Source organism: Taudactylus pleione, unplaced genomic scaffold (genome assembly GCF_031769625.1).
Source record: "Taudactylus pleione unplaced genomic scaffold, aTauple2 ptg000016l, whole genome shotgun sequence".
NCBI classification, from domain to species: domain Eukaryota; kingdom Metazoa; phylum Chordata; class Amphibia; order Anura; family Myobatrachidae; genus Taudactylus; species Taudactylus pleione.
In genome coordinates, this window is record NW_028284418.1 from 14395042 (window position 1) to 14529422 (window position 134381).

The 134381-nt window shown below is 45.1% G+C and overlaps 4 protein-coding genes across 6 annotated transcripts; 2 read left to right on the plus strand and 2 right to left on the minus strand.

The window, feature by feature from the left end:
• Positions 1 to 10797: 10797 nt before the first annotated feature.
• CENPX (centromere protein X) lies at positions 10798 to 28295 on the minus strand. Of its 2 annotated transcripts, none has more exons than XM_088474828.1 (5): positions 28192 to 28295; positions 24303 to 24354; positions 15291 to 15344; positions 11523 to 11611; positions 10798 to 11444 (listed from the first exon to the last, which is right to left on the minus strand). In XM_088474828.1, the coding sequence occupies exons 1-5, from the start codon at positions 28234 to 28236 to the stop codon at positions 11430 to 11432; spliced, it is 255 nt and encodes an 84-aa protein (XP_088330954.1). In that variant the 5' UTR covers positions 28237 to 28295; the 3' UTR covers positions 10798 to 11429. The 2 variants fall into 2 exon arrangements, with proteins under 2 accessions (XP_088330954.1, XP_088330962.1); XM_088474836.1 differs by lacking the exon at positions 28192 to 28295 and adding an exon at positions 28092 to 28185.
• Positions 28296 to 28572: 277 nt separating this feature from the next.
• Positions 28573 to 80618, plus strand: LRRC45 (leucine rich repeat containing 45). Of its 2 annotated transcripts, none has more exons than XM_088473325.1 (18): positions 28573 to 28618; positions 30544 to 30856; positions 32192 to 32253; positions 32329 to 32399; positions 32650 to 32828; positions 33343 to 33471; positions 37185 to 37297; positions 37375 to 37433; positions 37545 to 37622; positions 61779 to 61914; positions 63778 to 63855; positions 64384 to 64495; positions 65035 to 65105; positions 65184 to 65276; positions 74260 to 74352; positions 76720 to 76893; positions 77966 to 78113; positions 80059 to 80618. In XM_088473325.1, exons 2-18 carry the CDS (start codon positions 30622 to 30624, stop codon positions 80250 to 80252), a joined length of 2025 nt encoding a protein of 674 aa, XP_088329451.1. In that variant the 5' UTR covers positions 28573 to 28618; positions 30544 to 30621; the 3' UTR covers positions 80253 to 80618. The 2 variants fall into 2 exon arrangements, with proteins under 2 accessions (XP_088329451.1, XP_088329452.1); XM_088473326.1 differs by lacking the exon at positions 28573 to 28618 and adding an exon at positions 28655 to 28742.
• Positions 80619 to 88889: 8271 nt separating this feature from the next.
• Positions 88890 to 106094, plus strand: RAC3 (Rac family small GTPase 3). The gene is made up of 6 exons (XM_088474909.1): positions 88890 to 89004; positions 91337 to 91408; positions 94160 to 94277; positions 97953 to 98015; positions 100747 to 100906; positions 103966 to 106094. The coding sequence occupies exons 1-6, from the start codon at positions 88970 to 88972 to the stop codon at positions 104094 to 104096; spliced, it is 579 nt and encodes a 192-aa protein (XP_088331035.1). The 5' UTR covers positions 88890 to 88969; the 3' UTR covers positions 104097 to 106094.
• Positions 106095 to 107774: 1680 nt separating this feature from the next.
• On the minus strand, positions 107775 to 117319 carry DCXR (dicarbonyl and L-xylulose reductase). The gene is made up of 8 exons (XM_088474897.1): positions 117064 to 117319; positions 116900 to 116997; positions 113148 to 113302; positions 112840 to 112882; positions 112667 to 112766; positions 111918 to 111982; positions 110178 to 110295; positions 107775 to 108652 (listed from the first exon to the last, which is right to left on the minus strand). Exons 1-8 carry the CDS (start codon positions 117113 to 117115, stop codon positions 108549 to 108551), a joined length of 735 nt encoding a protein of 244 aa, XP_088331023.1. The 5' UTR covers positions 117116 to 117319; the 3' UTR covers positions 107775 to 108548.
• Positions 117320 to 134381: the final 17062 nt, after the last annotated feature.

Here is a 134381-nt window from a genome sequence, read left to right on the forward strand (position 1 = left end):
ATTGTTTCTGTCATTTTAACCTAACCTATTTAACGTTCTGAACTGAAGGATAAAATTACTATGTCTAAGTTGTCTCCACATTAGCACCTCCGACCTTGTCATACACAATGCACCACCCATCAACATCTTATATGCTATATGGACAAAAGTATTTTGGCGCCTGACCATTACACCAATAGGCACTGTGATGACATTGTGTTCAAATACATATACTATGGAGTTGGTCCCCCTTTAACAGCTTCCCACTCTTCTTGGAAGACTTTCCACAAGATTTTGGAGTGTTTCTGTGGGAATTTATGCCCATTCATTCTGTAGAGCACTGATGTTGGACGAAAAGGCCTCTCCGTTCCAGTTCATCCTAAAGGTGCTCGATGGGGTTGAAGTCAGGGCTCTGTGTGGGCCAGTCAAGTTCTTCCGCACCATGTCTTTTATAGTCCTTGCTTTGTGCATTGGGGCACAGTCATGGTTGAATAGAAAAGGGCCTTCCCCAAACTGTTGCCACAAAGTTGGAAGCATAGCATTGTCCAAAATGTCTTGGTATACTGAACCATTAAGATTGCTCTTCACTGGAGATAAGGTGCCTAGCCCAAACAGCCCCATACCATTATCCCTTTTCCACCAAACTTCACAGTTGGCACAATGCAGTCAGGCAGGTAACGTTCTCCCGGCATCCGCTAAACCCAGACTCGCCCATCTGACTGCCAAACGAGGAAGCCTGGTTAGTCACTCCACAGAACACGTATCAACAGTCCAGTGTCTATGTGCTTTACATCATTCCATGCGACACTTGGCATTGGATTTGGTGATGTGAGGTTTGCATGCAGCTGCTCGGCCATGGAAACCATTCCATTAAGCTCCCGCCGCACAGTTTTTAAGAATACATTAATGCCAGTGGAAGTTTGGAACTCTGTAGCTATGGAATCGGCAAAGTGTTGGCGCTTTTTACACACCATGCACCTTAGCAGTCGTTGACCCCGCTGTGATTTTACGTGGTTTTCCGCATTGTGGATGAGTTGCTGTTGTTCCTAAACGCTTCCACTTTGTAATAATATCATTTACAGTTGACTGTGGAATATCCAGCAGGGATGAAATTTTACGAACCGTCTTATTGCAAAGGGATTTTGTATCACAAATATTTGCAAATGGAGACTATATGGCTGGTGCTTGATTTTATGCACCTTTGGCAACGGGTCTGATTGAAACACCTCAATTCAATAATTAGCAGGTCTGGCCAAATACTTTTGTCCATATAGTGTATGTTGAAAAAAGAATACAAAAATACATGCTAAGGACTTCTCTGTGGCTGCTGTTAATATACTATTTCTTTAAGTACAAGAGCATACATTTTTGCTTCTAATCTAACATTGTACAAAGGATTTTTTTTTTTTTTTTTACTTAATCTCAATATTGTCAAAATATAAGGAATATATTTTAATTGCCTCTTATCAGGAGGGAATTTGTCTTTTCATGATGTGATCAAGTTTTAAAGTTTGCTCATCTTACAGTTTTATAATGACAAGCTCTTAGGGGTTGATCAGGTTAGAGGTGATGTGCCGTACATCTCATTGCGGGACACCGACTTTGCAGATTTGGCCTCAAAGCCATAGAGGTGCAACTGCAGATTTGCAATGTAATGGGCAAATATGTGAGCAGCCATACAGCTTATCAATGTACACTGCCGCATCTCTCCTGATTCAGTTGACCCCTTCAACTTTATTCTACAATAGTGTATTTCTATTGTTTGTTTCAGGTCTTTTGGTAGTATAAGAACTGTTTTATGTTATGGGTCTTGTATGAATGATGATGTTCTACCCTCCAACATGACCTGTTCCATTAGGTACAAAACACTCTGCTCCTGGACTTCCCACCTAATGTATGATTGCAGCCACCTGTGTTATACTAGGTAATTGATGAGACAGGTGTTTCAGCACAGGTGGCTGCAATCATAAATTAAGAGGGAAGTCCAGGAGCAGAGTATTTTGTACCTAATGGAATGGGTCATGTTGGAGGGTCTGTGATGTTACTTTCATCCAAATAGTGCAACCTCAAATACTTACATTGTTAGTTTTATTATTTCCAGATGATAGATTAGGTTCAACATACCGGTTTACTTGGAAGATAGGAATGTAGATGAGGGATTGTTAGGGTGACTTTTACACATTCTTGCACTCTAAATGCATGATGCGATTTCCTTGTATTTAGGAGAGGGTAGGGATGGAAGGAGGTCCATTTCTGCACTAACATTATTAGACCTTCTTAACTTGCATACAATATGCTATTAGAACCAAGGTGTGATGTTTTATCCAATATTTATATTTGCAGGGTTTAGCAGATCTGGATCCCCCCTACACTGTCATAGGACCACCACAGAGGAAATCATTGATTGCTAGCCACCGCTAAATGCAGAAGTGCTTTGCAAATTTAGATTGTTTAGAAGGCACATATAAAATCTGCAGCACTATACAGTGGGGAAGTATTATATAGTACAAAGGTGTAAAGGGCCAAAGTACTGTACATTCAAAACATAAGCCATAATAGGCAAGGTATATATCAACTCTGCTGCAGATGGAATTAAACTCGTCGGTATCACCAACCGACCAATAATAAATAGTATATAACAGAATTAGAAAAAATTCCACCACTGCGCTGAGTACTAATAAAAATAGTAGATAGTGATGATAGAGTATAACAATTTAATCAGACAATGGATAGTAAAAACACATAAATACCATTAAGAAATATATAAAAGAAAAAGTAAAGTGCAAATGCAATTGCACATAAATAACAATAAGGTGCAAATATGACTGCATACAAATGGAACACCATCCAAAAATGAAATAAGGACTGTTCAATGAAATGCAGAAGAGAGCACACCGTCACGTACCCAGTGAATAAGCACTGGGACCCCTAGGTAACCGGTCCTGGGATCATCCGGAATCTCCTAAGGGGTCAGGCACAGGGTCCCAATGCTTTTCAAATGAAGATATTTCTTGCTGTGATTGCTGATATTTCTTTCTTTATGTGTTTTTACTATCCATTGTCTGATTAAATTGTTATACTCTATCATCACTATCTACTATTTTTTATTAGTACTCAGCGCAGTGGTGGAATTTTTTCTAATTCTGTTATATACTAAGTATGAAGAACATGCAGGGAGCAAATAAGAAAGGAGTGAGGACCGTGCTCGGGAGCTTACAATCTAGAGAAACGTGTCTGTTGGAGTGAAAACTACTGAACCGACTAATGGAAACTCCTAGAAATGACCTGAACTTTGTTTAATCTCGATCTGTGAAGTTAAAGCTGAGCAATAACAAAAACAAAATTTATTGACATAATAGATAGGTGTGGCAACATGCATGCAGCCGGTAAGGAGAGCGGTGCTTTGGGCACGCGTTCACTTGGATAGGCTACATAGCAGGCTGTGCCCAAGGCACACTGTGACATTGGTGTGAGTGGTGGGTGACAGTGCTGCTGGTCACGTGGGCCACTCCCGATACGGGGCCTCTATGCAAAGCAATACAACTGTAACACCTCAAATGTAAAAAAGTTGGCAGAAGCGATTTCATTGTGGGCAACAGTTACTATTTTATATATAAATATATCTTTCTTCAAATCTCCTGGGTGGCTCAGCGCTGAAGACATATGCTGGGTACACACTAGACTATATGTCGCCTGATCCGGTGGATCGGAGCGACATATTGGGCACATAATCTAGTGTGTACCCGCTATGTCGCTGACAATGCGCACTCCCTTGCGTTGCTAGCGACATCCTCTGTCGGGCCTGCATGCAGGTCCAACGGGGGATATAGTTAGTGAGAGCCATGCTGCCAAATACAGCATGGCCACCGCCGTCGCTCCCGGCATCAGCAAGTGTGTATGCACTTGCCGATGAAGGGTCACGTCACTGAAGATGTCGGGCACACTAGACACAGTCTAGTGTGTACTCGGCTATAGGCTCTATTCTGACATGTGCTGTTTGTGTGGAGCTGGCATGGTCTTCTTGTGCAAGTCTCCTCCCACATACTGGTATTTGACTTCTTGTGAAATTAACCACTGTATTTTTTTATACAATTTTTAGATTTAAGGTGCGTATCCACTACACGAGAGTGGAACAACTGTACGATTACAACATCATAATTGTGCAATCATTCATCATACTGTGCAGTGGATAATGTGCCCACACTGAACGATATGTCGTTCATTGCAGACACCCTCCCTCATCCCCGAAGATGCACAACCTGTCGATATCGGCAGCTTGGCCTGCATGTTCAGGAGATGACAAATGCCAACAACGATCAGCGGGAGCGCGCATCGCTGGTCATTGCCGGCATATTCACTGCACAATTAATGAACGATTACTTAATTGTAACTAGGCTAGATAGCTGGCTGGATGGTGCAGTTTTTCAAAGTGCAGTTTTTTCTTTAAGTGCAAAAACTGTAGCGTTAGACCTGCGTTAAACCGAGGACAAACAGAAGGAGGACCCTCTAAGTTCCATCAAACAACAAACCTCAACAGGCTAAAGATTCAGGACTGTTACAACTGGCTTCCCTGCACACTCATGGCAAGATCAACTAATAATGCTGTCCTTCTGATTCTGACAAACATCACAATGCTTATTGTACTGGAATCAGTATGATTGACAGCCCGACAGAGGTGGAAATCCCGATCGTCCATTAAGGTAGGTATGCTAACCTAATTCCCCCCCCCCCAACCCTCCCTTACGGCTAACTAACCCTAACCCCCCTTCTCCGCCGCCTAAACCCCAGGGGGGTGCCTAACCCTAACTAATTCCGTCCGTCGGCTTTCCGACTGCTTCCCAGTGTACTTGTCCCCATGTCAGTTTACCTCTTTCCACTTGGAAACACTGGGCCTGATTCAGACCCGGTCGCAAGCGCTGAGCGCTCGCAAACGGGTTGGTTTGCCCACTGGGCATGCGCACGACGGAGCCGGCTCCGTCGTGCGCATGTGTGAGACCCGGCTAGCGACGGGTGCTCTGTCGCTCCAGGTCTCGCACCAAAGGGGGCGAGCTGTCGATGGTAATTGACAGCTCGCCCCCTTTGGTAGGCGGGCAGGGGTGGTGGCTGGCCAAACGGAGGCGTTCCCGAAGGAACGCCTGCCATTTGGGAGCGGCCCCACTGACATCACCAGTGATGTCAGTGGGAGAGCTTCTGGCTCTATTAGAGCCAGAAGCTCTCTGGGGCTTGCGGCCACGAGACCCTACCACAAGGGTCTGGTCGCAAGCCCGATGGTCGCGATGGTCTTGACCATCAACCTGGCTGCTTGCAATAGGTGTGGGTGGTCACCCACAGCTATGCGAGCGGCCAGGAGGCCGAACAAAAAAAAACCGCCCTGATTCAGAGCGAGCGCTCGTTCAGAGTGTCCGTCTCTGAATCAGGCCCACTGTCCTTTATCTAGAGGATGTGAGGCTAGGTAAGAGAGCTATTTGCTTACAATCCACATTATTATTCAAATTCTGCACACAGTAGATCCCCAATTTTAATCCTCTCAAAAACAAACTTGATAATCTACATACAAATTTACAAACACTGTTCTTTCACTTGCATTTCTACAAATCTCTTGCATTCATATTTAATTTACATTTCCACTTTTAATTCCTCTTTGCTTATAAACACCATGACAAGGTTTTCTTCAACTCCCTCCTTCAATCAGTCTCTACCTAATTCTGTTATGCCCCCCACTTCCCCCTTGTCTCTTCCCCCTCCTGTCTGCCTACTCTTCCCTCCTCTCCCATCACTCCACTTTCTTCCTGTTCTACCCCCCCATTGTCCTACTACCCCACCGCTAAACCGGCCTCCTACACTTCTCTCCTTGTCACTTCATCCCACTGCCATCCACATCTCCCTCCCTGCCCACCTCCTACTGGTTTCCTTTCTAGCTCAGGTGCCCGCATCATCACTAAACTCTATTCATATCGGTCCCCCAAATTAATCTTACCTCCACGTTACACCAACCCGGATAATCTTGCTCACATCTCCCACACAAACACTATCTCTCTATCCTGTGCCCTCTGGAATGCCAGGTCAGTCTGTAATAAACCGGTCCCCACCCATGACCTCTTAATCTCCAACTCCCTGAATCTCCTGGCCATTACTGAAACCTGGATCTCACCCCCTGACACCACCTCTACTGCTGCTGTATCCTTTGGGCACCTCACCTTCTCTCACACCCCCCTGGCCTGGGTGTCGCCATGGTGGAGGTGTTTGGGTCCTTCTATCCACCAGTTATTCCTACCAGCTAATACCCTCTGAACCATCCCTTACATTCCCCACATTTGAGGTTCATGCTATACGCCTCTTCAGATGAGTAAACCTCAGAGTAGCTGTCATTTACCGTCCCCCTGGCTCTCCCTCCAAATTCCTTGACAACTTTGCTTCCTGGCTCCTCTCATTCTCTCCTCAGATCTTCCCTCCATTATCCTTGTTTATTTTAATATTCCTTTTGACATTCCCACAGAATCCTCTGCCGCTAAACTCCTCACCCTCACCTGTTCATTTGGTCTCTCCCAATGGACCTCATCACCCTCCCATGTGAGCGGGCACTCACTTGACCTGGTCTTTACTCACCATTGTGATATTTATGATTACTCCAATTCCCCCTCTCTGACCATCACCTTCTCTCCTTTAACCTATCCTTCACTTCTTCCCCCTCCTTTACCTCCTAAGGCTACCATTAGCGTAACATTGAGGCTATTGACTGTTGCTTTTTCCTCCCTGCTGAACTCTCTTCTATCCCCTATCCTTTCTCTCCCCTGTCCTGAACAAGCCAGTTCCCTGTACAATTCCTCCCTTATTTCTGCTCTTGATTCTGTTACTCCAGCAATAACTACTCACCCTCACAGATCCACACCACAACCCTGGCATTCCAAATGCACCAGTTACTTGCAAAAGTGTTCAGGTATTGCAGAGAGTCAGTGGAGAAAATCACACTCTAAGGCTGACTTCCTCCATTTCAAAAGTATTCTCTCATCCTATAGTGCTGCCCTGTCCCTCTCCAAACAAACATATTTCAAGAACCTCATCTCCTTCCAGTCCTCAAAACCCTGGCGTCTCTTTGCCACTTTCAAATCCCTCCTCTGCCCTTCCCCTCCTCCTCTCTCTCTGCCCTTGTCACCTACTTTACATCTAAAATTGACTCCTTACGTGAGGACATCATATCCCATCAGACCCTCAGCACTCCATCCCCTCCTTTCCCTGACCAACCCTCCCTCTCTGCCTCACCCTCTGACATCCTTCTCCCCTATTTCTGGAGAGGAAGTCATGGCCCTCATCCGGTCCTCCCCTCTTGACCCAATCCCTTCCCGTCTCCTCTGTTACCTATCTCCTAATGAGCTATTGTTCTGAATGAGATGATCTAAACTGCACTACCCAGGATCCTATGCTGTAAAGGATCACTGCTGACAAGCTCGAATGAACGAGAGTACAGACGTAAGATCACGTGACTTGTATCAGCTTGACTGTTTCTGTGACCATGCACGCGTCACTTTGCAACACTGACGCTAATAGTGATCACGGGACACTAATATAACGCAACATTAAAAATGTGGATAGCGGTCACGTGACCTAAACACGTAACCGTGTAAACCAATAATAAGGGAACTACACGTCTTTGGAACAACTTAGAAACTACAAATATGGAGTCTCCCGGGATCACGTGACCGGGACTAAGACTCAGAAAACAGGAAATAATGTAAAATCACTATTTAATGTACTGAGTATATTGATTATTAAAAGGTGATTATTTATATGTATTTGTATACTAAACCTGAATAGGTCTGCCTCCAATTCTCATTTTTAATGATATTTGCAATATATTTACTAATGAGCTGATCATTACGATCAGGTGTGAGTAAACGTGGACATTTGAAAGGGTATAAAAAAGCCCCACTGGTTGTGCAATCCATACCTTTGAAAAAGCTGTCACTCTGTACAGTGAAACGTGCCAGGACACCACCCCAACTTACCCGAGTGACTTCATTAACAGTGTCACCGCTGAATTGAATACTCTGGACCAGCTCACTGGATTTACCCCACTTGGGGCATTTTTGGAACTTATTTTGCCCATTTCATCTACTGGACCCTATTACAGTCCCACACCGTGAACTTTGGAGGACTCCAAGTGCAGCATATCAATTGTGTATGTCAATAGGACCATTCCCATCGGTGCAAGGAACAGTAAATATACCTTGAAAAGTCCATTATACCATTGATCCAAGTACAACCTGTTGTCAATTGATACTTTTACGGGACAGTTCCAGTGCATTTATACAAGTGTTACAATACATCCTTGAGATTGTTTCTTTATCCAGGAGCATTATAGGAACATATATTTATCTATGTGGACATAGAATAAGGGTGACAATTGTCCTATGATATATATTTTATTAATTTCTCTGATTGTATAGTGTAACTTTATTGCATTGCAATATATTGCTTTTTTTATAATTCTTTTTATTAAATGAGTTGTTTATTAAATAAGACGTTTATTAATATCATCAAAAGCGCTACTACACATTCTGCTTTATGTACCTGTTTCTTTCTGCCTGTTCCCATCTTGCTCACATCTTTATTCTTTTCCTATCATCTGGCACTGTCCCTTCTGCATTCAAACATGCCCTTGTCTCCCCATTCATAAAAAACCTACCCTTGATCCTAACGTACTCTCCAACTACCGACCCATCTCTCTACTGCCTTTTGCTTTCAAACTCCTTGAGCGTATTGTATACAACCACCTTACCACCTTTCTTTCCCCCCACTCCCTCCTTGACTCATTTCAATCTGGCTTCCGTTCTCTCCACTCCACTGAAACTGCCTTCACGAAACTCAGCAATGACCTCCATGCTGCCAAATCCAAGGGCCACTACTCTCTGCTCATTCTCCTTGACCTCTCTGCTGCATTTGACACTGTAGATCACCCTCTCCTGCTGCATATCCTTCACTCTCCTGGCTGTCCTACCTCTCTGATCGTTCCTTCTCTGTCTCCTCTCATGACTCCACTTCTCCCCCATGTCCACTAACAGTAGGAGTTCCCCAAGGTTCTATTCTTGGACCTCTCAGTTTCTCCCTATATACGTCCTCTTTAGGTGAGCTCAAATTCTTTTGACCTCCAATATCATCTTTATGCTGATGAAACTCAAATTTACCTTTCCACTCCTGAGCTCTACCCCTCGCTCCTCACCCATCTCTCTATGGATATCCCAGCGCTTTCTTAAACTTAACATGTCTAGGACTGAGCTGATCATCTTTCCACCCTCTTCCACTACATCACTTCCCACAATTTCATTATCTATTGATGGCACAACTATCTCCTCTAGCCCCAAAGTGCAGTCTTGGAGTTATCCTAGACTCCGCCCTCTCCTTTAAACCACACATTCAGCACCTCTCGCAGTCCTGCCGTTTACACCTAAAAAATATCTCCAGTATTAGACCCTTCCTCACCCAGGACGCCACTAAAACACTCATCCACTTGCTGGTCATCTCCAGATTGGACTACTGTAACCTTCTCCTAGCTGGCCTCCCAGTCTCTCACCTCTCTCCACTACAATCGGTTCTCAATGCTGCTGCTCGGCTCATCTTCCTCTCCAGACGTTCTACATCTGCTTCCCCTCCCTTCCCCTTCAGAGGCCAATTCAAGGTTCTTACACTCGCCTATAAAGCCCTCACCAAATCCTCTCCCACATACATTTCGGACCTTCTCTCCCTTCACACTCCCGCCTGCTCACTTCGCTCAACAAATGCATGCCGCCTCTCTTGCCAACTGATTACTTCCTACCGCATCCAAGATTTTGCCTGTGCTGCTCCCTACCTTTGGAATGCTCTCCCTCTCCGATTCTCCACAAATCTTCAAACAGGCTCTCAAGACCCTCTTCATGCGCTTTCCTCCCTATCTTCCCCTTCTGTGTCACACCTGTCTGTCTGCCCCTCCCCTTTAGAATGTAAGCTCTCACGAGCAGGGACCTTTTCCCTCGTGTGCTTCTCTTTACATATTCTTCTACACCTTACTCCCCATAAGGGCACCTACCATGTGACTGCCAACTCTCTGCTGCTTATTTTGAGCGCTTTAATCGCTATTGCAGCAATGTATATAAATCGTGTCCTGCACTGTAAGTTACTTGTTTCTTGTTAATTTACTTGTTTTATGTACTATGTAAGGTGCTGCAGAATACTTGTGACGCCATATAAAGGATAATAAATAATAGTTCATTTTTCTCGTGTAGTGGATATACGCCTTTAAAGCTCCACTGGGGCAAGAACTAATGTGAGTGATTAAACGCTCTCCATAAAAGTGCTGTATAAATAAATGAGAACAATCATATGTATATTGTATAGGTTGCAATCTCATGAATATTGGTCAAGCTAATAAAATGCTAACTTTTTTTTTTCTTTTTTTAAGGACAAAACAGAATCTGTGCATAGGTTTTATTTCCATTGTACTATATATGTTTAGTGATACATTCGTATATTACTTACACAACTATGTATTTTTTTTTTTTTTTTTTAGAAAGATGCGATTTAGAATAATCTGCTGAGGATAATGATATTTAGGCAGTACTTTATTGATTAATTACCAAGTGTGTGTGTGTGTGGGGGGCAAACATTATCATATTGTCCAAATGGTGCAGGAGGGCAAGTATATGATAATACTTTGTGAAATCCTTGGCGTGTTTAATGATCACAATATAGGTAACATATAGCTTAAGCTAATTGATTACTCTATTTATAAATAGTTTATTTTTACTCTTGCTTGAAAGTGTTCTATAAAATATATATTCAGAAATCTTTGTCTGTAAACAACCATTTATTAATGAGTGGAAGACACATCAGCACAATGAATACAAAGCTGCCACTGAATGATTGTTGCTTCTATTAGATACTGTCACATTCCTTCTCCCAGGACAATTAGGTACAGGTGTTTGGCAGGGTAAGAGTTACTGATTAGGAAACACTCCCTGGGCTTAGTGTCAATAAGGCAGTAAAATGGGTGACCTGCACTTCTCAGAGCTGTTGGTTTTGGTAGCAGTGGAGATGAGCAGATGGAAAAGGCACAGACATGGTAATGGTGTGTTTATTACTAGTTCTAGGGTGGTGTTGGGGAAGTGCTGGGAAAGCTTATGACTAGACATTCGCTCTTGGCTAACAGCTTCTCAAAATGAGTTTGTAAGTTTTGTGGCATCCAGCTTATTTTTACATCATTTATTAAAAGGTCCATCGTTGAAACCTTAATAAAATTAAAAAGCCTCAAAGAGGTCCATGCATGGACATTTGCTTAGCAAATATTCCCAAGTCTTAGGGCAATGTAGAGAAAGACAACTCCATCATCGTCCATACTTTATCTTGTATACAGAAGTGGCAATCGGTATAGCTGATCAATGCATTTGGACGAGAGGCAAAATATTCCTCCAGGTTTTCATCTAGAAGTCCAGCAGCTGGAATGAGAGGTGAATGAATGAGAAGTGTTTTGTACCTCTCCTAACACATATAGCCATGAGTCTGCAATGTCTTACCAGCTGAGGAAGTATCTTCTCCACATGTTCTATGTCAACCACAGGCACATCCTCAGACTGTGCCTGGCGTGCTGCTCGGGCTGCTGCCTCTGCACAGAAATAAACAAGCTACAGCTGTGTCCAATTATTCCTTCACTTAGGACATCTCTCCGATAGAGGGTGGTAACCATAAAACACAGAATACATTAAAGTACATGTGATACATTTATATGATATTGCACCAGATAAAAGGGCCTTGATACCTTACTATTACTTTCTATATAAATTAACTGTAGAAAGCATCCCTTTAAAATTATAATTTTTTATTTCTATCTACTAAAGTACTGTATTGGACTATGTCTATAAAGTTTCTATGCCAGATTCATCTTGTGGCCTACTGGCTGCCTGCACCATACAATAATATGACTCCGTTATCTTGTGTATGGTTTTTTAGCCCCTGGCACCTGCATGTACAGTGTTCTTTCGAAAAGAGAAAATAGCACTGATTCACAGTATAGTAATACAGAATAAATGCTGATACCATACAGCAAAGAGTATTCAACATGCAGCCCTCCAGCTGCTGCAGAACTACACATCCCAGCATGCCCTAATAGCAAGACTGTGCTAGGGCATGCTGGATTTGTAATTGTACAGGAGGTGGAGAGCTGCATGTTGAATACCCTGCCATACAGGATGCTAGAGAGGATGTTGACCTTGACCTGAAAAAAAATGGTTCAATGGTAGTTCCTTGTGGTTCTCTCCTTTTTATGAGGTAGTGCCCCCTTTCCATACCATGGACATAGTTGGTGTGCAGCCTCACAGTACAGTATTGTGGGACTTTGCTGCCCTCTTCTGGAAAATGTATATTATGCCTATTGAAATTACACAACAACTATGCAGTTAGCTCTAATATAATACACACTAATCTAAACAGCACTTTGTCTATTGATTAAATAAAAAAAGACTACTATGATATGAAAGTAAAACTGAACTTATATACACAAATACGTAACATTAAATGTCACTTAAAAAAAAAAATGCACAATATATGCATGATGGATCTGCAGATCTGTTGTATGACACTACAAACAATGTTCACATGCCAAGGACTTATGAGATATTGTCAAAGATTCTTAGAAGTATATTTACTAAAGGTCGATTTGAAATTGTTGTGATTCTAGGGCTAAATCACACATTTACTAAAACAAAAAAAATAAAATAAAAATTTGTCTTAGCAAATGTGTGATTTAGCCCCAGAAACACAACATTGATGTTGATCAATTTTAAATAGATTAAAAACAAACCTTTAGTCAATTTACCCCCCTAATCAAAGGAAAAGTAAAAAAAAAATAATTTCAACTACATCACAATCTGCAGTTAAGTCTCAAGACCCACTTATTAATCAAAGCCATCCAGCTCTCACCCTCACCCACTAGAATGTAAGCTCTCACGAGCAAGGCCCTCTTCCCTCATGTGCTTGTCCTTCTCTTACTTATACCATCATTCTACGCCATACTTCCTTTAATGGAGACTTCGTTTACAGACATATGGCATCGGCTGTGCAGCGCAGCTGGTGGCAGGTATAACTGCACGTCGTGCTGTGTATACGGGCGGTCAGACGACTGCCTGTTCACTTGCTGCATAGGCAGCCGGGGAGGGGAGTGCGGACCCCTCCGACCAGATGGCAGTGATGACTGTTCAGTGTGTATAAACAACCATCATTTGCAGATCAGTCGGTCTGCACATACAGCTTCATGTGTATACCCAGCTTTAGTCACTTTTTTCTTGTTTCGTTCATTATTTATGTGCTTTGTAAGGCGCTGCGGATCCCTTATGGCGCCATATAACAAGGATAAAAAAATATATTTTATAAGATGTAAACACATATTGGGACTGATGTGCTCCTAAATGTAGATCACTTTGATTTTAAAACTCACTGTTTCCCATAACTCTAAACTATAGCTACAATTGTTCGTGGTTGGACAAATAATTCCTCATATATTTACATGCAAATTATCTTTTTGTGGCATTCATAAAAAGATAGTAGGTGTAAACCAGAACAAGATCCAATATACCGTGTGTATGTATATTTAAAAATAATTTTTTCAATATATATTTCTTATATTCCTAACACCTAGAACAATATTGTCGGCCCTGGCACTGAAACCTGTCTAAGTCATAAAAGTCTAATAAATATGGATGAAGACCACAATATTTATCTAACCAATTGATAATGGTACATTTTATTATCCTTTATTTATATGGCACCACAAGGGGTCTGCAGCGACTTACAGAGTACGTACACAGAGATAGTATGGACAGAACAAGAAAAGTGACTTATACCCCTTTCAGACATAGAACCCGGGAATTTCTCCTGTGAAAAATTCCGGGTATTTGGTCTAGACAGTGACAGAGGGACAGGTGGGGAATGTGGCAGGGGGACAGGTGGGGAATGTGGCAGGGGGACAGGTGGGGAATGTGGCAGGGGGACAGGTGGGGAATGTGGCAGGGGGACAGGTGGGGAATGTGGCAGGGGGACAGGTGGGGAATGTGGCAGAGGGACAGGTGGGGAATGTGGCAGAGGGACAGGTGGGGAATGTGGCAGAGGGACACTGTACCTGTAGTTTCCCAGCGCAGCTCCATGCAGCAGTGAGAATACGGGGAGGCTGTAATCTCTCCCTCCACTTCTGCCTGGTGACAGCCGGAAAGTTCCCCCGCTGGGGCTGAGGACAGAGGAGCCGCTGATCTCAGTGCTACCGGCGCTGAGTATGGGAAGAGGGGGAGGTGTGGGCGCTGTTACCGGCGGCGCTGCTACCGGTGGTAATTATAGGGACAGGGGGGTGCTACTCTCAGTGCTGCCGGCGCTGAGTATGGGAAGGGGGGGTGGTGCGGGGGCACTGCTACCAGCGGCCCTATAACTACTGCCGGTAATTATAAGGACAGGGGGGGGCGCTGCTCTCAGTGCTGCCGGCGCTGAGTATGGGAAGGGGGGTGGTGCGGGGGCACTGTTACCAGCGGCCCTATAACTACTACCGGCAATTATAAGGACAGGGGGGGCGCTGCTCTCAGTGCTGCCGGCGTTGAGTATGGAAAGGGGGGGAGGTGCGGGCACTGTTACCAGCGGCGCTGCTACCGCTGGTAATTACATGGACAGAGGGGCGCTGCTCTCAGTGCTGCCGGCACTGAGTATGGGAAGGGCGGAGGTGCGGGCGCTGTTACAGGCGGCGCTGCTACCACCGGTAATTAAAGGGAGGCCACTGCTCTCATTACTGCCAGCGCTGAGTATGGGAAGGGGTGCGGGTGCTGTTACCGCCACTGGTGCCGCCTCCCCGGTGGCTCAGTCAGAGCCAGGGCCAATCAGAAACTGCCTGGTGCAGCCCGGGAGTAAAATCCCCAGGTTGCACCATTCACACTAGTCCCGGGAAATACCCTGGTCGATTGCAGGGGCGGCTACCCGGGAACGTGTTCCCAGGTAGGTACCTTTCACACAGACATGAGACCCGGGAATTTTGGCCGAGGCAAGCCAAAATCCCAGGAATCTCAGTATGTCTGAAAGGGGTATAACAGTACAAAACATTGCAGAACATGAACAAGGTATATAAACATTGCTGCAGCAGCAATCATAATATCCAAATAAGCAGCGGGGCGACCAAACTCAAATGATTGTTGCTGGCAGCGGGAAGGAGATGATGGTTTAAGTGAGAAAAAACACGAGGGACAAGGGCCCTACTCAAGAGAGCCTTTGAATTCCCACCTGCTCATTAAACAATGGCTTCTGTGCTTTCTTACCATGAACAAATACCTTTAACAGCTCTGCTAGAAGTAGTATAGCATCCGCATTGACTGAAAAAAAAAAAAAAAGCCTTGGATTAGTATACATCATACATTACACACAAAAATGTACTTAAGCATATTCTTATACATGTATGAAAATCATCCCAAAATAGATTTCATTTATATAAAAGAATTTGTCAAATTGACAAAGCAAGATAAACAGATCAGGGGTTGTAAACAAGCTGAAAAGTTTAGAAACCAGATCATACAGAATACTGTACAATAGCCCACATGAACTTTTGCGTGGGAAGGGAAAGGTACCTTTATCAATTAATGCAGCGCACACATTTTCCACAGCGCTTTGCAGAGAATATTTGGCCATTCACATCAGTCCCTGCCCCAGTGGCGCTTACAATCTATGTTCCCTATAAACCTGATCACAGTATATCCATGCTTTAGCAACAGAAATAAATGTAAACAATGTGTGCAGGCAATACAAATTTACTGAAACATAAGCTCCTAAGGCAAAACAGCCATCCTTTAAATGACAAAAAGGTAATTTTACCAGAATGTTCTCACTCTGATCATATGAGTGAGGCATGGAATATGCCCAGTTAAAAGATTTCAGCTGCCTAAAGGTGGGTACACACTATAGCGATATATCTGTAGATCGAGTGATCTGTAGATATATCTGCAGATGATGGTCGTTCATACACACTGAACAACCATCATCTGCATGCTGCAGCGGGTCAGGCCAGCCTGGGGGCGGGTAAAGGGCATGGCCTAATAGCGGACCTCGTGGCCACGCCCCATCCGGAAAAAGAGGGGAGAAAAAACACTTGCGGCGCTGGGGTGGGGGGCACTGTGTGCCCCTCAGCCTATGGGGGGCGCAATCACAATGGGGGGCGCAATCAGCGTGATCGCTCCACCCCCTTTGGCATAGGATACTCTCCGGCTGCTGCTTTAGCAGCCTCGGACAGTCTGCCAGTGCAGCCGAGCACACAGCAGCGTGTGCTGGGCTGCTGTGACCTAAGAGGGATGAGGAGGAGTGCCGGACCCGGGTAATTAGTACCCACTCACGGCTCCCCCCCTCTCGGCACCGCTGTGTACAGGTGAACGGCTGATCGCCGTACACACTTACCGATGGACAGATATGTCTGCAGACATATCTGTTCATTGGCTGTGCAGCACAGCCAGTGCGATATGTCTGAACGACGTTGTTCACAGACATATCGTCTGTACACACTGGCCGACGGGGGCACGTTATATTGGCCGATCAATTGATCGGCCAGTACTCAGCATAAGCGTTTAAGTTCCTTTTACCCTCTTCCCGCTACTGATTGCACTAAATGGGAAATTCCCCCAGCAGTGGATTCACACATGACAAGTCTGTTCAAAATGCTACCTTTCCTAGCCATACTGCAACCTCCTAGAAGGAAACTAGGGATAGAAGGATGGAAACTTGTCTAAAATCTATATACTCTCTTACGGGAGCTATTACTTGTCCTGCTAGGGCTACGACCTGGGTAGCTAAGGCCATTGAGATTTGGGCAGAGGCCCTAGAAGAGGAGATTTCCCTCTGATACTACAAGGGAACAGCTGTCCTACATATCTCACATTAGAGAAGCAGCCTCTTATTTGGGTGAAGCAACTATGGATACGGCTCTCCTAGCCTCTGTGGAATCTGCCACTTCTGTAGTAGCCTGCCATATTGTTGGGCTCCACTCATGGAAGGCAGAGGCGGACTCTAAAAAGCTTGGGAATCTTTGCTTTATTCAGGAGATATCCTGTTTGGCCCAGAATTGGTCAAAATTGTGACTACCTTGGCAGCTTCCAAGACGGCGTTCCTGCCCTCTGCATATATTGCGAAGCCTCGGACATCAGCCTTTCGGTCCTTTCATCCACAAGGAAAAGCTAAAAGTCAATCCTATTCAAGGCATCAACTAAGGCTTCCAAACCTAGGACCAAACAGACCTGGGCTACTAGACGTCCACCTACCAAATCTGAGGACAAGCCTTCAGCCTGATGGGGCGGGCCTCTCCCTGGTGGGCTAAAGGGTGGGAAGCCGACTTCTTCATTTCGCCCAGTTCTTGCATCAGACGCCTGGGTAACAGAATAAGTGGTCTCCCACAGACATGCCCTATCCTTGCTGAAGCGATTACAGTCAGACAACAACGCCACCGCAGTGGCCTACCTCAATCACCAAGGAGGCACTCGAAATCGGACAGCAATGGCAGAAGTTTCCCACATTCTCACATAGACCAAACGCCATCTCCAGTGTTCATCCCAGGAATTCTCAATTGGGAAAAGTATTTCCTCAGCAGTCACGACGTGCATGCAGGACTGGTCTCTACATCCAGAAGTCTTTCAGCTTCTGGTGGAAAAATGGTCTCTATCAGATTTGGATCTCATGGTCTCAAGACACAACCATAAACTTCCAGTGTATGGAGCCAGGACAAAGGACCCCAAAGCGGCCTTTGTGGACGCATTATCTGTGAGGTGGACCTTCCAGTTGGCGTACCTCTTCTCTCCAATATCCCTTCTTCCTCGAGTTCTTTCAAATTCAAACAGCAAGGGGGCACAGTTCTGTTGGTAGCTCCGGCTTTTCCCATTGGTACTCCAACCTTCAAAGTCTCTCCATAGACGTTCCTCTTCAACTTCGACCAGACCTGTTGTCTCAGGACCTGGCCCGCATATCTTTAACGGCTTGGCTCTTGAGACATCCCTCCTAAGGTCTAAGGGATTTTCTAGCTCGGTGGTCCAGACCATGATTAGAGCTCGTAAAACCAGCCTCTTCCAGGATTTATCACCAGGTATGGCATACATATTTCCAGTGGTCTGTCCCTAGAAACTATGACCCTCAAGTTTTTAAGGTTTCTAGAATACTTTTCTTTCTTCAGGCTGGATTGGATCTTGGACTCTGCCTAGTATCTCTAAAAGTGCACGTCTTCTCTGTCCATCTGGTTCCAGCGCAGAATTGCTCCTCTACCAGATGTTCAAATCTTCCTGCAGGGTGCCCTACATATACAACCTCCCTTTGTCCCTCCTGTGGCTCCATGGGATTTGTCAGTGGTTCTCCACGCACTTCAGGAACCTCCATTTGAACCCTTGGAATCAGTGGTTGTCAAGTGGCTGACTGTGAAGACTCTGGCTATAGCATCTGCCCGTAGGGTGTCGGATTTAGGGGCGCTTGCATGTCGCTCCCCCTTTTTAATCTTTAGTCAGGACAGGGCTGTTCTTAGAATGCGCCCGGGCTTGCTCCCAAATTGGTTTCTCGTTTCCACAGTAATGAGGAAATTGTGGTACCGGCCTTTCAATCACCAGACCTCTCGGCAGATGAGGTCTCTTTGGATGTGGTCCGTGTTCTACAAATCTACGTGGACCGCACTAGTTCCATCAGGAAATCAGACTCTCTCTTCATCTTATATGGATTCCATAAGAAGGGATGGCCAGCTAACAGACTCTGGCCAGATGGATTTGCATGACAATCGCACAGGCTTACATGCAGACTGGCCTTCCTGTGCCAGCTACAGTATCTGCTCATTCTACTCTCTCTGTGGGCCCCTCGTGGGCAGCCCAGCGTGGCGCCTCTGCTGAACAACTATGCAAGGTCTTCTGTCCACACCTCTCTTAGGTTCTATGCCTTTGATACATTTGCCTCTCAGGATGCTTCCTTCAGGCGTTGGGTTCTCCTCTCCGCTCAGGAGCGTCCCCGCCCTTGAAAAAATAATTTGGGACATCCCCATTGTCGCCCTGTGGACCCTGAAGAAGAAAAGGAGAGTTATGGTTAAAAAAAAAAAAATTACCCTTGTTAACGCTTTCTTCGAAGTCCATAGGGCACCCGCTCTGACGCACCTGGCTTCTATGGGTTTCTTCTCTTGGGCACTTGTTTCCTTCTCTGTGTGAGAATGTGATTCTTCAGTGTACTAGTCTTCCTTCTCTCCTATCCTGCCTTGGGCTTGTTAACAAAACTGAGTTGCCCTCAGGCTGTGGGTGGAGCCATAGGGCGAAGGACCAGAGCATCCTGGGATTGAAAAGCTTTGCTGTTGGTGTCTGGTCCTCCAAGTCTCACCTACACCCCATTGTCTCCCTGTGGACCCTATGAACTTCAAAAAAAGAGTTAACAAGGGAAAGTTTTACCATAACTCTCCTTTTCCTATCCTGCCACAATGTTATGGTTTCTATAAGAAGACCTAACTGAAACCTGAAAAATAAATCAACTTACAGTATAATTCGTTGCATAATTAAATAATGAGCTGCATTCATAATTCAGGAATATTTTATTACAGTTTATTTCGAGGTGGATATTTTTGGAGCTTCCTACTTCAAACATGGAATATATGCAGAGACTCGCTGGTGATTTTGAAAAATTATTTCAAGTTCTGCTCTAAAGCTTTGAACATAAAAATAAAGGATTTAATAGCCCCTGTAGGGCATAAGCAGCAAAGGGGCAGAGGAAAGGAGGCAGATAAATATCAGTGGGACGGGAGTGTCTGGAAGAGAAAATATTTAAACAGGGTTTGAGAATGGACTGTTGTATAAGCAATAAACAAAATAGAGCAAATACAAAAAAAAATAATTTCTATATTGGTATGTTAGGAAAGTTAATGTTATATAACAAGTGTATTTACTAATATAACAGTGTAGTTAGTCCTGTCAGTTTCACAGATGACTCGTGGATTTCAGCAGATCAGCAAGGGAAAAACACATTTGTCCTTTCCAAAATGGCCGGTGTGCAGAACACAGTGATGTCATCACCTTGCCTGCTTTTCATTGGCTTTTTATGTGCCGAGTTTTAGATTCTATAAGAGGATCAGGTGAACCTTGTATCTCCAGGGAGAGGAAAGGCTAAAACCCTGCTCTACTTAAGCAAGGTCTGACAGCTGTTTATTACATGTTTGTCTGTAGTTAGGGACATAAAGCGATTCAGTCATCCCTTGTTATTGGGGTATTTAGAGCTTAGGTTTTGGGCTTTCAAAAAAAGGAAATAGTCATCTTACTGGAACTTATCTATAATTCTAGGGAAAGTTCCATGTCATATAGCAGGGATGGGGAACCTCAGGCCTGGGGCCGTATAAGGCCCGCAGAATCGTTGGTCTGGTCCTCTGACGTTTTTCTGCTAGCCTCATCTGGCTAGCAGAGTGCCTAGAATAGCACCCTTCAGCCAGAATCTATGCATCAGACGCCTATCTTAGGACGCTTCAGACGGTCACACCGCTGCCCTTGCAGCTCCCCGGAGCATCCTCAGGATGCTCTGGGCATTGCTGTAATCACCGGCGATTGTGGTCCCGCCTCCATGTGATGTCACACAGAGGGGGCGGCCTGCACCAGGCCCACGAATAATGTTATGTATATCAAAATTGCCCTCGCAGAAAAAAAGGTTTTCCACCCCTGTCATATAGGATTGTCTTTAAAGTAGCTATTATGCACCTGCCTCTTCCGTTTTTCCAGGTAGCACTGAAAAGAGAATCAGTATCCATAAACAAAAGAATATTTTCTAGCAAGGTCACACAACTAGCTTGAAAGTTATTATACTTCAAGTGATTGAGAGCTCTTCATATTTGGATATACTGTTCACCAAATTGCATACCGTGACCGAGAATGTACACCTTCTATGCATCAATATTTTCTATAGTGTTACTCTTTAGCAAATGCTGCGATAGTACCAATGTGTACCAAGAGACTGACAGACATATTGCATAGAGCAGTGGTCAGGGAACAGGGGTAAAAATTACCCTACATGGGGTAAATATGAAATTCCTGGGGGTAATGGACGGACAGCCAGGCATGCATATGAATCATTCCATAATATAGAATGATTCATATGCATGCCCGGCTGTGCCGCAGGGAGGCTCTAAGCCGGACGCCCGCTGAGATGTTATTACCAGCAGGCGCCCAGCTCCTTCCCTGCAGCGACGTGTTAGCCGGAGGCTGGAGTTCTCTTCTGAACACCAACTTCCGGCTCTCTCCATGCGCACCATGACGTCTCTCCCATAGTTCCGAGGAGCAGCCGGGCGGACAGGACGGCGGCGGATGCAGGGGATTAAGGCAAGTGTTTTTTGTACAAGCGGCACTACAGGGGCATAACTACAGGGGCATTATATGGGGGCAATACTATACGATTTCCTTCCTTTCAAATCAAGGGGGTAATGTCGGCGTATCTAAATATATTTTGGAGTAAAAGGTAAAAAAGTTCCCTGACCCCTGGCATAGAGGAACATATGTATTATACAAGCCCATAAAGAGAAGGCATGAATGCCACATCAAAACCTGCTCTCCGAGAATTGGCGGAGGATGTGTATTACTGTTAATCACCCTTGTAGAGCTCAACTACATGTAGCCAGCAGTCACCTCTAGAAACATTACTTTATTCTTCCATCATTTGCAATTTCTTGCTAGTAAAGCTTCTTGACAAAGCTGCTTTGGATGCGGCGAAACATGTTGAAGGATACAGATTGATCCGCCACTGCACTTACTGAGACCCAGCACCCACTGTCTGCCCCGTATACCAGCTGTGGGGCACTGCTGTGACAAGCATTGGCACTTGGAGCCTCTGTTAAATTCCAGCTACTGCAGCTTACAAATGAAGATTCCTTTCAGCAAACTTCACTATTCTCCTGCTGCTGAAAGCCATTACTACAGCCTGCAAGTCTCCACGGCCGTGCCGGGCACCGGTAAATAATAAAAAAAGGGTGTGTGGCCACACCCCCTTAGGTAAAAAAAAAAAAAAAAGTTTTGCAGCGCTGCGTAGCGGGGCTGCACGCTGGCGAGGGGGGGGCGCAGTGAGCCCCCTCAGCCCGGCACATAACCAGTGGAGGGCGCGATCAGCTTGATCGCTCCCCCACAGGCATACTGTAGGAGAATGCTGTGGCTGCTTCTTAGCAGTCGCGAGCAGTCTCCACGGCAGCCCAGCACACAGCAGCGTGTGCTGGGCTGCTGTGTGATGTAAGAGGGGGAAGGGGGGGATGGGGGGGGGGGGGGGGGAGAGCGGTGCCAGACCTGGGCTCCCGCCGGGCCCCTCCAGCAAGCCCGGGCAGTTTGTATCCGCTCCCCCCACTCTCGGCGCCCCTGGCCGCTCTACTTATACGGCACTACTGGTCCCAGTGGGTCATTGAAACAGCAGCGTTACCAAGACACCACAGACATATACCATTCATATTGCGGCGAAACCATGCTCATATTCCTATTTCTTTGTTGAACACCACAGGCACTAGCAGATGATTTCTTTACTTGTGGATGCACTGATGTGGACACCGTATCATTGCTGGATTGCCTTTACTACCTGGCTGTGTAAAGACTGACAGCAATATCTGAGAGTTCTCACAGCCTCTAGCAGAATCAACAATCGCTTCTATGAAGGAACTCTGTAACAAGGTGACAGCTACTGCGACACTAACAGAATTGTGCATATCGGGACTTTGGCATCTTTATCAAGTTGAGAATTTATATGCTGGAATTTTATTCATTATAAAGTCGGGTTTTATGAATCACATTTTTTTAAGCGCATGTTGATTGCTGAATTTTTATACTCCACTCCCGGATGATTTATTACTTGTTTGAATGTAATAAATTTGCAATATTTTATTTTTAGAGTATTAATGTGTTATTTTGGAGTAATTAAGCGCCAACTGTGCTTCAATATTCATTTTTGTTATCTTTAGAGGATTGTAACTTTATAACTCTTTCAGGTTAGGCTGCTCCATTGCACTCAGCAGTATATTTACTAAAGTGCAGGTTTTTAGAAGTGGAGATGTTACCCATAGCAACCAATCAGATTCTAGCTATTATCTTCTAGAAGGTGTTAGATAAATGTTAATTAGAATCTGATTGGTTGCTGCGGGCAACATCTCCACTTCTAAAAACCTGCACTTTAGTAAATATACCCCTAAGGGCCATATTCAATTGCCGTCGAAAATCCGTTATCAGCGATTCTCATTTCGCCAATCTGAATTTATCCCCGTATTCAATTCTTCTGACTTTGCGCCGGTGCGGAAAGTCAGTGGTTCGAACCCAGCGATAAAGTATCACCAATAAATAGGTGTCGAATAAAAGTGCAAAATTGGGGTTTTGGGGTCCAAACTTCCAGAAACCACCCAGCACCCCATGGACTGTCCCCCAAAAGGTAAACTGTCAAAAAAAATGTTAAAAAGTTCCACAGAACACCCCAAAATAGTACTTTCATTTTGGGGGCAAAAAAAAACACCAAAGCTGGGGGACAAACTACTAGAGAAATAGACTCAGGGGGTTCCCAACTATGCGCCAGGTGTTTTATAGTTTGCAGGTGGTTTTTTAAAAGTTCACATTACCCACTTTCAAATATGCTTGCACCCATTTTCAAGTACCCCAAATTTGTTGGGAATACTTACTTTCCCCCCAAAAAACTTGATAAATGCTATTCTTCACCACTTATTCATATACAGTACACAAAAAAACAGCTATTGAGACAATTTAAACACCCCAAATACCTGCAGCAGGGCTATTCGGGGGTACCCATAGTGAACCCCCATGTCACAGCATCTTTTGGGGGGTGTCAGGATGATTTGCCCAAAAATGACAGCACTTTTCGCTCATTTTGTTTTCGACGGGTCCCGTTTTCAACTATTTGGAATTGAATACGGGGATACGGGGGAACGATCGCAATACTTTTCCGCTCTGAAAACCTGCGATGACGGCGAAAAGTCTGGCAACTGACTTTTCGCCGGCAATTGAATATGGCCCTTAGTGTCAAAGTATCTGGCACCAGGAATTTCTGTTGCATAGTAAAACTGATATGTTGTTTTGTGGTATGAAATGATGCACGGCCATTTTGGCTGAGAAATACTGAACAACTGCTCAGTCATAGGCTCACAATGTACCAGGCTTTCCTGAGATGTTACACCTGGAATAGGCAATTGTTAATCTATATAATTTGTTATATATCCATCACTATTCCCTTACTGTCCAAGAAGAACCACAACATAACCTGTGCTATATAGGTCAAATGTTTATACAGCCACTGGCCCTGTGTGGTTGTACCGAACCACTTACCTTTGGCTTTGTCTTCTCCCAGGTGCATATGCAGCAATTTAGAGATTAGTTCCTGTAATCAAAATAAAATATACCTTTATCAGCCTGTTTTAAATAAAAACAGCTTTGCAAAATATAGTAAAAAATCTTACAGGATAAAAGGACAAGTAGTTTGGAAAAATGTCATGTTGATTGCACAGCCTGAATAAAATCCTAATTGCAATGTAAATTTATTAACACACTACTATTATGAAGAATCTGCTATAAAATGGTGTATCCTGAAGCAGTAACCTCATGTGATCACTCAGAGCCAATGTGCTGTAGCCTGGCAGCTTGATGATGTCATATTGTATTTCTGAGAACATAGCGAGTACCTGGGCTGTTCACTCTCTCACTAATACTCAGATATTCATACCATCGTACAGGCAAAGGGAATTATAGTAGAGGCCATAACACAAAAAAAAAATAAAAAAAAATATCGGTTTACTGTGCAGTTGAGTGAAAGTGGCTTTAAATGGTTATTTACAGTTAATCCGGAAAGTATTCACAACGCTTCACTTTTTCCACATTTTGTTACGTTACAGCCTTATTCCAAAAAGGAATACATTCCATAGCCAGAGCTAGAGGGCACTTCCGTGTCCCCCGAAAACGGGGCGAGGGCATTGAAAAGGGGGCATGTCTATAAGATGCATCTTCTTTTCATCACTCTTGGGGGCATACCCGGCACTTACGGACATGCCGGACAGCCCCCAAGGTCTGCTGACAGGTAGAATAGATGCCGGACGCAAGCACCCAGCGTCTATTCACTGGCGGTGACCGGGTCACCGCACATTTCCCCACCCGCGGGACACTGCGACCCGCGGGTGAAGACAGCACCCACAGGCTGTCTTAGCGGGGCGCTGCGCGGTGAGGGCAGGGCTCTTTTTGCCCTCCGGAAGGAGGTCAGGGCGCAGCACCCCGCTAAAACAGCCTAGCGGGAATGATAATCATCAATTCCCCCTATTTAAGGAGGAACTGCCCAGCGATCTGTGCTTGATTATTATTGCAAGTCTATCATGTGTTCTGATCCAGAAGTTTCCTGCGTCCTGACCCAAGATCCTAGTTCCTGTTCTCCTTAGGATTACTCTTGCCTGTACTTCTGCCTGGATATACCTGACCACTGCACACCTCACAACTTAGAAGCTGTAGTAAAGACTATCTATGTGTGCACAAAAAAGGGCATAGGGGTGTGTCTACACCACACCGTTTTCTTGTCACTCTGGAAGCTTGCCTAGTCTAGAGAGAGAGACACCCCCCACGGGATACTACAGCCCTGCAGGTGGAACAGTGCCCAAGAAATGGGACTGTCCCTCCAAATCAGGACGGTTGATCTGCATGCCACTGTGTACTGACCTTGCCAGCTGAACATGTTTACCTCATTAACCCTTTCCTGTACTTCTGCCTGGATATATCAGATTCACCTGTGCTCACCTTGCCTGCTGACCACGGTTACCTCAGTAACCCTTGCCTGTACTGCTGTCTGGATATATCCAATCACTGTGTACCGACCCTGCCTGCTGACCACATTTACCTCAGTAACCCTTACCAGAACTCTGCTCTGACACTTCTGCTTTATTGTGTACCAACCTGTTTGGAACTGTTCTATCTGACCCTTCTTTAAGTTACTCTTTAGAACTCTGCACATTTACTGGCCTAAGGAATCCTACCACTAGCTTCAGGTATAAAAGCCCTGATCATGTTACAGTGTGTGAAAAATATTGCTGTTAAGCCCAACTAGAACCACTCAAGTCGGAGAATGCCAGTTACTGTGCTTTAAGCTGGGTGTTTAGCCATGGTAACCAGTATTCTCCAACTTAAGTGCCGGACACGATGCTGTCAGCGCCGCACTAAGCTGGAAACCAGCATCGCGGCTGGCACCTAAGTCAGATTTTTGCTTGCACCTCAGGAGAGTGTGAGCAGAAATCCTCTAATCTGACTTAACAGCGCCTTCAATTGAATAGCTCTAGGACCTCCTTCTTGGGGCTATTCAGCATCACGCTGAATTGAATCACCTCCATCGTTTTGTTTGGACAACCAAGAAGTGTAAACTTAAATAATAAAATTACAATATAGTTCAGTGCTTAATTTGTACTGTGTTGCTTTTTTAACAGTTATAAATATAAGGGAAAAGGGTTTGACGATAGGAAAAGATTTGATAGAACACAACGCTCAAGTAATTATTAACAACATCGATTTACACAGCGACAGCATACTTTGTTTCACAATTGGATTTCATGTTCCGATTTAGCAGGGAATACATCACTTCATACATTAGAATCACTTTGTATCTTTATACAAGTATAAAGTAATATTTTCTATACTGAACAACCATGGGTCTTTACAAGTCACAGAAACTAAGGTAACTTCCAATAACCTAATACCGGAGGGACTCAAAAAGGTTTTCTGTAATGGCAGAGTGGGACATCCAGGAGATAATTAGACATATAGGGAATGCAAGGTCCAGAAAACAAAATAAAATAAAATCTATCCCTTTAAAACAGTGCTTCTCAATCTCAACCTGAGCTCAAGTTTTCCTAACAGGTCATGTTTTGAGGATTCTGTCTATGGAAGCAGATGGTATAATTAATGACCCAGCTAAATAGTGGGTGACCAGGTGGAAAATCATTGAGAACCACTGTTGTATAGGATACACAACTGTGGGGCTTTTATGTCAAATGGCTCACAGGTAAAATGTGTTAAAAGTAAAAAAAAAAAAAAAAAACACAACCAGATTGTCATTTGTTTAGTAAGTGAAGGCAAAAACAAAAAAATACCTTACTGTGTGCTATAGGTTACACCTTCCAATGCAGAGAGCCAGGTAACAATATATTATGAGCAAGTCTGTTGGAGAACTGCGTACTTCATTACAGGAATGTAAGGAATATTAGGAACATGAGGTTAGTGGTGGTTGATGGATAGGGATTGAAATACCGGCGGCTATTCGGTCTCATAACTACATCCCGTGGTGGATGATTGGGTTACCCAATGCAGCAGGATTTTAAGGTGCATGTTTGCGGAGTCGCACTGAATTTCATTGCATTGTACATTTAAATGTCTGCAGGTATATTATTACACATTGATTATATGTATTATTTTAATGTATTAGTTAGAAGTATGATCTGTCCTTTTGAAGGTTAAGGTGCCCACCACACATACCGACTTTTCATCCAATTTGGCCGATTTCGACGAATCGTGACGCCAAATCGTGAGTTTCTACACTTTATCACGATGCCGATGCGCGTCCCCGCTCGTCGTACATCGCATCTTCAGATCTGCCGTGCTGTAGGGCAGATTAGCCAATCTGGGATACAATGCACTGGCTGCACGATAGATCTTAAATCAGATTGGACATTTTTAACTCCAAATCGTGACCATGACTGCCTGGGGAGAGTTCAGGGGAAATCGTGTACATCGGCTGATTGGGAGCAAGTCGGTATGTGTGTGGGCACCTTGAGAGTGCTGCATATGATATTATATGGCCCTTGAAGTGTATCAAGTTGCCAATCACTGAAATACAGGGACGTGGCGCCCCCTAGTGCAGAGTTGGAGAGCCACAAGTTACCTATCAGATGGAGGACTACAAGCACCACCACGCTCTGACCTAGCCTATGAGTCTACGAGAACGCACATTTCCCTCCATGATCTGGAACCGAGAGTTACAGCTTCCAGTTATAAGAAAGTAATTACAGTAAATGGAATATATAACAGTATTCACAAAAAGTACAGCAACCATATTACGCTCCCTTCAGGGAGGTGAAAGGATAAACCTACATGCATTAATCCCTATGCATCCTCCCACCACGGTATGAGTATAAGGTGTACTCCGTCCCGGGATCAAGGGAGGAAGTAACACAGTGACAGCACTACTCGCCTTGCGAAACCCCACAGACTCCTCTTCCCGCTCCATCACTACCATCTGCCGCCCAGCGCCGGTAGATGCGATCTCCGTCTAGTCCCACCTTCCGCCTGTAGATGGCGCTGTGCAGACAGCTGATTGGCGGATAGAACTGCCGGTCAAGTAATTCCATTGCAACAATCTTACTATCCAATGCCCGAGCACAAAATCCTTAATGCAAGAGTGAGAATATGTACGAATGTACGTCTCCAGCTCCTGTACTGTCAATCCTCCCACGGCAGCCATTTTTTCGAATGCACAGTATCAATGAATGTCATGTTACGACACCACAAAAATGGCGTACGTAATGAGACCCATAAAAGTAAGTTATGTGGCTGACAGGTTTCCCCCATGTCTCTTCCTGGTTACCAGCTGTGTATACATGGAAAGAGAGTCAGTAAAGGTGAGTGGACCTTTTAGACACTTTCCAGCTTCCCTTTATTATACTCTTCGCAGTAGACCCCAGCCCTACAGTGCTCTGTGTAGTATATGTCCCTATTATTATTCTATTTATGAGGCGCCACAAGGTATTCGCAGCGCCGCACAGTGATAATTCTGCCATAATAGATTCATATATGCAGTGTGTTCTGTGAATTATGCTTTGATTCCCTGTTCTAAGCTCTTTAGACCCGTGTCAGCGTATAGTAAATAGGGAATAGTAATAATTAGCTTTTTTAGCTATTTTATATGTGAAATATTTCATAGATGTAGCTTCTCCCCACTTTGTGCTATGGGGTGCCTGCTACATAACTGCCAGATTGTTGTTGTTATCCTATTCTCTTTCTTGTCCTGCTTTCTTAGTTTCTCTGATCTACACCTTTTGTTTGAGGCTAGATATGTGTAATATGATCCAGTGCATTCTCACCTTCTTGCTAGAAATACATATTGTATACCCAGAGATCCGGGGCCTGATTTAGAGATGGATGGTACTGCACAGCTGCAAGGAAGCGGCTGTACAATACTGTCCATGCAGCATGAAGTGTCTGTAGGAAATAGAAACCTCCTGCATTGCATTTCTGATCTGAGTTTTGTAGACGCTGCCTCGGATCCCTGGTCACAACGGTTGCTGCTGTGTCGGCCTGCCAGGTTGCAGGGTAAGCTGAGTTATTCAGCCTAGCCAACAGACATGGACAGCTGGGTCCAGGAAGTCTGTGTCCACCGACCCATTTTGAAGAACAGTTCTGGTCACCACCCCCAAATGCAATCGGTTAAGGGTGCACGTTCTGCATATGTGCAGAACATGTCCTCCGCAGACAAACAAACATCGGAGATGTACGCTAACTGTTGTGTTACCATGCATCTCTGAATCAGATGTAGCATATCTAGACAGTTGAGATTGGATTGCCACTCTTTTAAACATCAAGCAAGCAAAAGGCTTAATATCACAGAAGAGTAACCTGTGCATACTCCTCTATGATATTAAGCCATTTGCTTGCTTGATGTTTCAAAGGGTGCCAATCCAATAGAAGATCTCAACTGTCTAGAAATGCTATTTGCTGTGTGCATTATTATAGATAGCTTGAAATGTATGTTATCTGCTATTTTTATACAACCTGTTCAACACACACATCTGCTGGGAGTGGTATCAAATATTGACAACGTGAAGGTCGACATGTAAAAAACTTTGTAGGGTTTTAAAGGTCGACAGGTTCAAATGGTTGACACATTTGTTTTTTGTAATTTAATCTTAACCCTCCCCCTGGTGCCAAGCCATAACCCTCCCCCTTGTGCCTAAACCTAGCCTAATGCCGGGTACACACTGAGACGACCAGCAATCGGGACGATGTTCAGGGTGATTTGCCTTTATAGCATGATTGCCGGTACACGCTGCAGCGATTAAAGAACAATGGAATGGTCACTCATTCTGTCCTTCATTAATATGCATTGTGCCACATGCAATATTGTCATGTTTTATGTGCAGCATTCGACCGCTGTAGTGCGTATATCATGTATACACACTGCACCTTATGCACAATTTGTTGTTCCGATTTGGCCAAATCCGAACAACATCGCTCCAGTGTGTGCCCAGCTTATCCCTAACCCTCCCCTTAGTGCCTAACGGTCCTAACCCAATCCATCTCTTCTGGCAGCCTAACCCTAACTTTCCCCCAAGTGACTAATCCTCACTCTAACCTAAAAAAATTTGAAAAACCATTGAAAAAAATCATGGCGACCATTTGTGTCAGACGTTTTTGTGTCGACCTTTTAACCCAGTCAACCAGATCGGACTCTATACTTAAATGACTAGTTAGGTTAGTATTGCTGTGTTGGTTGTAAATATATGATCAAGCATTAACCATATTACCTGTCTGTATCTGTTTGTTCCAGACGCCATTTACCAGATGTCCATTTATATGTGAGTAATAGCATTAGAGTAGGAATACACAGAGGGACTTCAGTATACTCATGATGGATGAACTGAAACGGTTGTATATCAGGATGTGTCAGGAGAAAGGCTCAGACCCTCAAGAAGCAGTGTTGAAGGAACTGCAGGAGATGAGAGAAACATCTGTAAAAGGGAAACTGGATTTGTCCACTCAGAGTCTTTCCATGGAGTCTTGCCAGGTTTTGGGTCTCCTCCTTCAAAATGATGTAACCTTCTCACATGTCATCCTCAGTGATTGTATGCTCAGCGAGGAAGGTAAGTGCCCCTCTGTGTTAGTACTACAATTACAGCAACTGTATGGATACATTGAATAAAATGTGTCTGTAGGAGAGAAGTTGGAGTCTTGTGGTTTGCAGTAAAGCAGAACTGCACCTAAGCTCAAGTTTTAGATTCTAGAATAGATTAGTCAAATGAATGGGTGTAGTACAGGTAGTGTGAGCAAACTAAAAGTGTATTACTAAATGCAACTGAATGTTGTGCCAGAGAGGTTGGTAAAAGCAAGAAAAAGCTAAATAGGATTTCAATGGAATTGGCAGTTGTCTAAAGAAAACTGTGTTTAATAAATATACACAGAAGCAATAGAGAAGGTAATTATGGTATAGTTTGTCTAAATGGTACTAAGCACACATTAAAACATGCTAAAGTTCAAACAGAAGAACAAATTGCACTAAAAAAAAGATTACAAGCATCACTGCTGATTCCTAGGTAATATATATTATGCATTCAAAGTAGGATAATCTTACAGTACTTTGCTATAGTACCCTCCTTGAATCCAGAAATGGAAACCATATAACGTGACGTATAATAGGTCGCATAAGGCAGACTTCACAAGTTAAAACATCAGTAGGCCTTTATATGCCACCATGTTTCAGGCACATCCCATGTCTTCAGGGACAAGCGTATAAAAACAAATAAACCAATACAAACCTTTATACCCCACGAAAATGCAATTAATTACTGAGTGTACTCACCTGTCCAGCGCAGCCACAAGGAGTCCGACGCCACGTGCCAGGTTGTATAGTCGCGGTGTCCGGACAACCGTAGCTAGGTACGCCAGTATAATCTCTAAGCTTCATTCTCTATATATTGGTGTCCCTAGCAATGGTTTGTTGCACACTCCTTTTCTACCCAGCTGTCTGGCGTTGCCTGATGTCATTTTGTAATCATTTGCCAAAAATAGGGAAAGGGACAAAAGGGTGGAATCTTACATTTAATACATGACAGCAATGTCATTAACAACTCAGAGAGAAGCAGTGGGAAACACCATAGAATACCTGGCTGTATAGGAAGGCACAGTTGTATGAAGATAAATCATGTTGCCTCTTTATAGGTCACTGGCGCTGTCGGTATCCGGATGGAAGGTCGACAGTCAATAGGTCAACACAAGATGGGCATATGTCAACATTGTCAAATGGTTGATCCAAAAATGGTCAACACATGTTTATCATGTAGAGGTGTAGGTTATCTTATGCCGCCCCATTCTTTTCTATGTACCGTATGTTTAGCTGATTTCCTTCACGTATTTCTTCAACTGATAATTTGAAATTGGTAGACTGTATCAGTAATGTAAAATCATGTTCTGTTTTACAGGTCTCAAACATATTTTGCAAGGCCTCCACACTAACTCGGTGGTGAAGTATCTAGACTTGAAGGTGAGTGTGATCATAATGGAATCCTCTATGGGCTGTTTGTAAGCGCTATGTGTAAAACTGTCAGTATGCTTACAGGGTAATAATCTGCGGGGTGATGGTGCAGAGACTTTGGGGAAGCTCTTGAGACACAACTCCTCTCTTATCAGGTGTGTAATATATTGGTTCTATTTGTCCTAAAATGATATTGAGTTATAAAGCGTTGAAATAAATTGTATTTGTGTTCACACATCTTTGTGTGTGTTACTTTTAGCTGGTTATTATCACTGTCAAACTGATGTTGTTCTAATAGGTAGTTTTTGCTTTTGATAATTTTCATAGGTGTATTTTACTTTTTAGTGATGTATAGTGTATCCACCGGACACATAATTTATCTGTTTTGTGTTTGTCTCTTCTCAGCCTGACTCTAGAGTGGAACAACTTGGGGATGTGGGAAGATGGATTCTCTCTCTTCTGTGATGGACTTAGCTGCAACCAGACAATGCAGAAACTGGATCTACGCAATAACCAGATCAACCATAAAGGCGCAGAAGAACTGTCAATGGCCTTGAAAATAAACTACTCTCTGCAGGAATTAGGTACACAAAGAAGCCACACAGGCCTGGATGCCTTGTTATCTGAGCATAGACCTTATTTACGAAGATTAGCTACTAGATAGGACTGGTTCTAATAATTTAGCTAAGGAAAAAACAATTGTCTTAAAATAGGGAGGATGTGGGGGCGTTGTAAGCTGTCACATACAGGGATTGTTCAGGAAAATGCATGGTTGTAAAACAAATAAAATAAGTTTAGTCTGTGCCACGTTTTTCCATAAAAGTTATGGGGTATATTTACTAAAGTGCACGTCTATAGAAGTGGAAATGTTGCATATAGCAGCCAATCAGATTCTAGCTATTATCTTCTGAAAGGTACTAGATAAATGATAAGTAGAATCTGATTGGTTGCTGTGAGCAACATCTCCACTTATATATACCCGCACTTTAGTAAATCTACCCCTAGATGTTATGGAATGGCCCCATAGTGAAGTTGCAGATGTTAGTGGATCATTATTCATATACTAATATAAATGATATATTTATTGATTTGCTCCAGACTTGCGATGGAATAACATTGGTCTGCTGGGCGGCCGAGCCATTCTGGAATGTCTGCAGAACAATAAGGGCCTTCTGAAGATGGAGCTGTCAGGGAACAATATCCCCAGTGACATCTTAAAGGCTACTGGTAAGTGTGGTGTATGCAGTGATAGGTGTCTGCAAACGTGACAAGTTTCAAGGAAAATGTATTTACCATATTATATTCTAATAATGGATGGTGAGAATACTGAATAAAGTATGGAAGGTGGCAGCTTATTATCTCATGGCCTGGCGTAACAATGAGGTGAAACCAATATCCAATATTTAGTGCAAGGCCAGGTTCTTGTTGAGACACAGTGCAACTAAACAAAGTGATTCCAAATTAATAAAACAAAATTTGTTTTATGTAATTTTATATGTAGAGACTAATATATACTATAGTATTGGTGTTCCTGTTCTATATACTGGCCCTGATGCAGCATGAATAATATACCAGTTCATATTAATCTGGTGTAAAATCGCTCTGTGCATTTCCAGATTAGTGGGCGCATACTTAGGCACCGATTTTGGCGCATGCCACCCTGAGCCTAAATCAGTGGAATGGGCGAGGGAAGGGGCATTTAAAGATAGGTCTTGTAAAATAGGGTGCGGTCACACAAGTGAACAAATAGCCGATCAGGACATAAACACAGAAACGTTAGAGAGACCATATTGTTAGGGGGGTTAAAGGGCAGGTGTAAACAGTAGCCAATAACAGCCGCCAGTACCTGCAAGCTGCCTGTGATTGGCTGTTTGAGAATGCACTGCTGACACTGATTGGTCTTCATTGCTCAGGAATGTATTGTGCTGTGTGGTTTAAGTAAATGTTGTCTTTTTCTTTTATTTTTTTCTCTCACGAGATAGTGAGTTGTTTCTGATTTATTTGCTGTTCTATTGATGAGTGATCGCATACATGCATATTTTACAAACTGGCTGTAACCATGGGCGTGTGTGCAGCTGGCCTAAACTGGCTTTTATACAGTTCATATCATGCTGTCAGACTGGTATGTACTGTATCACATGCTCATGAGCATAATGCAAAGAAAATGAAAGTTTGTTGTGCTCTGATATCATATAAACAAATAAGTCTATTATTATTATTGCCTTTGTGCATATTGCCAGTGTGATGCTGATCACAGAAGTAACATATTGCTCTGCTGTAGGGGTTCTCAACCACTATCCTCAAGTAACACTAACAGGTCATTGCAGTGTTATAGCAATTGTATGTAACCACCATTGTGGGAGTGTCATGGGCTGTATTTAAAGCTCCATGCAATTCTTAGACGTGTGCAGGGAAGGGAACCCTGTTTCTGACTGATCCCTTACATCTAGCATGTGGCTGGTGCAAGTGCATATACTAATGACAGTTGTGGCAACTGGCATGAAATCAGTGGGCGGCACTGATATCCGCTTGCGCGCACACACACACTGCCCCCCCCTGTGCAACATGCTTTTGTTAAAGTGCAAAATTACACCTTCCAGCTGGAGTTGACCAGGAGTTGTCCTGTTAAAACCCTACTGGAATCCACCATTTCTTTATTGTTCTGTTCCTGCCTGCCACTACAGGCTGTCCGTGTTTTCACGTCATACAGCACCTATGGTTATTAATTTCAAAAAATGTCATGTGTGGTGAGGAACTTGTACCAGATATTTTCCTCTACTGGGCTTCAGTGTGCTTTGTTAGCATGTGGGTACTTTTCTAATGCAGGGTATACACTGGCAGTGTGTACAAGGGATATGTCTGTGAATGACGTCGGTCAGACATATCGCGTCGGCTGTGCTGCACGGGATGTAGTTATGAGACCGGCGGCTGCATGGCCGCCAGTCTCAATCCCGACAGTGTCATCCCGGCAAGGAATGTAACATAGGCGTCGAAATACCGACGCCTATGTTAATCCCGACGCCGGAACGCCGAACGACGCCAGATCGATCGTCCTCCTGCCGGGAAAGTATGCACTTAGCCTGGGGATGGGGGGGTCAGGTTGAGGGACCCCTGGCGGGGACTTGGGGTTAGGCACCCCCCCGGGGAAGGTTAGGCTAGGAAAGGGGGGGTTAGGGTTAGGCACTCCTGGGGGGAGGTTAGGGTTAAGCACTAGGGTGGGGATGTTAGGTTTAGTCACCCCTAAGGGAGGGTTAGGGTTAGAGGGGGGAGAGAGGAAGGTTAGTATACTCACGGGTGCCCGTTAGGATCTTCATCCGTCGGTCTCTCACTGTCGGGATTAGAACGGGCGGCTATTAAGTCGTCTGTATTTCAATCCCATTCCGTGCTGCACAGCCGCTGGTAGATAATATTTGACCCAGTGTTTTATGCCATTATTATTTATAGACGTATACCCAGCACTTTAAGAATTTCTTTACCAGTATCAAATCTAATAGAGCAATTCAATGCTCTGATATGCCGCCGCAATGGGCTCACATTGCCGCTTATTTTGGTAAGCAATCTTCACTCAGTTTCCCTCACATCACTATGGAGTGCGAAGAGAAAAGATGGAGGATGCATCTCCTTGGAATGCCTTCACACCCGGTCCAGAGGCCCATCGCGGAGTATTGAATTGCCCCTAATAATCCATATCCAGATCTATTTTGTTTATATTCTGTGAGAATTTGTGATTGGGATTACTGTTTCCATAAATTGCAGGAGATCTGAAAATCTTCTGTCATACCTTTTCATGCAATTCATATATCATCTGCCTATCATTTACACAATGTGATGTTATTTGAGTACAAATGATCACTCTAAATGAATTCCTTTCCCAGCTGCCACACAAATATATTGGCAAAACTGCAGAAAACTCAGCAACACAGGAGGGAAGTTGGACTATATAGACCTTAATAAAAATGTCTACTTATTCTGATGCATGTCTTATGAGAGAATCAATACCTGCAATAATAAGTCTCCCTGTGGATTTAATAAGCATTTTTTTTTTTTTATTAAAGAATATAGCAAATGCATGTGTAGTATCTGTGCTTAAAGTTTTATAGACTTTTGCATTGTTTAATTATCTATTAGTTTCCTTATAAACAAAAGGATGCAATGATATCTCTGGCATAATCACAAATCCACAACCTAAGCAAACCCTGAGATACAGAGACATTAACAAAGACCGAAATCTATAGTAACTCATACACTTCCATACTGTCTCTCTTTTACCATAATCATTCAATAACATATTCAAATTTCTAAAAATATTGTACTTACTTCTGCAATTTGGGCTGGTTCGACGTTTCAAAGAAGTCCACTTTGCTGACAGATCTTGCGATTTTTAGGCAGTACACACGAGTTAGACGGAAGCCAGCTGCATCTTCATTTGCATGGGTGTAACTGGGCAACAGCACTGGGCACATGGCATAACTGTTCCATAGGACTGTTGTGGGCGTGTAGACAGACAGATTTGCAAGACTTTTCAGAGGTGAGTGTACACAGAGATCTCTTACACCATGGATAGGGCTTGTGTAAATGTGCGCTGATAGAGATGTTGGCTGCTTACATACATAAGCAGATGTATAAGGGAGGTGCAGCTGTTTAGATGTGGCCAACTCTGAATGAATACACGCAGAGATGTACTTTTATTTCTGAACACTTAATGCGGCCCTTCATCTTCTCCTTTTGGTGGTCTTACACAAACCGTTATCAGAGTCAGGTGTAACACAGTCTAATATTGTCTATCGGCAATGCAGTGCACCTTAAGTGGCCACTTGCAAAGCCAGTTTCTCTTGCTCATCATGGATACGACTTGCTCTGGCCTTAAAGAAAATGAATGCTAGGATAATTATTTTTGTACTATATATGTGACCTAGTTTAATTACATGGCTGTGTCATAGAACTGGGTATTGATCATAACCTGGAGAGGCAGACGGTGAAGAAGGAGACTATCAGCCAAAGACACATCCTGACCAAGGAAGTCCACAACTTAAAGCAAGAGAAGAACAAGCAGGTGAGTGATGCCCCATTCTCCGGACTTTTTCCCTGTGCGTTTGACAATTTTTAAGCTCACTATGATTTGTACTACAGTTCTTGGACTTGATGGGAACCATCGACAAACAGAGTGAGGAAATGACCCGAAGCACAAGGTCCGTCTTATAGAAGGCGATTTATGTCTAGTAATAGCTGTCATTTCCTTTTCTTTGATTCTTATGTCTTGTTTTTTTCTTTTCCCCCACCATCCCTTCTTTTTGGACCAGAAAAACAGCCTTGCAAATTGGAAAACTTCAGGAAGCATTGGAGGACAGGAAATCTGTTGTAAATTCATTAACAGCCAAGTAAGGCCTTCAGTGAGTCATTTTTAGTCTGGGCAAATTGGCAGAGCAGTCTTATACTGTAGGACGTCTTCTGTTGAGTAGAGTTGGGAGTCTGCCTTTGGGGCGCTTATTTATATTTTATCACGGGTGTGGAGGCGGTAAGCCAAGCCTTGTACTCTGCTCTATTAGTAAAAGTGGAAGGTTTATCTTACCGACTCCACAGCCCTGATTTGTATAAGACAAATTCAGCCTTCAAATGAAGATGGTCACATGATGAGAGACCAGTAACCAAATCCTAGCAGAATATAAAACTTATCTTCCTCTTTTGGCCGATCTGGGGGACACTGCGACTGTGGGTTTAGAGAGGAGACTGAGGAGTAGACAGCTGATATATAGTATTAAATCATAATTCGGTAACCGTAATCTGTACATTGGCTAAAATGCACACAATCCTTGTACATGCTAATCACATGAATCCAGAGAAATCATCATTGGCTAAGAGAAATTACATAACTTCTCCCTCTCCTTGTTTGTATTTCTTTTCTTTATTTCCTTTTGGTTTTCTACCCTTCCCCTTATTCTTTTCTTCTGATTTTTTTCCTTTCTTCCCAATTCCCCTCCTTCAACCATCATATTAAGTAAAACTAACTACAAATAATACAAATATTAATGCCACAGCCAAAGAAACTCAACCTCCCAGGTAATCGTGTTGAATATCCACTAAGGAAATAAAAAGAGAAATCCACATGCAAGGTATTAATGGTTATGTTCCATTTAAGATCATGGCCTTTCAGTTGTCTCTAAGGGGCAGACTTAATTAGCTGCCAGTGCTATGCTGTGAAGTCCTTTATTCCATGCATATCTCCTGATATTTTCACAAAGTGCCCTCATAGTTCCCGCCCAATCCAATTAGAAACGGCAGTGCTCCTATGTCGCGGGATAACTCTGCAGTGTGTGAGCAATGTGAAGTGTATGGAAATCATTCTGAACGGCAAATTAGACTGCAGGACAGTGTAGAAATGTCTTGGTAGCCATAAGCAAAGTATTGGAGGAAGTAAAATTGTGTCATGGTTGATTTTTTACAACGATGGAACAATGAGAGCCAGCAAGTGTGTTACAGTAAATAAGTGTCTAGACTCTAGAGTATTTTGGGATACATTAAAATATCTCTATAGTGATTTGTAAGTGTGTGTGTATATAAAAGTTTGTAAAACAGTTGGACAAACACTTGTAACTAAAATCTGCATATTCAGAAACCCCTTTCCCTTCAGTCGGTTATGCTTTTAAGTGAAAATTACCTTAAAAATGACTTGTCTTTATTGGCCATATTTCTTCTTCCTCCATAGGGGACACATCCTTTAGGCTAGGTATAGGTTGGTGGGTTGGAGTCTGGGCACCACATAGTTAATACTTGTTCTCCACAGCCCAGGCTCCCTCCACCACCCTATACCTCGCCCCCAGCTACAGGCACTTTTTTGTTGGTGCCTTCAGTTGCAGCACCTAGTGAAGCTGTACAAACAGCTTCAATGATTACTTGTTATTTTAAATTTTATTTTTTTACTCTGTGGACACCCGCGCTGCCGCTCCACCACCCCAGCACTTGCGACTGGGTCAGCTTCTTTGGCCGGAGCTCCATGGAGGGAGCCATAGCGGCAGCTGGCACACCAGGGGACAGGTAAGGCGGCTCCCTGCTTGCAGGCAGCCACATTGTCGCAGCTTCTCACCGCCAGTCAGGGAGACAGTAGCGATACTGGCAGTGGGGACCTAGGTCCTCTCCGCATCCCCACTAGACCACCAGGGCAGCGGGGCACTGCGGTGTAGGCAGCCATTTGCCCTGGGGTCCATGCCAAAAGGGGGAGGTATGCTCTCTCCAATAGCTCCTCCCCCGCCCTTGGGCACTTTCCCTCAAAGAGGCATTCCGTTCCAGGGTTATTCTTCCTCCTCTCTCCCCTCCACAGACACTGGGCAGCCATTTTCATAGTGCCTGGTGGATCAGCTTGTCTCCGGAGAGAGTGCAAGCTCTTGGTCTCCCTGTGTTTTCCCCCTCAGCAGTCAGGTTATACATATAGCTCCTTCATCCCCTCTTGGGGTTGGTTTGTTGAGAGCTTATTGCCTTGTTTATTGCTGCATTGAATGTTTCTGTGTGTATGACTGTTTAATGTACTTTGCATAGTTTCAGTCTCTGCTTAGTCCCACTTATATTTCTATTTGTGGTACATTAACGTTCATTGCTCTACCCTTATTGGCACATCACCGTTCCGGGCTCTGGTGTGTGGGGACCTCCTTTTGGATTTCTGGAATATGTCTTCAAGGGGTAAAGCTCCCAGGGAGGTGGGGGCTTCTGTGCTTCATAATTGTAGGACTTGTGCTGCTGTTTTTTTTCACATGTTCTGGACCACGATGGTCTATGTGTTCGTTGTTTTACAACCCCACAACAGGAGGTTCCTTCAGCTTCACCTGCCAGTCAGGAACCTGCTTGGGTTTACTCGCTATCCCAAGTAATGTTGCAGGTTGTGGATAGGCTCTCATCCCCTGGGTCTGCTCCCCCTGCTAGTGTCCCTTCAGGTGCGGCCCAAGGCCCTCATTCAGAGCCACTCGCAAGCGGGCGCACGTACGTTAGGCGTACGTACAAAAATATTTAAATTCAATGGCTCGCTCGTATTTTCGTTCGCATCTAAAATTCCTCCCTAAACTCTGACGACCCCTCCTTCAACTAACGAGCGTACGAAATAGCGAGCGTACATCCCCGAAATGGCTTGAAAGGAACGTACGCACAAGTATAAACAGGAAGTGGCCTTGTCAGATGTCGATTACCTGCTCCTTTATTCTGCCTACCTCCATCAATCGTATCATGCCAATCAATGTATCAATTAGCTTAATTGTTTGTTTTTTTTCAACACAATGCAAGAAACTTTACTCTTGTCCGTGTTTGTGTTTACCCGCAGAATACGTACGGATGAAACATTCGCTTTTATTGTTCAAAAAACATGTGAACCACAATTAAACAATTGTTCTATTGCTGTGGATCCCCGCATATTTCCCTGGGTTCATTTCTTTATTTAAATTTGCTTACGCATGTCACTGCATCAAGCCTATCATAACTCTCCAGAGATTTCTGGCCCTGTCGAACACATGACTCATACACTAACCAATAAAATTGCTCCTGTTAATTTCCAAAATACATTAGCCAATCGGAAAATTTTTACACACTTTATCAAAAATGATTTTTAAGAAAAACACCATTGCCATCATGAGAGCCTCCGCATTCACCAGGCGCGAGCTGCTGGTGCTTACGGAGGTCATGGATCGCCGGATCACCAGCCAACCTCAACCCATCCCCAACCGGCAGAAGCGCTCCGCGTATGCGGAGGCACGGTCCCGCCTGCGGTCCTTCGGCTCACGCCGCAACATCGGGCAGCTGGAGCGCAGGTGGTCCGACCTGCAACGGCGAACGCCCCGCTTGCTGGCATGCTTTCGCATGCAGATACAGGAAAGTAAGTGTTATGTATTGTGGTTTTAATGTTTGTGTTTGTGGGGCAAACTGCGTGTGCATGTTTTCCTGTCTGTCCTATTTATTATTTGTACTCATATCTGCGTGGGCATGTTTTCCTGTCTGTCCTATTTATTATTTGTACTCATATCTGCGTGTGCATGTTTTCCTGTCTGTCCTATTTATTATTTGTACTCATATCTGCGTGGGCATGTTTTCCTGTCTGTCCTATTTATTATTTGTACTCATATCTGCGTGGGCATGTTTTCCTGTCTGTCCTATTTATTATTTGTACTCATATCTGCGTGGGCATGTTTTCCTGTCTGTCCTATTTATTATTTGTACTCATATCTGCGTGGGCATGTTTTCCTGTCTGTCCTATTTATTATTTGTACTCATATCTGCGTGGGCATGTTTTCCTGTCTGTCCTATTTATTATTTGTACTCATATCTGCGTGGGCATGTTTTCCTGTCTGTCCTATTTATTATTTGTACTCATATCTGCGTGGGCATGTTTTCCCTCTATTTCTGATTTATTCATTCTACTCCTATTTGGTTTATTTTTTGGGTTGTTTTTTTTTTTTAGTTTTGGTCCCCGGATTTGTCCATAAACTAACCGCAATTTCTTTGACATATTTTAGGGGGACAGCCAAGACTCCGCCGTCACCGTCCGTCCAGACGGCGTTCCCGGCCACTATCCCCAACCCCCAGCCAACACTCCACCCCAAATCTTTCCCCTATTCCCCACTCCGCCCCATCCTTCCCAGACCCTCTCCCGGAAATGTCGGGCCTCCTTCCCCTCCGTCCCACTTCCCCCTCTCCTCCACCCACCCCTCTTCCAATTACCCCCTCCCCGGAGTCCATCATAACTCCTCCCCATTCTTTGGGGAATGACGGATCCTCCGAGGAGGATCATGGAGGCATTTCCGGAGCTCCCGTTTTGGCTCCCGGTATGTTTTTATTTTGTTTTTTTTTAAAGCACAAACTGTTTGTATGTAATCATGTGTCGTGCCTTTCTTCGTGTTTTTGTGGCTTGACTTTTGGTGATTTTGCAGTTTGCCTTTACCTCTTCCTGGTGATTTCAACATACACATATCACACCTGTGGGAATTTGTACATAGGCCTTGTATTTTTGGCAGCACCCCCTTTTTTTTTTTTTTTTTAGGTTTAGGAGTGATTTCGTTGTGTTTTTGTTTTTTTAATGTGGATTCCCTATTGTTGTATTAACCCACACACTTTTCTCACCCACAGAGGAACAGAGGCGTCGGCAAGAGGTGGCGGATTGTGTTGGCCAGATGCGCCAACATGTAATTGGCATTCTTGTGGCCCTCGACCGGCTGTCTGGCCTCCTTCGCCAGTAGTTTTTTTATTTTTGTTCACTTTTCAAAATAAATTTATTCAGACAAATATACGTTCTGGCTCATTTTTTAAATCCAAAACCAAGATAGTTTAGCATGACATAAGTAGACTGTTCCTGCAAGGATTTCCCTTTTTTAAAAGTTAGATTGTGTTTTGTCTTTGTATGTCAAACAGACACAAGAAACACATAACAGTAACAATGTCATTTCCCTTTTTGGGTGTAGTGTCAATTACATATTTCTACATTTTACAGGTTCCTAGTTGGTGCGCAAGCTGCTTAGGCCAATCTTACAAATCCCAAGGTTGGGCCAGGCTTCCTTTTTGTGTGGGTTGGGAAGCTGAAAACATATTTCAGTTTAGCTCAATTGGCGTCAGTACTGGATTACCCCTTAGTCAAATGTAACTTGTGTTAACCTGGTTACACTTGCTGTTAACGTCCCAAAAAAGGAAGACCATTTCACTCTCCAAACATTTATTCACAACATAACAGAGAAAACAAAGTGGTCACTCCCAAAAAAAGAACACAGTGATAAATTCAAATACAACACATACCAAGAAATAATTAAATAAAAACAAAAAATCAAGAACTGGTTGACGAAGGACCATGCCAACATGATTCCACAAACATGGCGTTGCGAGATGGGTTCCAGAATATATGCCCAAAAGGACCAGATCCAGGTTTTGTAAGGGTAGCAGGAAGTAGTGAGCGTTGGAGTGCCAAAGATTATGTGAACAAACAGAAGATGGTGAGAAAAAAAACACAAAATTAGATGTTCGCAAACAAACACAAACACATTAGGTATAAACACTGTAGTTTTGTTACAACTTACCTAAAAAATCTGGCCACCACATCATCGCGTATGGCCCCCCCACATACTGACCTCCGACCAACCTCGGGGGGGCCATCCTCAGGTAAGGCATCCTCTGGCTGCATTGGGACACCACTCCTTATGGCAATGTTGTGAAATATCCCACACAGGACCACAATTTTAGACACCATATCCGGCACATACATGAGCTCGCCACCAGAGCGGTGGAGGCATCTGAATCGGCCTTTTAAAAGGCCGATACAGCGCTCCACCACTTGCCTGGTGGCTGTAAGTGCGGAATTATACGCACTTTGTGGCCCTGGTGTGGGAGCCAAATAAGGAGTGAGCAGCCAGGACATGCAAGGGTATCCACTGTCTCCTGTGAAAAAAAATAGACAACATCAGGAACACTGTGTATCAAGCTTAACATTGTTATGTACTAAAGGTCTCCACTTACCCAGAAGCCACGCATCACCAGCTTGTAGGTTGGTTAATTTCTGCCATATCCCTGATTGCCGGATGACGAAGGAGTCATGAGCACTTCCTGGTAATTTAGCATTCAGGGACAGGATCTGGAGGGAGGCATCACATACCACCATTACATTCAGGGAGTGATAGTGTTTACGGTTTCTAAATATTGCCTCCAGCCGTGCTGGAGGCTGAAGTGGTATGTGAGTACCATCCACAACCCCTATGATGTGTGGGAAGCCAGCTATTTGGTAAAAATTGGCCTTGGCCACACTAAGGGCACCCATATCCAAAGGCATTTTAATAAAATGATGGAGGTGCTTGAAAAGTGCCTCCATCACTGCCCTCAGGATCCGGGAAAAGGAGGATTGGGAGATGCCCGCCACTATTCCCACCGTTGTTTGAAACGATCCTGAGGCACAGAAATGTAACACCGCCATAAATTGCGTCAGTGGTGGTATTGCTGTTGGACTGTCAATTTGCCGCTCAAGATCACTTTCTATTAATGAGAGAGTGTCTATGATGATTTTGGGAGGTAGACGGTAGCGTCTTAAAACCTCATCATCGGGCATTCCAAAAAGGGTGACACGTGTTCGAAATATCTGGGGCCTTGCATGCCTACGATGCCTACGCCTGGGACGAGTTTGAGGTTGGTCGTCTTCCGGGAGCAAGGCCAGAACAATTCGCCCCAGATCTACCTGAAATTCAAAGTTTACAATGTAAGGCTTTTGAGCCACCCCAAAAGTAACATAAAACAACTTAGCTTTATGATACCATCCATAGCTGCTTACATGCCGGGGTATTGTCATGATACGTATAAACTGTAAAAAAGCCAAAAATGAGACATCAAAAATTTAGAGGGTGATTTTATGTTTGTCAAATTGGTGCAAGCCAACACATAAAATAGGTGAAACACACATTTGGCCATCGATGAAAACGACATTGCACACCGTACGTCAAATAGGGGTCAAATGGACCCCAAAAATGGAAAAGGGAAAAGCAAAACTGGTTTACATGATGAATAAGCCTCGAAAAATGCGTTAATTATTTCGCAAATGCAAGTCACTACACCAACAGTCAAAAATGCGTTAATTATTTCGCAAATGCAAGTCACTACACCAACAGTCAAAAATGCGTTAATTATTTTGCAAATGCAAGTCACTACACCAACAGTCAAAAAGGCGTTAATTAGTTCGCAAATGCAAGTCACTACACCAACAGTCAAAAATGCGTAAATTAGTTCGCAAATGCAAGTCACTACACCAACAGTCAAAAATGCGTTAATTATTTCGCAAATGCAAGTCACTACACCAACAGTCAAAAATGCGTAAATTAGTTCGCAAATGCAAGTCACTACACCAACAGTCAAAAATGCGTAAATTAGTTCGCAAATGCAAGTCACTACACCAACAGTCAAAAATGCGTTAATTAGTTCGCACATGCAAGTCACTACACCAACAGTCAAAAATGCGTTAATTAGTTCGCAAATGCCAGAAAAATAATGGACTTACCAAAATCGAATATATAAGATTTCCCTCAAAAAGGTCTTTGGGTCCGAAAGCCAAAACAAACTAAAATAGATGAAATTAGTGTTAAAAAAAAAAAAAAAAAACCAGAAGTAGACACCAATTGGCCACAAATTAGACTGCACAAAACTTACCAAATCAGGAAACGATGGCAAAAAATAAACCAAAAAAATGCGAACGGAAAACCAAAACAACTGTAGCAAACCAAAAAAAATACAAACACCGCCAAATCCTCCAACCGCAAACAACCAAATCCAACCAACTTAACCGCCAACAACGCAACCTCGACTCCACACACACCAAGCCATAAATAGTGTTTATTTTCCCGCACAAATTAAGGATGAATCATAGGGACGCACAATCAATGATGCGGCCGCAAACTAAGGACGCATGTATAAATACGTCACGAAATCACATTTAATTTCTGGTTGATTTCATTCTGGAAGCAGAGACATGGCTTCAGACCAGGGAAACAATGGCCAAAATTCCGGCGGTAAGGCCTTCATGCATTTTGTCTCAATGATTCTTTAAAAACATAATATTGTGCAAGTTGTGAAGTGGCTAAATCTGCATATTTACACAAATAGGTGAGGAGGATGACATGGAAGAGACTGCTGGCCCCAGTCAACCCGCCAAAGCTGCCAAAAAAAAAAGGCAGCCACATTTCACAAGCAAGGAGATGGAGGTTTTGATCCAGAAGTGCGTTGACATCCTGCCCCAGGCAGCCAGGAATATGAGCCAAAGCCAGAAGTGGAGAATGTGGGAGGAGGTCGCCGTTGCTGTCAATAGGGTGGGTGATTATGTCCGTCTAGCCCGGGATGTCAAACGGCGGTAAGTAAACACTTTCCCATCCTATAAACAAACCCCATTGCAAAAAAAAGGATAATGGTTCCAATTTCATTCCACAGATGGGCAGACTTCAAATATCGTCTCAAGCAAAAACTTGCCGACAGGGCTAGGCATGCAAGGGGGACAGGTGGGGGTCCCACACCTGTGTCATTGGAGTTGACAGACTTAGAAGAGCTGGCACAGGGGTGTGTGCAGGCTGTGGAGGTGTTTGGCGTGTCCAACATGGATACGGACATGCCAGACTTTGCGGCTCCTCATGTTGGCCAAGGTAAGTCTTGTGATGTCACCAACTCTGAAATGCTATTGTGCCAATATGTAGATTCTAATGTGAGTCTTTTCGCATTTTTCCTAACAGAGACAGAGGCGGATGAGTCTGCTCCAGAGGGGAGCCTTGGCCGCAGAATTTCTGCTGGCTCTGCAGGGGAGGAACCAGTACATCCGGCTGAGGACCCTGCAGAAGCCAGTCCAGGGCGTGCCCCCTTGCAGGCAGTGGGCCTCCTCACAGAACTCAATTTTAAATCGGATTTCCATACGGAGATTCTGCAGAGGATGGACGCCAGTCTGATACGGGTGGCTGAGGCCCTGGAGCAAAATGCTGCGGCCAACGTGACCATTGCTCAGGCCCTGGCGGAAAATACCAGGGCCAACATCCGCATCGCCGATGCCCTGGAGCAGCTCGTTCGCCAGCACATGGTGGAGCCGACCTCCCTTCCTGCCGGAACATCCGGATCCTCCACCTCTGGCACAACATCAGCCAATCCTCCAAATGTGCCTAGCCCTGTGCCTAGTCCAGAGGCCACAACATCTGCCTCTGGACAGGCCAGCCCGATGGCATCCCGGACCCGGTCTGGTGCCCACCCTCACCCAGCCAAACGGGCGAGAAAATGGTGACAGCAATGGTGACTTTTCCCACACTCCTTCTGTGCTTGGCTCATATTCCTTTCTGGTCAAAACTTCCCTCTCCTTTCTTGTGAAATGTTTTTAATTTTGGTATTTACGTTTATGTTACCAGTTATGGCTTTTTTTTTTTTTTAACAAATATCTTTGCCACAAAAAAAAGGCAACAAAATATTAGGCCAATTTGTTTGTGTTTAAACAATAAATTTAAAACAAAAAACTGACATTGTATTGTGACATTATTGTACAAATGGGTTACATTTAATCCTGGCCCTAAAGGCAAAAACTGACCCTCTTAAAAAAAAAAAAAAAAGGCCTCTTTAAGGAAAGTTTAAAAAATCACATAGCGATGCAAATTCCACACTAAACCAAAAAAAAGGGGAGCTAATTAAAACATGATGACATTATTGTTACAATAGGCCATAACCAACAAATTGTGGCCAAAATAAAACACCAAAAATGTACGCTAATTGATTGTGTAATCATGACATTAGCAGCTCTGATTTCCACCTGCGTACGCTTTTGTGCTATCCCAATAAACTGCTTTCCAAACACATACCAAGCCGGTTTTCAATCCAACACTAATTACTTTACTGACCAGCCGCGATTAATCGCAGCACCATCGTTGAGTCCCGGGACGGAGGAGAAGGCCATCGCCAATGTGGTCGAGTAATCCTGACCCTAAGCTGTGCGAGCATTTTGAAGGGAAAGCGGATGTTCCAGTGACGTATGAGACGGTCCGAACACATTTGACGTTCGCATCTGCTAATGTATGTACGCCCCAAAAACGCCTCGCCACGCCTGCGTTTTTTCATCTCCACCCCCGTCAACACCCAAAAACGCCCTGTTCTGTCAATCACATTTGACATGTCACTTCCTGTACGCTATTTTAGGAACGAGAGAAAAAAAGCTTGCAATCTGCCGTACGCACATGCGCAGTGTAACACCGACGCATGCGCGGTTAGTCAACATCGGAACGCAACGAGCGTACTGTTGTTAACGTGCGGCTCTGAATGAGGGCCCATATCTCCAATGTGATGCTGTCCCCTTTGCTGCCTTCTGCTATGGAGCCTCCTTGGATGCAGTCCTTTACGCAGTCTAGGGTTTAGCGCAGGTGTTAGAATCTTTCAAACAGATGCTGGACAGAGAGCACGCGTCTAAGCATAAGCCCTGTAGAAGGGACAGCTCTACACCCCTGTCTGATATAGATTCAGACTCGGGTTTTCCTCATGGTGTGAGGAAACTTCAGTCTGTAGCCTCTGATGTTGGGTCCTCCTCTATTCCGGTGGATTCCCTGCCTCAGGTCGACGTTGTTTCCTTGATCAAAGCAGTTAAGTCAGTACTGCTAATCAAGGATGTGGAACCGGCCCCTATGTCCAATGCTCCAGTGTTTAAACATCAAAAGAAGGCAGTTTCAGAGTTTTCTTCCTCTGTCAGTTGCCGTTCGGCATAAATGGGAGTCTCCTCTCCTGATAGATCTGCATGTTGCCTGTCTGGTCAAGAATACCACCCTTCCTCTTCGTAACACAGCAAAGGATCTGACTGGTAGGAAGTTGTAACTTTTCTTAAATCTATTTACTCTAATGCAGGGGCAGTAGCTTGTCTGGCCCCTGCATCAGCCTGGATTGCTAAGGCCATCTGTCGCTGGCTAGATGCCCTAGAGGATGGCCTCACTTCAGGTACCCACAGAAATTAGCTTTTTCTCTCGTAGCGTATATCCGTGAGGCGGCTTCTTATCTTGAGGAAGCTGGTATACTTCCAAGGTTTTGGCCTCTTCAGTGTCCGCTATAAGAGCTCTTTGGCTTCATCCCTGGCTTGCAGATGCTGACTCTAAGAAGGCCCTTGAACCTCTCCTCTTTTCAAAGGATATTCTCTTTGGTCTGGAGTTTCACAAAATAGTGGCTACACTGGCGGCATCTAAGACAGCCTTTTTCCCTTCTGGGGCAGCCCCTAGGTCACCCTTCTAATTTTTGCTCCTTTCGCCCACAGGGAAGAACGAAAGGCTTGTTGTTTTCTAGGTCCCAAGGATTCTCCGCTAAAAGTTCTAAGCCAGCATGTAAGCAACCCTGATCTACCAGACACCCGGCTGCTTAGCCAGCCAACAAGCCTGCTGCATGACCGGGCAGGCCTCCACCTGGGGAACACCAGCGTGGGAGGCCGGATTCTTTTATTCCAAAATTTGGAAGACAACCACGGAGGACGTCTGGGTAATAGGGGTAGTCTCCCAGGGATACGCGTTGATCTTTCAGGAGCATCCTCTGACCCAGTTTTTTTCTACAGGTCTTCTTATGGATCAGGAGAAAGCAGGAGCTTTGATGGTTCCATTTGTTCTCTAATGGACTCCTGGGTCATTGTTCCGGTTCCCTTCAGCAGGCAATGGGCTTCTATGCCAGTCTCCTACTGGTTCATGGCCTCCTTAGACATCCAGGATGCCTATTTGCATGTTCCCATACGTCTCAGTCACCAGTGACTCTTCAGGTTTGCGGTCCAGGAGGAACATTTCCAGTTTCGGGCTTTGCCATTTGGACTTTCCATGGCTCCTCGTGTCTTCACGAAAGTCATGGCGGCTCATCTTCAGAGAAGGGGAATCCGAATATTTCCCTATGTGGATGACTTGCTTTTCCTGGCCCAGTCTCTGGAGGTTCTCATGGCACACGTTCGGATCACATTGGACCTTCTCCAGGCTTACGGATGGGTCATCAATTGGAAGAATCATCTGTGTCTACGTCTTTGGAGATGGTTCATTTGGGAGCCTTATTGGACTCCAAGGTTCAGCGGGTGTTCTTCCCAGCGGACAAAGTTCGGGACTTACAGACCAAAATTTGTTTATTTCGACATCATCGCCGAGTGTCAATACACTCTTGCATGCAGATCCTGGGCTCTCTGGTCTCCACCTTCGACATGGTGGAGTATGCCCAGTTTCATTCCCATATGAGTTCTTGGTTTCCCAACAACTGATATCCTTGCGCTGGATTTACAGTATATCTCTTTTACTCCACCTGAATAGCTGCTAGTCCAACTTGCCAGTAACCAGCTGGCCCAATTAAACCACACACTCTAGAAATAAATCGTGATTAAGACTGCGCTGTCAGTGTGTCTATGAATTACAATAATAGTATTGCTTGACTGAAAATTATAAATATTGACCAAGACTTCTCCCAATAAATTTCTATTTATTATTTTTTAATAAACAACACATATTACACTACACCAGGGCTTGACAATTTTATCTAAAAGCTAGGAGCCAGGATGAAATAGTTGGAGCCAGACCACCGCCCCCCCAAAAAAAATTACAGGAGTGATTGAGGAGCACAGCTCTGTGTATTATGCAACCTTTATACACACTATGCTAGTCCACAAAATGGATACAGTCAAAATGGAGACCCCTCACTGCTCTGCACAGCTCCCATATCCACCCTCCGATAATAACGGACCACATTTCACATAAAACAATGGTACCAGAAAGTCCAACAAAACCCCTCGTGGTCACACCACTATCCCTCTGAAGCCGCTCCGCAATCCCTGGCCATACATAGACCCTATTACCGGAGAGCTCTATGCAGCCGGAGACAGTAGACAGCCGGGGATGTACAGGAGGATCAGTGTAGACTGGGACAGATAGCAGAGATCAGAGCAGGCCAGGATGGAGAGGAGGAGTCAGTGCAGGCCAGGACGGACACAGGCACAGCAGTAACCGCAGGTGACACTCAGCACATGCACTCCTGTGCATGATATGAACACCGCAATTCAATAGGCATGAATCTCCACCAGAGCTGATGAGGATCTGCTTCCTCCCTCACTGAAAAATGTGGTAGCCAGGCAGCAAACTCTGGTATCCATGGCAATCTGGCCCCTGGGATTTGTCGAGCCCTGCACTACACACACCATATATAAAACAATAAAATGCAAAATAGCAATTGTAGCTTGTATTTCTGCTGTTTGTAATCCTCAAATACTTGTATCCAAAGGAGCCTTTAAATAGTGGCGATAATAAGGCAACAATCTTGAAAGTTCAAGAGAAATAGTCTCTAATTCACTCACTAGCACAGTATATACTTTTTGTTTAAGTGCTCTTACACATCTCTATGATATATGTATCCAAAGGCATAGTCCTTTTTGTAATGGTTTAAATAGCCTGGTTTAGCCTGCGGTTTCCTCACCGCTCCAAGACCCGGATCTGCAGGTAATGTATTGCACTGCTGTAATATTGTGCTCCGGCACTCCTGGGGGACCTAGGCAGTCGCTGGCCAGATAGATCCGTTTGACTATTCGCCACGCTTATGCTGCGGCGGATCTTCCAGCCCCGTCCGTGGTGACGGGTCATTCTACCTGGTCGGTGAGAACTTCGTGGGCAGTGTGACATATTGCTTCTGCGGAGCAGCTATGTGGTCCTCTGCCAATACATTTCTGAAGTTCTATTCCTCTGACACCTTTGCCTCCCCTGATGCAGCTTTTGAGAGAGAAGAGTTCTCAGCACATCCCAGGTGCATCCCCTCCCTAAGGGGATTAGCTTTGGTATATCCCAGTGTAAAACCTGTGTCCCCTGTGGAGGATTAAGTAAAGGTGATTTATGTGCATACCTGGTAAATCCTTCTCTTCAATTCCATATGGGACACAGAGTGCCCACCCTGACTCACCTGGCTTTCGCAACTTTGCTCTGCTTCCAGTTCCACTTTTTCTCATCTGCTGTGTGTTTGGACCTGAGTGCGTGACGGTCTTTCTTCTCCTCCTTGCCTTAGGCTTGCTGACTTAACTGAAGTGCCTGTGGCTGGGAGCGGGGTATAGGGGGGAAGGGAGCCTGGGCTTGGGAAAACAAGTATTAACTATGTGGTGTTTAGACTCCAACCCACTAACCTATACTCAGCGTAAAGCCTGTGTCGCCTAAGGAATCGAGAAAAGGATTTAACAGGTAAGCACATAAATCTCCTTTTTGCCTTTTTCAAAAACCTCTGAATACATTATTATTCATTGCGAAAGAGGGGGAAGGTGTACCAGGGGTACAGCACTGTGTCCTGACATTTTTTACATTATTATAAGGATTTTTTTTCCATATGTTTCACCAAGTGTGGAGCTGCGAGCCAAAATCCACAAGAAACTCCGATTGAGGCATACGTCAAAATGTTATTCTAATAGAATAGCAAAAACTCGCAAACTCGTGCCCACGGGTCTTTATCAGCAATTTGCGGCTAATTAAATTCAGTTCTAAGAAATTGGCATACACATATTAAAGAGCTCAATTACCATCTAGTTTAATATCCATGTATAATTCAAGTCCACCCCTAGGATGAGTGCACATATGTGGTATCACAAAATAATAGGCTCAAAAGTTATTGTGTAAATGAGTCTTAAATACGCACTTTCTATCCACTACATAGAAATTGGTCAACCTTCCTACTCCATGTCAGACTGGGGCATGAAGGGCCTACCAGAGTAATGCAATGGCAGAGGCCCAGAGGGGTGTGACAAGCCATTGGGTAGCCATGGCCATCCCAAAAAGGACAAGTCATCATTTTATAGTAATAATCTGTTTAGTCTATTAATAATAGTAGTCCCTTTATTAGAATAGTAATCATCTCTGCCCCCTTTAGTAGAGTAGTAATCATCCGTGCCCCTTTAGTAGAGTAGTAATCATCCGTGCCCCCTTTAGTAGAGTAGTAATCATCTGTGCCCCCTTTAGTTATTAAATATAATCGCTACGATCACATGTTCTGCGCACCCTCTGCTGGGCATCTGTACGAATAGGCACCTGATGGAGATATTCAATTGCTTCCTGCCCATTAGTATGTAATGTAAAAACAAGCACCGGGTTTAGCCACGCAAACCGTTTAAACTCCTCTAAAAAAGTGGTTAGGACGCCCAAAGCACTGTTAGGACGTCTAAAACAACAGACTTTGCACATGTTTCTTCTCGCACCTCAGGAGGCTGTGAGAAGAAATGTATTTCCCCCCCCCCCCCACAGCTTTAGGTGTACGAACTGAGGAACAATTGAATTGCTCCGTAGGATGCCCAATCCCATAGCCCAGCGGGGCGTCCAAAACAATTGAATCACCCCCAATGTGCCTGATTCAGCTGCACACCAACTGCACACAATGATGATCATGTAGTTGCTACTGTGCATGTTCAAAATATTCCGAAATCCCCTATGGTGCATTCGTTACCCTTAGTGTATGCACAAATGCACTGTTGCACACAGTACCACTGGTATCAGAAATGACGAGGCAAAACCGTGGGTGTGACTGGGCAATGACTGGGACGTGGCCTGAAGTGAGCGCAATAAATATTAATCTCATGGGCATGTTATGTCGCAGTCATGTCAGTGAAAGCGGCTGCATTCTGAGATGCCTAGCCGCTTCCAGAGGCCATGTTCATACAGAGAAACTGCACCTGCCATAAAACTGTGCATGCCCCCCCAATACACCACTAAGCCACACTCACACATATTATCACCAGCAGCACACACTGAGCTGCAGAGAAAAATGTAATCCACACAGATACTGGGTACCAGATGGGCGGGTGCACGCTGAGCACATTAAGATGCCAACGTTCACCTGCCCAATGAGTGTGTGTATGTGACTGACATACCAACTGATCATACGCAACAAGTTTTATCACTTGTTGCGTATGATAAAACTCGTTGATAAATAGGCCCCTCACACAGCCCCGTGGAGGAGGTACTGAGACTGACAGAGACAAATTAGAGACGGAAGGGGAAGAAGATTGAGGAGCAGGCAGGACAGAGAGGGATATGAGAGTGACTGGGGAAGCCGCATGGCATAGAAGGGGAAGATACAGGGCCATCTCTTCCATTGGGCTAGTTGGGCAGTTGCCCAAGGGCCCAAAGCTTGTAGGGGCCCATCAACCCGCCCACCTGCAGCCGCGGCCAGTTGGTAAATTTGTGATATTTTTATAAGCTGGCCGCTGTTGAACTGTATACTGATCTAACCCCCCCATCCCACCCCCCCCCCTTCCCCCTCAATCCCAGTTTCACTTCATCAGCCGACTTCAGACAGAGGACCTCATTCAGAGCCGGACGCTCGTTCAGAAAAAGGGGCCGGATATTTAAATTGAGCGCTCGCTCTTTGCGGTCTGTGGACGCCTCTATGTCTGAGCGAGCGTCCAAAACATGCACTCGCTATTTTGTAAAGATGCCCCTTGGCTGTTTGCATCATACGTCATCTCCGCTATTTATTAGATTAATCGAGTACATCGAAAGGCGTCTGAACTGCTCGCAGTGCTTGTGGTAGGGTTTACGTCCCGCAATCACTGCGAGCAGTTCAGGCTAAAATACAACCAAGTGATGTGGTCGATGACGCTGCTTTGTTAATTATGCACACCCATTAAACGCCCGTTTTGACCGTTTGGCACGCCTGCGTTCGGATCTCCACTCCCCGTTTTCAAGCACCTTCACGTTACCACCCACAAACGCCTCATCCTGTCACTCACATTAGCAGGCACTCACTGTTTTACGAGCGCACGATTTCTGACCGCAATGACTGGTTGGCGCATGCGCATTATGACCCATACGCATGCGCAGATGTGTGAACATCGCTCGGAGCGAACGAGCGGCCGCTTACGAGCGGCTCTGAATCAGGCCCAGAGTCTCTCTGCATGTGTGAGAGGTCTGATGGGCATGCAGGAGGGCTTTATTTTACTGACCATGTACATTTTTTCCCGTGAATGGGTGGGTAGGGGCCCCAGTGCATTGCTTTGCCCAGGACCCACACTGCTGTTAAGACAACCCTGGGAAGATAACTAGAGAAAAAAAGGTCAGGCATGTCAGATAGAAGAGAAATACACAGAGGGGAAAGAGAGAGCTGAGTAAGAGGGGGGGAAAAACTCAGGCAAAGCCGCAGACAACTGCTAGTATTTAAAAAAAAAAATATATATATATATATATATATATATAATCCTATTCTGCACATATTTTTTGTAAAACATTCAATTCAAAATATGGCAATATATAAAACCGCCCTCATATATACACGTTGTGTTATATAGCTGCCTTAACCCCTCAATCTACACTTCAGAAGCACCAAAAAACATACAATGAGCCAATTGCATTAAACATGCCAGAGCTAAGTTAAACAATGGGACAAAACTTCAGTGAAATGTTACTAGTAAGGATACTGCCTTTGAACCTCTATATACCCCTGCCTATACCTTCTGATATCCTTCCTATAAACCTCTAAGGATGACGCTAATTTGCGTACACAGTCATACAGTAAATAAAGACTCCAGACCTAGAACCTGTGGTTCCAAAGCACAAAGTATTATTCAAGTAAAAGTACAGCAGTTACACGCTATGATCCTCATATAATCTTAGCGCAAAGAGATTATACAGACCCAAGTACAATTATACATATGCAGCGCTCCCTGGTCCAGATGTTAGGCATCAGCAAGAAACCCCTCATCAATCAGCATTCAGCACAAAGACTAGGAACCCAGGGTCAGAGCACATATATTTATACCCCCAGAAATAAACAACACAATAGAGAAGTTTGTTGCTAATACCATTGGTCCTAAAGGAGAGGGCATATGTTACAAGGCATTTAACAGGTTAATTCAAATAGACACAACCCAGCCGCTAACAACTGGGGGTCTCTGGTTTCCTGCCTCATGCAACATCCTAACAGTTGTTCATATAATGTACATTTTGTTGCTTGAAGTCTCTGCAGTCCATAAGTTGAGAATGCATGATGAGATCTCCACACCGATGGTACCGAAATACTGTTGAAAGAGTACGCATCAGTACAATACCAATCATGGCTTACTTATCATGTATAAAATCTTAGTTACCAAATAATCTTTATTTCACAGAATGAACAAACTTAAATCTTATACTTTAAAGCTTATTAAACCTTTTATGTGAATATGTAATGTGTAAGTATGCGAGGTGTGATGTAAAGACGCTAGTTAACTTGGGGCAGATGCGTGCGCATGAAGCTAATAAACAGCGTTTTCATACAGGATCTTATGCATTCGCTAATATGCGATTAGTTAACAGCGCAATTGTGCGTATTAATGTGTGTATGAGAAATGGTGCACTTAAATCTCACTTAAACTAAGTGAACACCTAGCAGTGTGGAATGCTGAGCCTTATAGTTCCATGACCTGCTCATGCCCCAGCAGCCACCACCCTTTTCAGGCTCCAAAATACTGGTCTTTGTTCTCCCAGGGCCTGTGTGGATGCAAATTAGCACAGCTACAAGACCCAAACCTCAGATAACACTCTTGGCTTTGAAGGTATTTTATTGTAGGAAGCCTACTAATGTAAGGTGCTACAAACGACCCTCTTGCTGTATTCGAGCAGGGCCACCTGGAGTGAGAGCAGACGTTATGTCCATGAAGCTTGTCTACACAGGCTAGTTGTCACGTGGCCATTTGCTCTGTTTAGCTAATGCAATCCAATTTTGACATACTGTACAGCCATTTCTGAAATATATCCTTTAGGGGAATTATAATAATACACACTTTATCCAGAGCACCCAAACTACGTAAAGTCATGAAATGGGCTTTTGATGAATCGCCGTGACTTATGGTGATGGTCACAGATGCAATCGCATGATGCTAATAGTAATATCGCCACATGTACTAAAGTGTGAGTTTATCTAAAATGGCGCTTAGGCGGACATTCGCAAAATGGCGTTTTGCGATCTCATTTCCAAGATGGCGTCTTGCGGCCAGTCGCTAGATGGTGTCGCTGCGATTCAATTCTAAACTGATCTTGTCTCAGCCAATAATCCAGCTTCGACACTGTGGTCAGAATCTATGCAGGATAATCACTGCGGAATATCCCCGTAACATGGCAGTTTTGTACATAACTTACAGTGAACTGAGGAGATATTGCAGTTGTTGCACCACAGAGCATCAGTCATATAAAAGCAGTAGAAGCACCTACTGCCCAATGTCAGCTCCACTTGTAGCCTACAGTAAGAGGGTACTCATGATGGGCATTCATTTGATGGATTAATTGCAAGGTACAATAGGATAATGAATATAAAAAAAATTAAAATATTTGAAATGAACCAATAAAAAAAATCAGTCACAAGTGATTATGACCATTCTCCTTGCATCCTGCAAGCCTATTGGACGCACTTGGGCATTATACAGTAGCACTATAACCCTTTTGACATGGACCGTACAGAGTTTGGTGTGTTAAAACAAACCAGCCATATATGGTTCACTGGGGATGGGTACGGAATACCGGTGCTCAGGATCCTGGCAGTCAGAATCCTAACGCCGGCATCCTGACAAGGTTAGGATACCAACACCTCTCGGTAGGTATGCTAACCCTTCCCCTCTCCCTACCATAACCCTCCCTTCCTGGTGCCTAAACCTATCCCTCCCCCCGCCTAGTGCCTAAACCAAACCCCCCCCCCCTAGTGCCTAACGGTAACCGTCCTCCTCTCCCTACTCCTAACCCTCCGTTCCTGGTGCCTAAACCTATACCTCCCCCCGCCTAGTGCCTAAACCTAACCCCCCCCCCCCCCCAGTGCCTAACGGTAACCCTCCCCCAAGCCCCGCTACTTAACTTCTTGATTCTGGCGATCAAGATGCTGGCGCTGGGATTCTGGCGGGTGTCGGGGTTCTGGCATCGGCATTCAGACCTCATCCCGGTTCACTGGCCCCCTGCAGTGCACCAGTAGCAGGCACTATTACAATATTTTATTATACATTGCCATCTTTATTAAAATAATAATCCCCAATATTTTGTAGTATAGTGATCCCAACCCCTTCCCCTCACCATCTTGAGCCCCTCCACTATTTAACCTTAGGTGACGGGTCTTCTCTTGCTCAGTTCCTTCTGCTCTCGGCTCGCCCCTTCCTGGCTTCTTCTCTGTTTCTCCCAGCAGGTGCTGCCCTGTAGTGTCTCTCCTGTCTCACTCAGAATCGTATGCTGACTAGTATGAGCCCACACTACGGTGTCCGCACATGATGTTAGGAGGGGATCTAGCCACTACCCTTTTGATACCAGTTTACAACATAGCATCTCAACATGATTATTGTAATATGTATAGCATACCTCCCAAAATTCTTGCTGTTGTTATCGGGACATAGGCGGAATTAGCAGATGTGGGAAAAACCGTACCCACAAGTCACACCCCCTGTTTTTATCATGCAGAAGGCATGGCGAGTGCACTGGAGCTACTAGCTAAGGCCCCAGTCCCTCTCGCCATTGTATAGACGTCACATGCATCTGAACGCCATCTATTCACTGCTTGCTCCGTGGGACGACGGGGTAGTGCCTGTAAAGCAGAACAGTTGGGAGGTATGTGATTAGGCTACAGCAGGGATGGGGAACCTCAGGCCCGGGGGCCGTGTAAGGCCCCCGGAATCATTGGTTAGGCCCTCAGAGCTTTATTCTCCTAGCCTCATCTACAATGGCACCCTGCAGCCAGAATCTATGCAGCAATCCCGCCTGGAGCATCCTTAGGTCACACCGCTGCCCTTGCAGCTGCTCCGGGCATTTCTGTAATCACCAGCGATTGTGGCCCCGCCCCCGTGTGACATCACAGCAGACGGCCCCGCGAATAATATTTTATAAATCAAAATGGCCCTCAGCTGAAAAAAGGTTCCCCACCCCTGGGCTACAGTAACAAGAGAGGGAGAGATAAAGGAGGGATAGATACAACAGGGGAGGAGATGGGGGTGGAGAGGTGATATAAAAGTGATCGCATTGTACAAGGGTTTGGGGTTAATAGTTATAATATTGTCTTTCACTCCCCATGGTTAGCCTGGGTTTACTTTTTTTTTTTTTTCAGATATAGCTCCACTGTGATATTTTCCTTCATATGCTGACACTGGGGACAGATTTCACCCCCCCCCCCCCCCCTCACTGTTTTTAGCAATATTTTCGACTAGCTGGGTTACCCTGCATTGCTCGGATTGAAGAATGGACCTTAAAGTACATCAGCAACATTCAATTTTTACATTGTCATTGCCTATAACCCCATTCCAATGATCATGAAAGGGACCCCACTGTTTGCTAACATGGTGTGGTGTACTAAAGGAGGAAAGCTTTGACAAGGAACACCAGAAGTCATTCAAATCTGGATAACAATGTAATTTAAGAGTAAATGACAGTGAAGGCAGGTGTATTCTCTGACTGTTTGGAATGGAGTATATCAGAAGCAGAGTGACACGATAGAAGTCAGTACAACTTCCCAAATCAGTGCGGTTACCGAGCAGAAATCTCTGCAGGCCAACATTGGAGACCATGGCATATGAAACTGTGCTTGGAGGAAATGAGTAACTGTCAGTGCAGGTGCAGTGTGACAGTTGATCCTCTGACTCGCTGCTCTTCTGCTGGAGCTCTGCCTGTCCCCCACTGGTACATATTAGTCTGGGCCTTCAGATCAGTGCAGTTTTAGGCACTGGAAGACATCCTGACCAAACTTGCTTAATCCAAAATTTCATATTGGTGACTCCACGGCCTACTTGCTGGGCACTATGTATACCTCCATGACCCTAACAAACTTCAAACATAGCCAGAAACCTAATCCTGGTCATACTACACCACCATGCCAAGTTTGGTGGAGCTAGGTCCAAAACTCTGGCTGTGCATAAAGGATATACAGACAAATAGACACACAGTTTCTCGCTTATTATATAGATTGTGTAACTTTTATAATTCCATTAAAATCTGCTGACTGTCCTGCTTCCATGCTAGAGGCGTATTATCTACCATCTACTGACTCTTGCTCTCACATGATGCCCCTCCCACAGAGACCCATAAACTTACTATGGAATGATACAGGTGAGTTTCTTGGGACTTACACTTGGAAACAGATAGGAACTAACCTGGTAACATCCGCATCTTCACATAATTACACAATGTCCCACAATGGCGCAAATAACAGTCCTCCTCGAGATAATTTTTTGACCACTTCTGTGTGCAGATTCACTTCTCAATTAGTCCCCTTTTGCTTTTTTCCTTGTTTTTCAGTGCAACTTTGGTATATCCTAGAGTTTTACTCTCCCAAGGTCTGCATATTTATCTCCAAAGATAAGTAGAGAAAGACAAGAAAATAGTGTAGCATTGCCGGGAACATATTGAAGATTTATTTATACATCACACTCGCATAAAACATTGATAAAAAGCATATCACCACTTTTGTGGTCATAGGGGTCCCTCCAAACTTAGACTCACATGGTCACCCTGGATACTCCTGGAAGTTGGTTTCACCATAACTCCAAGTCCACAAACAGGCAGGTTTGTAAGGAACAGTCCCCAAAACACAGAATGTAGCCACCAGATGCTTAACGCGTTTCAGATATAATCCTTCATCAGATGAAGGATTATATCTGAAATGCATTAAGCATCTCTGGTTTTGTAAACTTTATTGAATGTTCTGCTCTAACCCACAGTCGATTCACTGCTGTGCTTATGAATTGTTTACATTACTATTTTGCTTATTAGACATGTTGATCCCTCCCGTACCTCTCTACTACCCTTCTTACCTTCTATCTACAGACCCCAGCATGCCCGGTCTTGCTCAATTTTAAGGGCTGCCAAGGCATGCAGAAATTTGGAGAACTACAAGCGCTAGTATGCCCTGGCAGACAGTGCCGCTGGCACCTGTAGTTCGCCTGTAAAGGAAATCTACTATAATAACAAAAATAGACAGGATTCGCACACAGATTTAAACAGCAAAAACCCACCCAAACTCTTCATTTTCCCATTTATTTACTTAAAATTCTCAGGATTGGTCATCATCAGTCCATGTAGAAATCCTAGGGTACCCGGGGAAGAAAAAAAAAAAGCTGCAACATCTCCTACGGGAGTGCAGCGTGATTGAGAGGTCACACGCGGACATGCTCATAGGAATGAATGGGGATGCAGTGATTGGTAGAGCACAGCACCTCCTATGCTCTGACCAATCAGAGAGGCCGCCATTCTATCCTATGAGAGATTACTCTACTATAAAAGCATACTTTTATTCATTTTTCTGTGTAAAATTCTAACCTTATAAAAAAATTTTGATAACCTGACCTGGGTCTGTGATACCCGTAAGATGAAAAATCCGCCGTATCCAGAAAAATAACATTAATTGAACAATAGTGCAATACATGGCTACTATATTTTCTAAACAAAAAATTACAACTAAAAAAATACAATCAGAACAAATCATTGCCCGATGTTCCATGCAAATCGGCCTGTGACATTGGTATGATTTCTTTCATGCTTTTTTTCGATGGACACATTCCACATCTCCTGGGTTTTGGTAGACATATATTGGTATATACAACTGCTGGTGCATTTTTTTGCAGAATGTCCTTTGATAACATCTTATCCAAGCAAGGTAAAGTTTCCACTTGAATGTTCATTATTGGAAAATTAGAAATGGCCAGGTGCGTCAGACCCATGGTTAGCTTTCTAGGGTTAAGGGTGGTGTCACACTGGCAATCTAAGCAATAGAAACTGCAATCGCTCTCTGCCATCACATTTAAAGTGAAGCTGGAATGCTCATCTCCTTTCCTACTGCAGTGTTTTGTCTATGTAAGTATTCCCATGTGACAGGTGATTAGCTTTCCCTATTCAATCAAATGTGGGAACATGGAACAATTTCAGTGCTTTGAACTAGTGCTTACTTGCTGGATGTAGCGCACCACCAATAGTAGCACTACCTAAAGCAAGTCTGCCACCTGGAGGATATAATCAGTACTACACTTTATCTGCAAATGTCTGTGCAATAGATCTGTAATTGATCCCTGCAATTATTCATCTGTATGACTCTATGACCATCTTTATTATTTAACATCAGTTATCTCTCTGCAGATTACACATGACTGATGCCGCCTTCGCTTTATCACAACAAAAAGTGCAAGACCTGGGGGTGATCCTGACTCAAACAAAGCGGGATAGCTCCAGCATGAGGGAACTACATCTTAAAGAGCTGCGGAAGGAGAAAGAGGTAAGGACAGATGTGAGGCGAAGCTGTGTATTGAACAGGTAAATTAGTGTGTAATGGGAGTGGTGTATATTGAACAGGTAGAGGTGTATAGAAAAGATAGAGCTGTGTGTAAGGGGAGAGGTGTAGTGAACAGGTAGAGCAGTGTGTAAGAGGAAAGGTGTAGGGAAAAGGTAGAGGTGTATAGAAGAAATAGAGCTATGTGTAATGGAAGAGGTGTATAGAAGGGATAGATGTATGGTGAATAGGTAGAGCTGTGTAAGGAGAGAGATGTAGTGAATAGGTAGAGCTGTGTGTAAGGGGAGAGATATAGTGAATAGGTAGAGCAGTGTGTAAGAGGATAGGTGTAGAGAAAAGGTAGAGGTGTATAGAAGAAATAGAGCTATGTGTAAGGGGAGAGGTGTATAGAAAGGATAGATGTATGGTGAATAGGTAGAGCTATGTAAGGAGAGAGATATAGTGAATAGGTAGAGCAGTGTGTAAGAGGATAGGTGTAGGGAAAAGGTAGAGGTGTATAGAAGAAATAGAGCTGTGTGTAAGGAGAGAGGTGTATAGAGGTCTAGTGAACTAGAGCTGTGCGTAAGGGCAGAAGTGTAGTGAACAGGTAGAGCAGTGTGTAAGAGAATAGGTGGGAAAAGGTAGAGCAGTGTGTAAGATGATAGGTGTAGGGAAAAGGTAGAGGTGTATAGAAGAAATAGAGCTATGTGTAAGGGGAGAGATTTATAGAAGGGATAGATGTATGGTGAATAGGTAGAGCTGTGTAAGGAGAGAGATGTAATGAATAGGTAGAGCTGTGTGTAAGGGGAGAGATGTAGTGAATAGGTAGAGCTGTGTGTAAGGGGAGAGATGTAGTGAATAGGTAAAGCTGTGTGTAAGGGGAGAGGTGTAGTGAATAGTTAGAGCAGTGTGTAAGATGATAGGTGTAGGGAAAAGGTAGAGGTGTATAGAAGAAATAGAGCTATGAGTAAGGGGAGAGATTTATAGAAGGGATAGATGTATGGTGAATAGGTAGAGCTGTGTAAGGATAGAGATGTAATGAATAGGTAGAGCTGTGTGTAAGGGGAGAGATGTAGTGAATAGGTAGAGCTGTGTAAGGAGAGAGATGTATAGAAGAAATAGAGGTGTGTAAGGGGAGAGGTGTAGTGAATAGTAAGAGCAGTGTGTAAGAGGATATGTGTACTGAAGAAATAGAGCTGTGTGTAAGAGGAAAGGTGTATAGAAGGGATAGAGGGCCTGATTCAGAGCCGGACGCTCTGAACGAGCGCCCGCTCTGAATCAGGGCGTTTTTTTTCGGTGCGTCCTCCTGGACGCTGGCATAGCTGTGGGTTACCACCCACAGCTTATGCGAGCGTCCATGATGATGGTCGTGATGGTCAAGACCATCGCGACCATCGGGCTTGCGACGAGATCCTGCGGTAGGGTCTCGGTGACCGCAAGCCCTGATCACTCCCAATGACATCACTAGTGATGTCAGTGGGGCCGGACCCAGACGGTAGGCGTTCCCATGGGAACGCCTCAGTCTGGCAGCCACGCCCCCGGCACGCCCACCAAAGGGGGCGTGCTGTCACTCACCATCGACAGCACGCCCCCTTTGGTGCGAGACCCGGAGCGACAGCTTGGCTGTCGCTATGCGGGTCTCGCGCATGCGCACGACGGAGCTCCCTCCGTCATGCGCACTAGGGCACCATCAGGCCCAGAGGTGTAAGTGAACAGGTAGAGCTGTGTGTAAGAGACATGTAGTGAACAGGTAGAGCTATGTGTAAGTGGATATTTTAATGAATTTGGGTCAACAAGAAATATAGGTATCACTTGCAGATGTAACAGTCTATAATAATATGTAATATTTATATATTGTTGTGATTCTAGGAATCTGCAATTCGTGAGGCAAAACTTAGACAGGAATTGGCAGTTGCAAATGAGAAAACTCTCCTTAACCGCAGTAAGGTATTACTATGCCAGCACTTAAGTACAATACATAATATATATGAAGGCTAATTACAACAGACTTCTATGTATGTCATACATGAGTAGGGCATGTCCTTCTAATTTCCATTTGTTTATTGTACTGATCTTCAGATATATCCTCCTCACACTTCTCCACACTCTCCTCTGTGTCTTTCCTTCCTCTCTGCAATGTTATGTTACAGAATTTGATGCATAACCTGTTTATAGAGAAGAGGCCACATGTAAATGGTTGTTTCAATTGTGACAGCTGCAGGAATGTTTATGGAGGGGAGTGTAACAGAAATGAATGGGGTGGTAATAAAATGCAGCGACGCAGTATATCTGATGCAGAGAATAATGTCTGATATGTCACTGTTGTAATGAGCAGCTGTTTCCAATACCCATGCGATAAGATGCGTTAATAAAAAAGAAAAATCATGTCAAATAGTGTTGACTGAGATTATTTAATGTACAGCTGGGACTACTTGTTATTCTTTACCTATTCTAACCCTCTTTATTTCCCATTAGGTGGATGAGCTAGAGAGAAAGTGCAAGATGCAGCAGGATCAGCTGTTTGAGCTGAAGCAGGAACTGACCAACACAAGTGCAGAGCTCAAGCTGCGAGCAATGCAGGCAGAAGGTGAGCACTGGTTGTGCTGGTTGCTTGATGAGGCATCACTAGTTGAGATGTTGCTCACTTTGGGCCAATTCATAGTTGCACAGAAGTCTGTCATAATTACACTTTCATTGCGTGCACTGAATGAAGTGCGGATAGTTGTCCCTATGCCAAGTTGTACACATCTATGCAACTGGACTGCCGGTATCTATGTAGGCTTGATGTCATAGTCCTCATCATTCTCACTGCATACCTGCACTAGTCCTATCCACGGTGCGCTGGATGCAGCTGAAATTAGGTGAATATCTGTGTATGCACTACTCTGCATACCCCGCAATTTGGTCTACACATCCTTGAATGCCTTCGCTAAACAGCCTACATGCAAACTTCCCGTTGCCACCCAGCTAAGCTCCTTGAGCAGCAAGTGAAGATGCGTCTAAGTTGTGTATAACTGAATTGCTCATAGATGCATGAGCTCAGCTATGGAGCATGGGCAGTGCTAAAAATCACAAGATCTGTCTGCAAAATGGGCCATTTTTATCTTCATTGTATCTTCTATACAGAGCGCTTGGAAGCAGAGAAACGGAGATTCCGGCAGCTGCAGGATGATGCCAATGTGCTGCGCCAAAAGGAGGTAAGTAGCTAAACTGATTCCACCTCTGTATTGCTAGCACATGATCCCAAAGGCTGACCTCAACTTGTGTGATCACAGGTGGATCACATGACACGTCACATGGAAGACAATGAGAGGGTGGCACAGGAAAGAATGCAACGTCTTGAATCTACGAAGTTAGCGCTTGAGGAGGTGGGAATGAGGCCTTTGCCATGGTCTGGAATATTTATTCATTCAGCAGTTATCTAATCTGATTTGTGATTAAATGTGCATACATTGGGAATGGCCTTGGGATGGTCAAATTGTTCAGCAATATGGCAATTTTTCTGATCACTTATCACATACACGTGTTTGTATATAATATGATGGGGTTTTATTTTTTTATACTACAGCCATGGCCAAAAGTTTTGAGAATGACACAAGTATTGTTTTTTACAAAGTTTGCGACTTCAGTGTTTTTAGACCTTCGTCAGATGTTACTATGTTATACTGAAGTAAAATTACAAGCATTTCATAAGTGTCAAAGGCTTTTATTGACAATTACATTAAGTTTATGCAAAGAGTCAATATTTGCAGTGTTGACCCTTCTTTTTCAAGACCTCTGCAATTCGCCCTGGCATGCTGTCAATCAAATTCTGGGCCACATACTGACTGACTGGCCGCCCATTCTTGCCTAATCAATGCATAGAGTTTGTCAGAATTTGTGGGTTTTTGTTTGTCCATCTGCCTGTTGAGGATTGACCACAAGTTCTCAATGGGATTAAGTCCAAACAGATAAAGAAAGAGCTGTCTTTTTAGATGCACAGTTAATATTAAAATGTAACTTTTATTAGTATTTTAAAATATACATATTTTTACAGTCTGTGAAATATTAAAAGAAAAAAGAATGTGATCAAAGAATTAGAAATAGTGCATTAAAATAATTATTATGGCTAATACAAGTCTGTATATCTATTTTCCATGAAAAATTATATATATATATATATATATATATATATATATATATATATATATATATAATGGTTTATATTGTTATTTATATATGTATATGTCAATTATTAATTAAATCCACTTATTTCTTCCTATCAGAGTTGTTATTTATTCCACAGTCAGATTGTATCAGTGTGTAATCAAAATTACATAGACAGTTGGTAAACCTTGGATTTCTAGTTATACTGGATTTTACACACTGATACAATCTGACTGTGGAATAAATAACAACTCTGATAGGAAGAAATAACAAGAGATATGGTAAGAACTTACCTTTGTTATCTCTGTTTCTACGAAGTCCATAGGGTCCACAGGGTTGACCTTGGGGTTATAGCTGGAACAGGATCCATGGGCACCACACAGTTAAGCTTTTAGCTCCCAGGATGCACTTGGGTCCTCCTCTATACCCCGCCCCCGAGCCACAGGCACCCCAGTTGGTAAGCAGCCTAGGCCGGAGGAGAATATGGAACAGAGAGAAGGAAGACTGGAACACACAAGAAACCATACTCACAGCAATAGGAGACGGAAAACCGGTGACCAGCCACACAGCCCATTTGAAGCCAGGTGCGTCAGGGCGGGCGCCCTGTGGACCCTATGGACTTCGTAGAAACAGAGATAACAAAGGTAAGTTCTTACCATATCTCTTGTTTTCTACTTCAGGGTCCATAGGGGGTCCACAGGGTTGACCTTGGGGATGTCCCAAAGCAGTACAACTAAGGGCGGGGACGCTCCTGTGCTGAAAGGAGTACCCGGCGCCCAAAGGATGCATCCTGAGAGGCAAAGGTGTCAAACGCATAGAACCTCAAAAACGTTTGAATTGAAGACCAAGTGGCCGCCCTACACAGCTGAACAGCAGAAGCGCCACGTCTAGCAGCCCAAGAGGGACCCACAGAACGAGTGGAATGAGCCTTAACAGAGGCTGGCACAGGTAAGCCCTCCTGTGCATAAGCCTCACAAATAACGGAACGAAGCCAACGGGCTAACGTTTGTTTGTTGGCAGGCCAACCCCTCTTGTGAAAACCAAAGAGGATAAACAAGGAATCAGACTTCCTAACCGAAGCCGTCCGGTCTACATAAATTCTAAGCGCCCGGACCACATCTAAGGAAGTCTCACCAGCTGAAAGATCAGGGGACTGAAAAGCTGGCACAACAAGTTCCTGATTAATATGGAACTTCGAGACCACTTTGGGCAAAAACTCAGGACGAGTGCGGAGCACCGCTCTGTCCTGGTGAAAAATTAGGAAAGGAGGGCGACAGGAAAGCGCCCCCAATTCAGACACCCTCCTGGCCGAAGCAATTGCCAGGAGAAAAACCGTCTTAAATGTCAGCCACTTGAGCTCCACCGCCTCAAGAGGCTCAAACGGAGGACCCTGCAGGACCCGTAGCACCACCGCCAAGTCCCAAGGAGCCACCGGAGGCACAAAGGGAGGCTGGATCCTGATAACACCTTGGAAAAAGGTGTGAACGTCTGGTAGTATTGCAATCCGCCGTTGAAACCACACGGACAAGGCGGACACATGAACCTTCAGAGATGCAAGGCGTAAGCCGAGATCCAATCCTGACTGAAGAAATTCCAAGATCCTAGAAACTCGGAACACCTGAGGATCATAAAGTCTGGACTCACACCACTGAAAGTAAGTGTGCCACACTCTGTGATAAATCCGTGCTGAAGCAGGCTTGCGTGCCCTGAGCATCGTACCAATAACCGAACTGGAGAAGCCCCGAGACCTCAAGACGGCTGTCTCAAGAGCCACGCCGTCAAAGACAGCCGACCCAGATCCGGGTAAAGGCAGGGCCCCTGAGACAACAGGTCCCGACGTTGAGGAAGAAGGTACGGAACGTCGATGGAGAGGCTCCTCAGATCGGAGTACCAAGGACGTCTGGGCCAGGCCGGAGCTACCAGCACGAGCATGCCGCCGTCCTGCTTGAATTTCCGCAGAACCCGAGGAAGCAGGGATATCGGAGGAAACAGATACGCCAGGTGAAACGTCCATGTCAGCGACAGCGCGTCCACCAGACTTGCACCTGCGTCTCTTGTCCTTGACCCGTAAACGGGCAACTTGTGATTGTGACGGGAGGCCATCAAGTCCAGCTCCGGCAGTCCCCACCTGTCCACGAGTAGCTGAAACACCTCTGGGTGAAGCGACCATTCCCCGGGATGCACGTCGTGACGGCTGAGGAAGTCCGCCTCCCAATTGAGGACTCCGGGGATGAAGACCGCCGAGATCACTGGAATGTGACCCTCCGCCCAAGACAGGATACGAGACACCTCCGACATCGCTGCCTGACTGCGAGTTCCGCCTTGGTGATTGATATACGCCACCGTGGTGGCGTTGTCGGACTGCACCTGTACCGCCCTTCCGTGAAGAGCGGGGCCGGACGACTGCAGGGCCTTGTATACTGCCCGCAGTTCCAGGATGTTGATGGGGAGAAGTGCTTCTTCCGCTGACCAACGACCCTGAAGCGACAAAGAGCCGGTCACTGCCCCCCAACCCCGGAGACTGGCATCCGTCGTGAGCAGGACCCAGTCCGGGACCCAAAATGGGCGCCCCTCGACCAGATGAGCTGTCTGAAGCCACCAAGCCAAAGATAGCCGAACGTCCGGAGACAACACCAGCACCTGAGAGCGGATCCGGTGAGGTAACCCGTTCCATTCTGATAGAATCAGCCCCTGCAGGGGCCGGGAATGGAACTGGGCAAATTCCACCATGTCGAATGTCGACACCATGGACCCCAGAACTCTCATAGCCGAATGGACCGACAGGCGGCAACGGCTCAGGCAACTGCGTATCCGCAGCTGTAGTGAGGCGACCTTCTCCGGAGTCAGGAAGATCCTTTGCTGACGCGAATCCAGCAGGGCTCCCAAATGAACCATCCGCTGTGATGGAATCAGGGAGGACTTTTTCCAATTTATCAACCACCCGTGTGCTTGCAGGCAAGCGATCGTCAGGTGGAGATGTTGAAGCAGTACCTCCGGGGAGCTCGCCAGCAACAGGAGGTCGTCCAGGTACGGCAGCAGCCGTACATTCTGGTTCCGAAGATGTGCGGCCATGACCGCCATAATCTTCGTGAACACCCTCGGTGCCGTGGAGAGACCAAAGGGTAGCGCCCGGAACTGATAGTGGTGTTGAAGGATAGCGAACCTCAGATACCGCTGGTGTGAAGATGCTATCGGAACATGGAGGTAGGCGTCCTGGATGTCCAGGGACACCATGTAATCCCCCGGTTCCATCGCCAGAATGATGGAACGTAACGTTTCCATCCTGAACTTGGGAACTCTGAGGAATTTGTTCAGAGACTTCAAGTTGAGGATAGGGCGATGAGAACCACTGGGTTTCTGCACCAGAAACAGAGACGAATAATACCCCGTCCCTCGTTGTGATAGAGGAACGGGAACAATGACCCCTGCTTTCAGCAAGGACTCTATAGCCTCCTGAACCTGTAACGCCTTGGTCTTGTCCTGAGAAGGACTTGTGCAGAAAAACTGGTGGGGTGGTCTGTGCCGAAAAGACAGGGCGTACCCCTGGGAGACCACTTCTCGAACCCAGGCATCCGTGGTGGTATTGTGCCAGCACTGGGCAAATAGAAGAAGTCGGCCTCCCACTCTGAGGTCCCCCAGAGGGAGGCCCGTCCCATCAGGCCGCAGGTTTATCTTCCTGCTTGGAAGAAGGGCGCCGAGCACTCCAGGCTTGCTTCTTGGGTTTAGAGGCCGTCTTACTCGCAGACTGTCTCGGGAAGGACTGACCTTTCGCCTTACCCTGAACCCGAAAGGAACGAAAAGCCGAACTCCGAACCTTAGCAGGCAGTGCCGCCGAAGGGAGGAAGGCCGACTTGGATTTAGCCAGGGTGTCCACTATTTTGTCCAAGTCCGGACCAAATAGTAATTCCCCATTGAAAGGTAAGGCCTCCAGACCTTTCTTTGAATCAGAGTCCGCTCTCCAGGACCGCAACCATAAGGATCGGCGGGCAGACACCGCTGCAGCCGATACCCGCGAGGTCAGCAGACTAGCATCTAAAGAAGCTTCTCCAATGTAAGAAGCGGCGTCCCTCATTTGTCCCAACAACGCCCGCTGGACATCCGGAGCGTCGTCCGGGAAGGTATCTTCCAATGCATTGGCCCACCCCTCAATGGCCTTGGCCACCCAGGAAATGGCCATGGACGGTCGGGCCACCGCCCCGGAGAGGGAGTAAATAGACTTTAAGCAAGTCTCAACTTTCCTGTCCGTGGGATCCTTCAGCGAGGATATCGACGGTAATGGTAAGGTGGCGCCCCGAGTTAAACGGGTGACATGGGAATCCACCGCCGGTGGAGTTTCCCATTTTTTACAATGTGCCTCAGGGAAGGGGTAATTAGAAGCCAACCGCTTCTGAGGAAGGAATCTCTTACTGGGCGCCTGCCAAGCTACCGCCATATGATCCGTCAACTGATCAGACAGGGGAAACACCGCAGAAGCCACCTTAGTTTTTTTGAAACTAGGAAACTTCGACCTAGGAACCGGTGCCTCATCCTCTATAAGAAGAATAGCTCGCACCGCCCTAACTAGTGCTCGCACATTAATGGACGACTTGGTATCCATTTCCTGGACCGAGGCGTCCGAGTCAGTGTCATCAGGGACCTCCCCATCATCTGAGGAACCCTCTGAGTCCGATACCTGAGCAGCCCGTGCCATGAGTGGGCGTTTAGAAATCCTAGAAGGCATGTCAGTCTGCAACATTGACTGAAAAGCCGAGGAAGCGGCCGCCAAATTTTGCACGGAGTTGGAGAGCACATCCACCCATGGTGGAGGCGTCGCCATAGGGGCCTGAAAAGGTACCACAGGCTGCTGCGGCACAGGGGAAGCCTGTATATACATAGGCAACCCCCCAAAGGGACCAACTGATTGAGACCCAGGAGGACTCCGCAATAACTGCGGGACACCCGGGGAATGGGGGATGGTCGGCTGGGGCACCGCCCTAGTAGGGAGAGCAGTCGGGACCGACAGACGGTCCGCAATAGACACCAGCACTTGAGAAAACATCGCCCACGGTGGTTCCTGCGCCAGAGAAGGTCTGGATGGGCCAGGAGCCACCTGGCATCGACTACACAGGCCATCCTGTGACAAATCCTCCCTATCTACTCCTGCAGAACAGCGTCCGCAGGAGGCCAACACCGGAGCCACTGAGCGCTCAACCTCCTCGTCTGACATGACAGAATATATTATATATCTGGCACCAGGGTAGAAGTAAAACGCACTCACCGGTGTGCTGAACAACAGCCCACAATATGGCACTGAGTAGCACACAACTGTATGTGACGGACCTCACAAATACGTGATCTATATAAGTGAGGTCAGTAGAAACGCCCCTCCCCCACACACCTGCAGGGCTTGTAGGAGAAGTAAAGGGATAGGTATAAGCTGACAGTAAGCGGAAAATAAGCACAGACAGGCAGCACTAGCAAAAAGTCACATACCATGCAGGAAGATATACTCACTGCACCTTTACACTACAATCAACCTGCCCAGATTCAGTGTCTGGGAGGGCTATAGTGCTGTGTATGCTGTCCTTAATCAGGGGAGAGGTACACAGGGGGACCGGTCCGCGTGCTCCCTGAGATCTGCGCTGCCACTGGGAAAATGGCCGCTGGAGACCTCAGAGGAGGAGTGGCCGAGGAATCTGCAGCTCAGCGACGCCAGACTGCGTGCTGAAAGGCGCGCTGAGCTGAGGGGAGGAGCCGCTGACAGGGAAGGCTTCCTCCCCTGGCTGGCCATAACCCCAGGGATGCTGGCTTCCCGCTTGCCCCTTTATCCCTGGTGGTCTAGTGGTCCCACGGGTTATGGGGGGGGGCCCGCCGCCACTGCCAGCAGCCTCCGGTCTGTCCCCCGGACCGGAGGCTAAAGGACTGCATTTAAGGCATTCCGCGCGCCGCCGCTAGCCAGCGACGCGCGGCTTACCTGAATCCCCGGCGACTCCGGCAGCAGTCCTGGGAGGTAGACAGAGTCCGGCTAGTACGGACTCTGCCCTCCCGCCGCGATCCCCAGATCAGTACTGGCGTCGCGGCGCCAGTCGGGGATCAGAGCGGCAGCGTGGGCGTCTGTACAGACAGCCCTTCGCTGCCGTCTGTAGTAAAAATAGATTAAAAATAAATAAAATTTAACTTAAAATAAAAGCTTTTGGGGGCTGCTCCTGCAGCCCCCCTGCGCGGTGACCGACTCCGGCCGGGCACCAGCTTACACTGGGGTGCCTGTGGCTCGGGGGCGGGGTATAGAGGAGGACCCAAGTGCATCCTGGGAGCTAAAAGCTTAACTGTGTGGTGCCCATGGATCCTGTTCCAGCTATAACCCCAAGGTCAACCCTGTGGACCCCCTATGGACCCTGAAGTAGAAAAGTGGATTTAATTAATAATTGACATATACATATATAAATAACAATATAAACCACTATTGTCTATATATATATATATATATATATATATATATATATATATATATATATATATATATATATATATATAATTTTTCATGGAAAATAGATATACAGACTTGTATTAGCCATAATAATTATTTTAATGCACTATTTCTAATTCTTTGATCACATTCTTTTTTCTTTTTATATTTCACAGACTGTAAAAATATGTATATTTTAAAATACTAATAAAAGTTACATACTGTGCATCTAAAAAGACAACTCTTTCTTTATCTGTTTGGACTTTGCTATAACTGTTGTCAATGATAGCACCCCCTACTAAGAATAAATGAGAATAGTCTATATGTAACACTAGGGGTTCATAGGAATAATTTCTATCTACGATTGACCTGTGCGGAATATATTTCCTCTATCCTTCAATGGGATTAAGGTCTGGGGAATTTCCTGGCCATGGACCCAAAATTTAGATGTTTTGTTCCCTGAGCCACTTAGTTATCACTTTTGCCTTATGGCAAGGTGCTCCATCATGATGGAAAAGGCATTGTTCGTCACCAAACTGTTCTTGGATGGTTGGGAGAAGTTGCTCTTGGAGGATGTTTTGCTACCATTCTTTATTCATGACTGTGGGCCTGATTCAGACCCGGACGCTATTTGCGGACGGTTGTTCCAAAAAAGGGGCCGGCTATTTAAATTGAGCACTCGCTCTTTGCGGTTTGTTGATGCCTCGATGTCTGAGCGAGCGAATGAAAAATGCGCTCGCTATTTTGTAAAGACGCCCCTTTGCCGTTCGCATCACAAGTCATCTCCGGTATTTATTAGATTAATCGGGAACATCGAAAGGCATCTGAACTGCTCGCAGTGCTTGTGGTAGCTTTTTCTTACAGCTATCACTGCGAGCAGTTCAGGCTAAAAGACAACCAAGTGACGTGGTCGATGACGCTCCTTTACTAATTATGCACTCCCATTAAACGCCCTTTTGACCGTTTGGCACGCCTGCGTTCGGATCTCCACTCCCCCGTTTTCAAGCACCTTCCCCTGTTACCACCCACAAATGGTACATTCTGTCAATCAAATTAGCAGCCCCTCGCTGTTTTGCGAGTGCACGATTTCCGACCGCAATAACTATTTTGCGCATGCGCACTACGACCCATACGCATGCGCAGTTGTGCGAACATCGCTAAGAGCGAACGAGCGGCTCTGAATCAGGCCCTGTGTCCTTAGGCAAAATTGTGAGTGAGCCCACTCCCTTGGCTGAGAAGCAACCCCACACATGAATGGTCTCAGGATACTTTACTGTTGGCATGACACAGGTCTGATGGTAGCACTCACCTATCCTTCTCCAGACGAGCGTTTTTCCAGATGCCCCAAACAATCGGAAAGGGGATTCATCAGAGAAAATAACTTTACCCCAGTCCTCAGCAGTCCAATCCCTGATTTTTTTCCTGGAGAAGTGCCCTTCTTGACACCAGGCCATCCTCCAAAAGTCCCCCCCGCCCCCCCCCCCCCATCCCCTGTCCCTCCCCCTAGCAAGTTATGCCACTGCTCAGCGATCATATTTGGAAAATGTAGCATTGTGCCATGACTGACCCAGCAGTTTTGTCTATTTTAGGAGTATGGCAGATGTGAAAATTACATTTACATTTTTTATGCTTTTGTTGTTTTATGTGCTGTATTCTAACAGTAGGGCACTCTGAAATGTATAGCCGTTATGGGCCCTGTTTATTATAAAACCTACCTAGGTCAGTTGCTCCCCATTGACCGTATTGATCTGTCACTGCAGGAACTGAACAGGATGAAGTTAACAATAGCCAATGAGCGAGCTTTGGCAGAAGAACAGATACAGAAAGCACGTACTATGGCTCAGCAGGAAGAGGTGAGGTTATCTCTTACCTGACAGAAACTGTGCATTCAGCAGCTTAAATAATGGAATAAACAGCTTCAGTAAAAATCTGTTTGGAAAATATGAGATTAACTACTTTATTTTAGACATAACTGAAATGTTGTGCCAGTGCATCAGTGGGTGTGTACCCCTCTGTGAACAACGCCATTCAGACCTATCTGATTGGCCCTGCAGCACAACCGATGCCGCTATATCTATATAGCCGGCCGGCAGCCCAATAAGTCATTGACGTCACCAGTGGGTGGTCATATTAAATTAGCTCTGCTGGCAGATATATCACCTGAACGATTGGTAAGTGTATATGCACTTACCAATATTTAAATTTGGTGAGTCGGCCAAACTGCCGACTCGTTGACCAAGTGTGTACCCAGCATTAGTTCACTTATAGTGCACTAGGTTCTTAGGATTAGTGTTTAGGCTTGGCTAAGTCCCAAAGTTCGTGGCGCACTATATGGGACCTATATAAGGATATTTGTGTCAAGCACAGGTGTGAAATAAATTTCTTAAAAATAAAACGTAATTTCGGGTATAGGCAAAGTTGTACAAATTGCAAGATATCTGCATCTGTAGCATAGCTTTATGTCAGACACACCTTAGATTCACTTACACCCAATGCTCTGCCTCCGTAGTGAAATATGCTATCCTGTTAGAACAAAGTAATATATTATAAAACACCACTTGAATACAGCAGGTAGAATTCTCCTCAGGTACGAAATTAGTGAAGAAAGCAACTAATGCTGTGCACTTAGCAATGAGCCAATCCTCAGAATCTATTGCGGGTTAGTAACAGGGGTATATGCATCTCTATGTGGTTGTTGGTGAGCAGCAATGTATTTCTTTATCATGTGAGGATCCAGGAGGCATATTTTCAAGTGTTACCACTTATGGCAGAGGTTTGCAAGCTCCGCCATTGCAGTCCAGGTTCTAAGGATATCCATGCTTTAGTCCAGATGGTTAAATCGCATTGACTGAGGTACAAATTAAGTCACCTGTGCTCAAACATGGATCTCCTTAAAACATGACCTGTAATGATGGAGTTTGGGAACTTATGCCTTTATGGTCTAACCTGGGCAATTGCGCAAACTGTATCAACCCTACATCCTAACCCAGTGTTTCCCAAACCTGCTCTTCATGGCCCACAAGTGGGTAAATCAAACTGACTGAGGATATATTAAGACACCTGTGCTTATGCATAGATATCCTTAGTACCTGGACTGTGAGTGGGTGATGAAGAGCGATTTTGGGAAACGGGAAACAGTCGGGAACCCGGTGGACGCAATGCCGACCGCCGGCTTCCCAACTGCTAAATCCCGGCAAGGGTTAAATGACAGGTGTCGAAATCTCGACGCCTGTCACTTTACCTACGCCGGGAGTCCGACGCCCGGCATTCCGATCGAAGGGATGCCGGGCGCGGACAGCCGCGGTGGGGGGGTTAGGATTAGGGAGGTTAGGGTCAGGCTAGGTGAAGGGGGGGTTAGGGTTAGGCACCCCGGGGGGGGGGTTAGGGTTAGGCACCCACACCTGGGGGTTTCGGCGGCGGGAAAGGGGGGGTTAAGTTTTTAGGCACTTAGAGGGGGAATTAGGGTTAGGCACTTGGGGGGGGGGGGGAGGTTAGGTTAAGGCACCCCTAAGGACTAAGGAGGGTTAGGGGGTAGAATAGGTTAGCTTATACTTACCTTACGACGTTCGGGATTTCCACCTGTGTCGGGCTGCCGCTGCCGGGATTTGCGGCCGGCGGTAAATTATACGGAACCCTGGGAAACACTGTCCTTATCTGAAGCTGCAGATTCTCTCAAGTTTTAAGGGATGGATTTAATAGGGCAATAGACATACATGCAAAACAAACCTTATCTTGCATGTCTTACCATTGCCTTTTTAAATCCAGCCCTCCATAAATGCCAAGAATCTGCGGTTTTAAGTAAATACACCCCTTGGCCTCTTTCAGCTCCCACATGTCTTAGTGGGATGTAGTTGAGATCCTGGCGCTCAGCATCCCGACACCAGAATCCCGACAGGGGTGAGAATCCCGGCGCCTGCAATCCTGGCGGGTAAGTATGAGGGTAAGGGTAAGGTTTAGGGATAGGCACTAGAGGGAGGGTTAGGCTGCGAGGACGGAGGGTTAGGCTGCAGGGAGGGAGGGTTAGGGGTTAGTATAGGGGTACTTACCTTTTGGGCGTCGGGAGTCAGGCGGTCGGGATGCCACTGTTAGCATCCTGACCGCCGGGATTCCATACCCAACCCGTCTTGGCATTATAGGAGCCAGCAATGTGACGTCATGACCACTTCCCTTTGTGCAGATGAAATATAATTCTTGTTTTATTCTCTTTATTTTCTGAGCAGCAGCAGCATGCAACTGTCCTGCAGGACAAGATACGGACACTCACCCATTCCAGGGATCAGTCCCAGACTCAAGTCCTGCAGCAGAAACAACTGATGGGGGAACTGCAGGCGCAGAACAACCAACTCTCCCTTGAAATAGAGGGCCTGAAAAGACGCATTGATGGGTTTCAACAGGTACAGACATTCCAGAAACAGTCGCAATATCTTGTAGATTTGTTATAGAACCGACTTCATTTCTGCCAGAACACAGTGGAGTGGCATTCTTGCGCTTATTTCCTTCAGCAGGAGGTCACTAGCTGAATATTATTGCAGTCTACTATAGACAAAGAATGATAAATATGTATAGTTACTCTAAATCCAGCTAACAGTGATAACCTACAGTATATACGGTACTCCCTGCATTCTCTTACTGCTAGGAGTCAGTGCCTGTGTTGCGCAAGATCACAGACTCCATGGTTAGTCACTATAGAACTACAGGAGGTTTGAAACCTAAGAAATTGGGAAATGAATTGCGTGGTAGTGGAAAAGATCTACACAAGGTTAAGAGAGAATAGAAAAATTATTTACCAACGAGGGTGGAAAATCAATTATATGTTGGACAGAAGTAGATTATCTAGAGGATTGAATAGATTGGTTTTGTATCTTTGTCCTGACTGCAGGGACAGTTTGGAGGTATGTCTCTGTTGTGTTTCTCTCAATGCATTACAAAGGGAGAGTGGTGGTTTGGAGGCGGACTAGCAATTGTTAAGCGCTAGCCACACCCTCTATGAAATAACCATGCCCCCTCCATGGACTGGCCATGCTTCCTCTGGCAGTGCACACTATTTGCCCATGGAATATATAGGAGATCAATTTTTATATATAATATTTAAAACATTGAAACGCTAATTATAAGTATCATAGCTGTGTGCATATAATATGAGAAATCTGACCACACATCTTTGGAAAACTATGTCATTAGTAGGAAAGGCATTTTCCTATTTATTGTGACCCAAGAAATACATATCAGTGTTACCATTTGGTTCTATTGTAGGTTGTGGTTCCAGAGACACCCCAAAGCTCGCACCATCTTTACCAGGCATAGATAACCTGTAATTAAAGGTGTGATACGATTTCCCCATTTTTGCAGTTATTCCTGGGTTTCAGACTGGTGTTTGAAGCAGTTTCCTGAATTTCGGGACCTTCGTCCAAAACAAAAAAAAAATCACTTTGGCCTAATTTATGATCATATGGGTTGTGTCTGCAGGAGTCCTCAAAGAGAGAACAGGACAAAGTAGCTGAAATAACAAGGGTGCGAGTGGAGCTGCAGGAGCAGATTGGACACCTTGAAGCTGAGTTGGCAACGCAAGAGGGACTGAAAGAAAAGATCTCTGTGCTGGAGAGACAGCAAAAAGGTACTTTGCCTGGTAGAGGGAAATATAACTGTTAAGTGGGGCATACACAGTGCAATAGGCACCGTGCAACGTGACGGGAGATCTGATTTCCGACATATCGGGCGGTCCACACACACTGTGCGATCGGGTGGCCCAATATGCCGGCTCCCCCCTCCCCTGCCCGCATAGCACTGCATGGGATCGCACATCGCATGCCCTGATCGGACTGATCCTGTAGTATGATCTGGGCGTGCGATGTACGACCCCACAGGTACATGCTCGGTCCGACATCAAACCCATACACTGTGCGATATAGCAGCCAAATCGTACCAATCCATCGGATCAGCTGCTTTATCGCAACGTGTATGGCCCGCATTACACATTGGTTATAGAAATGCATGCAATAGTGAGTGAGGACATGGTCAAATATACAGTAAGGGGCTCATTCAAACTTGTACGTAAACATCATTGTACAAGTCCGATGGTGTGTGGTCTGCGCATGTGCCGGGGCCGCAGTGCTCAGGTACTGTGATGTCACTGTGATCCCGGTGGCAGTGCCTTTGACGCTGCAGCCTGATTGACAGGCTGCGGGCATTTGGATGGAGACTGGCATGTCTCCTACGTTTTGTGGAAGTGGCGAGGCCAGGGTCTGTGTCTTCCAACTCAGACTTCCCGGCCCCGGCTGAGCAGTTACGACAGTCATTCTCAGTAAGGCTTACTCAGATGGCCGATGGCTACGTCCATCGCAACCGATGGCCGTGATGGTATTCCGATCCTGTGTCTTCAGACACAGGCATTGGATTTGTGATGCTGGATGGAGGCATCTTTTATTTAATTCTTTTTCTCCTTCAGATGTCTCCTGCATCATTAGCATATATGCTCACAGCAGATGTACAACTCTGAATCGGGCCCTACATGCATTACAAGTTATTTTTTCATAATTATAATAATGGGGTGCATGAAACACCAGTATGTATAGGTGTTCATGCAAGGACTAATTATAGCAACTTGAGGACATCCATGCCCGCTTTACCACTGGTTACGCCAGCCTAACTTTTCTAACTCCACTCACATTAACTCCTCCCACACTGACAATAGCTTTAAGCTACTTGTTTTCAGCAATTAACCAGATGTGGTGTGGCCGAGGGGGGGACCACCATATACGAGGGTGGTTCAATAAATAAGGTAACAATAACGTAATAACGTTAATTTATTTAACTCGTACATAAGCGTATAATAAATAGTATGGCCTTGGTACAGATTATTTTTCTCCATACTTGTCTAAGCATTTGTTCCAATGGTACACCAAGGCATCTATCCAGGCATAGAAGCAATCAGTGTCAAGTGACTGAAGCCAGGACATGACGGTTTGCTGTACTTCAGCATTGGTTGTGAATCGCCTTCCACACAGGTGCTTCTTCAATGGTCCAAGAGATAGAAATCACTTGGTGCCAGGTCAGGGCTGTAGGGAGGATGGTCCAGTACCTCCCAAACGATTCAAGTGAGATGTTGGCAAACCACGACAATTTGGCGATGAATTTCAACAGACGCAGAAATCTGATCACACGATGCACCTCAATGTTTGACCATGTTTTTACCAGTCCCACCATCTTATAATTGATGTTGGACAGTATGACTGATATGAGGTTCAGTCTAATGGCTGTGAGGGAAAGCAGCGGTTCCTGGTGGGGAATTGGACAGGGGTGGTACACCTGTCAAACCGTAACGCGTGTCCTAAGGCGAGCTCAGGGAGGACAGAAACCTCCCGTGGAGCAGAAGGGCAGAAAATTAAAATGAAAAAGAGAAAATTACTCACATGAGAGGACATGTTACCTTACTTATTGATCCTCCCTTGTATAAGAACGCATTTAATATCATGTGGAATACATATATGTAAGAAAACTTTAATATAGGAACACTTTACCAAATGGTGTAAATTGAGACTGGTTTTGTCCTTTCTCTTCAGTGCAGGCCAGTACCCATCGTGACATGTTGTTAGATAAAGAAGGTGAGATCTCTTCCCTGCTGGAGAAGCTGAGGCTGAAGGATGTGGAGATTCTGAGGATGCGAGAGGAAGAAGCACAGAGAGCTAGCCTGCTGCAGAGCGCCATTCTGACCTATATCAGTACTCCACTTGGCTCCACTGGAGGAAGGAAATAAGCCAAATGATCAATCTTACTATGCATATCCAATGCCAGCCCATAGTGGAAGACTTACTAAGGCCAAACTCATTTAGTGCCTTCAATTATTAACAGCCAAGTCTGCTATGCATGATGTTTTATGAAGCAGTGTGGTGGGGGGAGGGCGTCTGAACTGCCGGGAACCTACACAAGTCTTTTATCAATAAGATGTGAAATATCACAGATTTTTTAGATGGTAATTTATTTTGTACTTAATATATTTTTATATGTTTTTGTAATGACTCCAATTTGAAGTATTTTTTCAATTATTTTATATTTTTACTGTATTATCATTTTAATATGTAAAAGATTGTTTTTCGCTTGATTTCACTAAGATTTGGTGCTCATTAAATGCAATAAAAAGGAAATCAGAGTTGTCCCTTCATGAAATCATTTTCTGTACTTTTTTATTCACACTACTTTTTTAATTATGATCTCAAACGACCAGAAGAAATAATATCAAAGGTATAGCTGAATCTTAAAGTAAGTTTCAAAATAGGACCGTCACAGTCCTATCGTTACCCAAGAAGTAATGTCACTGGCCTAAACCCCCAGCAATCTTTCTATTATTAAATAATATTAAGGTTGTCTGTGGAAGGGCATCGCATTTATAGCTCAGATGTTAAGATATTCCTCCCTTAGGTACCACATCGCTCTACACCAGTGTTTCCCAAACTCGTCCTCAATGCACCCTAACAGTCCAGATGTTAAGGATATCCATGCTTTAGCACAGATGGTTAAATCAAATTGACTGAGGTACTTATTGAATCACCTGTGCTCAAGCATGGATATCCTTAAAACCTGGACTGTAATGGCGGAGTTTGGGAACCCCTGTCGTATGCAAAGTTTTTCATTAAATGTAATTTATTTTTGTAATAGTCTTGGGCATTTTGAGTTAACAAAAAATTGCCTGCGCTCCGTGCTAATAAAGGCAGCTCAGGAACCAGTGTGATTTTCCTCATACACAAAGAAATCCATATAAACTAAACAATGTGGTTCAAGCGCTCTTTAAAGATACACCCTCCTATTTGATGAAGGCCAAAAATTATTGAAACGCAATGGTGTATTATCCTATGGTGCTGCCATCCTGAACCTGGTGGAGGAAGGTACTACTCAATAGGGGGAGCATTGTTACTCCTATATGTGAGATATTGTACCTTACAAAAAAGGTCTGTTATGGTACCTGGCCATTGTTTTTACCTGTGGTTTATTGAATACATGTTTATGGTTTTACACTATGTTTGTTTCCCCTACCTTGTTTTTTATATATTGATTCTGAGGTAATACTGACACTGAGGGGTAATAGTGTTGAAAACCTAGACGTTTGGAGGAACCAGGATATTGCTGTATATTACTGACTACAACCATCCAGAGGAACATACGGTCGTGAATTAGACCAATTACTGTAAGGATTCATTTTACAGAGAAGTGACTGTGTTATTTATATTGACTTTTGTGAAGAAATATTGACCATTTCTAAGCGTGTCCTATTTTAGCTATCCTTCCGGGACAAATAGGAGGGCATATTGGGCAATGAAACGTCTGCAGAATGGTAAATAGATGTGAATGTCCACATTACGGCTAAAAAACATGGGTTATAAATAACCTGGAGTGCTTTTTTCCTGCATTTAATTACCTCATTTAGCTAGAGCATCAAGTGGTTCAAAGTACATTTAAGTCTGCTATTAACAAGAAAGTCCACTTTTTCTTTAGTAGATTTCCATTATGTGTGAATCATGTCAGTTGTTCTTCAACACATGCAGGAGAACATAGTCAAAAAGGACTGACCTATATACATATTTTTTTTTTTTTTACATGTTCTGAGAAATACCATGAAAGGCGTGTTCTCATATACACAAACTGCTCATTGGGAAACAGAACATATACAGAACAAATTTGTTGGTACCCTTATAGATATTGAAACAATGCTTCATTCCTGCTGAAAACTGCTGAATTTGAAAGCTATTGTCTCCTGTACACCTGTGATAAGAGATAAATGATTGCTTATTCTCCAAAGATATTCTAAAATTGCCTGAACAGATTTGTTGGTATCCCTTAAAACATAATATATAATTGGATTATAGTGATATTTCCAACTAATTGCATTCTTGAATTAGCATCACACATGTCTTCAGTCTTGTAATCAGTAATTCAGCCTAGTCTCTCTGCTGTTTGGTATTATCGTGTGCACAACACTGAATGTGGGCCAGAGAAAGCAGCTTCATCTTCCTGTGACTACAATTGCAAATATTATTAAGAAATGTAAAGTCCATGGGACTGTAGCCAGGGCCGGTGCTAGGGTGTTCAGTCTTCCCATGCAAAGTATAAATATGCGCCCTTCCTCCCATTTTTATTTATAAAGGGACAGCGTGCACCGCATAAAAGGGGCGTGGTCTCACAAGAAAGGGAAGTAGCCACACAATAGTACCCCAATTAAAATTAAGCCGCACAGCGTAATCCAGAGGCGTCACTTAACTGGGTGACACCCGGTGTGGCTGAATTAAGCTCTTTTGTGTGCACACTCTAAAGGGATGTGTGGCTTCACTGGAAGGGGCGTGGTTGTGTCGCACGAAGTCACGCCCCCTTGTGTGCCGCTCTTGAGGGCGTTACCGCCCCCCGTTCTCGGCACAGTGGGCTTCCGCAGCGCTCCTGCAGCTGCTAGGGCAGCCCACCGTCACTCCCCTGCCTCTCTCCGTGTCCTGGCTTCATGATGACACCATCCGAGGGGGTGACACCAAAATAGAAGAGCAGCTCTGCTATTTTGGTGTCACCCCCTCGGATGGTGTCACCCAGTGTGGCCCGCACCCCCCTAGTGACGCCAGGGGCGCAATCTTATTCACAGTACACCGCACATAGGGCCTGATTCAGAGATGTACGTTCATCCGAGGATCATCTCAGATGTTATGGGGACTGCGTCTGCGCAGGACCCATTCTGCGCATGTGCAGAACGGGTCCTGAGATCTTGCCAGCCGCCTGTTGGTAACAAAATCTCACCGGGCGCACAGCAAAAGGAGACAGCAGGTGCGCAGGGCCAGCTGACCGAATGGTGCAGGCCCTGACTGTAGCCAACCTCCCTGGACGCAGCCATAAGATAATATATAATTGGATTATAGTGATATTTCCAACTAATTGCATTCTTGAATTAGCATCACACATGTCTTCAGTCTTGTAATCAGTTATTCAGCCTAGTCTCTCTGCTGTTTGGTATTATCGTGTGCACAACACTGAATGTGGACCAGAGAAAGCAGCTTCATCTTCCTGTGACTACAGTTGCAAATATTATTAGGAAGTTTAAAGTCCACAGAACTGTAGCCAGGACCGGTGCTAGGGTGTTCGGAGCCCTCATGCAAACTATGAATATGCACCCTCCCATTTTTAAAAAAGGGTAGTGGTCTCACAAGAAAGAGAAGCGGCCACACAATAGTACTCCCAATTCAAATGAAGCCGCACAGTAGCACAATAGTATTCACATTATACCGCACATAGGGCCTGATTCAGACCCACTCGCGAGCGGCTGTCCGCTCGCAAGTGGGTCGATGGTGTGCACTGCGCATGCGCACGACGGAGGGAGCTCCGTCGTGCGCATGCGCGAGACGCGACGAGCGAAGGACTTTCCTTCGCTCGTTGTGTCTGATCAAAGGGGGCGTGCTGTCGATGTTGATTGACAGCACGCCCCCTGTGGTGGGCGTGCCTGCGAGACGGAGGCGTTCCCAAGGGAACGCCTACCGTCTGAAGCCGGCCCCACTGACATCACTAGTGATGTCAGTGGGAGTGATTTTGGCTCTGATAGAGCCAAAATCACTCCTGGCCCTGCGGTTGAAAAACTCAACCGCAGGCTTCTGCTCGCAGTGGCGATGGTCGCGATGGTCAAGACCATCGCGACCATCATCCTGCACGCTCGTATATGCTGTGGGTGGTGACCCACAGCTATACGAGCGTCCAGGAGGACGCTCCATATTTATGGAGGTGGGCCCTGATTCAGAGCGAGCGCTCTGGTCAGAGCGTCCGGCTCTGAATCAGGCCCATAGTGTCCCTGATACACATTACACCACATAGTAGTGATCCCTGTTCACGTTATGACACAGTAGTGCCCCTTATACACAATGCCCACAGTAGTGCCCACTACATGCAATTTAGAAGTGTAGAAGTGCCTCTTATGCAATTCCCACAGTAGTAGTGCCTCTTATGCAATTCCCACAGTAGTAGTAGTGCCCCTTACACGCAATGCCCACAGTAGTAGTGCCCCTTACACGCAATGTCCACAGCAGTAGTAGTACCTCTTATGCAATTCCCACAGTAGTAGTACCCCTTACACGCAATGGCCCTTACATGCAATGCCCACAGTAGTAGTGCCCCTTACACGCAATGCCCACAGCAGTAGTAGTACCTCTTATACATAATGTCCACAGTAGTAGTGGCCCTTATACATAATGCCCACAGTAGTAGTTGCCCTTACACATAATGCCCACAGTAGTAGTGCCCCATATGCAATGCCCACAGTGGAAGGGCCCATTATGAAATGCCCACAGTGTAAGTGCCCCTTACACATAATGACACATCGACACACAATATTGTTCTTACCGTAAGCTTCACTCCTGCGCCCTCCACTGTACGACAGCTCCTCGTGCTCTGCACTATTGGAACAATATCATGATGTGTCTCTCTTTACACACTGCGAGAGCTGATAGGAGGAGCTCAGGAGTGTACTCTGGCTGCAGGGAAGTAACCGACAAGCGCCTGCTGGTAACAAAATCTCAGCAGGCGCCCAGCAAAAGGAGAAGGCGGTGTGGAGATGAGGTGGCAGGCACACATGGGGGAGGGGGCAGCACAGTGGTGAGGTGGCAAGCACACAGGGTGAGGGGGACAGATGCCCAGTCTGCACGCCAGCCCCGCCCACCTCCCAGGGCCTCTGGGGTCCAGACACCCTCCACACCCAACGATGCTGGCCCTGGCGGCTACTCCCCATGACTTCCCCAACCTAACCCTTTTGGCCCGGCAATGGCAACTACCACCCCATGAAATAGCGGGGTGGGCGGAGTTACCAGTCTCACATCCCTGCCCACCCCTGGATGGTTCAGAGCAGAGGTGGAGGCTGGGAGGGAGCACATTCATTCAATAAACACCTGCTGGGATGTCCAGCAGCAGACACTCCGCCGGGTACTCAGCCCTGCCCCACTCGCCCTGCCATAGATATGCCTCTGTGAATGTGCTATGAGAGTATCACAGGTACAGTATGTTGCTGAAGTGGTTGCATACACAAATGCTTAATCGCTCACATTGGAGGCCTCTCCAGCCCAGTGTCTCCCTGTACAGGGCCAGCTGACCATATCGCGCAGACCCCGATTGTAAAGTAAGGGAAAGCACAAGAGGGCCCTGCTCATTAGAGCTTACATTCTAAAGGGGAGGGGTAGACGGTATGCAGTCGGGAAGCCGGCGGACCTAATCCCGACAGCCGGCTTCCCGACTGTCATATCCCGGCAAGGGTCTAAAGACAGGCGTCAATATGCCGACGCCTGTCATTAGACATACGCCAGGAGACCGACGCCCTGCATCCCGATCGAAGGGACGCCGGGTGCGGATAGCCGCGCGGGGGGGGGTTAGGTTTAGGCCTCCCGGGGGGGGGGGGTCTTAGGGTATGGCGGTAAATCATACCGATTCCGGGTAGACAAACAGGCGTGACACAGATTGGGTAGACAGGGAGGAAGCTTTGATTAAGTAGTGGGTTTTGAGAGCCCGTTTGGAGGACTGTAGAGAGGTGGAGAGTCTGATGGGGAGAGGGAGTTCCAAAGGTGGGGAGCAGCACAGGCAAAATCTTGGAAGCGGGAGGAAGTAATCAGTTGGCATGAGAGGCGGCGTGCATTTGTTGAACGAAGTGGGCGGACAGGAGAGTGAAGGGAGATAAGGTCAGAGATGTAGATGGGAGAGGAATGGGTGACGGCTTTGTAAGCGAGCGTGAGAACCTTGAATTGGGTTCTAAAAGAGAAGGGAAGCCAGTGGAGGGCTTGTAGGAGAGGGGAGGCAGATGTAGAGCGTTTGGAGAGAAAGATGAGTCGAGCAGTAGCTTTGAGGACAGACTGGAGAGGAGAGAGATTGTTGGGGAGGCCAGATAGGAGGAGGTTACAGTAGTCCAATCTGGAGATTACCAGTGAGTGGTTCTGGATATGTGGTTTGAAGGAGAGGGAGGAGTCCAGGATAACTTCAAGACAGTGCACTTTGGGGCTAGGGGAGATAGTTGTGCCATCAACTGATAAAGAAATAGTGGGAAGTGAGATTATGTTAGAGGGTGGGAAAATGATCAGCTCAGTCTTAGACATATTAACTTTAAGAAATCGCTGGGGCATCCAGGAAGAGATAGCAGAGAGACAGTTAGAGATACGAGTGAGGGGAGAGGTCAGGGGAGGAAAGGTAGATCTGAGTATCATCAGCATAGAGATGATAATGGAGGTCAAAACAGCTGATGAGTTCACCTAGAGAGGACGTATAGAGGGAGAATAGTAGAGGTCCAAGAACAGAACCTTGGGGAACACCTACTGTAAGAGGCTGTGGCGGGGAAGAGGAGTCACGAGAGGAGACAGAGAAGGATCGGTCAGAGAGGTAGGAAGACTGCCAGGAGAGGGCAGTGTCACGTAGACCAAGGGAGTGAAGGATTTGCAACACGAGAGGGTGGTCCCCCATGTCGAAGGCAGCAGAGAGGTCAAGGAGAATGAGCAGAGAGTAGTGGCCGTTGGATTTGGAAAGGTCATTGCTGACTTTTGTGAGGGCAGTTTCTGTGGAGTGGAGCAAATGGAAGCCAGACTGAAAAAGGTCAAGGTGGGAGTGGGGGGAAAGAAAGGTGGCAAGGCAATTGTATACAACACGCTCAAGCAGCTTGGAGGCAAAAGGGAGGATAGAGATAGGACGGTAGTTGGAGAGAGTATTAGGATCAAGGGTAGTTTTTTTAAGAATGGGAGAGACAAGGGCATGTTTGAATGCAGAAGGGACAGTCCCAGATGAGAGGGAGAGATTGAGGAGGTGGGCAAGATGGGGACAGGCACAAGGAGAGAGGTAGCAGAGGAGACATGAAGGGACAGGGTCAAGGGGGGAGAGGATCGAATGAGGGCCATGACTTCCTCTCCAGATACAGGGGAGAAGGATGTCAGAGTCTGTAAAATGGATGGGGAAGGGTGATCCTGGAAAGGTGGAGGTGTAGAGCTGTGGGACTGGTGGGATATGATGTCTTGACGTATGGAATTCATTTTAGATGTAAAGTAGGTAGCAAAGTCAAGGGCAGAGAGTGAGGAGGGGAGGCAAGGACGGGGTGGACAGTTGAAGGTGGTGAAGAGACGCTGGGTATTTGAGGACTGGGAGGAGATGAGGTTCTTGAAATATGACTGCTTAGAGAGGGAAAGAGCAGCACTGTAGGATGAGAGCATAAGTTTGAGATGGAGAAAATCTGCCTTAGAGCGTGATCTCCACTGTCGCTCAGCAGCTTGTGAACACTTTTGCAGGTATCTGGTGCATTTGGAATGCCAGGGTTGAGGTGTGGATCTGCGAGGGTGAGTAGCAATCGCCGGAGCAACAGAGTCTAGAGCAGAAGTAAGGGAGGCATTGTACAGGGAAGCAGCTTGTTCAGGGCAGAAGAGAGAGAGGATAGGGGAGTCAAGCAGGGAGGAAAAGGAAACCGTGTCGATAGCCTCAATGTTACGTTTAGTGATGGTGGCTTTAGGAGGTAGAGGAAGGGAAGGAGAGAGGGATAGGTTAAAAGAGAGAAGGTGATGGTCAGAGAAGAGGAATGGGGAGTAAACTATTATAAATACAGATAGGCTAACTCTAGGGTGGAAGTGTGTGTGTGTTTGTAGTACATGTGGTAAGGAATATAGACATTCTTTCCGACTTTCTGGCAGCCACCTTCAGGAGGGGACAGCCAGCTTGGAGCAGCAAGGGGGCATGGGGGCGGCTTCAGTGGGCGGTGGGGGATGTGCAGGCATGATCGCGTCATCACAGCCCCTGACGATATTACGGGCCTTGAAAAGCAGGGGGCGAGGCTATAATGAATCACGCCCCCCCCTCCACACCGCCCGGTGGCGGCCAATCTGGGAAATGTCACCCAAATTTCAGGAGGCATCCAGCCGTCCCAAGAGAGTACGAAAGTATGGATTGTAATCTCCACAAGGGCAGGGACTGATGTGAATAGTCATATATTCACGGTAAGGCGCCACAGAATATTTCTGCACTATATAAATAACTGGTAATAAATAAATAAATAAATAAATAAATAGAAAAATATATATATTAGTAATTATGCAAAAATTAAGGGGAAAAAGCCCAGGACATCGACCGGACCATTAGGCTTTGGGAGGTATCTAAATAAATGTAAATAGTTATAAGAGTCTATCCTTACTTATCTCAATTTGACAACATCAAGTCAAAAATATTGGAAGATAAGCCGTTCTCACGCACAGTCGTCCCGGAAAAACAGGGACTTGGGGCGTCTAAGGCATGTTACGCTATTGTATTTCTCTGTTGATTCTCGGTCATTTCCGTCTCCGTTCGGATTCCTATGGCTCATACGTCGTATATTTCCGTCACCAATCGGCTATTTCCGTCTCCCTTCGGCTGTGTCAGCACCCGTCGCTTCAGATCTCCAAGGCTCCTTTGCTCCCGGTTATCTTCAGTCTCCAGCCGCCAGCTGCCTACCGGCCCGGTCTTACCTGTGAAATGCAGGCCATTAAATGCGTGGTAGTGGGAGATGGGTGAGTGCTTGTTATTGCACGGTGTGCTGTGACCCGTCGGGTGTATGTGATGATGCAGAGGCGGAGCCCGGGTCTCCTTATCCTGTATCATCCTCACTGCAACCTCTTATTGCATGAAATATATCCCATCACATTTTGTATGTGCACTGAACATGCTATTTTTCCTCATACATGTATTACACTCTATTCTCCTACCGCAGGTGTATCATTACATCATCTCTACATATTGCACATGTACATCACACTCTACAGACTCCCATTACATCAATACATGGATTCCAAATAAACCCATCAGCTTAGGTGTTTTCTACAAAGACGTTGCTATACATGCACATACTACATACACTTGTACTTAGAGCACAGTAGACATATGTACATTGAAGTGTTCTCTGTATACAGTATATATCTTGTAAGTGAACTCATTTATTAAAACAGACCTATATATTATTAACGCTTACATGTATTTTGGCCCAGCCTGTTGTGCAGTTTATATGATCTTCAATTGGTACCTATGAGAAGACTAGGAAATTATACATATATACCAGTTATACAGCAGTTATTATTTATTTATTTATTACCAGTTATTTATATAGCGCACACATATTCCGCAGCGCTTTACAGAGAATATTTGGCCATTCACATCAGTCCCTGCCCTAGTGGCGCTTACAATCTATATTCCCTACCACATGTACATACACATAGACACTAGGGGTAAGTTTTGTGGGGAACCAATTAACCTACCAGTATATTTTTGGAGTGTGGGAGGAAACTGGAGTACCCGGAGGAAACCCACGCAAGCACAGGGAGAATATACAAACTCCACACAGGGCCATGGTGGGAATCAGTTATGATGTGATCTAATAATATTTGGTGTATTCCCCATATATATCATAAATGTACTGTGTGTTTAACAAGTGTGATATAAAAGCATACTTTGTCAGTCATGTATGGAGTGCAGAAAGACAGAGGTGGTGCACGTATTTCCTGGGCATTTGTATACATAGGTACATGCGCCCACTCTGATGTTTTTTTTGTGATACAAATGTGTAAAATTGAGAAACTTCACTTAAGTGTATTATTTTCCCCTTATTCGTGGACCACACCCATAATTAATTACGTAATAATATGATAGATAGATAGATAGAGATATATATATATATTAGTTATTCTAGTGCATCATATTTATGCATTTTAGTCTACTATAATGAAATTTATATTGTGCTTTCCTGTATAGAATGTGCTTTGAAGATGTCCCATTGAGTGAAAGGAAATGGGTGTTGTGTGGAATAACCAGCTCTTGTAGTTCATTATATTAAATGATCCCACTAAACAAAATGTAATTTTATCCACTTGGGGGTAGAAGCAGTATCACTGTGTCAGAACACACCTCGTTATTTATGGCTCAACCCATCAGTGCCTCCTGGCAGTAGCTGTCATCTTTACATGCTCACCAATGCCCGCGTCATAATAATGGCATACATTGTACTGTAGTTCTTTATATTCCCATTAGCAATTGTTTTGAATATTCTAAATACATAAAAAGGTCAGAATCGATGCTATTACGCTATAGTATATATGCATTGGACATGCACGTTACATACTTTGCAGATGCCAATCCCATTCGGCTGATGATTAGAATATCCAAACACCTTTATTATTTATGGACCCAGTAAATCAGAGACTATGCAGTCATTACACATTTGTGCACTGTGCCTTTTGCTCACGTCTGTTATCATACCATGGGGCTAATGCAGAGTTGCGTGCAAGTTGTGCAGACGCATTTTGCATATGTTGGTACTGCCCATGCTCCGTAGCTGAGTGCACAGATCTGTGAGCGATTCATAGGTGTACACAACTAAGTGCCATCTCCACTTGAGGATGTATGGGCAGAATTGGGTAGCAACGGGGCATTCACCCACAGGCTGGGCTTTGGGAGGGGTGCGTAGTGTACGCAGAGATCCACCTAATTTCACACCCATCTCTTACACAGGGGACAGGGCTGGTGTTAGTGTGCTATGATAATGATGATGGCTATGAGATGGATAGGGGCTGGGCGATCACAGATGTGTGCAGCTCAGCATACAGGCATGTTTCTCTGTGATAACCGTGGAGCTGTACTTACTGGCGGCAACTCTGAATCAGCTCCCATGTAGATGATATGCTGTGCTCATATAATATTCTAGCACATACTATTTATAGGCCACATGTTATTTCCTGGAATCTGCCATGATCGCCAGGCAGAATGTGCCCATATCCTTTATATGTACTTAAATGTGATACTGGCTTCTTTATTATGTAGATTTCAATGCCTGCCTATTGTATCTCTTTTCAGGGCTGTCGGAAAAACCTGTCTTCTAATTAGTTATACGACCAATGCTTTCCCTGGTGAATATATCCCAACTGTGTGAGTACTAAGGCATTGTGTGCAAGACTATGGTTGGTGGGTTTGGGAATTGGGCACGTAAACAAGACATATAGGGGTCTATTAACTAAGCAGTGTTAGGAGACAGAATGAAAAGTGATAAGGTGCCAGCCAATCAGCTCCCAACTGTCATCTCACAGGCTGTGTTTGAAAAATGACAGTTGGGAGCTGATTGGCTGGTACCCTATCACTGACTTATCACTTTTCACTCTATAGTGAGCCAAGTACGGGCTAATGGGAACAGTGCCCCTGATTGTGTATGTAGTAGGATTGGGGAGGTTGTGCAAGTTACGTGCAGTCACTCACCTGGCAGGTCTACTAGTATTTCATCAGTGCAGGTTGACATTGTCTAGTGATTGCCAGAGCTTTATCTCTAAACAGCCACATCATTTGAAATAGGGGACTCTCCCCTGACCTGCATATAGACAGATTAATACTAGCTAGAAGTTGATTGGTTCTCCAATACTCCAATCTTTTGGAGGACATGATACAATATTCTCTATCAAAGAGGAGATGTAACTTCTTAGGCTTCACATCATTTGTATCACATCCAATTACCCTAGGATGGGGGTAGGGCACTTGTAATGCTTACTCCACTGTATCATCACTTATTAAAATGACACTGTTTCATGACTTATTAGAATGAGTGCAGTATTTTGCCTGAAAGGGGTGCAACTAAATTATATAATAATGTTGCCAGCACGATGACGTCACCAAGTCTCGTTCCTTTTTTTTTTTTACCAGGGGCAGACATTTAGACACTGTAGATTCATAATCAGTGGGTTTATAGATACTGTGTACATTATTTCATATGAGGGCTCTTTCAAAAGTTTGACTTGTTTGGGTACGGTATCCTGGCGCTCAGGATGCCGACAGTCAGAATACCAACTTCAGCACCCCAACAGAATTTGTAACCCACAGCCCAACCCTAATCCTCTCCCACAGCCTAACCTTAATCCTCCCCCTAACCCTCCTCTCCACAGCCCAACCCTAATCCTCCCCCCTAACCCTCCTCTCCCACAGCCTAACCCTAATCCTCCCCTCCCCCTAACCTTCCTCTCCCACAGCCTAACCCTCCCCTCCCCCTAACCTTCCTCTCCCACAGCCTAACCCTCCCCTCCCCCTAACTCTCCTCTCCCACAGCCTAACCCTAATCCTCTCCAACAGCCCAACCCTAATCCTCCCCTCCCCCTAACTCTCCTCTCCCACAGCCTGACCCTAATCCTCTCCCTCAGCCTAACCCTAATCCTCCCCTCCCCCTAACGGTCCTCTCCCACAGCCTAACCTTAACCCTCCTCTCCCACAGCCTAACCCTAATCCTCCCCTCCCCCTAAAACTTGTCTCACACAGCCTAACCCTAATCCTCCCCCTAACCCTCCTCTCCCACAGCCTAACCCTCCCCCTAACCCTCCTCTCCCACAGCCTAACCTTAATCCTCCCCCTAACCTTCCTCTCCCACAGCCCAACAGTAATCGTCCCCCTAACCCTCCCCTCCCACAGCCTAACCCTACCCCCTAGCCCTCCTCTCCCACAGCCTAACCCTCCTCTCCCACGGACTAACCCTAATCCTCCCCCTAACCCTCCTCTCTCACAGCCTAACCGTCCCCTCCCCCTAACTCTCCTCTCCCACAGCCTAACCCTCCCCTCCCCCTAACCTTCCTCTCCCACAGCCTAACCCTAATCCTCCCCCTATTCCTCCTCTCCCACAGCCTAACCTTAATCCTCCCCCTAACCCTCCTCTCCCACAGCCTAACCCTCTCCTCCCCCTAACTCTCCTCTCCCACAGCCTAACCCTCCTCTCCCACAGCCTAACCTTAACCCTCCACCTAACCCTCCTCTCTGACAGCCTAACCCTAATCCTCCCCCTAATCCTCCTCTCCCACAGCCTAACCCTCCCCTCCCCCTAACCCTCCTCTCCTACAGCCTAACCCTCCCCTCCCCCTAACTTTTCTCTCCCACAGCCTAACCCTATTCCTCCCCCTAATCCTCCTCTCCCACAGCCTAACCTTAATCCTCCCCCTAACCCTCCTCTCCCACAGCCTAACCCTCCGCTCCCCCTAACTCTCCTCTCCCTCCCCCTAACTCTCCTCTCCCACAGCCTAACCTTAACCCTCCCCCTAACCCTCCTCTCCGACAGCCTAACCCTAATCCTCCCCCTAATCCTCCTCTCCCACAGCCTAACCCTCCCCTCCCCCTAACTTTCCTCTCCCACAGCCTAACCCTAATCCTCCCCTCCCCCTAACCTTCCTCTCCCACAGCCTAACCTTAACCCTCCCCCTAACCCTCCTCTCCGACAGCCTAACCCTCCTCCTCCCCCTAATCCTTCTCTCCCACAGCCTAACCTTAATCCTCCCCCTAACCCTCTTCTCCCACAGCCCAACCCTCCTCTCCCACAGCCTAACCATCCCCTCCCACAGCATAACCTTAACCCTCCCCCTACTGCCTAACCCTAATACTTATCATCAGGATGTCAGCAGTCGGGATTCCGGCGCCGGGATTCTGACCACCGGCATCCTAACCATCGGGATGCCGACTACATCCCATTCAGGTTCTGAATACATGAATATTATAATAAGACATTTCTGGGTTATAAATAAAGGTGTTCTTTCAAATAAGGAAACTTAATTAATTGCAGCTCTCCAAATTATGTCAGGACATGTAGTGTAATAACAGCTGGAGGTTTAGCCTTGTTTAGGGTCACTCATGTTTTTCTTCTTCTGTCTATCTATACAGTTTTGATAACTACTCCGCCAATGTGATGGTGGATGGAAAACCAGTCAATCTGGGTCTCTGGGACACTGCAGGTCAAGAAGATTATGACAGACTAAGACCCCTTTCCTACCCTCAGACGGTACGTGCGCCCTTGTGTCAGGCACTGACCACTTCACATTCATGAAAGTCTAACAGTTATATTAATGTAATCTGTCCATTTTATCCCTGTCCATATTATAAATAGAACCTAATCCAATCTGCAGTAGTTAACATTCCTTAAACTTGATGTTTTATGGAGTTTATTCCTACAACATTTCTGGCCAGCACCAAATTAGTAACACAATGGTTTAGGGCAGAGGTTCTCAAACGCAGTCCTCAGGACCTCACACAGGTCACATTTTCCATGTCACCCAGCAGGTGCACAGGTGTATTCATTACTCACCGACACATTGTAAAATACCCACAGGTGAACCTAATTATTTCACTTGTGATTCTGTGAGGAGACATGGAAAACATGACTTGTTTGGGGTCCTAAGGACAGAGTTTGAGAACCACTGGTCTAGGGTATGAACCATAGCACGCTGCTCACTTTCCTGTGTTTAGGGAAAATTACAAGTTCTCATATCCGAATAAGCAACAAAGAGACACCTCCAAGAGACAGTCTGAGGGCGATTCATTTGTTTGAGAAAATTAAAGTGGTCTAGAAGCTAATTCAATTGTTTGCGTGACCAGCCCCGAGCTCGTAGCAACTGGCGCATTTGCGTGCCCTTATGTGCGGGATTAGCCTCGTTAAGCAGCTTCTCTTACGTTAAGAGTTGGGTTTGCTACAGTTAACGCATGCCTTGCACTAGCGACCAGCCCCAAAGCTGTACTTTACACAGACTTCTGTTTGCACATCAGGAGGCTGCGAGCAGATAACCACGATAAGTGTAGGCTCCGGGCTGGTGGCCCAAAACAATTGAATAGTTCCCGGCTAATTCTCTCAAACATTTGAATTGCCCCATCTGGGAGCAAGGATTTTGGTGTATGCCTGGGAAGTACACTCATTGGAAAAGTCTGCAGCTCTAAAACCTAAATATTTATTGTATATTATAATCCTTTAATACATTATTCTATAAATATGAAGGTACTGGATTTATTAAATGTTTTCCTGGGTATTGCACAGTAAATTCTTAGCCACTGGTGTCAGTTACATGTACACCAGTGGCTAAGAATACATGTCAGTTACATATTGCACACACATTCCACAGCTCTTTACAGAGACTATTTCACTCATATACATCAGTCCCTGCTCCAGTGGAACTTACAATCTATGTTTCCTATAACACATACAAAGTAGGGTCATTTTTTTTATCAGAAGCCAGTTAACTACCAAGTATGTTTTTGGAATGTGGGAAGAAACCAGAGCACAAGGAAACATGCAAACACAGTGAGAACATACAAGCTCCACACAGATAGTGCCTTGGCCAGGAATTGAACTAAAGTAATGTAAATGGGTGTTATATAATTTCCAGTGTCACCAAACCCACTACTTGTGTTACTGGCGTTTGCTGTTGCTGTGGTTGCATTTCATCTGGTTTTCCGAATGCATCTTTTTATCCACTTTTCTAGTATATATTGTTAAAAACATTACAGCAGTACCAGTGGTCCCCTGGCATAACTGCTGTATGAGGGCTTGATTCAGAGATGTATGCATACCTAATGGTTTACGTACATCTCTTTGTTTAGATCTGCACAGAAGCCACACTGCACATGTGCAGATTCGGGGCTGCAATGTCACTCGTGGTAATTGACATGCTGCTGGTGTTTGGGGGCGGCTAGAGGCAATGTCCCAGAAAATACATGTTGGGCCCATTTTCTTGGTGTGCTGAAGTCAGTGACTGCATCCTTGGACACAGCTTCACTGGCTTCAGCAGCATGAACCTCTTGGTCATCCTGAGTAACCTGAGGGACCTCCAGATGACCGATTGTCATGCAGACGATCCGATGCTGCAGCAGCGGATCAGAGAGGGCGTCTATTTACACAAGACTCCTCATGCAGCATTAGCATATTATCAAAGACGCAGCAGCTGTGTGATATACGTACATCTCTGAATCAGACCCATATTAGGAAAGGGGCCCCTGACCCATAGAGCTTACCATGCAGTTAGATATATACAGTACTGTGCAAACGTTTTAGGTCAGGTGTGGGAAAAAAAAGTAAGAATGCTTTCAAAAATAGAAATGTTAATAGTTTATTTATATCAATTAACAAAATGCAAAGTGAATGAACAGAAATCTAAATCAAATCAATATTTGGTGTGACCACCCTTGGCCTTCAAAACAGCATCAATTCTAGGTACACTTGCACACAGTTTTTGAAGGAATTCGGCAGGGGGGTTGTTTCAAACACCTTGGGGAACTAACCACAGATCTTCTGTGTATGTAGGCTTGCTCAAATCCTTCTGTCTTTTCATGTACTCCCAGACAGACTCGATGATGTTGAGATCACGGCTCTGTGGGGGCCATCTCATAATTTCCAGGACTCCTTGTTCTTCTTTACGCTGAAGATAGTTCTTAATGATATTGGCTGTATGTTTGGGGTTATTGTCCTACTGCAGAATAAATTTGGAGCCAATCAGACGCCTCCCTGATGGTATTGCATGATGGATAAGTACCTGGCTGTATTTCTCAGCATTGAAGACACCACTAATCCTGACCAAATCCCCAACTCCATTTGCTGAAATGCAGTCCCAAACTTGCAAGGAACCTCCACCATGCTTCACTGTCGCCACCATGCTTCACTCATTATTGTACCACTCCAGCCCTTCGGCTCAGAAATGGCAGAAACCAGTGGGACCCAGGTACATACATCTACTGTTTGGAGAAGTCTGGCCAGAAGTGGTCTTCGTGGAAGAATTGCGGCTAAAAAGCCATACCTTGTACGTGGAAACAAGGCCAAGCGACTCAACTATGCACAAAAATGGGGTGCAGAAAAATGGCAGCAGGTGCTCTGAACTGATGACTGATGAGTCAAAATTTAAAATATTTGGCTGTAACAGAAGGCAATTTGTTCGCTGAAGGGCTGGTGAGCAGTACAATAATGAGTGTCAGCAAATGGAGTTGGGGATTTGGTCAGGATTAATGGTGTCCTCAATGCTGAGAAATACAGGCAGATACTTATCCATAATGCAATACCATCAGGGAAGCATCTGATTTGCTCCAAATTTATTCTGCAGCAGGACAATGACCCCAAGAAGAACAAGGAGACCTGGATGTGATGATATGGCCCCCACAGAGCCCTGATCTTAACATCAACGAGTCTGTCTGGGATTACATGAAAAGACAGAAGGATTTGAGCAAGCCTACATACACAGGAGATCTGTGGTTAGTTCTCCAAGATGTTTGGAACAACCTCCCTGCCGAGTTCCTTCAAAAGCTGTGTGCAAGTGTACCTAGAAGAATTGATGCTGTTGTGAAGGAAAAGGGTGGTCACACCAAATATTGATTTGATTTAGATTCTCTTCTGTTCATTCACTTTGCATTTTGTTAATTGATAAAAATAAACTATTAACACTTCTATTTTTGAAACCATTCTTACTTTGCAGCATTTTTTCCACACCTGCCTAAAATTTTTTAAGAAGGGCTAAATATAGAAACATGCTGATCACAATTAGTGTAACAAGATATAATAAGTTGTATTCTATTTGAGCTGTTGGTCTGCGTTTTAACTGTTATGATACAGATTATGTAAGTGCGGCAAGTAAAAGACATTGGTAAGAATCTGAATATTTAGGAATAACTTGCATACATTCTCACCCTTTGTCTTCTCCAGGATGTTTTCCTGATTTGCTTCTCTCTTGTAAGTCCAGCTTCATTTGAGAACGTCAGAGCAAAGGTAACAAACCTTAGGTATATGGTACATAAGTGCAGGTCCGTATTTACCTCCCTATAGTAGTTATATGCCAACAACACATACACTGTAGAACTAATCTTAATGCTTATCTCTCGGGCTTTACATATTTGTACAGTGACATCATTTTTACCATCTTCTGCTTAAAGCTAAACGTCCTCCCACATAAGTTTTTCTAACGTGGCGATTCCTCTAGCCTAGGCTCATGGAATCATTTCCCTAGGCTCCTCTTGCCTACAGCACAGAACAGGCAAATCTATCCCATTAGCCACTTTACGCACACTCTCAACCGCCACTTTAATCAGGTTGACCTTTCAGAAGTATCAAAATTATTACTAAAGGCTCATACTAACTTAACGATATGCTCCATGAGCGATATCGTTAAGTGTTATCTCTTGAACTGCCGGGCTCAATGTCGGGATCGACTTTTAGCATACATACTGAACGATATTGTTCAGTGACGCCAACCCGCCACATCCCCGAACATGCAGTATCTGATGATATCGTCAGATTGTCCTACAAGTTCAGGTGATGGAAGACATTGTTAATGATCCCCTGGAGCACGCAATGTTAATGATATCGTGCATACACACTGGACGAGATTGAACACTATGAACGATATCGTCCACTTTATCATCTAGTCTGTATGAGCCTTAAGGCAGCGCTATAGATAGATTATTGTGGTAGAGCACATAGAAATTTGCCTGTGATTAATCACTTTAATAGAAAAGTACAATAGAAAGATGGTGATTATCTTTTATAAAGAAAGCTGCTCATATGGGTTGAGTATATTTTGTTGACATTCCTAATGCCTACATGGTCATAAAGTCAACATGTTTGTAATGTCGACATAATCATGTCGACACTTGTGAAATGTTGACATGACTAGAATTTTAACAAAACGTCCCTGGAGGTCCAGCAGTGACTTACCTTGTTCGGCTGATTCCATGGTGAGTAACGCTAGCCCCTAACCTCTCCTCCTGCAGCCTAACCCTCCATTCCCGCAACCTTACCCTAACTGTCGGCATTATGAGAATGTCGGCATTTTACATGTTGACTTTTCAGATTTCCATATTGTGAACACTTCAACATTCTACAGATGTCGACATGTTTCATAACAACCTTTTAACAATTTCGACATCATAACTGTTGACAATGTGGTGTCGACATTGTGACTGCATCCTGCTTCCTGCTTATATATATTGCAATATGGCTACTCAGCATGTCTGCCAAATAACCATATCGGCGTACAACACCGCCATATACAATGTTGCAAACATTGGATAATGATGCCATAACCTTTGCATATCTCTTACCATGTCTAGTATGGCAGTAGTTTCTTTTATCTAAAGTCTAAACTAGACCAGTGCTGTCTGCAGTTTTCCCATTACAAAGGAATGCACTTCTGCTATAGCCATGTGTCCATGATCTGGATACTATTCAGAATCATTTATAAACTAGCTTAGTCTATTTAGAATTCTGGAATGATGGGGCCAAAAAAAAGGCTTTGGCTGCAGATGGGCAGATTAGACTAGTCCTGATTTACAGATTTTAAATGTGAAAAATGTGGCTTTGGCTTACACAAAAATATGTGACCATACACTTATGTTTCTGTGGATGTATATATAGCTGCACAGCTCTCTAGATATGTGTAAATCTACCATTTGGATATGTCCAGAGCAAAATGTGTCTCATCAGCTCAAAAACGTTGATGCCAATGGGATGCACATATGTACTTCTCATAAAAGGTCACAAGCATATGTACATATCTCTAAGGAACATGGTTGAGATATTTCCCCATTTTCTATATATATATATATATATATATATATATATATATATATATATATATATATATATATATATATATATATATATATATATATAATTATAATATAAAACCACCAGATGAGAGGCACTCCAGGGTCATTCAATCACGGAAATATGGACACCAACTCCCCGTAAAGATTAGCATTCTTTAGGCATCCTGTACATTTTGATGTTTCTGGTTATTATGTGTTCTTGATGATATCACACACATTCAGTGTCGTTTGCTTGTCACATAAAATTTTGTACTCTAGCACTGATGTGGCCTTTGCTGCACATATACCTGTGTTATTCTTTATCATGTTAGTGTTATGCATTATTCTGTCCATTAAGGTGTATGAGCGTCTATACGGGGATTATTTTTATCTTGTTTGTTTAGACTATTGGTGTCATGGTAACCGGGGCAGTCCTACTGGATGTCAGAGTGCGGGATCTTGCCGGGCTGCTGCACTGAGTGTACGTGACTTTGTCACGTCTTGTGCGAGCGCCGCAGGTGAGGGACGTCATCTCTAGACGCCAGACAGGACGCCAGGATATACGAGGGTTCACGGGTATTTAAGGTGTGTATGTTTTATATGTTTCACATTTTTGAGAAAGGTTGAATAAACCGAAACGTTGAATCGCTGTGGAGGTGGTGTCCATATTTCCTTGATTGAATGACCCTGGAGTGCCTCTGATCTGGTGGAATACGTTTGGGCTTGGAACTTGGTCCTCTGATGGCACCCGGGCAAGTTAATATGTACATTGGAGTGCCGGCATGTCGGGTTTTTTTTTCAATATATATAATATTCTGTACCACACAGCTAGCAAATGATTACTCATCCAATGTTCTGTCCCAGCAGGGAATATTCTGTAAAGTTTCAGTGAAATTCATGCCTTTTATTTTTAGTGGTACCCAGAAGTAAGGCATCACTGTCCTAACACCCCCATCATTTTGGTGGGCACTAAGCTGGATCTGCGGGATGACAAGGACACCATTGAACGGCTGAGGGATAAGAGACTATCACCTATCACGTATCCCCAGGGTCTGGCCATGGCTCGAGAAATTGGTAAATTCAATGACAGATTCTGAACTGCTTCACAAATTATTAGCTATTAACTAGAATGTTACAAATTAGTTATTTCTAGATCAAGTACATGTAAACTCTCCCCTGCAACCTTTGTACTAGAGAACAGAATGGCATAATACAGGACTTACTTTAGTAACTATAGGATGACACGAGAACATTGACCCCTTCTGTGCATCACTGTATTTGTAGATTGCAGAAAATCTTGGACTGCACACCCTAATTTTAAACATAATAAGAGGTGCTACCGTGCTGAGACTTATAGTACAATGCAGGGGACAAAGAACACAGTGCACACTAAGCACTAAGAGCAATGATAGTCAAAATAATCCTGATGTAACACTTGAAGGCTGATGCCGCGTATCCACTCATAAACGATTCGCTCCATGAGCGATATCGTTTAGTGTGTCCCTGTGCTCCATGAACGATATCGTTTAGTGTGTCCCTGTGCTCCATGAGCGATATTGTTTAGTGTGTCCCTGTGCTCCATGAACGATATCGTTTAGTGTGTCCCTGTGCTCCATGAGCGATATCGTTTAGTGTGTCCCTGTGCTCCATGAGCGATATCGTTTAGTGTGTCCCTGTGCTCCATGAGCGATATCGTTTAGTGTGTCCCTGTGCTCCATGAGCGATATCGTTTAGTGTGTCCCTGTGCTCCATGAGCGATATCGTTTAGTGTGTCCCTGTGCTCCATGAACGATATCGTTCAGTGCTGGCACCCTCCCTCATCCCCGAACCTGCACAACCTGTCAGGTTTGGACAGCAGGTTCAGGCGATGAGCAGCGTCGTCACCGACCAGCGCGCATTGCTGGTCGTTGATGGCATATCCACTGGACGATATATTGAACGATATTGTTATTGTTCAATCATTCATTATATCATCTAGTGGATACGTGGCTTGAGACTCCTTCTGCTTGGTATTTGCACCCCTCCCATCTGCCCTTAGGTGCTTTTAATCATCTGCACTGTCTACTTATTAGAATGGTCACTATTATAGGTAAGTCCCGGATGAATTTACATAATGGACCTTATTCAGAGGCGGCCGTACGGTCTACGACCGCACGGCCGCCTCGATGTTTTGCCAGTGCGCATGCGCACGAGGGAGCCGGCTCCCTCGTGTGCATGCGTGAGGGAGCGCCGGTCGTAGCGGGTCTCTTTCCAAAGGGGGCGAGCTGTCGATGTTGATTGACAGCTCGCCCCGTTTGGAAGGTGGGCCGGGGGGGTGGCAGCCCAAACGGAGGCGTTCCCATGGGAATGCCTGCCGTTTGGGGGAGGCCCCACTGACATCACTAGATGTCAGTGGAGAGCTTCCGGCTCTGACAGAGCCAGAAGCTCTCCGGGGCTTACAACAAGTGAGACCCTACCCTAGGGTCTCGTCGTAAGCCCCGATGGTCGCGATGGTCTCCGACCATCGCGACCATCACCCGAGCGGTCATTAGAGCTGTGGGTGTTAACCCACAGCCTAACGACCGCAACAGAGGCGGGCGGTCAGGATGCAAGTGGCCGCCCAGTTTCTGAGCGACCGCTTGCATCCTCCGACCGCCTCTGAATGAGGCCCAATGTGTTAGCAATAGGGATGTTAGGGACCCATCTTATGGGGTTCACCTTGACGTGGTGGATGGGCAAACAATTTTGGCCAAACTTGTACTAAGAACCTCTCTTAAACGCCATTTTAATTGTAGAGTTTATCAGGATTACTTTGACTATCATTGTTCTTAGTACTTAGAATGTCTACCTGCGTTCTTTGTCCCCTGCATAAAAAATCTAGGTTAAATGATTGGATTTATTTTAAGTTCTAAATACAGTTTTCTTCATTCCCAGATTTTATAATTAAAGGACGTACTAATATTTTTTTTTTCTGTATTAGTGGTATTTTTGAAAACACATTTACCAAAATCTTTAATTTTAAGTGCAATTCACATTATTTTTCCTTTGTATCAAAGAGTTTCTGGAGTGTATTACCTTTTTTATGAATCTTCCTTGCTGCTATGTAAATCAGAGAAGTATTATGTAAAACAAATGCAGAACATATATACATTTAAAATGCTAGTCTGTCCTTTTTATTAGCAGGGACAGTTATAAGTTACTTTTGCAGGGCAAACGTGTAAAAACTGCACTCACTTTGCTTGCTTCCCTCTATAATAAACCTTGAAAAAAACAGGCCTCAATTAGACACCAGCTTAAATTAGATTTATTGCAGATCTAATCAGAATATTTCAGGCATCAGTTTGGACTGGCAAAAATTGGATTGGTTAGGAATCGCCCTTATGATTACATTTGGTAAATATTTCCTAAAAAGACATGGGCCCTCATTCAGAGCCGCTTGTAAGCGGCAGTACGCTCGTTCCGAGCGATATTTGCACATCTGCGCATGCGTACGGTTTTTAGTACGCATGCGCGAACCAGTCAGTGCGGCCGAAAATCGTTTGTTCGCTATATAGCGAGTGCCTGATAATTTGAGTGACAGAATGAGGCGTATGTGGGTGGTAACAGGGGAAGGTGCTTGAAAAGGGGGAGTGGAGATCAGAACGCAGGCGTGCTTAAAGGTCAAAGCGGGCGTTTTATGGGTGTGCATAATTAATACAGCAGCGTCATTCACCACGTCACTGGGTTATTTTATAGTCAGAACTGCTCGCAATATTGTGGTTGAAAAAACCAACCACAAGAATAGCGAGCAGTTCATACGCTGTTCGATGTACTCGATTAATCTAATAAATAGCGGACATGACGTATGATGCGAGCGGCCAGGGGGCGTTTTTATCAAATAAACGAGCGAATGTTTTGCTCGCTCGTTCAGACATGGAGGCGGCAACAGACCGCAAAGAGCGAACGGTTCATTTGAATAGCCACCCCCTTTTTATGAACGAGCGAGCGCTAATTGCGAGCGGCTCTGAATGAGGGCCATTGTGTCCTATTGGCCCATTACTGTACAAATTACTTCCTTCAAACTATAATATCTGTGCCAGAGCTGAATACATGAAAAGTACCAGTCTTGTGTCTCTAAGGAAATCGATTGGTAACTCGAAATGTTCTGTGTGCAGGTTCTGTCAAGTACCTAGAGTGTTCGGCTCTCACCCAGCGTGGTCTGAAGACTGTGTTTGATGAAGCTATCCGAGCTGTCCTCTGTCCTCCCCCTGTCAAGAGGCCTGGCAAGAAATGTACAGTTTTCTGAGCACCGATAGACTGGAAGCTGGACCAAACTCATACCATCTCTTTCCAAAGACGTGAAACCCCACCAGAGAGGAGTGTGGGGTGGACGGAGACCCGCAGATGTTTTCCGTGGTTTAGTGTTTTGTGAATGTACGGAGCATGGGGTGGGAGGGGAATGGGGAACACAGTGAAATGTGCAGAAAAGGGCAACACTGGCTACACTTCTGTCATGGAGTGATGGGTCTAGACTTGCGTGACCCCTCAATATGAGTGTGTGTTAGCTCTACAGGTATACCCAACACTGTGTGTGGCACAGCAGTAGGATTCCTATTGCAGAGATGTTATACAGACTTGTTCACCACCTGAAATGAACTTTACTGAGGAGGAGGAGGAGGAGGGTGGACTGCTCGTGTCATGGTGCATTAATAATCACTGGCCATCTAATTTTTCTCTTGCATGGGGATTATGTCTGGTTTTCTTGTTCTGTGTCCTGGTTACAAGAAATCTGTGAATTATGTAGTTAATGTTTTAAATTTGGTATTAACTTGTGAGTATATTAACACCTTGTCGAGTTATGATGCTTTAAGAACCAGCCTTAGTCAGGTTGTATGCAGCTGAAGGATCAAAACCGTATAGCAAATGTACAAGCTGTTTCTATAGAAAAAAAGCACACTTTAATAACCAGAGGTGTACTTAAATAACATTTTGATTAAAAAAAAAAAAAAAAAAAAGTTGCCTTGTGACTATTTTCATTGTCTGAGACTTCAGCCGGGTCCATGCAGCCTGATGGGAATGCTTAGTAGGAAATGAGCTATTAATGTCGTGAGGCAGCAAAAAAAAAAGCCTGGTTATATTTACATAAGAAGATTCTCCTTTGTTTGATAAAAATGCAAATATGTATAATGTTACCTTTTTATAAATTGTCTTTAATACCTATCACTACTGATTTTATGGATACAAATGCAGCTAATCAGATTATAAGGAACCTGGGGCATGAAGCAAGAGAAATGCCTCCATTTTATTTCTTGAATTATAGACCCATTGGCTGCTTTTGTTGCTGTCTTGACATCTACCTTAATGCTATGTCCACAAATATATATGATGTTAAATTTCATCCAGTTCTTGCAGATCTGTTAAGTGGGCATTTCATGTTGATATTGGTTCTCTGTTGCCTGGTTGGAGGGGATCCGGTCTAAAGATCTACAGTAAAAAGGTAGACAATGTCTAGATAGACACCAGACTTTAGACAGTCAATAAGTCAACAGGGACAGAAGGTCAACACACTAAAGGTCGACATGTAAGAAGGTCGACCTGAAAGTGGTCGATTGTGATTTTTTTTTTTTTGTGTGTATGTGTGCATTTTTTTAGGGTTAGGCATATACCCCGACTGTTAAGGTTAGATACCAGGAGGGAAGGTTAGGGTTAGGCACCAGGAGGGAGGGTTAGGGTGAAGATTAGGGTTAGAAAAAACAAAAACATGTGTCGACCATTTTTGTGTTGAGCATTTACATGACGTCCTTTTGATAATGTCGACCATTTGTGCCCGTCGACCTTCTTACCTTTTGTCCCTGTCGACCTATTGACTGTCTAATATCTGGTGTCTATCTTTTTACTGTAGATCTTTCAATCCACATCCGGTTGGAGTAGATGCTTCTTTTCTTAATAGCAGTCCTTGAAAAGCCAATAACATTGGTTCATGTTAGCTGGAGGCACCATATATTGTACACTGCTAAAATATTGTTGATGAACAGAACTCTATGTATCAGTAGTAGCAGTGCCAATTACTCCTAAAGAGTGGTATGCCTGTCAAGGAGGACTTAAACCCACTGTGCAGTTTAAGCTGTATTATATGAAGAGAACAGATACATTTTAGAAAAAACTATATACATTCCAGGCTCTGTTTAGAATTTGTCTCAGTTTAGAAAGTGTTTGATGTACTATTAAAGGACACTAACCTACAATTTAATTTATTTGTTTGTTTTGCTGAGAGTAAAGCAAAGTAAATGCGAATATACTATCTGCTTTATGTAATGTTTTTGGTTAAACATTTTTTGTTACAGTTGGTTATGCTCCTTTACTAAAGGTGCCCACACACATAACGATCTGCCCACGATCAGCCGATGTGTACGATTTGTGTACAATTTCCCTTGAAACTCTCCCCGGCAGCTCTGCACACGATCTCCACAGGATTTGGTGTCCAATGTTCAAACGATCTCTCCTGCAATCAGACTTTTTACAGTGCATCGCGTCCTAGATTGTCAGATCTGCCCTACTGCACGGCAGATCTGAAGATGCGATGTGCGACCAGCAGGGACGCGCATCGTGAGTGGGGACTCACGATTTGGCCATATTTTACACGATCTGTCGTTCCAATGTGTCGGAATCGGCCAGATCGTGTAAAATATCGCTATGTGTGTGGGCACCTTAACACTGCATAGTAGCCAATAATACACAATTCACTATATTGTAATGCAAGTTAAGATGGGTAACAGCCTGGGTGACTAGGTGACCCAGCGATATGATGTAACCATATATCTTATCTCTGTATGACATATTGTTACAAGTCTAAAGTAACTATACCGCATTGTCCCATCGATAAATTGGGTGGTTTTTAGGGTACACACGATACAATGGTTGTTTCGATCCATCGCAGACGATATAGTGTATAGTGTGCACCCAGCTTTAGACAATGAAAAACAAATATCTGATTAAACTTGAATGCAGTATTAGTAAATGAGCTTTTGTGAGTTTGCTAGGCATGCCAAAATGACCAATTTTATGGGGCATTTTTAATTGGGGACGTGAATAGCAAAAATCCCTCACCTACAAGGTTTTTCCAGCAGGTGCAGGATTTTTGCTATTCAATTTGGTGTGCGTTTGTTCCTATTTTGAGCGTCGGCAGGTTTTTTTTTTTGCACACCTCCAGAGCACCACCAATTTTTCCTAAACTCCACAATTTTAGGAAAGGTCGGGAAATGCTCTGGGACCCCTGCGGCACCCCTCCTAATGACTAATTAAGCAATTGGAAGTTTCCAATTAGCTTAGTCAGTAATACCTTCCGAAGTGCTGTCTTCTGCATCCAGTGTCAGGACCTGGTCTCCTGCAGCAGTGGTGAATATGTCAGTGTGTGTGTGTGTGTTTTATGAGCGTGTGTGTGTGTGTGTGTGTGTGTGTGACCCCCCACCCCCAGTGTGAGTATGCCCTCCAGTAATGGGCGCTGGGAGAACTACATCTCCCAGCAGCCCTGGAGCCTCCCACCAGCCCTCTCCCCAGTGAGAAGATGGAGGGGAGGCCACCGGAGACCCCCAAGCAGGTAAGTGTGAATTTTTTTTTTTTTTACACGGCACAGGGTTTTCAGCTCTGAAGCCCCGCGACCACTTTTTTTTTAAATTGATACCGTGGGTATCGGGAGCGGTAATACAAAACTGGGTGCAAGGTTTTTTCCTCGCTAAACCTCGCGCCCAATTGAATATGCCTCTATGTGGGAGACATTTCTCTAGTTCCGTATTTCCATGTACTTTTTTTACCTAATTTACCTGCGCTCAATTACTAGCAAGCTATCTTTTTACATTAATTAATCGGCAGGCAGCAACTAGTGGTCCTTGGTGGCCTCTCCTGCCTGCTCTCCTCTCCATCCCATTCTCCTTCCCTATAGATCCTATAAGAAAGTAATTCTACATGCAGTAGGAAAGGGTAGTGGTGCAGGTGGAGCCAGGTGCTGGATTTTATTTAATATGATTGGTAAAGAACATGTATCTGTGCAAATGAACAGTAAATAGGAAAGTGTAAATGTAAAAAAATACTGCAGAGTTTAATAAGGGCAGAGCTCTATGGTTAAATATCTACTAAATGCAAAAAATAGCTGGATTCCTGATGCTGATAACCTAATGTTGCTCTTCATTACTACAAAGCTGGAAAGAAAATAGCTCTACATTTTTTTGCAATGGCTACTAAAAGTAAAACTGGCTTCCTGCTCAGGATGCCAGTGATGGCGTATACAAGGCTGACTGTGACCTTCCTAGAATCCTCGGGTACACATGTATATCTAGTCTGGGACAGTTGGCTGGCTCCAATGTCTTATCTGGATACCATGAATGTTAGCTTGAGCATTTTGGGAACACTAATTATTAATTGGGAGAGGGACTATGCAAAAAAAAAAATAAAGAGGATGGAGTTTACAAATGAAAGTGACACTTCTGTTCTTGGGGTAATGGGATACTCATGTACTTGTAAGGCAGGCACATTGATGTTACACATGTAGGTTTTCTTTACACAAGCTAATTAAATGTAATCACATTTACTCTATACATTTTGAAAGGATTAAAGATCAACATTATAGCTATTAGTAAGAGCTATATTACTGGAAATTATCTTCTAGCTGCAAATCCCCATGCATATTGCAGCACTGACACAGGATGGAGGCAGTAGGAGGCCAGGCCAGTGGTCAGTCCACATAGAGATGATTTACTGGAATTCAGTGTACAAGGTACCCCCCATCCACAGGGAGGCAGGACCCTGTGATCATGGCACTGTGATCACTCAGCAGGAAGAGAATGCTGTGCACCACCTCATCCACCTCTGGAGAGAACCAAAAAGAAAAAAAAATATTTAGAGATAAATGGAGGTTAGTAGGTAAGTCTCAAACATACCCTAGCCTGGACTACTGTAACCTCTTATCTGTCCACCCTGACTCCTCTCCAATCTATCCTCAATGCTGCTGCTCAGCTCATCTTCCTCTCCAAGTGTACTGCTTCTGCCTCCCCGCTCCACTAGACCCTACACTGGTTCGCCTTTTAGAACCCATTTCAGACTCTCCTAAAAAGTCCTCACCCAATCCTCTCCAATCTAATCTCCCTCCACATTCCCACCCACTTTGTTCAGCCAATGACTGCCCCCTCTTCTCCCAACTGATTACCTCCTCTCACTTCAGTCTACAAGATTTTGTCCATGCTGCTCCCCACCTGTGGAACTCTCTGCCTCATCTTATCAGACTCTTCACCTCTTTCCAAAGTTTTGGGTTCATTCGCCACTGCTATTGTGGGTGTTATGACTAAATATGCAGCACTGTTTATATCACTTGTATCCTATGTTCTGCAATGCTTTAGTATACTGTAAGTATTTGCCACTTTTTCTTGTTTGCACTGTTTATGTACACTAACGCTCGCCACACACATAGCGATATTTTACCCGATCTGGCCGATTCCGACACAATGCAACGACAGATCGTGTAAAATATGGCCAAAGCGTGAGTCCCCCACTCACGATCACAATGCGCGTCCCCGCTGGTCGGACATCGCATTGTCAGATCTGCCGTGCAGTAGGGCAGATCTGACAACCTAGGAGGCGATGCACTGTGAAAGTATGGATGCAGGGGAGATCGTATGAAGATTGGACACCAAATCGTGTGCAGAGGGGACAGTTTCAAGGGAAATCGTACACATCGGCTGATCGTGTGCAGATCGCTATGTGTGTGGCCAGCTTAAGGCGCTGCAGATCCATTGTAGTGCCACATAAATAGTACAATGTACAAATTGCTGGACACTTAAAATTAACGTAAAATATTTTTGTGCCGTGTTCTCTCTCCCATAGGAATATTTCTGAGGTACTCAAATCAGAATTATATCATTTAAACATAATCAGATGTGTACTGGTGATGGCTATGTTATGTGGATAGAATTTTGCACAAAAAGACTAAATGTTTCCTCTAGGCTCCAAATTTATATACAGCAATCATTGATCCTGCTCCACAAGCGATCGGGATCTATCAGATAGAGATCAGGACTGGAGAATAGAGATCAGGATCTATCTGATAGAGATCAGGACTGGAGAACAATTCGGCTGACTGCTGTCCATGACGTGATCTTCTCTATGGTCATCATCTAGTCACACTGATTTTTCACTATTAGATAAGAACGTTTGGCACAAGCTCACAACTGTATGATCTCTCCAGGGGCGCGCCCCATTCCATAGAGGAAGCAAACAATTGTGGTAATAGCGCATTAGAAATTTCTAGCAATATGGCTGGACCTACAACACAAGTGGGGAGAACCATCTATATATGAGTAACCAGGTTGTATGCCCATGTGATGAGAAGAATACACACCAGCAAAGCGCCCCATAGGAATCCGGTTAAGCATTGATGCAGCTCTCTGAGAGTCACTCCAGTACACACGTCCCATGTCAGTCATTACTACTGTGGGGTTCACACAGTTTACACGAATCTGAAATATAGGTAACACCTTAGTGTCCATCCCCTCTATTGTAGAGCACGGACTTCGTATATTGTGCCACACAGAAAATAAAGCTAGAATGTTATATTATTACCCTTTCTTAAAAATATATTTACTTAAACTACATAGACCATAACAGTTATTCTTGCGGCTTTTGTTAGTTGCTACAACCTTGATATGTGTGAATCCGAAGCTTCAGTTCTCTATTTATAATACTTTTTAAAATAAAAATTAGAAATCCACTTTGCATGCCTTAAGGTTATTTTATGTTTTTTGCATGACACAAAATAATTATTGGATACTGTAAGTCTGTATCGCTCCATGTCCGACTACTGACTTGTTTTACCAGGTGTCAGGCATAAGGCCCAGGGGTGCATTCAGGCCTCAGGCCTGTGGGGCATGCTAGATGGACTGATTGCATGTGCCATAAGTAAAAGTGACTGGGCATTAGGTCCAGGTCACCGCAAGGCAGGCAATAGCCTGATCCCCTGTTGAGTGGATGGGCCCCCCTTACCTATCTGTTACTCTTTAGTAACAGATAGGTAAGGGGGGCCCTAACTGTGTGGCAGAATGTGTATAAGGGTACTACTATGTGGCAGAATGTGAATAAGGCGTAAATATGACACCTTGTAAAGAGGCATGTGAAGAGGACATATTTGTAGGGGGGGCGCAAACTTATAGTATGCAGGGGGTCGCCAAACACCCTATCACCGGCCCAGTCTGTAACTATCCACACGTAGGAGGGTGTTATATACTACAGACATGTTGTCATTTAAATAAGAATGGGCAACCACTTTCTTTGAGGTCTCCTCTGATCAGAATGATACAGGATTCCTTGAACTAAATAAAAAAAAAAAAAAAAAAACTTAGCTGGCTGAACTTGATACATCCACCATAAGTGATTCTTAAACAAAATGTCAGTGCTATGATAGAGCTGAGAGAACCAAGTCTCTCCAATTCAGGGCACATTTCTAGAAAATATACATGGCGGCCATTTTAGTCTTTGTTCTACCTGTTGTCTTTCCAGAACCCTGCGGAGAGAACGTATGCATTTTCTGCTCAGAAAATCACTTTAATTATGTTATCTTTGTAATAGTTTACATGCTTAGTATAAAGCCCTATGCTTTATACTAAGGTGAAACGGTCTATCCTGTATTCAGGGCCGGTGCTACCATTAGGCAACCTTAGGCACCCGCCTAAGGGCGCCGGCCACTGGTGGGCACCGCCGCTGAGTCCACAAAAAAAAATTAATGGCATAATTCATGGCTGAGTGTCATATAATGAGTTTGCGACAATGTTAAGAGGTACATTATGATTTTGGCGCTCTGCTGTGTGTAATATTCCATATTGTATATTATGAATTTGGGACACTGCTGTGTGACATGTTATTTTACTGGGGAGACTGATGCGTGCCGTATTATGAATTGGAGGGAGCAGGGGCAGTTGATGAAATGTTGCCTAGGGCACCCAGAAACCTCGCACTGGCCCTGCCTGTATTTAACTGTGCTGCCCAACTACATTGATGTAACAACAAGTGGTGCTTATTTCACAGAGAGCGTTATCTTACTTAACCTCTGCCTACGGATATTGTATCTTTCCTTTCAGACTTTCACCTTTTTGGGTCCCAGTTCAAGAGCCATCATCTTAGTTAGCATATCGAGGGCCCCCTTAGTAGCACCTGTGTTAAAGAGAAGTGGTAAATATGTGGTGTAGTTTTAGCCGGTATCACACAATATTTCTATATCTAATTCCCATAATACAGGAATGTTAATTAACAGCTACATTTCTTTCACTATATAATAAACCTAGAATAATTCTCGGCATGAAATAAAGGGCAAAAAAATCAACAAGGAACCCTACATATTTCACCGGAATCGGTATGTAATGCCGGCTGTCGGGATGCCTCCTGTCAGAATACCGACTGCGGCATCCCAATCCCTTCCCCCTAAACCTCCCTTTTTGTAGCCCAACCCTCAAAACGGCACGGGGTGCTGGGTGGGGAGGCGGTTAGTGCCTAAACCTATGCCTCCCCCCTTAGTGCCTAAACCTATGTCTCCCCCCTTAGTGTCTAACCCTCCCCCCTTGGGGTGCCTAACCCTAACTCCCTTCCCCCCCAAAACCTCACTACACTGCCTAAACCTAATCCCCAACCCCTCCACCCCCTAGCTAATGCTAAGGGCGCCCCGGACTTACCTCGTTCGGGCTGGCGTTCTGGCATCGGTATTCCGACGCCTATCTTAGTCCCTTGTCGGGATTCCCCTATCGGTATTGAGAACTACATTCCATTTCACCTACAGGTTAGTACAAGGTTGAACTCAAAGGACTTCCATCCTGAACAAGTAGTTTACAGCTTTATGCTTACAATAGACAGAGTGATCCTGTATTGCGGACTGAGATGCCTGGCTGGACACATTGACAATAGCACCAGGCACTCCACGCTCAATCATCTGACGGGCCACAATCTGATAGGAGAGAGAGGACCATTTACTATGAAGAATTGTGTGTTGCTATTGTGCTGTAGTAAGTTTGGCTTACCTGTGATACCACAATTACAGCTCTTACATTCACTGCAAAGCTCCTAAAAATTACAGTAAGATTATAGAATTAATGACGCAAAGAATACTAAACTTTTCTGGAAGAGAGAAATTGCATATGAACATAAATTCATTTTATTATTCGATTTACTAGGTTAATAGTTAAAGTTGCTATAATTTTGTATTACTACATGGCATATGGTCAGATTACAAGAGCTATTGGAAAACTCTAAAAACTATTTTCAGAACAGCACTAAATTGGAGCTATCATGAGGCTTGTGTGCATGATGTATATATTAGCACAGGTACCTCTCAAACGCCTCCTGTGTAATTTCAAGAAAAGGTTGTAGCAAAGCAACTCCTGCATTGTTCACCAGAAGGTCTATGGGACCCAGAGAGTTGAGGGCAGCCTCTGTCGCTGACCAGTCCCCCAAATCCACACACACTGTCTCCACTCCAGGGCACTGCAGGACGGAACATAAAGATCTCCAGCTCAGTCAGTTATTCAAACGTATTGTGAAGGCTCCAAATTAGTCAGCGGTTTTAGGGCCCGATTCATTATGGATCGCTATTGCTATCGCAGCTCCGTAATCGCACGCAGGTCTGCTGCGGAAATATGCTAATTATTGCAATCGCACTGCCAGCATAGAGACACTCACTGCCTCCATCTCACATCTGTAATACTTTGCAAACCTTCACGAACATCAGTAATAGAGTACCATCGGTCCCTCACGCAGAATTACTGCAGCCCTGACCTTACTGCGTGTAACGAAGTTAGCAAATTCTAAATGACTACTCATGCTGCGTATGCAATCGCAATGGCTAATTTATGCACGCCCATGCAAAGGCGTTCAAACAGTCATGCACATCTGCGTTTCTCCGGCAACCCCCCCCAAATGCTCACTGCCTGTCGTTCTCTCTGCGATGGCTCTGTGTGGTCTTCACGATCACAGTGGTGCCTTTGCCCACTGCAATGCATGCACAGTATGCAACAATTGCGAGCGCTGTTGCGATCCTTAATGAATCGAGCCCTTAGTTGCAGATAATCAACCTTCGTTTAATATGTTGAATTCAACTAATTAACACATATATAGTATTTGTTGCTCCATGCAAATGTTGCCAATTCACAAACAGTTACACAAACACTGTGGGCTCTAGCTATAGATCAGAGATAAACCCTTTCTCTATCAAATGACAGAAAAAAGGATGTTCACCGCTTCATGCATGGGCTCTCATGTAAGGCTCATGACTGGTCCTGATTGAAAACTGTCTCGAACACATTAATGCTGGACCTTATCGATAATGACCTTAGGGAAATCATCAAGATCACTGACATTCAAAAATGTGGTCCGAAAATATTTTAGTTAATAGGCCCAATTTAAGTCCCTGAATGACTATCGGGGAGATTTATCAAAGCTTGGAGAGAGATGAAATACCAACCAATCCGCTTCTGTCAATTTTTAAACAGCCTTTAAAATGACAGGAGCTGATTATTATTATCCGTTATATTTATGGCACCACAAGGGTTTCCCAGCACCTTACAAATGAGCAAAACAAGAAAATAATGACTTAAGGTGCCCATACACGGGACTATTTTTTACCCGATATGGCCAGTTAAGACAGGTTGGACAGACCAATCGTGTAAAAATAGATGTATTTTGTGTGTTCTGCGACCCCGATGCGCGTCCCCGCCGTCCTCTAGTTGGATCGCAGATCAGATGGTTTTGCAGAGAGATCTACGATCTTTTGAGTACGTGATACACTTCTATGCATCTTATCCTATGATCGTAACGATCAATCGTACACCATTTGACCACATCTTATGAAAAATTTCAAGAGAAGAATTTCAAGGGCAATCATACAACTCATCTTACCAACTTTGAATCGAACCATGTATGGGGGCCTTTACAGTACAAAACAATGTAGGGCATGGTTTATAAACATATAAACAGTGCTGCATCTGTGATCATAACACTCAAATAAGCAGCAGGGCGGTAGCAACCAAAGGTTAGGTGCTGTTGTAGTGAGAATAAGGGAAAGGAGAAGCACGTGAGGGAAGAGGGCCCTGCTTGTGAGAGCTTACATTCTTAAGGGGAGGGTCAGACAGATGGCTGACACAGATGGGGTACACAGTGAGGAAGGAGCAAGGAGCAGTAGGTTAGGATGAGAGCTGGATGGCTTTAATGAAGAAGTGAGTTTTGAGAGCCCATTTGAAGTTTAGAGAGATGGAGAGTTTGATAGGAAGAGGTAGAGAATTCCAGTAGTAAGGAGCAGCACGGGCAAAATCTTGGGGAAGCGGAAGTGGGACGTAATAATCAGTTGGCAGCAAAAGCACCATGCATTTATGGAGCAAAGTGGGTGGGTGAGAGTGCGAAGGGAGATAAGGTCAGAGATGTAAATGGTAGAAGATTGGGCGATTGGTTGGTATGTTATCGCTCTCCACTTTATCACTCTCCAAGCTTGGATAAATCTCCCCCAAGTCTCATACAATTGGAGCACTTTAGTGTGTGACACAATTTAAACATCAAGGGACCGATTCTATCCGAAGCACCAGCTTTTCTGCATGGCAGTGGCAGGATACTTGCTTCCTTGTGTTATTGCAAGAATCCACCTTTATATGCTGAAGATCTGTGCGACTGCATATGGAAGCCTATCCCACCTGCTGTTTTTACATCTGCAGCAGGTGGGACAGGCTTCCATATGCCATCTGAAAAGGTGTCCAATTTCCATCTGCATTCTATGACCGAGCCCGGAAGCCGGCTTACACATCCACAACACTTCAATGAGACGGAACAGTTACATGTTTGGTCGCTACCCGGTTACTGCACATTTCACAGAAAGTGTGATGAGTGGACGGACTGGCTCAATCCATACGCACTAGCTATCTCAGTCCATATGTCGGATCTGGTGCATGTGCAATTAACAAATTCTTACTTTGGCGCATGTGCAGTATTCTGACATCCTTGCGTTACATCTGACAGAATCATGCTGTGTGTCACCCAGCAAAGCAATCATTTGTGTGCCCACTTACAGTACAATTCTTGTCCAATTTGGGTGGCAAAATCTGTAAATGTATAAACATTTAATCTCCAGCCATACATTATCCGTTTCCTATTATCAGTTCCGGGCTTGGGGGAAAAACTCATTGTATATAAATAGCTCACACTTCAATGAAGGATAATGCTTTTCACTCTGCCAGCCCACGTAGGGAAGCCTTACACGTCACTAAAGCTTGGTACACAACTAGACGATGTGTGTACCCAGTGATGGCAGATGTGACTGCACAATATATCGGGCGGTCCGTACACAATGCGCGTTCTGGTGTATGACTGCCCGATACATAGTTTCCCCCTGCCGCATCCAAAAGCATGGTGTCGTTCCCCGAATCCAATTGGCCTGCACTGCAGGCCGAACTGAAGACACGACGAACGATTTGCGGGACAGCACGATAATACACATACAATTGTTGCTCCGATTCATCAGAAATTGGCAAATTGGCCAATATATTGGCTTATACCCAGTTTAAGACTTTGTGGCTGTGCACACATACTAATGGCACACCGTTATTCCAGCAGGAGAACAAATCTAATTAATCTAAAGTGCATACACTTTTGTTCCCATGCCCTATAACTGTATCAGCCTTAGTACACATATTAGGTACCTTTATGCTCTGGAAAACTAGATGGTTACGATTTGGGTTTAACAGTTCTGTTATTGCTATAGCTTCCTAAAAGTAACTTTGGACAAATAAGGAATGTCCAATCTGTCCTCAAAAATAACAAAACAGGGGTAAAGAGAGGGGATACCGCCCATGCCTGTGAGCTGGAGGAGATGGTAACTCGCCGAGACTAGCATTACTGTATATATACAGTAGCAGAGTGTGAGAGCATAGAACAGGGAAGGGGAGTAACCCGTCCGCTCGTTCAGCCACTAGGGGGCAGCAGTGTCGAAGCATAGTAAGAGAAGGGAACTAGCTATATGGGATGATAGATACACAAACAGAACGTTCGGCCACTAGGGGGCAGCAGTGTCAGTGTGTGCGCCGGTAATTACTATACTACCTCCCGGGCCAGGCTCTCCAGATCTTCCGATGTCCGGCTCAGTGCGACCACATCTGCTCCCGCCGCCCTTAGCGCCTTCACCGTCTCCCGTCCGATCCCTGCAAGAGGTCAGAGTCAGACCCCGCTCTTACCGAGGCATCAGTCCCCGCGTCCGGCATACTCACCCTTCCCTGCCCCGGTGACAAGCGCTCGGCGCCCCGCGAAGCTGATCTCCATCACACCCGCCGTGGAGTCTGAGCTTAGTTTATGGGCGGCTTACATAGGGAGGAGCCGGGGTCTTTTATTAACTGACACTGACAGTAACCTCGATCCAGGACCAATATCTGACCCCTATAACTTTCCTGGTTGTCAACAGGAAGCGGATTATTAACACTCACAACACCTCACTCTTGGGAGGTACTAAAGGAATAAGACAACTCCAGCCAGCTAATAACACTATTACCTCCAGCACAAGGGAAAAATAATCATTAAAAGAAAATCAACAGTTGCAGCCAACTTGTGCTGGAAGCATAACCCCATAGCAGAAGGCAGAGTTTCTGTCCTCCTCAGGAACTTTTTATGGCAATAACTGAGGAGGGCAGAAAGAAACAGAAAAATCAGCCCAATAAAGTATATTAACAACAAAAAATATGAGATATGGTAAGAACTTACCCTTGTTATCTCTATTTCTACGAAGTCCATAGGGTTCCACAGGATACCTTGGGGTATAGGCGATGGCGGCAGACATCCAGGCACCACAGAGTTAAATTTTCAGCCTCCCAGGATGCACTGGGGTTCCTCTCCTATACCCCGCCCCCGAGCCTCAGGCCACTCAGTTTCGTAACAAGCCATAGGCCGGAGCAGGAGCAAAAAAGAGAGAGAAGACAGTCTGGAACACACAAGAATCACATTCTCACCAGAAGGAGACGGAGAAACCGGTGACCAGATCAGTTCCATGTGGAACCCTATGGACTTTGTAGAAATAGAGATAACAAGGGTAAGTTCTTACCATATCTCATATTTTCTACTTCAGGGTCCATAGGGTATCCACAGGATACCTTGGGGATGTCCCAAAGCAGTATCATTTAAGGGTACGCTCCTGTGCTGTAAGGAGAATCCGCCGCCGAAAGGAAACATCCTGAGAGGCGAAGGTATCAAAAGCATAATACCTTACAAAAATATGGACAGATGACCACGTGGCTGCCAATCACCGCTGAGGCGCCACGTCAAGCTGCCCACGAAGGACCCACAGACCTAGTGGAAGGGCTTTAAAAGAGATGGAACAGGAAGACCTGTGAATCCATCCTGCCAAAGTTAGCGTAGTGGCAGGCCAACCCTTTTTATGGAAACCAGAAAGGACAAAACCGAGAGTCTGATTTCCTAAATGGACTGGTATGGTCAACTTAAATTCTTAGCGCCCGTACCACAGCCAAATAGGCCTCACCAGCAGACAGGACTGGGGAAGTAAAGGCCGGTACTATAATTTCCTCATTGATGTGGAAACTAGACACCCCCGTAGGTAAAAAAAACCAGGGCAAGTGCGAAGCACTGCCCTGTTCCTAGGAAAGATGAGAAAAAGGGAGGTCTACATGCCAGAGCCTCCCATTCTGAGATCCTACTGGCCAAATTAAGAGCCAGAAAGAATACAGTCCTAGCCGTAAGCCATTTGAAATCCACTGAGCCCAGCAGATCAAATGGCGGTCCTCAGAGAGCCCTAAGGACCACAGCCAAATCCCAAGGAGCCACAGGTGGAACAAAGGGATGCTGAATATAACACAAAAGTGCGGACATCAGGAAGAGTAGCAATCCTACACTGAAACCATACTAACAGGGCAGAAACCTACACCTTCAGGTAAGCAAGGCGAAGACCGTTATCTAAGCCCACCTGTAGGAAAGCCAACCTCTGGATATCCGGAATACCCGAGGAGCCTAGCCTTTAGGGCGACACAACTGAAAGAAAGTATACCATACCCAGTGGTAAATTCTTGCAGATAAAAGCTTCCGAGCTCTTAGAATGGTCAGAGCCCCTGTCAACTATAGAGCTGGAAAAACTCCTAGACCTTAAGAGGGCAGTCTCCACCGCCACACCGTCAAGGACAGACAACCCAGGTCTGGGTATCAGCCAGGATCCCGAGACAACAAGTCCGGGCGTAGAGGCAACAGCTTCGGAGTGTTAACTGAGAGGCTTTGAAGATCTGAGTAATAGTGCCATCTGGCCCACGCTGGAGCTATCAGCAGGAGCGTGCCTCCTTCTTGCTATTACTGGAGGAAGAAGGGATAATGGAGGGACGAGGTACACCACTTGGAAGGTCCACTGGACCTACCTACGTCTATCAGAAGAGTCATCTCTGAAAGGCTCCACTTGTTCACCAGAAGATTGAACACCTCCTGATAAAGAGGACATTTCCCTGAATGCACGTCTTGACGGCTGAGAAAGCCTGCTTTCCATCTGAGGATTCCTGAATGAACACTGCCGATGGCGGCAGGGATATAGCCTTCCACCCAAGCCAGAATTCGGGACACCACTGTTAGTGTCGCCTGACTTCGGGAACCTCCTAGGTGGTTTACATAAGCCATCATGATGGCGTTGTCAGACTGTACCTGCACGGTATTTCCGTGGAGGACCTATCCTGCATGCTGAAGAGCCTTGAATACTGCTCAGAGTTCTCAGATGTTTATGGGAAGCGCAAAACCTACTGGTGTCCACCTGCCCTAGAACAAGTGTTGACCCGTCACTGCTTCCCAGCCACGGATACTGGCATCCGTCGTCAGAAGGACCCTGTCCGCAATCCCAAAGGGGGTGCCCCTTGTTTAGGTGAACTTTCCGCAGCCACCAGGCCAGAGAGAGGCAAACCTCCGGGGAAAGCCTATTGACTTTATCCGATGGGACAACCCATCCGGAGAGGATCAAGTTTTCAGTGGTTTAGAGTGAAGCTGGGTACTCTCCACCATGTCGAACAGCGACACCCTGGAACCCAGGAACCACATTGCCAAGTGAATAGACACTCGGCGACTCTGCAGGCAAATGCGTACCTTTGCCTGTAATGCAGAGATCTTTTCCTCAATCACAAAGATCCTCCGATGTTGGGATATGGATCATCCTCTGTGAAGAATCAGAGAGGACCATTTCCAGTTTATCAGTCAGCCCTAACGTAGCAACACAGATATTGTCCGTTGCATATGGCACTGAAGTATCTCTGGGGACCGTGGTAACAACAGGAGGTCGCCCGGATAGGGTAACAAGCGGACCCCCTGCATCCGCAGGTGGGCTGCCATAACTGCCATGACCCTGGTAAACCGTGAGGCGCGGAGGCCAGACCAAAGGACAATGTCAGAAACTGGAAATGCTTATCGACCACTGCAAACCTGAGGAAAACACTGGTGTGCTAAGAAAAGGGGGATATTCAGGTAGTTACCCTGAATACATCCAACGACACCACAAATTTCCCAGGCTCCATTGAATGATGGAATGCAGGGTGCCCCTCCCAAACCGAGGAACCCTTAAGAATTTGTTGAAGGATTCGAGGTTGGGAATGTCCTGGTAAGACCCATTGGGTGTCTGTACCAGAAAGAGGATGGAGTAATACCTCGTTCCCCTTTGGGGCAACGGAATAGGTACTATAACTCCTGCCTGGAGTGTAACACCCTCAAAAATTACAGGGCCTTGTCCTGAATTGACAGAAGACCTGTAACGAAAAAACCGTCTGGGAGGCTTTTACCGGGATGGGAGGACATACCTTCAAGAAAATACTTCTCTTACCCCAGTGTCCATGGTGGTCAGACACCAGCACTGGGCGAACTGGAGAAGCCGGCCTCCAAATCTGGGGTCTCCCGAGAGGAGGCCTGTCCCGTGAGGCTGAAGGCTTATAGTCCAACTTGGGAGTAGGACGTCTTGTACTCCAAGTCTGTTCTTATGGCTGAGCAGATTTCCTGGCTACTGACTGTCTTGGAAAGCTGTAGTTTAGACTTACCCTTGCCTCACAGGGCCGAAAAGACAGCCCCAGACCCTGATGGGACTGTAGCCGATGGCAGACACGCAGACGTAGCTGCTGCCTGCGGGGCCACAATTGCGTCCAGACGAGGGCCAAACAGGACTTGTCCCGTAAAAGGCAAAGCATTCCAAATGGAATCTGCGTCCGCTTTCCAAGAACGCAACCACAGGGAGCGGCAAGCCACTACTGCTGCCTAGGAGATTCTGGAAAGGAGTAGGCTATATGTAAGACCGTCTCATTATGAACGTGGCAAAGTCTCTGAGAATTTGCCACTATCCACCTGCTCTGCTGGAGAGTCAGTGTGCAGAGATCCAGTTACCTACTCAGCGCTCCTTGGCTCTGTCCCCCCAGCACACGGCCATAGCCGGCCTGGAAGCCCCTCCAGCAAGGGAAAATTGGATTTTAGATATATTTGCACCTTGCAATCTGGAACCTCCTTCAAAGAGGACCTGGAGGGCATGGGCAACGTAGCACTCCTCACTAGACGTGTAACATGAGAATCTACCCGTAAAGGTAACTCCCATTCGGAAATGTAATTATCTGCAAAAGGGGTATGCAAATAGTCAACCATTTTTGAGGCTGGAACAGCTTACCCAGATTTTCCACGCCTCCTCTAAATGATCCACCTGACCAGATAGAGGAATTACAGTGGCAACACCCTTATCCTTAAAGAAGGCATATTTGGATTTAGCCACGGGGGATATGTAATAACCAAAGCCGCACGGACTGCCCGTAGAAGGCCAGGTATATAGACTTTAGACCCAGACTACGCCTCCTTTGCACTAAGGGGCTCGTGTCTGAAAAAGTCAATAATGTCACAGTCATCAGACGTCATGCCTTTACCCGTTTACCGTGAGGTAATAAACACCCTGCAACACCGCACCGCAAGGGCTGTAGCAGAAGAACAGGGATAGGAAAAAGGCTGACAGAAATGAAAGTACAGGCAAACAGCGCTAGCATTTAAGTCACATACAATGCACAGATAATATCCTGCATTACAAACACTGCGATCAACTATACAGACCAGAGCCTGGTAGGAAACAGTGCTGCATACACTGACCTTAATTGAAGGAGAGGTATGCGGGGGACCCGGACCGCAATGGCATCTGTATCAGCTTCCAGCAGCGTTTGCCATCCCCAGCACATGTAGTGAGTAAATGGCCACCGAGGAGCAAAGAGAAGGCAGGGCCCGGGGGAGGAGCGCTGACACAGACCGCTGTGGAATGGCACTGTGCAGGGGGGGAGACGTCGGCTGTGAGACAGGGAAGGCGTTCTCCCCTGGCCTGCTATTAACCCCTGGGACGCCGCGCTGTACCGCACATGCTGCGGCCCGCTGTCCCTGGTGGTCTAGTGGAAGGCGCAGGATCAGTACCTGGCCCCACGCGCAGCCGGTCCCCAGGGAGCCCCCTGCCTGGGGACCAAACAGGACTGTGTTACTGGTGGGTGCCCACCGCGGGACCCCGCCGCTTACCTTGTTCCCCGTGCATCCGGCCACAGTCCAGGTAGCCGGGATCACCGCTAGCTGTGACCCCAGCTACCTACCAGCATCCCCAGATCGGTGCCGGCATTCTGGTACCGGCGGGGTGTAGGAGTGACAGCATGGATGTCAATACTGACTGTCCTATGCTGGAGCACTCTAGTTGTGCAGCCACAGCTGCGAAGAAATATTCAGGGGCCTTAAAAAGACCCCCCTTTGTACGGTGCGACTGGTCCGGGCAGGCACCGACGAAAACTGAGTGGCCTGAGGCTCGGGGGCGGGGTATAGGAGAGGTACCCCAGTGCATCCTGGGAGGCTGAAAATTTAAGTCTGTGGTGCCTGGATGTCTGCCGCCATCGCCTATACCCAAAGGTATCCTGTGGATACCCTATGGACCCTGAAGTAGAAATACAAGTCGCTATCACTTTACTTCCGTTATCATACGTGGCTGTGCAACTGTGAAAATGGGGCAATAGGTGTCGGGATTAACTTCAGCCCACCGGAAAAGGATCACTGTCTGAAAACAGAAGCAGCTAACACATACAAAGTAAAACCGGATTCCTACCCTCCAACATGTCCAGGGGCATCTTTAGAGAGGAGGGGGCCTGTGTGTATCCCCCGTCACTGGCCCCCTCCTCTCAGCCTGGCAGCCTACTGATACAAATCAGTAGACTCTGGGCACTAGAGTGTGGCCGACATTTTCCCGGTGATTTCTTTACAGCGCATGCGCAAAACGCTGGAAATCTGGCCACAGCGGCCATTTTCCGGTGTTTTGAGCAGCGCTGAGAGACCCGACGAGGGACCTCGGTGAGGTTCGTTTTAGATAATATGGATGCAGAGTGTGCGGTGCAGGCTCCCCTGGACCCAGGCGCCCTGCACCCATTATAGATTCGCCCCTGAACATGACCTGTTCCACCAGGTACAAAATGCTCTGCTCCTGGATTTTCCACCTAATGTATGATTGCTATCACCTGTGTTGATTTAGTTAATTGATGAGACAGGTGTTTCAACACAGGTGGCAGCAATCATACATTAGGTGGGAAGTCCATGAGCAGAGCATTTTGGACCTGGTGAAACGGGTCATGTTGGAGGGTCAGAGAATTGTTACTTTTTAGTATATATCGCATTGATTAGATGCGATATATAGATTTGTTAAGTGCAATTCATGTAAAGTTACCTTTTCAGTGATGTGATCCGGTATCCAGGGCTACTGCGGTCCTGTCTTTAGCTGGGGTACAGTGTGAGAAGCGTGGAGGCGAAAGCAGGTCCTTCCTGCGCATGTGTCTGAGCTCAGGGGAGGCTGCTGGGATATCAAGGGACGGAGCCAGAATGGGTGACGGGCAGAAGACAGGGAAGTAAGAAACTTTCCTGCCCGTTTCGCTCTGAAGTTCATATTACGCTATCCTGAGATGGTGAATCTGAATACAGCAGCGGAACTGAAGCTGAGCTTTCCATTCTTTGATGAATCGCACTCACCATACTTATGGGAATATGATTCAGCCTTGGAAGCAGGGGTGCTGCTGAAGAAGTCAAACACATCTCCACGGAAACCCGCTCTGTGAAAAGCACTAGGGCTGGGTACACACTTGAGCGACGGGCATTCGTTCCGACATTGGAACGAATACCCGTGAACAGTGATTTTGCGTCCACGCTGGACGACTTTAATGAACGATGGAACGATCACCATTAATCATTCATTAACAATGCGATATCGCAGGAAGTGTGCAATTGTCGGTACACACTGAACAATGTAGGTGATATGTTGTTACGAAATGGCATATCGACCCGACATCGCTCAAATGTGTACCTGGCTTAAGCAGAGAAAAGCCCTGTTTACTGCAAAACAGGGCTTTTTCTGCTCTATGAATAGACCCAACACTCTGAAAAGCTAAGATTTTCGGAACTTGTCAAATAGCCCCTCAACGTCATCCCCATAGAGAACTATGTGGATGGCTCCTGTGGTATAGCTTGAATTCAGAAGTACCCATCTCGTGGTGTCCTACAAAGTCAGTCTCCTCAGCGAAGCAACTTATCAGTGTTATACCGCGTCTGTGTCCGGTCACTGGATACTGTGCCTGTGAAGTATAGGGTGAGCCAACCGTGGGAGAGAAGAGGTTGCAGGGGCAGCAGGCAGTCATGCATATGCCGGGTCACTTTACTTATATGCTGCAGGAAGGCAGAGCGACTCTCAGACGGGCAGCATTAGACAGGATGGGGAGTCAATCTGGTGCCTCACCCAGGACGGTTTGTAGTACATCCCGCTCCCAGTCACCCAAACCACTGCAGCTTCGCCACATGACAGCTGGGAGTCTGAACGCAGCAGCCAGGGGAGGAAGAGGAGTACAAAGCCAGCATGCAATTATCCACCCCCCTCCCTGCAGCCTGCCAGAGAAGCACCTCTGATTGGCCAAATGTCACAGCAGAGGATGGGGAGAAGAAAGAGACAGCAGACTTTGCTGCGCTTCACCCCCAAAAGCCTCCTTACGCTATCCTGAGATGGCAATTTTTTTTTGAGAAGCGAAATGGAAAGCAGCTATGAATCTCTCCCCATACTAGTGTAAGGGGAAGCGATTAGTACATTAATAAGGGGCACTGCTGGCAGGGCCGGCAACAGTAATCTTGGGGCCCGGTACACCAATTCTCTGGGGGTGCCCACATCCTCATCTCTACCCCAACCCGGCACCTACACATCCCTCCCCTGCATTTGTGAAATGTGATGCATGATAATGTTAATTGAAAGATCTACCAGCCTTTAAATAAAATAAAAATACACTGAGTTCCCACACTGTCAATCTGTCACTGATGATGCAGGCTGTAGTTCTTGTCTGCCGGCTCTTCCAAGGTCTTCTTGTTGACAGAGCCTACTGGAAAGCCCAGCACTGCTCAAGCCAGGCTACAAGGGAGCTGCACAGTGGGTATGGGTCCTGGCAATGGCTGTACTGCGCCCACTATGGGGTGGCGCCCTTATGTGACTGCTCAGCTGGAGTGGGCCTCAAGCCGGCCCTGTGACCTGGTGATGGGGCTGGTTTGATTGAGGTTTTCAGTTGAGTTTTGGGGCCCGGTATGGGTGTACCCATAGTCCTTCCCCTGTTGCTGGGCCTGACCGCTGGAGAAATCTGAGAATTCACCTAACAGAATTCCCCCTAGCTTTCAGTTGCCAGGCCTTGCTCAGCCTGAAGCAGGAGGGGTGCACTCAGGTTTATTAAAGATTTTAACAACAATTGTTAAAAAAAATAATGGGATAAAACATATGTAAGAGCTCACTTCCTCTTAATTAATAGCTCCCATACATGAGCAGAGTGATTATTGCAGGGTTAACCCAGGTAGCTGCTTTGTGTAAAGGGACAGGGTTGGATTCCTGGGTCGAGTGACCCAGCAATCCAACCCTGGTAACTTGCAGGGTTTAACACGGGAATGACCCGTGAAACCATGCAGTGTAAACGGCGCAATCCAGGTCATCTCCAAGCGTCTACTTCAGTGTTTCCCAACCTCGGTCCTCAAGGCACACTAACAGTCCTGGTTTTAGTGATATCCATGCTTTAGCACAGATGGTTAAATCAAAATAACTAAGGTACTAAGTCACCTGTGCTCAACTATGGCTATCCTTAAAACCTGGACTGTTAGTGTGCCTTGAGGACCGTGGTTGGGAACCCCTGGTCTACTTCCATGCCGGAAGAGCCGGGTCACTGCAGACCCGGCGCCGGCTAAATTCTAGGTCTGATCCAGTTTGGAACCCTGTTCTAACCTCCGGGTCAGACCTGGAATTTAGGTATAAAAGCGGTATGAGTGAGCTCAGGAACAGAAGCATAGGCCAGCCAGTTGTTATACTACTGCTGCACCGAAGAGATCCGCATAGCAACAGCAGGAATTATAGAGTCTGAAACTGAATGAATGGTGAACCATCTAATGAACCATTTGTTTTGTTGGTAGTGAAAGATAAATCTGATTGTACGTATTAAAAAACTGTTGTAATTTGTCCAAATAAAAGTAAGTTATAATTTGAAAGAATTCAGATTTACTCAAGTAGGGAACCTCACCTCTCAGGTAATTGCAACACAACTCCATACCACTTAAATTGGACCACAAGTAGATAATTATTACAATGTCACAAAGGGGGATATATCAACCCACTTAAAGAGAACAAGTGGAGAGGTTCCGACCGCAACCAATCAACTTCTAGCTATCATTTGTCAAGTACAAGCTATAAGATATTTAGCAGAAGCTGACTGGTTGCTACGGGCAACTTTCCCTGCCCTCACAGCAGCAGTCAGGGGATAAATGTAATGATATCGTGGGAGGCCATGACCTGTCCTTCATATGGCTATGTTAGGATAACATGCATGTCACATAAAGGGGCATCGCTAGGCAGTCCCCCAATCTTCATAGATCAGTCGGAGGCAATTTAGCTTAAGGTGCGTACACATGATACAATATTGTGAATGATATAGATCATACCATTCAATATTGTTCCGTGTGTATTCCTGACATCATTACCGATGCGCGCTCCCGCGGATGGTTAATGTCTGGCGTCGCCCGAACATGCATGCCAACCTGACGATATTGTCAGGCCCTGCATGTTCGGGGACTGTGGCTGGTGACGTCACTGAACGATATTGTTAATGATATCGTTCAGTGTGTATGCTCAATGTCGGGAACAACATTGAGCCGGCAGGTGAGGGGACAACACTGAATGACGATATCGCTCATAGAGCATCTCGTTCTGTGTGTACCCAGCTTTAGTCAAGACACAGTAGTGAGGGGCACAGATAGAGCACAGTTGAAGAGAAGGTATGGAGGTTGTAAAGTGCATAAGAAGGGGCATACCATTGTGCCTAATATCATTTCTCTTATTCCTCATATAAATTTGTATTTTCATGATTCTCAGTTTTGTATATTAATACTCATTATATATAAAAACATTTATCATAGAAAGACTGACTACACTGCATCCTTGATCTGCTTACTAAAAATACTTTTAGGTGTGATACTGTACTTTGTTTTAATCATAACTTTAATTCCAAATTGAGAGAGGGGATGAAAAGGTGTGTTAACCCTTAAGACTGGGTACACACCTGGGTGCCTTGTCCGCCAACTCAGGGATCCGCAACGCACAATCTGCCTCTTGATATGTCTAGGGCCGGGCTGATATCACAACCGGACGGGCATTCAAATTTGCAGCCCAGTTGACATGTCAATCACCGACTGTCCCTGCAGCAAGTGTACCATGGAATAATTAGCTTGCGATGGCTACATGCTATAAAAGCTATATCTTGGTGGAAACTGTTTTGTATGCTGCAGATAATTTTTTTTTTAAAAAGTTCAGTATTTTTATTGAGAGTTTTAAAGCATTGTAAAATAACAGAGCAACAAATATCACCATGCCGAGCATAGTATCATAACAGTAACATAAATCAGATTGACAACATATTCTGTAGCCAAAATGGAAAGTATAGCCTAAAGTTAGTCACATAATATACAATCAAACAATATCAATAATGATACAGAATAAGAAGCGGACTGGCGGAGTCACAGAAACAGAGAAAATGAAACATAATCATGAGAAGGGGCAACCAGAGGATAATGAGAATCCTGCATTAGGGACCAGACTTTATCAAATTTCAGCTGAAATTTCCGCTTCTGTTACATAAAACGTTCATGTGAAATAGTGATATTGACTAAAGCCACCCAGGAAGGAAAAGAATGGGGATCAGGGGCCAGCCATGTTCGGGCAATACATACACTAGCCAACGCTAAAAGATTATTCATGTATAATCGTAAGCAGGGCTGGACTGGTCATCAGGCACTTCTGGCAAATGCCAGAAGGGCCGATGGCCTCAGGGCCGGCTCGAGGAGGGCAAACATGTCCCCCGCCCTCCACCCCTTGGCTCTGGATTCACTATGAGTTTAGGGAGATGGGCCGGTGCGCTGTGCTCAGCCGGGAAGAGATGGGGTGTGCCGCGAGGCCAGGCCCCATAACTCGTGGCAGGCCCCCTTGAAACATCCATGCCCCCTTCATGAACAAGCGCGCGGACTGCCATCTACAGCCCCAGTCTGTCCCTAATCGTAAGGGGGCAGAAAGAGCTTCCGCCATGTCAAGATCAAAGAGGCAAATACGTGAGGTTAGGAAAGGAATCTGGATACTCATAGGGCCTGATTCATTAAGGAATGCAACTGCAACAGTGCTCGCAGTTGGCCAATTGTTGCGTACTGCGCATGCAACGCAGTGCGTGTAGGCACTACTGCGATCAAGCAGGCCATGCAGAGCAATCGCAGAGTGAGTGACAGGCAGTGAGCATTTAGGGATGGTGACTAGGCGTGGGGTGGTCAGAGAAACGTAGGCATGTCTGTTAGTTTGAATGCCGTTGCATGGGCGTGCATAAATTAGCCAGTGCGATTTCATATGTAGCTTGAGTACTTACTGTGTGCAATGAAGTTAACAATTTCTAAGGTCAGGGCTGCTGTAATTCTGCATGCGGGCCTGGTGGTACTCAATGTTACCGATGTTTGTGGAGGTTTGCAAGATATTACGGATGTGAGATAGAGGTAGTGGGAGGCAGTGGGCTGGCAGTGCGACGGCATTGCAATAGCATTCATTAGCATATTTTCGTAGCAGACCTGTGGGCGATACGGAGGTGCGATCGCAATAGCGACCCTTAATGGATCAGGCCCATAGTCCGTACACAAGTAATCACCCTAGACCAAAAGGTAGCCACACAAAAACATGACCAAAGAAGATGCCTGAAATCAGCAGAGGGGGTATTACACGGGATGCAGTCAGGAAGCCGATGGTCGAAATGCCGACTGCCGGCTTCCCGACTGTCTAATCCCGACGGGTCGATATCCCGACGCCTGTCATTTTACCTACGCAGGGAGCCCGACGCCCGGCATACCGATTGAAGGTAAGCCGGGCGCAGACAGCCACGGGGGGGAGGGTTAGGTTAGGGGCTCCTGTGGGGGACTTAGGGGTAGGCACTCCCCCGGGAGAGTTAGGTTTAGGCTAGGGGAAGGGGGGGGGTTAGAGTTAGGAACCCCCGGGGGGAGGTTAGGGTTAGGCACCCCCCCCCCGGGAGACTTAGATTTAGGCTGCAGAGAAGGGGGGTTTAGGTTTAGGCACTTACAGTGGGGGTTAGGGTTAAGCACTTGGGGGGGAAGTTAGGGTTAGGCACCCCCCCCCCCCGGGAGACTTAGATTTAGGCTGCAGAGAAGGGGGGTTTAGGTTTAGGCACTTACAGTGGGGGTTAGGGTTAAGCACTTGGGGGGGAAGTTAGGGTTAGGCACCCCTAAGGGAGGGTTAATGTATAGTAAATATACTTACCTGTTGAGATCTTCACTGCCAGTCCGGCAGTATTCAATACCGATCCTTATTACACTTAGGGCAAGAGTCCATAGAAGACCCTTCAAACACACAAAGTTACTCGGAGTCCAGTAGACCATGTGCAGAATATATAATAATAACGTTATTTATATAGCACTTTTCTACTAAAGGACTCAAAGTGCTTTACATTTGCCTTTACAGCACAAAATACAAAACAAGCTTAACAAGGGACATTAGTGAAATGCTTGGGTGAACAGGTAAGAAATATAACAAAAAAATAAGTGCGCTGGTCTAACTAGTAGTAAGTATTCAATTAGTTGAGCTGAAGCTCCCATGGAGGAAATTGCTAACCTCTCATAAAAACCAAACCACTGTATATAAAGACAATGTACCGTAATATAGGAAGCACTGCTCAATTTATAATATTTTATTCACAAATGTAACGATCTCATTTTAAGCAGTAAAAATAATTAAATATAACACTAATCCTAAATTATTGACGGCAATATATATCATCACATAAACATTAAAAATACTGGGTATTGCACCATATGCAATTAATTATGAGCTGAGTTAGAAGGCAACCTATTAGGGGTAAATTTACTAAAGTGAGAGTTTTTAGAAGTGAGTTTTAGAAGAGATGTTACCCATAGCAACCAATCAGATTCTAGCTATTATCTTCTAGGTGCTAGTTAAATGTTAAGTAGCATCTGATTGGTTGCTAAAAACGCTCACTTTAGTAAATTTACCCCTTAGTATTTGTTAAATACAACACATTTCTCGGATTATTAGCAGCAACACATAAACATAATAAATTAAAAATACTGAGTATTGCACCATATATAATTCATTATCAGCTGGATTAAAAAGCAACTGTTAATATTTGTTAGTCTATGTCCATGTTAGTAAGCTTGCTTTGAATTGTGAAACAAAGTCCAGTCCAAGTCAAAAAGATTTGTGTTAGTGTGTTAAAATAAATGATCCTCTCATACCATGGAATCATTCAACTGGCTTTTAGTTATATAGAAGATGGTCAGTGTCCAGGTAACCTATCAGTCTCCTTGGAGGTAATAGGAGATTGATTCCATGGTATGAGAGGATAATTTAGACAAGAAGTGGGGGTGACATCTCCTGCCCCCTTCAGTCTGTAAGTGTGACACCATAGCCCAGTATTACTCTCATAGCTCACATGGGGTCTATTTACTAAGCAGTGTTATGAGACAGAGTGAAAAGTGATAAGGTGCCAGCCAATCAGCTCCTAACTGTCATTTTTCAAACACAGCCTGTGAGATGGCAGTTGGGAGCTGATTGGCTGGCACCTTATCCTTTTTCACTCTGTCTCCTAACACTGCTTAGTAACTAGACCCCATGGTCTCAAACTCGGTCCTCAGGACCCCAAAAAGTGCATGTTTTCCATTTCCGGATCTCCTCACAAAATCACAACTGAAATAATTAACAGTACCTGTGGAATCTTTAAAATGTGTCAGTGAGTAACACCTATGCACCTGCTGGATGACATGTGAAAGGTGTCAGTGAGTAATGACTACACCTGTGCACCTGCTGGGTGACCTGGAAAATGTGTCAGTGAGTAATGACTACACCTGTGCACTTGCTAGGTGACCTGGAAAACGTGAACTGTGTCGGGCCCTGAGGACCGAGTTTGAGAACCACTGCTCTAGCCCATCCCTGACATTGAGGAGCAGTAGCTGGTTCTCCCTCCAAGTCAGCAGCTGAGCTCTATGTGTGGGAGCCAGTGGTGTACTTCTTTGAGGTGACACCCAGTGCGGGCAGGGATGGCAAAAAAGGGGGCGTGGCCTCACGGGCCAAACCACAATTTTAGGCATGCCGGGGGGTCTGGGATATGTGGGTTGCCCCTGGGGACACATCTGTTTCAAAGTGCTGGCTCCATCACTGTGTCAGGAGCTGAGTGCTACACGTAATGCTACAGTGCAGCACCGGCTCCTGTCACTGATGAGAAGTCGGCACTTTGCTGTCACCCCTCGGCGGATGACACCTGGGTGTGGCCCACACCCCCCCTTGTGGCGCCACTGGTGGGCACTGCATGGTCATTAAAAACATCATCTTGCAGCCATTTTATTGAGGTTTATACTTATAATGCTGACCATACACCTGTTGATTTGCCATCTTTATTTGGGTAACCTCTATTTGCCTGTTTTATTAGAGATGAACAAGGATTACTAGGAATCCCCTCTTACAGTGGAGTAGGTGGAAGAATCCATTACATTCTCCTCTACAGGTAAGGCTCCGGGAATGAATGGGCTTCCACTTGAAATTTACAAGGCATATGTTTTTTTTTTTATCCCAAAACTCCTTGATACCTTTAACATGTTACGTGGAGGTGGGTCTTTCCCCCCATGTATGCCAGAGGCCTTATTAGTTGTGCTTCCGAAGCCTGGTAAAGATCACTCCCTTCCATAATCCTATCGTCCCATTTCCCTCTTTTTGGTAGAATTTTGTTACTAGTCCTTTCCCCCTGGCTAGGGCTGCCAGGCAGCGGTATCCCGTTTCCTCTACTTAATTTGCTAATCGACAGAGAACCACTTGCATGCACCATCAGAACTTCTCCCTAGATACAGGGCTTGCCATAATTGTTTTATTTCCTTATTTATATGGGGTGGTAAGGTGGCCTGCATACTGTATGTGTTCAAACTATGGGTCAATCTAGAGCAGAGAGTGGCTTAGCTTTGCTGGATATGACACTATATTATCTGCTCACTTGTGCACCTTGTTCTCTGGTTATCTGCCTCGGAATGGACTTACACTGGGCCTTGATTCAACAGGCTGGGTTTCATCATACTCTGCTCTGGTTTTTGTTGGCTGGAATGATGCATAGCAGTAGTCTTCCCATTTTGGTCCAGACAAGTAGGGTTTGGCATTGCGCTCAAAAACAATGAGGATTTTGGGATATACAAAATAGACCTATAGATTGTAAGCTTGCGAGCAGGGCCCTCTTACCGTTATGTATGTCATGAATGTACGTATGTATGTCTTTTACAACCCAGTATAATGTTAATGTTGATTCAAATTGTAAAGCGCAACGGAATTTGCTGCGCCATATAAGAAACTGTTAATAAATAAATAAATAAATATACCCCTGATCTCCTTTATGGGATAATGGGCTGTTTCTGTAAATTAAATCTTTGGCGGACAGATCCTTATGGTCATGTAATGGGGGTTACATCTATTGGCTAAATTTGCATAATGGTTTAAAGCAGGGGTCAGGGAACTTTACCCAAAAATATATTTAGATATGCTGACATTACCCCCTTGATTTGAAAGGAAGGAAATCATATAGTAGCGCCCCCATAGTTATGCCCCTGTTGTAGTGCCCCCAGGAATTTCATTTTTACCCTATGTGTGGTAATTTGCTCAGTTACATCAGGAGCCAGACCTCACCATTCCATGGGGTGGGGGGGGAGGCATTGCCTTCTATTTTGGAATCACCTCTGCAGTTTTTTTTTTTAGGTCTCCTTTCTCACCCAGGCATACTACTTATGTCTATTTATTTTTGTTTGTTGCCTGAGGTAGGTGATGGGAGGCTTTAGACTCTATTCTATTTCGACATCTACTAGACCTGCTACGTCCTCAGCTCAATAAACAGCAAATTCAATTGTATCTATGAAATAGAGTGCAGCTAAACCGATTACGTTTGGGGGTGGGACCTGACTTCTCCCACCTGTCTGAACTGTGGAACCTTGGGTGTGGACTTTTGGCACCTGCTTTGGTGCTATCCTGATATCTCCTTATTCTAGGCTCAGGGGGTAAGTATTGGTAACACAGGGAATTCATATTCCTCTGCTTTTCCCATGACTTTGTAGTTAGTCTGGGTCTCAAAGGCTCCCTAAATCAGTCCTTATATTTGTATGTTAATTCCCTTCAGATGGTAGTAAAAGTTCCAACTTTACAAGGGTGGATTGGATTGTTTAACCCTAGGGTTGTGCACTAGTCTCAGTGATGAACCTTCCCAATAAGCACATCCATTAGCATTCACATTCAATTTGTTTCAGCTTACAAAATGGCTGCCTCTGCTTTGCATAGACTTGGTCAGGCAGATAATTCAAACATTTACTATCATACTTTGATTGCCAGGTTCCTTTGCTTTAGTGGTATCTGTATGTGATAACGTTACTTCTAGAGAGCAAGCAATATTTATTAATATTAACACTTACAAATATATAGATAAATGAGCATGCTACCCATATATGCTACAAGAGAATTTTAGAAATGAAAAGAGAGGGTAAAGAGCTAATTCTAATCAATGTATTTTCTTTTCAGACTTTCCCCTTGTTAGGTCACATTTCAAGAGCCATCATCTTAGTTAGGATATCAAGGGCCCTTTTTGTGGCACATGTGTTAAAGAGAAGTGGTTAATGTGTGTGAAGTGTTGATTCACCCAGTATAGTATTTCTAAATCCAAGTCATTTAATGCTTGGACATCTCTGACGTAAAAGTAGAAAGGGTGAATAACAGCTAAATCTCTATAATAAACCTAGTTTAATTTCCAGCATAAAGGTAATGAAATCAACAGCAAAATATATTCAATGATCCCTTAATTAAAAAAAAAAAAAAAAACTGTAGATATGTCAATAATAAAAATAAATAATAATACAAAAATGACTTATGTTAGCACAAGGTTAAAAGAAAGATGAGAAGGTTACGAGCCAAGACAATTAATTCACTTTACTAATACTTTAAAAT

Coding starts and splice junctions, on each gene's coding strand:
- RAC3 (XM_088474909.1), top strand. CDS start 88,970: ATGCAGGCCATTAAATGCGTGGTAGTGGGAGATGG. Junction 91,409..94,159: donor GGTGAATATATCCCAACTGT/GTGAGTACTAAG, acceptor CTATCTATACAG/TTTTGATAACTACTCCGCCA. Junction 94,278..97,952: donor CCCTTTCCTACCCTCAGACG/GTACGTGCGCCC, acceptor TGTCTTCTCCAG/GATGTTTTCCTGATTTGCTT.
- CENPX (XM_088474828.1), bottom strand. CDS start 28,236: ATGGTAGTGATGGAGCGGGAAGAGGAGTCTGTGGGGTTTCGCAAG. Junction 24,355..28,191: donor AGTCTGTGGGGTTTCGCAAG/GCGAGTAGTGCT, acceptor TTTTGATTACAG/GAACTAATCTCTAAATTGCT. Junction 11,612..15,290: donor GTTAAAGGTATTTGTTCATG/GTAAGAAAGCAC, acceptor ATTTCTGTGCAG/AGGCAGCAGCCCGAGCAGCA.
- LRRC45 (XM_088473325.1), top strand. CDS start 30,622: ATGATGGATGAACTGAAACGGTTGTATATCAGGATGTGTCAGGAGAAA. Junction 65,277..74,259: donor CGAAGTTAGCGCTTGAGGAG/GTGGGAATGAGG, acceptor CTGTCACTGCAG/GAACTGAACAGGATGAAGTT. Junction 74,353..76,719: donor CTATGGCTCAGCAGGAAGAG/GTGAGGTTATCT, acceptor TTTTCTGAGCAG/CAGCAGCATGCAACTGTCCT.
- DCXR (XM_088474897.1), bottom strand. CDS start 117,115: ATGGAGATCAGCTTCGCGGGGCGCCGAGCGCTTGTCACCGGGGCAGGG. Junction 113,303..116,899: donor TGGAGAGCCTGGCCCGGGAG/GTAGTATAGTAA, acceptor TCCGTCCTGCAG/TGCCCTGGAGTGGAGACAGT. Junction 108,653..110,177: donor TCCTATGGGGCGCTTTGCTG/GTGTGTATTCTT, acceptor GGTTCTCTCCAG/AGGTGGATGAGGTGGTGCAC.